A 144,179-nucleotide genomic window follows, 5' to 3' on the forward strand; every position below is an offset into this window, starting at 1 on the left:
TGGACCCTGGGCACCTGATGTGTTTGGTAGGGTGTAGGGCATCCCAGAGGTAAGAGGGGTCACTAAGCATGAGGTAGTAGGTGTCTGCTGACTTGAGGGCACAGCAAATGCTAAATCCCATGTTTCCAGAAAAGTCCAGGTGACATGGAGCAGGAAGGTGACAAGGGACAGGGTAAACCTACCAGGTCAGCCCTGGTGGGTGCAGTAAGGACACTGAGCAGCTTTTGCTTCCAGCTCCTGCCACAGCCCAGAGCAGCCTCCAGTCGAGGCGTCTCTCTTTTCCCTTTTCTTAGCTTGGTATCTTGTGCTTGACTCTCTGCCCTTCGTAACTAACTTTCCTGGGGCTTTCCTGATCAAGCCCAGTAGGGGAGATCCCGAGGCCATCACAACACACCTTCAAGACAATTGACAACTCCATCACCAGTGCGGGGAAATGGCAGCAAAACAGTGCCTCTAAAAGACCCCTATTGTGTGACTTGTAATACGTTTTGAAGAAGCTTGATGAACAACGATGGATGCATCAGAAATAGCAGAAAGCCTCTGGATTTGCAGTGTGGCTGTTTGTGACTTGAGTTACTGTGTGCCCGATTCACCACTGGTGGCTTTCCTCCCTCTCTCTCAGCACTTTTTTTTTTTAACTAAGCACCAATACATATCAGTAAAATCACTGGGCAGCATATAAAGTTCTCTTATAAACGTGATTCTCAGTGGGATCCTTGTATGAGGAGGGAGAGACACCTGTTGTCTTGATCACTTTAGAGCTGGGGTATCTGAGACTCAGAAAGGTAGAGTGGCTGGCCTAGGGCTACCCAGCTCAGCAGCGACAGTCAGGATTTGAACCAGATCCAGTGGTCTCTGAGCTACATCCTGGATGCCCCCTTTCATGTAACAACCTATCATTTCCGTCCTGACACAAGAGTAGGAACAGCAAATAGAGCCATCAGTTTGCATTCTGTGGAAGGTGCTTGTGCGGGATAGTTGGGTCAGACATCCCCTCACCCTTTGGCTTTTCTCGGTCGGTGTCTCCTCAATATTTACAAATAAGTAAATGATTGAACAAATTTGGAATTCAGATAAACTTTTCTCCTTTGCCCCAGTGGTGGAGAGAAGCAGTTGGACTTTTAATCAGATTTTCCTGCAAATTACTTCTATAACAAGCACCCCTTTCTAGGCCCCAGGAGGAACTAACGGCAGAGTGTGTGTGTGTGCGTAGACGCTTGTATTCACGAAGTGTCTTCCAATCTGGCCATGGGGCAGGATTCAGAGATGATTGACCTTTAGAGTTACCAAGTCATTTGAGGAGATTCATATCCATCCAGCCACCATCCAGCCATCCATCCAAAAGCTATTTAGTAAGCGCCAACAAAGCACGAAGTTGCTTTGTCGATGATAAATAAACAAAACAAAGTTTCTGCCTTGTGGAAGTTCTGTTCCATTAGAGCCATAAACAAAGCTAACACATCAATGTTACGGTAACAGTAGAGAGAAGAAAATGCTATAAATAAAGCTAAAGCATCTGTGTTGGAGACAAGCATGAGGGGCACGGTCCCCCGGGGGTGCGGAGGGAAGTCTTCTCGGAGGAGGCTGCGTCTTAGTGGTAGGATGGCACCCCGCCCTGCCCCCCACACTGAACTTCCTTTCCCCACCGGTGATTTCCCAAGAAGCCAGCTCACTCTGGAAGCTTGTTGCCCGTATGAAAGTCACGATCCAAGAGTTAAGGATTTCCTAGGTTCTTAGTGGCCTCCAGCTCTTTGGAGTCTCAGCTCTCCTTCCCATCTTGGAAGGCCGAGCTGTTGGGCGTAGTGACCTAGTGGGCACACTGTTGGGGCTCTCTTCTTGGACCATGTGTGTCCTCAACACGGTCCCAGAGAATAATGCACCAAGTAGAGGATATAAGCTCCGTATAGTGGCAGCTCCAGGGACACACGGAGGGTCTCAGGATTATTGCAGTAGTCTGCAGCACACAGACTTTGGATTCTGGAACCCTTGGGCAACGTCACCTCTTGGAGGCTCACTTCCCTCATCTGTGAAATGCAGAATGCTGAGCTCATGTGGCTGCTGTGGCCACCTTGTTTAAAAAAAAAATGTGTGTGAGGACCCGGGAGCATCCTGCACACTTCTTTAGTTTATAAAGGGGCCGGACCAGGATTGGGACTAAGTGTTCCGATTTCCTTCTCAATGTGTTTTCCCTCTGCCAGCATTTTCTTAAACCGCCATTTATTGACCACGGCTGTGCTCGAGACACTGCACTGAATCCCTTTTGTGCATTGTTTAATCTCACCATAGCCTCGTTTCGGGGAGGACTGCTGTCCTCAGCTTTCCAGATGAGAAAGCTGAGCTCAGAGGAGTGCAGTGACCTGCTCAAGGCTCCAGAGCTGGTCGGTGGCAGCTCAGGTCCTCAGATCCCAGTTCTCCAATGTCAGGGCCTGCACCATCAGCGATCACGCTGTGTAGCTGTTATCAACTCCGTCACATGGGGGTGCGGGTGCACCTGATTGGATGGGCTGGTCCACTCCCACACCTTGAACTTGACTTGACTGTACTTGGAATGACACGGAAGCCCTCTTTATTCCCACTTCCCGTATGCTTTGCACTTAGAAGCTTTAAGAAAACGCTTTGCTTCTCGCTATGTTTCCCTCTGGCACAGAGCTTATTCAACTGTGCGTTAGTCATTATCTGCTTACTTATCTGTTTCCACAAACCGACTGCAAGTTCTTCCAGGCCATGTCTGCTGTAGTCCTAGATCCAGGCGAAAGGCTTACACGGGGATGGAGCATAATGATAGGTCACGAAGTAACAATGATGCCAATACCCAGTGGGGGTAAACTATTTGCTATAGGCCAAGGGTTGTGTGATGTCATGTAGATAGAACTATCCTTTCACCTAGTCCCCACAACAGACCTCTTCGGTGAATGGTATTATTCCCACGTTGGAGCTCATAAGAGAGAGGTTACCAAGGTCACACCCCCTGGTGGGTGGAGGAAAAAGAACTTGAATTCTGGTCTGCCTGCTTCCAGGCCTGCCCCTCGCCGGGCGAATGAGCACGCCGGTGCATGAGAGCGGTGCTCCTCTCCAGTCATGTGAGTTCATCTGTTTGTCTTCATGACTCAAAGAGGAGGAGGAAAATCAATCCTCTCAAAGATGCTTTCTCCCACCCTCTCCATTCATCCATCCTTCAGAGTGGGATTTCAGACAGAACTTGAGAGGCCACCTGAGGATTTGGAGTAGGGTACCGATTTGTGCTGAATGGCTCCTGTGAATTATCTTCAGCGTTCTCGTACACAAATGGAGAATTGCCAAACAGATGTAGGTACATTTCAGCCACCTAGCCTCATAGAGGAGTTTCTAATGGATTCGTTCATTAATTCTTCTAGCAAGTAATTGAGGATCTACTGTGTGTCATGTAACATTCAAATTTGTTCAGAAATAAATAAAACCCAGCCCTTCTTCCTCACTGCCGCTCAGCGTGAAACTACAGTAAGTGCATTATGAGGCCTCCTCAGTGTCCAATCTACCCAGCTAAGTCTTGAGTACACAGGGGGTGGTGGGAGGGTAACCTGGCATGATTCACGGGGTGGGGGTCGGGGTCTGAAAGTTGTGTACTTAACCCAGCTAGAGGCAGCAGGTTTCAGAAAGGCTTATTGAGATCTCCTGACCCAAGAGCTGGGGTTTAAAGGACTAGACCGAGAAGCAAAGTAGGGGTATTTCAGGCAGAGTGAGTGGCGTGAGCAAGCACACGGATGTGTGAGATGGTGGGAGGGATACGGGACATTTAACCCGTGTCCTACCTGCATCGACAGCTGCAGTGCTGGGCAGGTCGTCCTAAGAATGTGTGTTTCATCTGTTCAGGAATGTTTTCAAGTTTGCCTTTGCCCTTCTGCTCTGGGGTATTGGGGCTGGAGTTACTGTCAGAAACCAACCAGTCTCACCTGCTCACTCCAAAGAAGAGAAGGGACTGGTTATGAGCATAGCGCATGGAGCCCGGAGGACGCGAGCAGGGATGGTCACGGGCATGCAGTCGGGAAACTGCACATATACCTCACGATATCGTGGAGGGGAAGTGGTGGCGCCGCCACTACTTTGCATCTAATTTTTCAGGGAACGGGGCCTTGCATCAATAATAAGGATGCTGGTGTTTCCTGAGAACCACCACTTGCAAGTCGCTGTACTCTGTGTTCTGTAATGCAGACTCATTTAATCGTCCCCAGGCGCCCCTCCGCCCCCGGCTGGTGTTACTAACCCAATTTCTAGATGAGACAGTGGAGGAAACTCAGAGCACAGACCCAAAGGCACAACGGCTGAAAGGTTGGGCAGCGAGACTAAATTCCACATCCACGTGGCGCCTGGGCAAGCACATGGTCTCAATGTTCCTTCATTAGCTTTCCCCTTGATAAATCTCCATAGGATTCAGATTAATCTCTCAGGATTCAGGCCTCATTCTGATCTGATCTAAAGATGATTAAGGAAGGTTGATCTGAGTGGGGAATGACTGTGTTCCAAAGAACTGCTACATTTTTCCTGTATTCCCTTGGCATTATCTTGGGAAATGGTGTCTCTAATAGATACATTATAAGTAGATGACTAGGGTTTTTTTTTTTCTTTAAAGTTTCATTTTCTATAATGGGACCTCCTTAAATAGGTCACCTTCTATCTGTCTAGACACAAAGAGATTGCTATAGATAAATATAGCTAACTATAGATACATAAAGATAAGTGTGAGTATATTTTTATACATATGAATAAATACACACGTGCATGTATAAATGGATACAGGTCTTTATCAGTTGTTGTGCATTTATCTTCTAATTGTTAACACATAGGACGTTGTCTCTTCATTTGATTATGTGCTGGGATCTTTCATAGCCTTCTGAGAGCCTACCCAGGAATAAATGAACAGGAAGTTTCCTCTCTGATCCAGTTGCAGAATCCACACCACGGTGTCGTTGTTGGCTCCTTCCTCCTCTCCTGTCTTGCTAATCAAACACCAGGTCTTCTTCCCATCATCCCCTGGCATGTCTTATGTCTACGCCACTCCCTAACTGCCTGCTTTAATTGCCCTCCTGGCAGGTCTCATCACCTCTCTCTCAGATCAGGGCTTTCTCAATCTCTGTCCATTGTCATGGCCAGCTAGGTCAATGTCTGGTCTAGATGTCCTTTGCATGTAGGATGCTCACGGAGTGCCTGACCTCTACCCACTAAGTACCAGTAGCACCCTCTCTCCTGTCATGATAACCCAAAATGTCCCAATTACCAAATGTCTTCTGGGTGGGAGGGAGCAAAATTGAGGATTGCTCTTCTAGGCTATCATAAAAAGCTACCTCAGTGGTCTCCTTACTTCTAGTCTCCCCACCATATGCATTCAGTGCTATCTTGCCACCTTATTGCTTAAAGAAAAAGAAAAAAATATCTGAGAAACATGAATGCCTAAACAAGGGTCCAGCCTGGGTGCCCGAGTGGCTCAGTGGTCTAGCATCTGTCTTTGGCTCAGGGTGTGATCTCAGGGTCCTGGGATTGAGTCCTGCGTCGGGCTCCCCGCAGGGAGCCTGCTTCTCCCTCTGCCTGTGTCTCCCCAACTCTCTCACTGTCTCTCATGAATAAATAAAATCTTAAAGAAAAAGAATGGTCATGCCTTTTGCAATATAGTTATCATCTTGTTCTCTCCTTTACAAGGTCCAGTAGACATTTCCAGTCCAGAGAATGAGCCTATAGTTTACTGGGGACTGTCTCAGTTGGGCAGCCTTATCCCATATCTTTGCCACCTAATTGTGTCCTCTCAAACAAATTTATGGTCTGAGCCTCACTTTTTCATCTGTGCAATGAGTATAATAATCTAACCAGTAGGGAAGCTAGATACTGAGCTCCAGTAACTCTAATACAAGGTAGAAAATGCTAAAGCTCCTTAAGCAAAGGTTCAGATGAAAACAATGTGTGAGTTCAGAGGATGAAGAGATTTCTTCTGGCTGAGCCTGAAGAGGGGAGATCCCAGCAGAGTTTACCAAGGAAATTGCATTGCTGTTACCCTTGAAGGTGGTACTTGGAGGTGTAGACGAGGTGAGGATGGCAATGAGGGTGGCCTTCCAGGTAGAAGAAATGGCTTGGGTGAAAATCTCGGGACATTTAATAGGAACAGGGAGTTCTGATGCACTTGGACACTCAGCATTGTGCCTGCTGTATGTAGTACATGCTCAATGGCATGGGTGATTAAAGCATGTATTTTGAGAAAGTTATCTCAAAAGCATATGTTTTGAGATCAGATTATCCAGAGAGGCGGGGGCCTGATTGATGAGAACCCGGAACTGTCAAACCACGGACTCTCCATCTTAGTGAGGAGGGGCCCTGTGTCCAGCTGTGCCTCAGCCATGGTGGGAAAGATGGACTGAGAACAGGAGGGAGGAGGGGACAAAGCCTGGAAGGTCATCCAGAGAGTCTCCAAATGATCACGATGAGAGGCCCTGGTGACCGGGAGATTGGACGCCCAATGGATGGAGAGGAGGGGAAGGTGGTGACGTTCTGGTGTAGATAACTGTCAGCGTTCACATGATTTCTCAGCAGCGTTGGGGGATACGGGCTGCAAATCCTGCCGCCAGTACCATTTTAGGATGTTCTATGAACTTGGTCAAGTCACTTCTCTCTGAATCTCAGTTTTCCTTATCTGTAATGCCAAAGGTCTAGACTATCTTCCAGTAATCACTCCATCATAAACATAGACTGAAGCCTGAAGGGAGACTTCCCAGAGAACTTGGAGCCCTTACCCTCCTAGCTCTGTCACTCGGCAGATGGCCAGGAGTACACCCAGTGGATCATCAGTCTTCCGCCATCCTGGGGCTGGCTGTCGAGACCAGACACAAGTGACGAGAAGAGAAGGACATTACTTGGGAGAATATGCATGTTCACAGCTCTGAGGATTAAAGGCCCGTGTTCTTATCACTGCTGAACAGAGTATTATAAATCCAGTCTTAGAATACCAAATCCCCTTGCAGCTTGGCCGTTGTGAGGGAATATTAAAAAGGCCAGAGACAGAAATAATCAGTTTCCCAATGACACATTGTCAAATAAAGCATTTCTCACATTATCCTTTTTTTTTTTAATTTTTTTTTCTTTCCCAGGCTCCTTCTCCCGTGCCTGGATAGTTAACATGAAAAAATTAGATTAAAATGAGGCCAGGCTGAATGGAGTTCTAAGTTTGACTTTTCAGAAGGCTGGCTCAGTGGGGTAGTTTGGGGTACTTTCTATTTTTCATCTTTATATATTTTTCAGTGTTTGATATTGTGTCTGTAAGCAAATCAGCTGGAGGTACTCGCATGGGGAGGGGCCACGCGAGATGTGATCAGATGCTCTTCGGATGCTGAGGTCAGAGCTCCGTGGGAACTATAAGGTTTATATTTCTCTGGCGTGTCTGGGTGAGATTTTAGGCTTCTGGATGTTTACTAAGAACCTTCTCTGGGAAAAATACCACATCTTAGGCTGGGTATGTGGCAGGAGTAGATGGCAGCGCAGGATGTAGAGTGGGAACGTGGTCAACCAGATGACCGTAGTGTAGGAGCGTAGCAGATAACTGAAAAGCACCAGGGGCTGCGAGACAGGACATCACAGACCTGCCCCAGCCTGAAGAGGCCAAGGTGCTCCCTGAGGAAGTGATCTCTGAGCTGAGATGGCTGAGTGTGTTGAGATGAGCAGATGGAGGAGGGTATATTCGGTCGCTAGGGCTCCGTGGCAAATCACCACCAAGTGAGAGGCTTACAATCACAGAAATCGACTCCCTCACACTTCGGGAGGCTGGAAGCCCAAAACCAAGATGCATGTCAGCAGGGTTTGCTCACTCTGGAGACTGAGGGAGAATCTGTCCCATGCCTCCCAATAGCTTCTGATGGCCGTGGGCAATCCTAGGCATTCCTTGGCTTGTGATGCGTCACTACAATCCCTGTCTCCACCCTCACGTGGCTACCTTCTCCTCTGTGTGTCTGTGTCTGTGTCTGTGTCTGTCTGTGTCCTCTACTCTTCTTATAATATCAGTCGTTGGATTTAGGGCCCACCCAATCCAGGATGGCCTCATCTCAACCAATTATAGCTGCGACAACGCTATTTCCAAATAAGACCACATTCTGAAGTTCTGGGTGGACCTGAATCTGTTCTTTTTTTTTCTTTTTTTTTGGGGGGGTGTCATTATTTAAACCACTAATGGAATGAGAGCACTCTGGGCTGAGGGAGCAGCCATTGTAGAAGAGCCGAGAGCATCGCACTTTGGAGAAGTACTCGTTGCTCAGTGTGGCTCCAGGACAGGGTATGGGATTTGTGGGGAGCTGGGCATGAGAAGGAAGCAAGCACCTCATCCTTAAGGGCCTTGGGTGCCAGGCAAGGAGTCTGGACATTATTCTGAGGTCTCTGGAGAGCCAAGAAGGGGTTCTAAGCAAGGGCAGAGGTGCAGAAGATTTGGTTTGGGATAGAGAAATAGAAACGTGGATACTTGTTGAGTATTTTGGTGCCAGACCTTTTATTTTCTTGTTCAATCCTTGGCATAACTTTTCATGTTGGGAACCATCAACACATCTTATAGGTGAGCCTGCATACAGCCCAGGGAGGTAAAATGTCACAGCCAGCTTGTCGCACGTGGCCAGGAGGGGATCAGGGGTCCCCACACACTGGTGCCCCCAGATACCTGCTTTCTCCATCGTGGCACTCTGCCCTTGACATCGCCCACCTACACCTTTGTCTGGCTCCATTGGGGGGTGGGATCTGTGACTCATTATCAGTAACAGAATGAGAGCAGTGGGCTGATCCTGCTCTAGAGCGACTTTTAGTGGGGGAGTCTCCATAGGAGATAGGGACACACATTCCTCCTGCTGTCTGTCTCTTTCCCACTTCCTATCTGACAGCTTAGTGAAATCCTCAGATCTGTAAGAAAAAGGTAAAACTGATCACCCCAAGACCTGTGATGATGCTTGCAGGCTCGCAGAAACCAAACCCTAACAGACTGGCATTTTTATTTCTGGAAATCGCCACCGCTTCTCCAACCTTGTTTGTCTTGGGCTGCCTGAGAGTGACCACAGCCAAATCGGATTTGGCATCGGGTCATCCCTGAGGCCGGCAGGGCCTCGCCCCCGCTCGAGCCTTGGCGTCTTCTTAACCTGCTTTCTAAAAATGCACAGCCTCTCCCTACGTCCTCTTCTCCCTCCTTGGCTTGCTGTTGCCCTGCTGTGTTTCCTTCACCTCCAGGGGCTCGTGTTTGCTCCCGGCGTGCAGACTCAGTGGCTGGACCCTGTGGCCCTGCTTACCTTCCTAGAGTCCTCTCCCGCTTTTCTCTTTGCTTGACCTTGGTGGAGAAAGACCATAAGAAAAGGGGGGTACATCTCCGTGTGAGTGTGGACTAGCCCAGCAGCCTGGACCAAGGACCACCTGCGAGGATGCGGATGACAGTGTCTCCTTGCTTCTGAGCTACCCATCTGCTTTCTTCGGGTGGAATGGCCCACTGGGAAGAGGTGGCCACGTGGTTCTCTTGAGCTTGTGCACAGCACCCTTCAGTTTGTAAAGGCCATCACAGCAGTGCCCAGATGTGCTTTCCCCAGCAACCCCGTGTAAAGCGTGAATGAGAGCTTACCATAGGTTTAACCACGTTACCGGGCACGGAGTGCGGCTCTCCACGTCCACGAGCCCACATCGGACCTCTCTCTATATGGACGATTTTGACTCAGTCTTATGGATGAAACGATTGTGACTGAGATAGAACGCTTGAGTCTTAAGGCTAGGAGGGATCACAGTCCAGGAGCAGGCGAGTTGGCGGGGGCGGGGGTGGCTCACTGGGTGAACAGCTGGTGGCCTAGGGCTGGGCCAAGGGCAGTGCCAGGCCCTTCCTTTCAGATTTCCAGGTACCCAGAAAAGCCACTTGGTCTTGATTTCTGACCGACCTCCTCCTCCTCCCTTGCACTCCTCGGAGGCAGAGTAGATTGATGCAAAACTCTTTCCTGTGTGACAAGCCAGTCCTTAGTTTTCTGGAGTTCTTGAAGCATTTCATGGCTCCGCCCTCAGCCCAGCCACCCTCAGTACAGTAGGACCTGCCATCTGCCACCAGAGCATGGGTGGATGAGGACTGTGGATCCAAAGCCCCAGCCACTGTCGGCCGTGCACTAAGGGGCAGACGTCCTATTGAATCACCGTGAGCAACATGGAGTCCCCTGTTTCTGTCGGGGTTATCAGGGATGAAGAAGACCACAATTAAGTGAAGCTCCAGAAAGTGTCTCAAGAGCAGGCATTGGTCTACTGTCCCCAGGCGGCCCGGACCGTCTTGACCTTGACCTAGAGCAGCTACTGAAGAGCAGACAGGCACCTTCCTGGGCCTCATGCCAGGCCTGGGAGCAGCCACCATCCACCCCCACGCCTTCTCATGCCGTGACAGCACACGGGCCCCGTTTTTATGCTCCTTGCCTAAACTTGTATTTTGTTTCTCTGGTAGAGATGGTTTCCTCTGGATCAATTTACGATTTACACCGTCCTCACGGCGCATCACCTCCCTGCCCCCCGCCCCCACCCCAGGCTGCTTGTGTTAGGCAGACTGAGGGAGGTGCTCAAACATCACCAGCGGCCTTGCAGACAAAGTAAAACAGAACCCCCCCCCCCAGGTTCCCACCAACTGTCCTATGAGGTACTGTTTTCTCTCTGTTCACATGATGTGCCACTGTATTTTGCATTTATATCTTGGTATTTCACTCTTTTGTAGGCTTGCTTTTATAAATGACATGTAAATAGTTTTCCATTATTCTCCCTTCTCAAATACCTATGGCGCCTCCTTTTTTTTTTTTTTTTGGTCCAGTACATTTTTTTTTTTGTATTTGACTCTGTTTTTTGAATCCACATCTCTCCGTAGTATTTTTTAGATAAATGTTTACAACATTAAGAAAAAAAATACACTGGATAGACTGACTGTCCCTTTGTCCAGGTTTGCCCAGCTTATGTGTGGTAGCCTGAGAGCTAAGGAAGTCTTTCTGACCCTTAAATCTTTCTTTGCCCTTGGCTATGCCTTACTCTTCCAGGTATTGCTAAGTCCCATTTACAGATGAGTAAACTGAGGGCCCGGGAGGGAATCTGAGAAATTCAAGCTCAGACACAGTGAGTCACTTGAACTCAGAACCTGTTTGCTGCGTGCTCAGAGCCTGTCCGCAGTGCCCTGTACTCCTCTACTTTCTCCGGCTCTAGGGACACGGAGCTGCTCGGACCCGCTGCTCGTAACACCGCCTGAGCTGCTGCTGTGTTTCAAGTGAAGTCCCCTCAGCCTTTCAGGAGCCCAGCGCGGGGACATTTGTTTCAGCAGGGCATGGCACAGTGAACCCTTGAATGCTGAGCTTCTCCTTTGGCCAAATTTTCACAATGAAAATCTGATCTGAAGCAGAAGCCACAGGGTTGGTGGCTCAGCTGAGGCTGGTGGAAGCAGAGGTCAGGGTAACTAGGGAGGGCCAGAGCCCCTGGCCTGGGATCCCCTCAAATGGATCATTAAGCTAAAGGCACTCTCCCATCACAGCGGGGCCAAGGGAGGTGGGTGGTATTCCTCTGCAAGACCTTCTGGAAGTTTCCTGTGCTGGAAACCTACACCTGGAATTGCCCAGGTGATGTGAGGGAGGCACATGTGAGGCTGGGCAGGGGCGACTCAGGCCTTGGTGCTCCGTCCCTTCCCACTCCAAGCAGAACTCTGTAGCCGTGCTGAAGCTAGTGCGAATCTCAGCTGGGCTACCTTGCATCACGGACCTCCTGTCTCTGTGCCTCAGTTTCCTTCTTTCACCTCAGACAAGGATATGCCTAGTGTGCACGGTTGTAAAACGGTAAATGACAGAGCACGTGTGATGTGCTTGGTTCAGATTAAGAAGGATTTGGGGGGGGATCCCTGGGTGGCGCAGCGGTTTAGCACCTGCCTTTGGCCCAGGGCGCGATCCTGGAGACCCGGGATCGAATCCCACATCGGGCTCCCGGTGCATGGGGCCTGCTTCTCCCTCTGCCTGTGTCTCTGCGCCTCTCTCTCTCTCTCTGACTTAAATAAATAAATAAATAAATAAATAAATAAATAAATAAATAAATAAATAAATAAATGGAAGGATTTGGGGACTCCAGACAAGTTTTGCAGAACAGGCCTTCGGGCGCAGAAGGTCTAGCTGTATTCATTCATTCCTTCATTTATTCACTTATGTTAAATATACCCTTGCTGAGTGCCGTTGGCCCCGGCAGGAGCTAATAGTCTGTGAGCAGTTGCCATGTCCCCCTCACGGTCCTGAGTACTGCGCACACACCTTACTTAGCCTCCCAGTGACCCGGGGAGCTCACACTGTCAACACTGCCTCTATTTAACTCATCACAAAGCCAGGGCTCTGCAAGGGAAAGTGACCCTAGTCAAGGTCCCAGAGCCCCTCAGTAGTAGAGTCCGGACTCAAACTGTGTCACTCTGAGGCCAGCTCTTAGCCCCTCTTCCGGGCCCTGCTGGAAGGTGCGGCTTCCTGCCTGCTGGGAGCTCCCCGGGAAGATTCAGGAGCAGAGGCAGGACCTCGGGGGGACCAGGGTGGGCGGTTTGGATGCAGCGGAGGCAGGGAGGGGAGGTAGTGGTCGGAAGCGGACAGTGTGGCTGGGCCTTATCTCTCCCAGGTCAAGGTTAATTCTGGGATCTGACCATGGGTTCAGACTCTCATGAATGGGGTGGACACAGGGGCGGAAAATGAGGGGCCCTGGGCCAGGCAGGGCCTGACCCTGCCAGCCACCGAAGTGCCCAGAGGGGTGAAGATAGGCAGGGAGATTTCTCCAAGGTTTTCGGGAGCCCACAGGAAACACTGTGCTCAAGGGCAGCCTCGGGACCTGCCCACGAATCCCGGATTGGAAGATGACGTTTGCCTTTCCCCTGCTCGTGATTCGCTCTCTCTCTGTGCACCCCCGTCATCTTTCCCATTTTCTCCTCTCCCCTCTGTGGTCCCTGACAACCATCATGCTGTCACGTAGCCGGTGGCTGTGCCGTGGAGCCTTGGGTTCAGACCCCTGCTTTGCCGCATCCTGGCCTTTCGTACCCAGATGGACAGAGGATCCAAACCTGTGTGACTTCAAGCGAGGTCCTTAACCTCCCTGAACCACCTTGCCCTCATCTCATCAATAGAACAGACGCTGTAATCCCATCACGTGGGATTGTCTCGAAGTTCAAATAACATGGAGTCCAAGCAGTTAGGAGAGGGCCGGCTGCTGTCTCAGCGACTGCTCTTCCTGCCTCCTCTGTCTTCACTGTCCTTGCTCTTCAAGCTCTTTCCTCCCCCCTCCTCCTTTTTCCTCTTTCTCTGTCGTCCTCCTCCCCCTCCTCCTTCCCCTCCTCCTTTTTTCTCTTCCTCCGTCCTCCTCCCCCCTCCTCCCTTCCTCTTCCTCCTCTCCCTCCTCCTCCCCTTCCTCCCATCTGCTCCCCCTCCTCTTCCCCCTCCTTCCTCTTCCTCCTTCCCCCTCCTTCCTCCTCCTACCCCCTCCTCCCTCCTCCCTCCTCCTCCTCCTTCTTACCCCCTCGTCCTCCCTCTCTCTAGCTCCTCCCTTTCTTCTCTATGGTGGAAAACTGAGAAGGAACACCCTGTTACAGGAGACTTCTAGACACAGAGCAATCACCCGTTTTATGTTCCGCGGAGGGGAAGAAGGATCTATTTTGGGGGAGCATGCACACGTGTGCCCATTTGACACGTATTTGACAGAGTCCACGCGCACACAGGCACACACGCACGTACTTACCCATCTGTTTCATTCATACAGTTGTGTCGAAGTTCCGCTGCCCGGGGACAGCTTCCCAGGGACCGTGCGTGAGCTCACGCCGGTGGCAAGCCACATGCGCACCTGCCACCTCGGGACCTCGCACCCGTGGAACCTTGCACCCAGGGGCCACCCACGCACCTGCACCTGTGGGACCTGGCACCCATGGGACCTCGCACCCGCGGGCTGTACGCGCACCTGCACCCACGGGACCTCACACTTGCAGGACCTCACACCTGCAGGCGGCTCACACACCTGCATCCATGGGACCTTGCCCCAGCGGGACTTCGCACCCGCGTTCCCACCCGGTGGAGATGGATCAGCGGTGGCGGGACGGCGGCTCATTGGCGCAGTCATGCTCCCCTGGCCCCCACGGCTTGCCCTCCAGGCAGGAGTTGCTGCCCAGCCCCCATCACGTCCCTGGCGTGAACACCTGTCACCTTCGGCAGAGGCCGCACAAGTGCTTCTCAGAACCTGGCCCCGCCTCCGTGGGGTCAGCGTCGGGGCGACACAGCCCCGGGCATGCAGGTGGTGACACGCAGGCCTTTGACTGACGTGCGAGACCGAACTGCAGGGCGCGAAGCTCGGCCCCCGTCTCCGCTGCTCCCGGGACTCCTCCCGGGGCTCTTGGCTTCCACGCCCCTTGGCTCCGCGCGTGCCTGGCTGAGCCCTCCCTAGCCTCGGGTCTACCCCCAGGGGCTCCACGCCCAGGCCTCCCAAGCCCCCCAGCAGTCCCCAGCCCAGCACAGGATGGGGGGGGGGGGAGAAAGTCAAGTAGCTGCCCGGAGGCTGCTCTGCTCCCTGAAGGTGTTTATGGCTCAGAGCGAGCGGGCGGGTGGGGGAAGGCCAGTGGGTCCCCACCCCGGCAGGTGCCAGATGATGCCGGTTTGCCAGGAGCCCTGCTCCTAGGGACCTCCCAGGAAGGGCCTCTCCTGAGTCGCCTGAATGGGGTAAGGCATATTCCTAAGTGCCCTAACCTGTCCCGGGGCCAGGTGTGCTATGCAGACGCAGCCCAGTGTTTGCCGGGGGGGATGTGTTAAAGGAAAAGTCGGCTTCACGTTGCTGTGCTAGAGGGCCCTAGAAAGCTGTGTGTGGTGTTTGTGTTTATTCATTCAACAGATACTGATGAAGCCCCTTTGTCCCCGTCCCCCTATAGGGAAGACTAGAGTTTCTTTTTTTTTTTCTTTATCTTTTTTTTCTTTAACCTTTTTTTGGTTTTAATTTTAATTTTTTTAATAATAAATTTATTTTTATTGGTGTTCAATTTACCAACATACAGAATAACACCCAGTGCTCATCCCGTCAAGTGCCCCCTCACTGCCCGTCACCCATTCACCCCCACCCTCTGCCCTCCTCCCCTTCCATCACCCCTAGTTCGTTTCCCAGAGTTAGGAGTCTTCATGCTCTGTCTCCCTTTCTGATATTTCCCACACATTTCTTCTCCCTTCCCTTATATTCCCCTTCACTATTATTCATATTCCCCAAATGAGTGAGAACATACACTGTTTGTCCTTCTCCGATTGACTTACTTCACTCAGCATAATACCCTCCAGTTCCATCCACGTTGAAGCAAATGGTGGGTATTTGTCGTTTCTAATGGCTGAGGAATATTCCATTGTATACATAGACCACATCTTCTTTATCCATTCATCTTTCGATGGACACCGAGGCTCCTTCCACAGTTTGGCTATTGTGGACATTGCTGCTATAAACATCGGGGTGCAGGTGTCCCGGTGTTTCATTGCATCTGAATCTTTGGGGTAAATCCCCAGAAGTGCAATTGCTGGGTCGTAGGGCAGGTCTATTTTTGACTCTTTGAGGAACCTCCACACAGTTTTCCAGAGTGGCTGCACCAGTTCACATTCCCACCAACAGTGTAAGAGGGTTCCCTTTTCTCCGCATCCTCTCCAACATTTGTGGTTTCCTGCCTTGTTAATTTTCCCCATTCTCACTGGTGTGAGGTGGGATCTCATTGTGGTTTTGATTTGTATTTCCCTGATGGCAAGTGATGCGGAGCATTTTCTCATGTGTGTGTTGGCCAGGTCTATGTCTTCCTCTGTGAGATTTCTGTTCATGTCTTTTGCCCATTTCATGACTGGATTGTTTGTTTCTTTGCTGTTGAGTTTAATAAGTTCTTTATAGATCTTGGAAACTAGCCCTTTATCTGATACGTCATTTGCAAATATCTTCTCCCATTCTGTAGGTTGTCTTGTAGTTTTGTTGACTGTATCCTTTGCTGTGCAAAAGCTTCTTATCTTGATGAAGTCCCAATAGTTCATTTTTGCTTTTGTTTCTTTTGCCTTCCTGGATGTATCTTGCAAGAAGTTACTGTGGCCGAGTTCAAAAAGGGTGTTGCCTGTGTTCTCCTCTAGGATTTTGATGGAATCTTGTCTCACATTTAAATCTTTCATCCATTTTGAGTTTATCTTTGTGTATGGTGCAAGAGAGTGGTCTAGTTTCATTCTTCTGCATGTGGATGCTGGTTTGCTTTTAGATTTTATTTATTTATTCAGGAGAGACCCAGAGAGAGAGGTAGAGACGCAGGCAGAGGGAGAAGCAGGCTCCCCGCAGGGAGCCCGATGCGGGACTCGATCCCGGGACCCCAGGATCACTATTTGCAGTAGGTTGGAAGCAAGGCCACGGTGCCCTGGTCCCTCAGTGGACTCGTCCTAGAGAGAAGGAAGCAAAGCTGAGAGCGAGCGCACGCAGGCCCTGGGGGCGAGACTCAGGCCTTCAGCTGGGTGAAGCTCCAGGCCTGGGCTCCTCCGAGCATCTCGTCACCTGCGTGGCTCCCACAGGACCATTGTTGTGGCAACCTAGTGCAGGAGAGTGGGTGGGGGTTCTTGCTTGTCCTCATGCAGGCGCAGGCTGAGAGGCTGGGGGGCGCGCCCCAGGTCACACGGGGGTGGGGGGTATGCCCTGGGTCATGCAGGGGGGGTGCGTGTGCCCCGGATCATGCGGGGGTGGGAGGCGTGCCCTGGATCACTTGGGGGAATGGAGATGCGCCCCGGGTCATGCTGGGGGGGCGCCCTGGGTCACGGGGGTGGGTGGCATGTGCCCCAGGTCATGCAGGGGCAGCCAGGTATGCGAGTGGCGTTTGAGCCACGGCTGGTGACCCCGGAGGCCTTAGGGAGCAGGCGCTGCGCAGGTGCACGGGCAGCTCCGAGGCCCGGAGCCTGCGGCCCACCGGCGTGTCTTCCTCCCTCTGCTCCAGGGTGGCCTCATCGCGCTGCTGCTGCTGCTGCTGGTGTTCACCGTGGCGCTGTACGCGCAGCGCCGCTGGCAGAAACGCCGCCGGGTGCCCCAGAAGAGCGCGAGCACGGAAGCCACGCACGAGATTCACTACATCCCGTCGGTGCTGCTGGGACCCCAGGCCCGGGAAAGCTTCCGCGCGTCTCGGCTGCAGGCTCACAACTCCGTCATCGGGGTGCCCATCCGGGAGACCCCCATCCTGGATGACTACGACTACGAGGACGACGAGGACCTGCCCCGGCGCACCAACCACGTGTCCCGGGAGGATGAGTTTGGCAGCCAGGTGACCCACACTCTGGACAGTCTGGGCCGGCCCGGAGAGGAGAAGGGGGACTTTGAGAAGAAAGGTGAGTCTCCCCTTGTTGCATCCCACCTTGTGGGGGGGTAGGCATCTGGGGGAGCCGGGCGGTGATGGGGGCGCAGGTGGTGCCTTCTGGGCCGAGCCCTTCTGGGTTTGTGGCCGGTCTCCCTGCCGGGTTATCAGCGTTTATCTTCTCTCATCCTTCAGTAGCGATGGGAGGAAAAGAAAGAACAAGAGAGTCTGTGTTCTTGCAGTTTTGAGGAGCACGGGAAGTTAGGTCGTTCCGTATCCCTCCATTGTCTCTTGATTACCTCCCTTGATGGCCTCCTCACTCTGCAGGGGAGAGAAATCATCTCACTTCCAGGCCCTCCTGTTAGGAAAGCTTTCCTTCTATTGAACCGACATCTGTTTCCCTGGGCCTTTGTGTCTGCAAAGAAAACGAATCCGATCTTCCTTCTTTAAGGCAGCTCTTGGAAAATTTGACAAGGGGAAAAAAAAAAAGAGAGATGTCCTGTAACTTCTGGAAATCAACCTAAATAATCACAGTCTCTTCTTCGGCTGGACTCATGTGACGTAGGTTTCAGACATTTCAGCCTCCCGGTCGCGGTCCTGTAGGAGGAGAGTCTGACTTTTCGTGCGTTAGGCCACAGGCCCAAGGAACAGTCCTCCGCTCACGGTGGCGATGCTCCTGTGCTAAGCAAACCGCGCCTTCCCCCCCTCTTGCCGGCTGCCGTGCTTCCGCCGATGCAGCTCGAGATCACCGAGCTTTTGCGCTGCGGCGCGGCCGCTGGTTCCCAGGGGGCTTTCTGGTGACCGTAGCCTCTTACCCTTTCTCCCACGTGCTGTTGCAAAGACCCGTTTCCCTGACGTCGGAGAACAATCGATTATTTGGACGTAAGCCCAGAGTATGTGCGTATCTGTCTTCATTCACTGTCGGGGGCACCGGCCCGCTTATAGATGGAGTTTGACTCCTGTCCCACAAATGCTGCAAAGGCACCGTTCTGCTCATTTCCCCTCATCGTCTCTGTGATACGGGTGGTGACGACGGGTTGAAGGCTGGGCCTGGAGACCCCCATCCTTGACAGCCACCCTCTGCAGCTGTGAATCCAGGGGATCCCCCACTGGTTGGGCCAGCCCTCGAGCTCTGACCTCTGCGTCCTACTTCTCTCCTTCCTCTTGGACCCACCTTCCCATGGTGCTCAGGGGGCGAACAAGAACTCTAGGGGGGTTCTTAAAAGGTTCTTAAAAGGTCTTTGTAAGAGGAGACTTTTTTTTCTAGCCTGGAAGCCCATTGAGGGAAGAGAATGAGACAGTAGTCCAGAGTGCAGGTTCTGGAGTCCCCTGGACCCGGGTTCAAATCCTGCCTCCCTTATTTACCGCGTGACCTTGGAAAAACAGAATCCAACCATCTGGGTCTCAGTTCCTTCACTGAAGGGTTCTGGAAGGATCCACCATGAAAATGAAATGTGTGCCAGTTACCTGCCCCGGGGCCTGGTATGGGGCACGTATCGGATCCCCGAGAGCCGTGCTTGTAGACCTCAGGCCCCTGCTCTCAGGGGGCCTTCCAGAGAATGCTTCACCCCGGTCCACTGTTCACCCCCCGCCTCCCTGTATGCTCCAGCCGCCGCGGTCTGGGATGTTTCCCTGGTCCTCCGGGTCACTCCTGTCTCTGAACAGGTGGTTTACTGACACCCCCACCCCCCGCCCGGGGAGTGGAGATGAGCGGGTTGAGCTGAACCCCGCTCCTCGGGCCGCCCTTGCATGGCCTGGCTTTGGGCAAACCTCCTCACCATCCCCTGTGCCAGGCCGGGCCTTTGCCTCACCTGTTTTCGTCTGGCCCACAGTATTTTTTTTTTTTTTGTAATGTTTCTGCCTCAGCTTTAAAAGGAAGTGCAGTTTGTCAGAACACAAAGCCCTTCATTTAGCACTGTCTCCCCCCGGCCCTTAGATCCGATAAGGAGGGAAGAGGAAGAGATGCAGGCAAGAGAAAGTGGAGGGCACACTTCTGGCCCCACCCGGGATTCCTTCGCCCTGACCGCGGGGAGGCGGCTGCTAGGAGCTGGTCTTGCAACCATAGGGCCCCGAGCACTGGGTCCTCCCCTATAGGCAGGAGAGGGGGAGGTTCCACTGGCGGATGGTGGACCACCTCACAGCAGCTCAGACCAAATGGGTGCTCTGTTACCTCGGCGGGCGCCTTGGGAGAGGAGGTGCTCTCTTTAGGGGGGGGGACCTGGGGCCTGGGTTTTGTCAAGAGCGAGCAACTCGTCGGAGGCTGGGCACCCCAACAGCAGTCATCCCACAGCCGTTCAGAGATCGTATTGCCAAAGGCTAATCCCACCTGCACCTTCCCCACTCAGAATTTGCCTATGACGTCAAGCGCCTTGGCCATTGTCAGGCTCGGTGGGCCCGCGTTCGGCTTGGAACTGCAGGTGACGGGGGGCGGGGAGGGCATGCTCTGGAGAGCAGAGGGAGGAAGTTCCCTGACCAAGGGGCCACGGCTTGGCCTTCAGACCCCGAGAGTGGTGTCCTGAGGGGTTTGACGTTCAGCGGATGACCCCACTCCTGTCCCCCCCATGGCCAGACTGACCCTTCGTCAGGTCGGGAGGTGGCCCGCTGCCCTGAGCTCTCCGGTGCCCCATCCCAGCTCCACCCTGGGGGCCCCTCCTGCAGCTCCCAGCCTCTAGGAACCTGGTGGCCTCGGAAGCCTCTCTGGTCGTGCTGCAGCCGGCGTCGTTCGCGCCATGCCCGCTCCTCAGAAGGTCCCAGGTCTTCTGCACCCCGCTGCTGAGAGCCGGCCGCTGTGCTTTGCTGCGGGCTCAGTCGTGCAGGTGTGTGACCGCCCAGCACTGTGTCGGGCGCGCAACGGATATGTGGGGTGTTTTCCTCCCAGTGCTCCTTACCCGTCCTTATGTTTACGTTTCCCTTCCCTGAGTATTATGCGTGCAAGCTCGAGGCAATGAAAATAACGTTTTATCACTTTATCCAGGGAGAAGGCAGGGAGGGGGGTGGCTGAGTGGATACCGGGTTTTCTTAATTTTGTGATATTATTGTGAAAAAAAAAGAAGAAAAAAACAAGGCATGCTGTTTGTGATTGAAGGAAGAGAAAGAAGCGAGAGGGAAATAGGAATAGAGAGAGAGAGACCTCTACTTAGTTATCCCCTGTTGTGGGAAATTTCTTTCTTTTCTTTCTTTCTTTCTTTCTTTCTTTCTTTCTTTCTTTCTTTCTTTCTTTTCTTTCTTTCTTCTTTCTTTCTTTCTTCTTCTTTCTTTCTTTCTTTCTTTCTTTCTTTCTTTCTTTCTTTCTTCCTTTCTTTTTTTTAGATTTATTCATGAGAGACACAGAGAGGCAGAGACACAGGCAGAGGGAGAAGCAGGCTCCCTGCGGGGAGCCCGATGTGAGACTCGAACCCAGGACCCTGGGATCTGACCTGAGCCAAAGGCATATGCTCAACCGCTGAGCCCCCCAGGCATCCCTGAAAGATAATTTCTTTATCCTAAAAAGCAGAAACCTGTGTATGTGACCTCCTTACACTCAACGGCCGTGGCGTCGTGTTCCCAACTGCTCCTTGTGGAAAGTACTTCCTGGAGTCTGCAGAGCAGAGGCCTGTGTCCTCTGTGCTCCGCGTCTTCCCTGCACCGTCGCCGGCTCCTGCCGAGGGGCGCGGGCTGACACCGGGTCCCCGCATCCTCTTTCGGGTGCCCTCTTCCCTCGCCGCTCATCCATTCACTCACTCGCTCAACTAGTTAACAGGTGTTTAATGAGCACCTACTATGTGCAGGACGTTGCATTTAATGACGAAGAGACGGAGCACGAAGGGAAATGGTTTTCTTCTCGGAGCTCACGGTTTCGGGGACATAAAACAGTAGCAGCCGCTTTATTTTATGCAGTCCTTTAACATTTACAGAACGGCTTCATAAACATTATATGTACTCTGTATGTCACCGAGCCCCTTCAGGGACACGCGGAGCCCTACGGGGCTCGGAGAAGTTTCATCACTGGCCCCTCCGCCACACGGAGTGAGCGGGGGGGGGGGTGGACATTCTCCTGGGCCCCGCAGGCCCCGAGTCAGGCTCACGCTCCCTCTGGCCGTGCCGCACTCCTCTCTGCGGCTCCTGGAACCGCATTGGGAAGCAGCTCCGCCGCCCTCGCCTTCATCTTAAATGTCCCCACTCCTCGTCTTGGGACATGTTCAAGGCAAGGCTGGGGAGCCGTGGGCCCCGTGATGGGTGTGGCGGGGCTGCAGGTGAGACGCGATGGGCAATTCCTTCTGGTTCGCAGGTGGCGAAATGTCAGCTTCGTCTGTTTCCCTTCAGTTTTCTTGTTTGGGCTTCTTAGGAAGGAAAGTGGGGCAAGATCTGTGTTTGAATGAACAGACTCCCTAGACCCAGCCCGCCTGGCAAGAATTCCTAAATGAGAAGTCCTTTTCTTTTTTCTTTCTTCCTTCCTTTCTTCCTTTCCCTCCTTCCCTTCCTTTTCTTCCTTTCCTTCTTTTCCTTCCTTTCATTCCTTTTTTTCTTTTTCTTTCTCTCTCTCTCTCCTTCCTTCCTTCCCTCCCCCTCCCTCCCTCCTCCTTCCCTCCCTCCTTCTCTCCCTCTATCCGTCCCTCCCTCCCTCCCTCCCTCCCTCCCTCCCTCCCTCCCTCCCTCCTTTCCGCCCTCCCTCCCTCAACTGGCATCTTGTAGAATAGTAGAACATGTATTTTCTCTCCAATTAATGTTACCAAATAGCGGAGTTAACAGGGCTGCGGACTCAGGGCCCTGACTCTGCATCACAGCTGCCTCTGCTTTGACATGTGCACCCCCCGCGCCCCCCCCACACACACACAGTGGCCCTGGTGCCTGGATGCAGAGGCTGGGCACAGCCTGCACCACACAGGAGCTCGGCTTCCCCGCACCGCCGTCCTCCGAGCTGTCTCCACGCTCTCTAGAATAAGATGTACACAGAGATTTGTCTTGGGATCACAAACAGGAATGTCACCAAAGCTGTCACCGGAGCCCCTTAAAATGTCACTTCCCAGCATTAATTGCCACGATAGCAAAACAAACAGGCGTTCTCTGAACGTTTGCTCTCCCTGTCTCCCCTCCGTGATCCTTTCCCCACCTCCCAGCCTCTCCTTTTTCCCTTCTACCCGGGGGGGGGGGGGGGGGGGGGCATCCTGCTTGTCTCCAGGGCTGTGCTGGGCATTCTGACTTGATTGGTCTACGCCTTGGAGAGGCAGCTCCCCCCACCCCCGCATGCTGACACATGGGGGTGGAGGAGGTTTGATAAATGCCAGGGGCTGAAGAGACTGTTCCCTGATTGATCCGAGCTGGAGCCATTTCCCAGCAGGCGGGGGCTCTGTGGCTCCAGTCCCGGGTCCCAGCCTCTGTGGAGGGAGCTGGACCTCACCCAGCAGAGTCCGGGCGGCTCAGGCCCACCGCCTCCTCCGGGGTCCCCTCCTGCCTCTGGCTCCCATGTGCTAGGCCGCCCGGGGCTGCCGGAAATCACCATCCCCTTCCACACCTATGATGGGTGTTCACTTTCCTAATATTTTCTCCATATAAAAGTGAGTAAGCTCATCATAGGGAACTGTTCAAAGAGCCTCCATTAGCGGGTTTTCATAACGCCTCATCAATAGGCAAAGTAACTGTTTGCAGTGTTTTCCTATTTTTTTTCTTCTCCTCTTTTACATATTGAAACTTGAAAAGCTATGATTTTATATCTTACACACTTTTACGAAATATTATGTCATAATATTTCACATGCTTATCATTCCATGTTAGGACTGTCTCATAGCTCATCTATTGGTGAAACTCTCAGTTACTTCCTTCTTATTTTGTGCTCGTTAGCAGCAAGCATCTTGGGGCTTCATATTGTTTTTCACTATTCTGTATTATTCTCCCAGGAGTGGAATCACTGGGTCAAACGATCTTACTGTTTTAAAGTCCTTGATACACGTTTAGCTCAACACCTCTTGTCATAACATCTCAATAAACAGTTCTTAAATAAGGAAACCGTTGTTAATCTGGTTTTCTTTTTTAGGATTTTATTTATTTGAGAAAGAGAGAGAGAGAGAGCATGAGTCGGGGAGGGGAGACAGACTAGCAGACTCCCCACTAAGAGCAGATCCTAAAGCGAGGCTCGATCCCAGGACCCAGAGATTACAACCTGAGCCATAGTCAGACCTTTAACTGATTGAGCTGCCCAGGCGCCCCTATTAGTGTCTATTTTTTAATTTATTTATTCAGCAAGCTCTAACTATGTCTCTACTATGGGTCCGGGCACAAAGGATAAAGCAGTTAATACACAAGCATGTTTCCATTAAGCTTACTTTCTAATATAGAAAGGCCCATAAGGAAATGAACAAGAAAAAAAATATGTCAATGTAAAAACATAGGATTACATATAAAATAGAAATATTTTATAAGCATAAATATATCGAAATACATATAATATCATATATATAATCATACACATGATTATATACGATATATGTAATTATATATATGATATTATATGTATTTTGATATATGTATAATATCATGTATGATATTACATATTGATCATATGTATGATCATATATAATATAAACTCATGATCACTGCAGCAAGGGAGAAATAAAACAAGGAAGGAAATTAGGGCCCTGAGGAAAGGTTTCACTGATTTGAGGACCAGACAATAGTAGATGAAGAAGTAAGCCATTTGGATATTTGAGGAAAGAACTCTGCAGGCAGGGTGAAGAGCAAGTGCAAAGGCCCTGTGGCATCACGGTGCTGGCGCAGCGTTCAAGAGCAGGAACAAGCAGCCTGGGGAATAAGCAGTGGAACAAATTGGGTCATAGAGACATTGAAAAGATGGTCGCGTCGAGCCTGGTAGGTAAGGGTGTTAGCTTTTGCTGTCAGTGAGATGAGGAGTCATTGGAAAAGAGGGAATGATTTCTCACAAAGGTGTTAAGCAGTTGGAGTCAAGATGAGAAGGAGGAGAGGGGTTGGGTGGTGTTGACACTCAGAGGGGAAGGTGCCGGGGATGCCGGAGAATACGGGTTACCTTTTGGAGTCCCCAGGGTCGAACCTGGCCCCCAGGGGCGTCTCTCTGGTCTTGTTTCACGTTTCACACTTTCAGCCGAGTCCCTAATCATCCCGACCTGCATTTCCGCCTCCCCCATTGTTGGAGACTCTGGGAAGCCTGGGTTCCCCATCCAGGAGGGCTGCTCTCGGGGTCCCTGCTGCCCTGTCCTGGCCCTTGGGCCCCAGCATTCCTCCAGAGGGAGGGGACTCGAGGTTGCCCTCACCGCCCCAGCCCTGGGCGCAGAGGCCCGTGGGAAGCAGCAGCCCACCTCCCGTGTGTGTCCCGGGGAGCCCAGGGCCTCCTGGGAGGCGTGTGTCTGCACTGCCCGTCCTCGGCTCCCTGACCTGGGAGCTCCCAGCCAGAAGGAGGCTGGCAGGGGCCAGAGGCCAGGGACGCAGGGTGGGGAGGGGCCCACCTGGCACCAGACTCCCCCTCCCTGTAAGGCCCAGAGCAAGTCCCTGGCACCCCGGACTCGGGCTCCCCTTCCTTTGTGCAGGATGCCCAGCCCAGGTGAGGTGGTCACGCCTGAAGCGGTCCGCAAAGATAGCGACTCTAAACACCAGCCGCCACAGTTTGTCTGGAGCTCTCACCGGATCCAGCGGCGCAAGGGCACCGGGGGGGGGGGGGGTCAGGGCAGCAGGTGCTGCTGGGTGTGGGCCGTGGGGCCTGGCTAACTCCAGCCAGCGTCGCCCACCTGCCCCCCGCTTCTCAAGGGATGCTTTTCCCTCTGCAACCCTGGAAGTGGACCTTGGCCCAGGCACGTAGTGTGTACGTCCTGTATGAGCATAGGGTGATGGACGCCCGGGAGCCGGCGGCTGAGCGTCTGCCTCTGGCCCAGGGCGTGACCCCAGGGTCTCGGGATCGAGTCCCACGTTGGGCTCCCTGCAGGGAGCCTGCTTCTCCCTCTGCCTATGTCTCCGCCTCGCTCTGTGTGTCTCTCATAAATCAATACATTAAAAAAATCTTAAAAACAAGCTGTGGTCCCTCAAACCAGCTGTTTGCTCGCTGTGCGTATTCCCTCATCCGTGGAATGAATACTGAAGTCGGGAGTATCCTTGTACGTCGTCCAGGAGCCATGCTGTTGGGGCGGTGGACACCCCGGGGGGGCAGGAGTCTGCTCCCAAGGAGCTGTTGGCCCTACGGCCACCACACAGCCGTGGGCCCGGGCTTCCTCCTCCCCTGCCTGGGCCACTCGCAGCTTGAGACCCGCCCACAACACCGCCCCCCCCCCCCCCCCCCCGCCCTCTTGGTCACCTTCCCTGCCCACCCCCACCCCCCCGCCCCCGGCCTAATTGCCTGGGCTCCATCCCAGGACCCTGGGATCATGACCTGAGCTGAAGGCAGATGCGTAGCCGACTGAGCCCCCCAGGGACCCCCAGTGCCCCCCCCGTTTTATTTCCCAAATGAGACATCCAGAGTAGGGACAGCTCTGGATGGTGTCCCTGCTTCGTGCTCACCCTGGGATGCGTACCTCAGTCTGTGTGACCTTGGCACGCTCACTTCGCACCGGTGCCCCACTGCCTGAAGGTCGGAGAAGCCAGGGACCCGGGACGATGAGAAAGCGGCCCCAGGAGTCGTGGAGGAAGAGCCGTTGTGGGCCTGACAAGGACCAGCAGGCTGTGTGCACCACACGTGGTGCCGCCGACCTCACGGATCCATGTCCGCGTCTCGGGCCCTGCCCGTGGCTACTGCGTCACGGCATCCGTGCCCGACTCCACTCCGCTCCGTGCCTCGTCACATAAGCTGATCTGACTCTTCTGTGTCCCCTGTCCAGAGACCCTACGACATAATGTCCTCACAGACCGGTCCCCACCCAGGCCATGCCGCCACCCGCCCACTAAGCCGGAGCGGTCCCTGCCCAGACGTGGAGCTCACACCCACCAGCTCTGCCCAGGCGGCGGAGTCTCAGCGCGCCCAGCAGGGCAGCCCCTGGGCTCCGAAGCACCTGCAGCTGCCTTTCACCAAGGCGGGCACCTGCGGGGATGGCAGGCCCTCAAAGCATCATACCCTGTCCACAGCAGCGGGGAGGCCATCTGCTCGGAGCAGGACTGGTGTGTCTTGCTTCCAAAGGATCTGGTTTGTGAATAGCTCAGCTTAGCAAAGAGATAAATCAGGGAATGATGGATTATTTTCCTAAGTGGTTCTTTATTTTTACAAAAGCATTCTCCGCAGGATCCCCTTCAATAGCGAGCACCCCAGCAATGCATGCAAAAGAGGGTGGCATTTAACCAATTTTTGACTCACCAAAATGTTCAAGGACACACTGGTCCATCGGTCAAAGCAAAAGTAATGGGAAGGTTTTCTGGCAAGTGGCCAGCCAGCAGTAAGACGATGGGTTTGGAACCGGGGGCAGTCATGGGTGTCAATCCTGTCCCCACCTAGCGCCTTGATGTTGGACAAGCTAACTCACTTCTTTAAGTCTCAGATTCTTGATCTGTGAAGCCGGTTGAATGCTAACGTTGGACTGCTAGAGTTGTTTTGAGAATGGGATGCAATAATGCATGAATAGCCTGGCGCAGAGGCCACGCGTCGTACACATGAATGGTCTTGGGAAAAATCATATATTCCCGAGCCTCAGTCTTCTCATCTGCCCTCAATGAGCAGCTTGGACCCTTTCAGGGCTAAACTCCTACGTCTTTCTGCTTCTGCCCCTTTCACCAGAATTCAGGGGCTGGGGATACACATCGGGCACAGGGCCAATGGAGGTTGAACCAGAACTTAGTGCCATATGCCCAGCTGGCAGGACTAACGGGGTGTGGGTGGGGAGGAGGAGAAGTTCTTAGAAAAGCCAGGAGCTCTTTAAGAGGAAAGGGAAGACGTTGTCTCATGCAGACTCTGATCTCCTGGTATGTCCTTACACAGAAATGCTGCAGAAGGACAAAGGACGCCAGTAACTCTCGTTCTAGCTGGGCTAATAGGTGGCAGAGGTCAGTCTCAAGCCTCTTTGTATAGCCTCCTGGCTCCAGAACTATACGGTTAGAGTCCCAGGAGGTTGGGAGAGAGAGAGAGAGAGAGAGAGAGAGAGAGAGAGAGAGAGAGAGAGAGAGAGAGAAAGACATCACTTCCTCATCATTTCCCTGGTGAACAAAGCCTTGGGAGACCAGATGCAGCCACTTCATTATAATTATGTTAAGTGCCACCTGATTGGTGCTGTTCATCACCCTGGGAGAGAGCCTCACTCAGTGGACACATAGGCAGCCAGCTTTGGTGCAGCACCGCGTTGTCCCATCCTACTGTGTCCTTGGCAATGGCCGCTTGTTGTACCTGTAGTTCTTCAGGGAAGAAAAAGCAGGGGGAGACAGAGCGGAGGGCACTGAGGGGGATGAGGGAGCCCAGCTCTGCCTTCAGCGTGCCACATGGCCCAAGTCAAGCCCTCTTCGTCCCTGGGCCTCCGCCAGACTCTTGATGCATGGCCAAGTGCATGTGAGGTCTCCACTCCCCTATCCAGCTCTTCGGTCCTGGGACTCTCAGGACAGAGGTGACATCAGAGCTCTAAGAGGGGAGGGTGCTCCTGGGTGTTAGGTTGGTTGTGTTCTGGAGCGTGAGTGTCACCCTGGAGGGCCCAGGAGGAGAAAGCAACTTCCCTACTCTAAGAAATATCCCCTGTAAAAGCAGAAATCTTTCCCCACATTGTAGGAAAATAAAGTTTGCCTCTTCCTACCCAAGGGCCAGATGGTGGTAGAGAATATTCTGATCTCAAGGGCCACGTGTTATAATTCCAGTTGTCTGTGCAAGGGTCTGGAGAAAGGGGGCGTGGGTTTCCAAAAAGGAAGAGAATGGGGATGGAAAATTAGGAAGGACTTCATGAGAGAGGGAGAGCCTTCAACCGGGGTCTTTCAGGCCAAAAAAAGATCCAAGAGGGAAGATGGAGTGGAGATTAGATCTCTCTGGAGGCCGTTAGGCGTGTGGGCTCGAGCTAGGCTGTCCCCGTTTACCCCTGGTATTTCCTGATACTAGCTGTGCATACCCTTGGACAAATGAGTGAATGTCCCAATCTCTCACTGTCCCCATCTCTAAAGCAGGGAAAATGAGACTATGCATCCCCCTGTTGGCAGACGAAATGAGTTGAACATGTCACAGCACGTGAAATAGTGTGTTTGCAAAGAAAAGGCTCAATGAATGCTAATGATTCTTGTGTTGAGCATCCTCTGCAAACAGATCAGGCCCTTTGTGTGCTACTTTGTTTAATTCCCACAGCTCCCCACCACCCCCGGTTCACTCACACATTTGTGACAAAGTCCTGGTTGGGACTGAGCAGAGGCTGGATGAACCCTGCCCTCCGGCATCGCCTACCAGTGGAACATGGACTTATGACCTGTTCCAACTCATCGCACATTTCCAAATTTAATACACAGCTGCCAGCAGGGGAATGTACTAAGGTCTCTGGGAGAGGAAAGGGGAGCATGGCCTCAGTGTGGCTGTCCTGCAGGCCTTTCTGAGGAGGGGAGACCTAAGCCCACATCAGAGGGATATGTAGCATTTAGCCAAATGAAGAGCCAAAATGCCGAGGAAGTGACTTTTGCAAAGAAAAGGCTTGGCCCATTTGGTGACCCGGAGGCCAGCATGACTAGAACACAGTGTGGGGCCTGGGCCCAAGTGTTCTGTTACACAGAGATGGGGAAACTGAGGCATGGCAAGCAGAAGTGGCTTTCCAGAGATAATGTGTCTGGGATGGAGGGCTTGGGGTCATTCTGAGATGAAAACGTTCCTTCTACCGTCCCTGGGGAGGGCATAATGGAAGCTGGGTCTGGTTGGCTGTCACAGGGAATAGAGAGCATCTGGGTCTGAGCTGAGGGATGGTCTAGGTGGACAGCAGTGACTTCAGGGGTGGTGGGGCAGGCTTCATGTGCCCCACTGAGTTTGGGCCTTGTCCGTTTTAATTCCCCTAGGGTTATGGGGGTAGAACTGGATTAATTTCGAAATAACCCTATCCATGCTCCCGGGTTTAATATCTCCCATGTCCCCTGGGTCATTCTTGGCATCAGATGCTCTGCTCAGATCAGTGGTATAAAGTGTTTTCAGTTTCTCCTAGTTGTGTGTGTGTGTGTGTGTGTGTGTGTGGTTTTTCTTCCCTGAAGCATGCTGAGTTCACTGAGGGAAATGCACGAGACTTGGGTGAAATCTTATTTATTTTTTGGGAAGGCAGGCAGTACAAAATCATTTCTCTCCCGGCATAAATATGCATGAGTCTGGCCTGTTCGCCCCTCCTCAGGAAGCACAGGCAGGGAGAGGGGGGCGTCCCACGTGACCGGTGTCATGGCCCTGCCCATGGCTGCTGGCACCCCATTCATCAGGGGGGAGCAGCAGCGTCGTGAACTGTGAAATTGGCAGCCCCCTGACAGCTCTGGGGCCCATTCGAGCAGGGACTCTATTTCACAGCTGGAAGGTGGCAGCGTGGTGGTGGGGGGGGTGCTGGGCTTAGTGGGCCAGCACGGCCATGCTCCCCTCTCAGCCCGCACAGACCCCAAGCGAGTCCTGCTGAGGGGCCATGCCTCTTGATTAAGGAGAGACACGGGGTGGGGGGGGGGAGAGAGAAAGAGAGAGAGAGAGAACAAACTAGAATGAGAAGGAACCCAGTGAGTGATAACGGCAGCCACAGCCAAGACCTATTGAGTACCTGCTGGCTGTTGAGTTCCAGGCACTATGCTATGTACTTTTTATGCATTTCTTTCTTTAATCCTTACTATTATCCTACAAGTTTTCATCATGAGCCCTGTTCTACAGCCCAGGAAAAAGGGGAGTCAGAGAGCTTAACTGTTTCAAGCTGCAGGATGTAAGAGAGCGAGGATTCACATCGGGGTCTCTGGGTCTGCTGGGCCCGAGTCCGTGTGTTGCAGACACCTCACCGTCCTACTGTCTAGCATGCTTTGAAAACAAAAAAGCAAGAGAGAAGGGTCCCTGGGTTCAGTGGCCATTTACAAGTCCACAGGCTGTGCAGGGGTTCAAGTCAGAGTGCCAAGTGCTAGGGTTCTAGGGGCCTCAGCATGCTGACTAGTTCATGGTGTGTGAGGGAGATTTGGATAAACGGGGAATCACAGCCATATGGCATATTTGAGGGTGCAGGCGGTGGACAATCTGCTGTGACCTTCACAGCTCTATGACCTGGGGCTCAGTTTCCCCATCCCTGAAATGGGCATAAGAGCGTTGCCAGATTAAAATTTGCTATGAAGATTCAATGCAATTTTCCAAGTAAATTGTTTAGAACAGTGCTCTGTGCGTAGTGAGCCGTCCATAAATTATTGCCGGGAAGGTGCCAGAATGTGAATATGAACATGCATTCTAGGAATACGTGGGGAATAGCATTTATTTATTTATTTTTTAAGGATTTATTTATTCATGAGAGACACACAGAAAGAGGCAGAGACACAGGCAGAAGGAGAAGCAGGCTCCCTGTGGGGAACCCGGTGCAGGACTTGATCCCAGGACCCAGGATCATGTTCTGAGCCAAAGGCAGACACTCAACCACTAAGCCACGCAGGCGCCCCAGGAAATAGCATATAAATGTGCTGAGGATGATGGGGAAGGCTGCCCTTCAGGAGGTGACACGTGAGCTGAACCCTGAAGAGAAGAAATACATCATTTAGCCCAATGTGCACAGGTCCTGGGGTTTGCCAGAAAGAATGAAGGGTGGCATGTTCTGGGAACTGCAATGTGTCTAGAGGGGGCAGAGCAAGGGGCCGTGCATGGGATGAGCAGACTGGGAGGCAAGACAGGGTCCAGATCCTGGGGACATGGACTTTATCTGGAAGGCACTGGGCAGCCACTGAAAACTTCTGCATAGGGAGTGCCATGCCCAGATATTTTTCTTCCCAGAAGGATTCCTAAGGTGGTGGCATCAGCGAAGATTAGAATAAGGGCAGGGAGCTCCATGGAAGACTGCCACTGTGACACGAGGAGCTGGGAGGCTCCAGGAGATGCCATCGTGCGTGCCTGGGAGCAGACGTCCCTGTGCTTTATTCAGACTCTTCTGCAGACGTGCTGTTTGCTTTGACTCAGGTGCCCTACGCTGGACCTCCATCCCCCTCTTCGTTCCATGGAACGGAGGGAACATCCAGTCCCGTTTCCTAGGATCCTGTGTCCTTAGGAGGGAGGGTAAAGAGGAAGCACATGATCTACAGAAAAGAGATGACAACATAAAGGGAGGAGGGGGTGGGCTGAGTCCCTAACCACCGGTTTTCACCAGATCTAGGAAGGGGCAGGTCTGCAGCGAGCCAGGACGGGAGGTCAGGGGCTGGGAGCAAGGCAGGGGGGCCTGCCCTGCCCTGCCTGCAGGCCTGGAGCACAGCCGCCAGGCGCCCCCCCCCCCCCACGCCCATGTCCTGGTGTGGCACCTAGATCTACTGAGGGAACTTACAGGCAGGGAGAGAGATGGCCAGGGAGGGGTGTGAGGAGGGGAAGCCTCTGGAAGAGGAAGAGGCGGTACCTCCTTTCAGGAGCAAGGAGAGCGTCTCTGGACTTTCTCCTACCACTGCAACCCATGGTGTTTGTATCCGGGTGACGTGTCATATGCTACTTAGTCCATCATACCTCTTGGGGACTCTTCCATCCTGTGGGAGCCAGAAATGGTTTGTATGCTGGCTCACTTATCTCCACGTGATGATGTATATGCAGTATCTGGTATTTTATATATAGATATATAAAAAATATAAATATATATAATATATATAATTTATATATTTTTTAATAATAGATTTATTTTTTACGCTTTGGGGTGAGTGGAGTGGGAAACGCGAAAACCACAGGCGGTGAGAACCTACTGGAACCTAACGTAGGGCAGATTGCAGGGCCGAAGTGGTGATGGTATGATGCTGGGATTTTGTTCTGAAGCCGTTGGAAGGTGTGGAGCAAAGGAGCGTCAAGGTCACGTTTGTGTTGCCGAGGGGAGGCTAGAGGACGTAGGGAACAGGTGGAGGCCGGGAGAACGGGGCACCCTGCAGGTAGGCCTGACGGTAGTCCCTGCGGCGAACACAGCTGGTGCCTACTGTGTGCCCCTGGGTAATCGCATCCACAGTCCTTGCAAATGAACAACTTCTGTCCGTGGCTCCGCGATGAGAACCTACGATCCGTTCACTCCTTTCTTGAGTGGGGAGCTTTTTGAGCCGGGTCCGGGTCTTAGCTTTTCCCCTAAGAGGATTTGCAGAATCGGGGCAGCTCCGGTTGCTTGGCAAGAAGAGTCAGAGCCTGGGCCCTCAGACCGAGCGTTTCCAGGCGTAAGGAAGGGGAGGGCGCCCCGGTGCAGCTGTTCCAAAGACGCGGTTGCAGGGAAAGTCTGATGCCCCCGACGGGGGCGAGCTGAGGATATTGGCTCATACCTCACACCAGGCACACGACAGCGACATCAGTCCAGGACTTGGAGCCGGGACGGCTGTGTTCTCTGGCCACATGGTTATTTTAATTTCATGGGAATCTGAATCTGATAGCCTGGTTTTCCCCCTGGTGCTGGCTGCCTGCTGCGACGCGGGGGGTCCGTCGTGACACCAAAGCTCTAGGATCGTGTGTGCTCCTCCGAGTACCGCTTTCTCCCGTGGCTTCGTCTTGGTTTCCTCACGTGCCGTGTCCGCTCTCTTGAACGGCATCTCTTTGAAAGTCCTCCTGCGGTGTAAGCGATGCGCTCCTTTGACCGGACAGTAAATCAATATATGAATAGAAATATTCTTACCACCAAATTATAGCAAAATGTTATTCTGTGGTATACATCAGATTTTTTTAAAAAATATTTATTTATTTATTTATTTATTTTAGGGAGGGAGGGGCCGAGGGAGAGAGAAAATCTCAAGCAGACTCCAGAGCCTGATGCAGAACTCGATCTCGCAACCCTTGAGATCGTGACTTGAGCCGAAATCAAGAGTTGGATGTTTAACCAACTGCTGCCGCCTTGGATATTTTCTTTTCTTTTTTCTTTTCTTTTCTTTTCTTTTCTTTTCTTTTCTTTTCTTTTCTTTTCTTTTTCTTTTCTTTCTTTTTTCTTTTTTCTTTTCTTTTCTCTTTCTTTTTTTCTTTTTTTCCTTTTCTTTCTTTTTTCCTTTTCTTTCTTTCTTTCTTTCTTTCTTTCTTTCTTTCTTTCTTTCTTTCTTTCTTTCTTTCTTTCTTTCTCTTCTTATTTTATGTATTTTACACAGAGAGAAAGAACTTGCATAAGCAGGGGAGGCTATAGCAGGAGAGGGAGAAGCAGGGAGCCCAACATGGACCTCGATCCCAGGACCCTGGGCTGAAGGCAGACACTGAACTGACTGCCCCCCAGAAGCCCCCCAGATAATTTTTGTATAAATAAAATTTGAAATTACCCAGCTAAATTATCTCCTTCCCTGATTCCCTTCTTCATACCCTAAAGTTGGTGTTCCCCTCCCTTTTGAGTGTTTATACTTCTACTTCACGTATGGTCGTCGTGAGGACATCTAGGACTCTCCTTCATGCTTTTCAATCGTGTAACTTATCACACACTCACCAGCGATGTATAAAAGCTACTGTTTTCCCAAATTCTCAGTAACACTTATTATCAGATGATTTACATTTTGCCCATCTGTAGGATATAAAATTATAACTTCAAAGCTAATTTAATTTGCATGTCAGAGATTACTAATGAGGTTAAACCTCTTATATTCAGTTTTGTTCTTCCGACTTCCTGATTCTATCCATTGCACGTTTTCCTTTTTCTTATTAATTGAAAGAAGTTCTTTATAAATATTGATAAATCTCATAAAAAATAAGTTGCCCTTGGTCTTTTTGAAAATATCTTCTAATCTGTGACTTATGTTTTCATTTTGTTGGGAGAATTGCTTCCTCATTTTGAAGACTTTGATTTGAATGCTACAGAATTTATTATTATTATTATTATTATTATTATTATTATTATTTATTAATATTATTATTATTTTCATTTCTCATTTATGCTTCTTGTGACTTTGGGAATAAATCTCTTACTATCCTAATGTCTTAAAGATGCTCCTGTATTTTATTTTAGATTCTTAGGGTTTGGCTTGTTACATGTAGGTCTTTAGCCCTAGACTTGTTTGTATATGTGATGAGTTACAAATCTAATTAGCTTTATTTTTTCTCGTGGATAAAGAGTCCCTCTTTACTCGTGGATTTCTAACACCACCACCATATACAAAGTGTCTCTGTGTCTGGGGACCAGTTCCTGATTCTCTATTGCTTTTCCCTGGTCGATATACTGATGCTTGTTCTAGTAACACACTTTGAATTATTATAGTTCTATAATGTCTTGGTATCAGATAGGGCAGGACCCCTCATTGTTCTTACTGAAGTGTCTTGGCTCTTCTTTTCTCTTTGCTCTTCTATGTGAATATGTGAATTTTAAGATAACCTTCTCCTATTTTAGAAAGAGCAGTGCTGGAATTGGGATTGAATTAAATTTATAAAATCAATTTGTGAAATTCACAAAACTCGGACTTCTTATCCATGAAATAATATATATCTTTTTTAGGCCTTCTTTTATGCCTTTGAACATAGTTTTTAAATTTTAATATGCATATCACACCCTTTTGTTGTATGTAATTTCTAAGGGCATTGCCACTTCCACAACTAGAGCAAATTGTGTCTTTTCATTTTTACGGCGTTTCTTAATTGTTGTTTCTTTGTTTATAGAAATCGATTCTCATTGATCACGAGTCCAGAAAATATGATTCATTATTTTATTACCCTTTGCCTCTAGATTTTCTTTTATTTCCATGTGAAAAAATCATATAATTAACAGTCATTTTGCAAGTCTGTATATCTTGTATTTGTTTTCTCTTATCCTGTTGCCCCTGTAAACGGAGCCTCTTATTCAGTGCTGAATTCAGGTGATGACAGACCATGTCATTTTTCTTCCTGACCTTAAAGGGAAAAATCCTAAAAAATCTGTCATAATGTATGACATTTTTGTAGTAGCTTTGGATACTAAAGAAATTCCTCCTCTGTTCCTAGTGTACTAAGAATTTTTAAAATTGTAATTGGGGGTTACATTTTATTAAATAGTCTTAATGCATGAAGTAGGATGATGATGTGTTCTCTTCGGGCTGTATAGTGTATTATGGCGATATATATTCTATTAGTAAAAGAGTCTTATATCTTCTAACCTCGTTGACAACTTTCAATATCAGCGTTATCCTTATTACATAAAACACGAGGTTGAGCAGCTTCCCTCTTATACTATCATGCTGTTATGTATGACTACTGGTATATGTAATTATTGCATGGAATTGAGGACTCTCTCCTGACATTTTTTAGAATTTATGCCTCAATCTGTCTGGGCCTGTTATTTTTGTTTGTTTCTTTGTTAGTTATAAATCCTCTATTGATTCAGTTATTTTTTATGGCTATTTCAGTTATCTGTTTCTTCTTGAGTCACTTTTGGTATTGGGCACTTTTCCTTAGGGTCACTGATTTTGGTCTAAGTTGCTCCATTTATGGACATAATGCTTTGTGTTTTTTATAGTGTTAAATGTACGTATTTGGGAGCACCTGGGTGGCTCAGTTGGTTGAGCGTCTGCCTTCGGCTGAGGTCATGATCTCAGAGTCCTGGGATCAAGCCCCACTCGGGCTCCCTGCTCAGTGGGGAGTCTGCTTATCTCTCTCCTTCTGCTGCTCCTCCCTGCTTGTGCTTTCTCTCTCTCTCACTCTCTCAAGCAAATGAAAACTTAAAAAAAATTATATGTACGTATTTGTGTGGGTTTCTTTAAATCCATATGTGTGTCTGTGTATATCCCAACTCTACCATATTTATCATCATATCCTCATTTTAGTTCCATATATGGGTTTATTTGGGCTTTTCTCAATCTTGTTGATATTCTATGTGTTTCATTAGTATTTTTTTAAATTGGGTCATGGTTTATTGATACTCTATACTGTTTCTTTTCTACATCATTAATTTCCATATTAATCATTTTCTTCTCTCTACATCCTTTATTATTACCATTATTCTTTTTAAGACTCTTGAATTAAAAGTCTAGCTCATTAATTTTCAGTCTTTCTCCCTGACTAATATTTCCATTAAATATCTATTTTTTTAGGTATTGCTTTATTTGTAGACCTTGTGTTGCTATATGTGTACATTTAGTTATAAATATTTTTCAAATTTCTTTGTTTCTTCTTTGAAGCATTAATTATATCAAACATTTTTAAGGTTTTTTTTTTGCAATTCCAATGAATTAACATACAATGTAGTGTTACTTTCGGGTGTACAATATGGTGATTAAACACTTCTGCTATTACCCACTGGTCATCACAAGTGTGCTCCTTAATCCCCATCACTTATTTCAGCCACCCACCCCCACCAATTTGTGTTTTTTAAAAAGATTCCATTTATTTGTTTGTTTGTTCACGTATTTATTTATTTAGAGGTGTGAGTAGGGGGAGAGTGGTAGGAAGAGAGAGAGAAAAATATCAAGGACCCCAAGTGGACTCTGCACTCAATGCCTGGAGCCTGACTCTGGCAGATTCCATGACCCAGAGACCATGACCCCAGCCAAAATCAAGGAGTCCGGTGCTCAACTGATTGAGCCTCCCCCCACCAATTATAAACATAAATCTTCAGAAGATTTTGGTTATATATATATATATTTTTAAGATTTTGGTTATTGACACTCATTTTATTTTGTTTTGTTAGAGAGTATGATCTGGATGCTTACTCAGTTCTTAGTTATTTGTTGAGGCTTGCTTTGTACCGTGGGACATGGTTACTCTTTATAAATGCTTCCTATGTGTTTGAGAAACCTCCTACATTTTCCAATTATCAGACAAAAGATTTCATGTTTAACCATTAGATCCTACCTGTTAATTGTATTGACCAAAAAATCTATATCTAAGTTTCTATCCACCTAGTTTTTTGTTGTTACTGTTATTTTTGAGACAATTGTGCTAAAATCTTCTATTGAAAATCTAGACTGGTAAGTTTTCCTTATTTCTGGCAATTTTTGTTTTTTTTATGTTTTAGGACTACGTTGCTAAGTGAATAAACTTGTGGGATTGCTATTTATTTTTTGTAGGGAATTGATCTTTTTCCATTATGTAATGAATGTCTTGGCTACTAATAATGTTTTTCGCCTTTCTTTTAGTTAGTATTTTTTTCCCACTATGTCTTCTTCATCCTTTATTTTATAAATGGAAGAGCTAAGGCACAGAAAAACAACGAGGCTAGTCAGCTCCAGAAAGAATCAAGATTCAAGTCTAGGATTTTCTGACAGTAAATAGATAGCTAATAGATGCTTAGTTGAGTCTCATTTCACACAGTTTGGCTCATGGTCAAGTCACCTCAGGTAAGGGATTCTCCATGGTGTTCAGAATGTAAAGTGACCAAAGACTTCTGCTGTCAGCTCCATGAAAAAAAAAAGGACTTTTCTGGGCTTTGTCCACTGCTCCATGCCAAGCACCTGGAATAGTGCCTGGCATTTAGCAGGTGCTCAAAAAAGTATGGATTGAATTAATGAATCGTTGCATGGAACTGGCTCAGCAGGGTCATTTTGTATTGCCTTTTTCCCATTTGTAAGAAGGGGCTCGGGTGGACTTGTCCCCTACCCTGCCATTTATGAGCTCTGTGCAACCACTTGAGAACCACAGCCACCTGCCTAAGCCTTGGTTTAGCTACTGCAGGAAGGACCACAATTGTTCTCCCACATTGCACTGGGTTTGCGAGGAGCAAGTGAGGTGATGTATGTGTGTTCATAATCCTAGCTAGCTTTCGAAGGCTGGCACACATATACGGTAAAGTCTATAAATTACACAAATCTTAAGTATATCTGTGATGCATTTTTTAACCTATACATATGCTCATGTTACCACCATCCAGTCTGAGATTTAGAACTGGGCTCACAGGGGCACCTGGGTGGCTCAGTCAGTTGAGCAACTGACTTTGGATTTTGGCTCAGGTCATGACCTCAGGGTCCTGGGATCGAGCCCCCCGAGGTCCTGCTCTGTGTTCAACAGGAAGCCTTCATAGGGACTCTCTCCTTCTCCCTCTGCCCCTCCGTCTACCACTTGTGCTTGCTCACTCTCGATCTCTCTATAAAATAATAAAGTAAAATTAACTAAACATCTAGTTTCTTGTTCACACAAGCCACATTTCTTTTTTTTTTTTTACGAGCCACATTTCAAAGACTCAGAAATCACATGTGCCTTTTGTATTATACAGTGACCTGCATTGCACAACACAGAACATGTACAACCCTCTTCTCCCAGAAGGTTCTAGTGGGCAGTCTTATGCTTCCAGCACTCCTGAAGTTTCCTTCTTGTACCTTCCTAGAAGATATCTTTCAAAAGCAACCAGTATTCTGACCTCTCCCATCAGTTCATTTTTCCTATTCTTTATTAAATATATATATATATATATATATTTATTTGAGAGAGAGAGAGAGAGAGCAGATCAAGAGACAGAACATGAGCAGTGGGGAGGGGTAGAGGGAGAGGCAGAAGCAGACTCCCCACTGAGCAGGGAGCCCCATGTGGGGCTGGATCCCAGGACCCTGAGACCACAACCTGAAGGCAGATACTCAGCCGCCTGAGCCAGCCAGGTGCCCTTTCCTATTCTTTATAGATACGGGATCCTACAGTGTGCCCTCTTGTGTGTCTAGCTTCCTCTTATTCAAATATCATCCGTGAGGTTCATCCATTTTGTTGCAGGTACTCATGATTCATTTTATTTTATTGCTGTGTAGTGTTCTGTATATGAATTTATAGAAATGTGTATATCTGTTCTCCCAAACATTAACTAACGTTTATGATCATTTACTCCAAGCCAGGTACAGTTCTACACATTTACCCAGATTAATTCATTTTATTCTAACATAAATCCTTTGGGATAAGTTTATCTCAACGTTTATTATCATTCGTGTTTGTTTTTAAATATTTTATTTATTTATTTAGCACTAGCTGGAAGAGGGGCACAAGGAGCTAAAGAATCTTGAGCAGCCTCCATGCTGAGCATGGAGCCCAACCCAGGGCTTGATCCCATGACCCCGAGATCATGACCACAGCTGAAATCAAGAAACAGCCATCAACCAACTGAGCCACCCAGGTGCCCCTATTATTTTTATTTCCTTGATGGAGGAATTATGCACAGAGAGATTAAGCAGACTTTTCCAAGTCACACAGCTAGGCCAGGAACCCAGGCAGGCAGGTTTCTTCTGTGGCCCTTACTCTTTCTTTATACTTGACATTTACCCTCTCATTTGTGCTCTGGGAAACACCGTGCACTTGTGAACATTTGAATTAATTCAGCGAAAAGAATTATTTTTGTTCCATGCCTCCTTTCTTTTTTTTCTTTTTCTGCTTATGTTTCTTGATTTTGTTTTGTTTCCATCCCCATGCGAGACCCTACCGTTGTCAAAGATTATTCCAGTCTGTGCTCTTGGATGCTGCTGAGAGCTCTGGCCCTGGTAAAGCTCCGAGCCTGAGAGGGACGTGGTTGGTATGATGGTGCTGTCAGCAAGCCCAGGGCCAGAACACACAGTCAGGCATCTGTGCATGGATTTGCAGAGTCTAACGTGAACACTGGCAAGGTACAGATTGCTTCTCATTAGTGTGTGGGAAAAATAGACTTGGGTTGTGAAATTGGATCAATCTTCTCCTTCCTTCCCTTTAGGAGGCCAAAGTGAGAGACGGTCTGAGGCCCAGTGATCAGGGCAAGTTTACATGCTCTTCTGTTCCCTCAGTTTCTCTCCCCTTAGACACCCACCAGGCTGCGTGATGACCTCACCAGGTATCTGCACAGATGTTACTCTCTCCATAACCCAGGACTGGTTTAAGTAGCATCCCCCTTCCCCAGAAATTCCTGCTCTTCTTCCTGGCCTTTCCTTTCCTTTTACTGTTAGCACCCCCTGACCTAGCCTGCATTGGGCTCACTCTTGCACGTAATTGCCACCTTTCCCCCATGGGAACGTTCATGGAGATATTTCATCTCTCTCCTTCTTTGAATCCCAAGTGCCCACACCAGTGGTGTCACATGGCGGATCCTCAATCAATATTAGTGAACCAATATTAATGATATTAGCTGTTCAGTGAACACATTAACGGACAAATTATGAAGCCGACTGAGCCCAGGGTCAGGGAAGGAGAATACCCTTGGTGGGGAGTGGAGGGGTAGCAGTGATATACAAGCATCCTGCGGTTGGAGTGGCCGGGACATTGGTGCAACTTGGAATCCAATTAATATTCTCAAGCAAGGAGAGGAGGAGGAGGAAGAGGAGGAGGAGGAGGAGACAGACGTACTATTTATTTAGCACCTACTATATGCTAAATATGTGTCCATAGTAATATGATTAAAAATGTACTATTTAAAGAATGTTTACAGTATGTCTAGCAGTTCATGTGGATTTTCATATTTAATCCCAGCTGTGACCTTTGCCAGGGAGGTATGATCACATTGCTGTCACAAGTGGGATGGCCGTGGCATGCCCGAATCACAGAGCCAGGAGGCACGAGAGCAACGGGTCTGAACCTGCCAGAGCCTGATCCCAAAGCTGTGCTGCCCCCAGGACCAGGATGCCTCCTGAGAGGGTTTTTTTTCCCCCGTTTTGCCCTTCCCAGCATGCTTAGTGCAGGAGCACTTGCCCCCCTCAAGTGTGCTTTGGTATTTACACACCTCCTCCCTCCTTGGCTGGGTGCTCCCTCCCTTCACTCCGAGATGAGTTAGAAAGGGTCTAATTCATCGTTGACCCCTCCCCGTGGTTGGCGCAGCCCCCAGGCGGAACACAGTGGGTGCCCGCAGCGTGTGTGTTTAAATGAGTTTTGCCAAGGGTTGGCTCTGTGGGAAAGCATGTGCTGGCAATCCTAAGCCTTCCTTTCTGGTGGCTTCCTTCTGCTGCATCATCCTGTCATTGTTTGGGGGAGCAGTGTGGGCTGTTTTTTCTGGTCTGTGTTTTAATAATTAATACCTTCTGCTTGGAAGTGAAGTTCATCCAAGAACAATCATAAGCAAATGGAAGCGAAGCTGTGAAATTGTGGTGGAAAGGAAAACAGGGAGTCACTATAAATAAATCCCGAGCTCACGTGCCCTTTTATTTTTTATTTTTTATTTTTTGACTCTCACACACAACTATAAATGTTTGATGAAGCATTTTACTTATTTATAAATCCTGTCACAGCAAACAGAGGCATTTGGAGTAGGTCCCCTCCCCTCAGCAAATAGTTACATTTGGGAAACAGAAAGACCCCCTGGGTAGAAAATGGGATTTTTTTTTCCCTTCATCTTCCTTCCCAGCCCCCCAGGCAAGAGGGAGTTAGCTCTGCTCTAATTCCCCTATTAGCAGCCTCTGGAATCACTACCGTTTATTGAACACCTATTTTGTGCGGGGGAAATCTATGTGGTGATTTCCCCTGGTGTTAACCCCAGTTTGCTCAGCTCTTAACGTAGGCATCATTATCCCTGTTTCACAGTTGAAGGAACTAAGGCTCGGAGGGGATGTGTTTTGTCCGTTGATCATACCACCAATCGCAGAGGCCAAACTCAAAAGTATGCTTGTCATCCTTTCAATGGTGTTATTCGAACTGCAAGTAGGATCAACATATTGAATCGATGTCAGCATTTGAAAACATGAAAAAAGCCGAACTGCAATAAAATAAAACAAAACAAAACAAAAAAAATAGAGTAGGAGGAGATCCCTGGGTGGCGCAGCGGTTTAGCGCCTGCCTTTGGCCCAGGCGCAATCCTGGAGACCCGGGATCGAATCTCACGTCGGGCTCCCGGTGGTGCATGGAGCCTGCTTCTCTCTTTGCCTCTCTCTCTCTCTCTGACTATCATAAATAAATAAAAAATTAAAAAAATAGAGTAGGAGAGAATAGCAAACAGCTTAGAATGATCACATTCATCTTGCTTCATGCAACTTGTGTTCATTTGGGTGGCCGTAGAAAATGTAGTTCCTTATGGGTTCCAGCCCAACACCTAAGAACAGTACTCCTGTGGTGACTCTGCTTTCTTTTAACCCTGGGGTTCCTAGCCTGACGTCTTGGTATTCGTGCCTGAAAACCAGTGGGGATTGTAGACCATTGTCTTACGCTAGCATTTTCTAAGAAAAGGCTCTTTCATTAAATTCTCAAGGATGTGGAGCTCCCACCTGCAAGTATACTTTAAAGACCCCAGTACATCACCAGGTTCCCCTCAAGGGACTGAGTGTAAGCCATCACACTATCCATATCGTGTGCGGACATGAAGGTATTGATGAAGCACCGCTGTTTCCCGTTAATTTAATGTGCACAGCATTTTCAGGTTGTGCAGTGTTAGCACATCAGTCTTTTTCTAGCTCCTCCATCATCCACTCTCCTAGCTCCTCCCAGTAAGTTTGTAATAGAGGCAGAAAGAGCGCAGCCCCTAATTTTATTTTAATTTGATTTAATTTAGCTTTTACTTTTTTCTGACTTTTGAAAATTCTAGTATAGCTTATGTGTGTATATATATATATATATATATATATATATATATATATATTAGTTTCAGGTATACAATATAGTGATTCGGCAGATCTCTTTATTACTCCATGCTCACTAATCATGACAAGTGTACTCTTTAATTATTTTTAAATATTTTATTTATTTATCCATGAGAGACACACACAGAGAGGCAGAGACACAGGCAGAGGGAGAAGCAGGCTCCATGCAGGGAGCCTGATGCGGAACTGGATCCCAGGACCCCGGGGTCATGCCCTGAGCTGAAGGCAGGCGCTCAACCCCTGAGCCACCCAGGCGTCCTGACAAGTGCACTCTTTAATCCTCATACCTTATTTCACCTTCCTCTCTGGAAAAACCTGTTTGTTTTCTATAGTTAAGAGTCTGTTTTCTGGTCTGTATCTTTTCCCTTTGTTCATTTGTCTCATTTCTTACATTGCACGTATGAGCAAAATAATAAGGTATTTGTCTTTCTCTCATTTCACTTAGCATAATACTCTCTAGCTCCATCCATGCCATTGAAAATGGCAAGATTTCAATCTTTTTTATGGCTGAGTAATATTCATATATATTATGAATATAAAATATTATATATATAATGTATATATGTCGGGTGCTTCCGTATTGTGGCTATTATAAATAATGGTACAATAAGCGTAGCACTGTATATATCTTTTCAGATTAGTCGTAGCCCCTATTTTAAAGGTGAGGAAACTCATTCTGGAAGAAGCTGACTCAGTTAGTGATCTCCCCTGGCATCTTCCCCCTGCCTAGGGTCCTTTCTCCTCAAAGCCTCTTGGGTAATATTTCTAAAATGTAGATAAATTCTTATCACTCTCATGACTAAAAACCATTATCTTGAGCGTAAAGGCAGTCAGATGCCAGCTCAGATATTCTTTCCTCAGGAGAAAGTTTGCTGAGCTCCTAGATCACATTAGATTTCCCCATTACATGCTCACAGAGCCTCCTGTGCGGCGCCTGTCATTCAGGAAATAACTAAAGTTTTTCTCTGTCTCCCTTTCGAGAATGTAGGTCCCATACAGAAAGGGTGTCGGTGTCTCCCTTATTCACAGCCTCGTATATAATAAGTGCTTAATATTTACTAAATGGATAACTTTTTTTTCTAATAGTGAGTTTTGTCCAGTACACTCAGGTTCAACAGAGACAGTAGTATTTTCAACCAAATTTTCAAACTCCCAGAAAGTAATTTCTTGGTTTATGAGTTCATGCCTCCACATTATTTTCAGCATTTAATCTAATTTGATTTTGAGGATTGCTCTTTTTTCTTAGCATGGCATTGTATTTGGGAAAGGTTATAAAGGTGTGAGGGAAGAAAAACTGGTTTTTAAGGACCTTCTTTAAATCATTCCAAAGGCTCCTGGATATTCAGATGTAATTGCCAGATAATGTTTTAGGGATTTAATTAGATGCCTCAGAACTATAGGGATTTCTATTCTCTTTAAACTCCTAAGAATTCAGCAATTAAGGAATAATGTTTTCAGGGAAAAAATTAATGTGATCAACACCAGACAGATAGATAGATAAAGACAGGGAAATAGGTACAGAGAGTACATTGCACTAGTCATGAAATTTGGGGATTTTTCAGGGTCCAACTGATGGTATGTTCCCTGTTTGTTCATCTGAGCTCTCAAAGCCCCTAGTTCTATTTCGATTAAGTTTGTTTTTGCCTTTTTTAGGTCATCTTTCCAAATTAAAAAAAAAAGAAAGAAAGAAAAGTATCTGCTGTGTGAACAGTAATGGAAGTTTTAATATCACTCTCTCAGATGTGTCCTTTTATCTTCCCAAAAAACCAGTGTCACAGGAAGAATAGATGTTTCAGCATCATTAGCCTTTCAGAAAACTGAGGCAGAGAGAGGGAAGGAGTCAGACATCACATTGTATGCCTGCTACCGGCTGGGCTCTTAGGCCAGGACTCCCTTCTTTGATTCTAGAACATTCTGCAGCCTGTGGAGAAGAAGATAATGGACAATAAGCATATATTATGAGAAGAGTGAGGTGGTGCCGTGAGCCATTTACAGAGACCCACCTAGTCCAGACGGTCAGTGAGGTTTCTCCGACTGATCAACAGCTGAGTGGAGGTGTGATGGACAAGTAGAGCCTTGCTGAGGGAAGAAGGGGGAGGGGAAGGTGCCTTAGGAAGGTCGGTTTGGCTGGGTGCGGTCAAAAAGGAATGGACAGTGGCAAGTGATGGGGAGGCTCCATCCCAGGACCCAGAGATTAGGACCTGAGCTGAAGTCAAGGGTTGCTTAACTGACTGAGCCACCCAGGTGCCTCCTCCACACTGATTTTCATTCTGTTGGTAGGACCCAGTGCCTGGGTATTAGATCACCCACTAGGTTGAGAACTGTTTGTTATTGGTGTTTTAAGAGCTAAAGAGATATTTTTCACTCCATGATTATGCTTTCATGATAGTTTTTGTTAATGGACACTTACTATGGGTTAGACCTTTTATATCTAATTTCTCATTTCATCTCCCAAACAGTTTAGTAGGGAGGTGGTATGATCTGTCTTGATGGACACAGAGTAGAGTTCAAGGAGCATGAAGTGATGTGCTCAGCAACTCACAGCTGAATGTGTGGAGAAAAGGAACCATGTTTTGGGTCTGCCAGTTGAATGTCAAATATCTGTGGTGAGCAAGGTGCTGGGTTCAGGGCTCATGGGGAAGAAAGGCATGGCTCTGACCCTCAGAAACCCACAGTCTCATGGCACATGAGATACCAGCATGAGTCACTATGGGATGTTCAAGCGATGTAGTTCTGTATTCCGTCAGCATGAGGGAGGGCCAGGGACAGAGCAATGGCAGTGGAGAGGTGAGGGAACCTCTTCTTTGAGCTGGGACAGCCAGGCAAGGCTACGCTAAAGCACTCAGAAAGGAGCCCAGGCCTCCCACTCAGAATCCCACCTTGTCGCTTGCTGGCTAGGCTGAGGTACTCCACCTTTCTGGGCCTCCATGTGCTCAACTGTGCGGCAGGGGTAACAATATACCTACTTTGCAGAGGTTGAATTAAAGTCTTAAGTGTAATGCACTCAACTCATACAAGGAACATAGTACGTGGTCGGCCAATTATACACAGTCTCTAGGTGAGCGCAAATGCATATGGCGGGAGAGATGTGGAATGGGTAGGGCAGCAGGGGGAAGGCATTTTGAGGAGCCATGACCTCTCCAAACTATTGCCTGGCCACCATGTGGGCAGTGGGAGTCATGAAGCTTAGTGCTTGCCCGTGGGCTCTGAAGTCAGTCTGTGTGTTGAGCACTTCCTCCGTCCTGCGCTAGCCCTGTGACCTTGGGGGGAGTTGGTTAACCTTCCTGAGCTGCACTTTCTTCATCTGTAATATGGCTGTAGTAAGTTATTTAACTCACAGGATTGCTGCAGGAAATAAGACCGTCCATATGTGTGCTCAGCACAGTGTCAACACAGAGAAGTCACGGAGTCCATGTTGGCCATCACCATGTGTCCTCTTGCATATGTGCTGAGAATCAGATGCCCGGGGAAGGGAGAGGCTCCCAGCAGACTTCATGCAAGAGGGGTGAGGCAGGTGCCAGGACAGCTGTACCAAAGCCTGACACAGTGTCTGGCAAAGTCAGGAATCCCTGAGTTCGGTTCTCAGAGGAGCTTCACTGCTTCAGCCCAGACCTGTGCCTCATAAAGATGTTTCATTAGCAGCTCAAACCCAGCCATGAATAACGTACTTCAGGGCCCACTGGCTGCCTAGAGGGGGTGTGGCGGAGGTCTAGGCAGACCAGGAGGCTCAAGATCTGTTTTGACTTGATGGTTATTGATCTTTCTCCAAACTTCACGCAACATTAGGCTGGAATCTGCCGTGTGTTCATTAATGCCAGCGTGGAGGCTTCCTCCAGGCTTCTGTTCACTTTTCATTTACACCCAGTGACAGCCTCACCAGGTGATGCCCTGGGGTGTGAATCCATGCAAACACTCAGTGACACAGGGCCAAAGCGTTCTCCAGCCAGCTGGGCACTGCTGAGAACACTGAACTGAGCCCTCCTGCCCTCCTCTTCTGACCCTGGCTCGGGTGCCATCCCTCTGTCTGGGACTCAGCTTTGCCATCTGTAAATGGTGGTTTTGAAGGTTTCATGTAGTTCTCAAGGGTGATACTGCTAAAACTGATTTTAAAAACCAACAGAGAAAAAAATAAAGAAATAAAAATAAAAACCAACAGAAAGATACCATAGGATGTCACTCACGTGGAATTTGAGAAACAGAACAGATGAACATAAGGGAAGAGAAAGAAAAATAGAATAAGATTAAAACAGAGAGGGAGGCAAACCATACAAGACTCTTAACTCTGGGAAACTGAGGTTTGCTGGAGGGGAGGGGGTATGGGGATAACTGAGTGATGAGCACTGAGGAGGGCATGTGATATAGTGAGCACCCAACTGGGTGTTAGATGCAGCTGGTGAATCACTAAATTCTACCTCTGAAACTAATAATATACTATATGTCAACTAAATTGAATTTAAATTAAAAAAAATGTAAGTGATATTTTAGTTGGGAATATATTTTAAGATAAAACTTTATGTATGAAACCAGTTGTTGAGAAATCAAAAAGAAATCACTTATCCCACAAAGGTTAGTGGTTTAAAAACTCAGTGGTAAGTCCCTACTAATTAATCCATCCATTCATTCATTTATGTGGCACGCACTGAATGTCTACTCTGTGCCAGGTACTATGCACCGGAGAAATACTGGAAAAACAGTAGTAAATTATGCAGCTATGGTCTGTGTCTACGTGGAACTCCTCTCCAGTGGGGGAAGGTAGCAATCATGCATCATTGCAAATATGAGACGTGTTACAAGAGCAAGGAGTCAATGATAAAATGGTTAACAATTAGGGGAAGTACCTAACCCGTTGGGAATAAGACTTAATGATCAATCCCCCTTTGAATGAAAGGGGGAGAATGGATTATTTGGACTGCTGAATTGTGTACACTGATTGAGTCATGGCATAGAGAAATGGCTCATGAGTTGGGAGAGCAACACTCAAGTCAAATTCTGCTACTTATCTGCTAAATAATTTTTATATGGATGCATTGCAATGATTCTCTTAAATCAAAACCAAAAAGAAAGCCCTTTTTGAAATGGGAAAAGCTGTATTAATATAATGCAAAAGTAAATGTAACAAAAATAGTATTAGAAACTTGTAACCCGGGATAGGGCCCCTGGGTGGCTCAGTCGGTTAAGTGTCTGCCTTTAGCTCAGGTCATGATTCCAAGGTCCTGGGTTGGAGCTCTGCATTGGGGTCCCTGCTCATTGAGGAGTCTTGCTTTTCCCTCTGTCCCTCCCCCTCGTGCTCTCTCTCTCTCTCTCTCCTCTCTCTCTCCCCCTCTCTCTCTGATAAATAAAATAACAAAAAAAAAATAGACAACCTGATATATTGTCCAGGAAAGGCCCATAGGATATAGCCACAAAGCATCTTTAGCTTTCTCTTCTATTACCTCTTCATATTCATATTAATATCTCCTCTGCCCCATGTAAAAACAGAATGACTTTTCTGTCAGGTAATGCAAAGTCCAACATTTACTTAACGTAGCGAAACACGGTCTCAACACGGGGATGCCCAACATCGAGTAATAAGCAAGCCCTTAGTCTCCGTTAAGCGGTGAGCCTCCCTCTCCAGTTCTGCTCTTCCAACTAGGGTGTACTTACCTTGGCAGCTGAGAGATGTAGGTGACCCCTGTTTTTTGTCCCTGCTTACTGCCTCCCCTTACCTTGTAGCTATTTCTAACCCTTTGGGGGGCTAGAGTGTATCCACAATGGGAGGAAACCTAAGAGGATCAGGGAAGGTCTGGCCTGACGGCACTGTCATCACTTGACTTCAACAGCTGGTGACCTTGGTACAGGAAGTGCTGGCTCTTTGAAGGCAAGTTCAAGGTTTCCTCAGTGACCCACCTCCTTTCTTAAAGATCCCTCCTCTGAGGTCCTTTACTGTGTTGGGATGCATCCTTGTTTCCCTGTGTTCATAGACTCATTCTATGACTCCAGAAATTTCCCCAGCTTCCCTCTGGTGAGGTCTGGCCCCCTGTCTAGGCAATGGTATTCCTTTTAACTTCACATAATTGGGGCAGTTAATACTTGTGCAGCACTGGCAACGTGCTCAATGTTTTCCCCATGTGTACTCATTTAATCCTCATAAGGCCCCGTGTTACTATGATTATTATCCCTGTTTTACAGTAAAGAACCTGAGCCTTAAAAAACTTAGCAGACTTGCCCAAAGCTCGCACAGCTGGAATGTGGAGGGGCCAGGATGTGAGCGCTCACCGTCTAGCTTAGTGTCCTCCTCTAAAGGCTATCCTGCATTTCAACCTCGGACTGGTCTTCTCCGGCTCATCATCCTACTGGGCTGCAGAGAACGCTGGTGATGCAAGCTGAGCCCCACACAGGCCCCTCCGCCTTGCTGTCACCAGAACAGATTGCCAGCCCATCTCTCTCTGGACACCAGCTCACCGGCAAGGGCCACATGTGAAGCTCTCAGAATGGTGCCGTGAGAGCCCTTCTCATTGGGCTGGCTCAGGGGCAGATGTTCCCACCATCATCGTTCCCTCCCCTGAGCAGGAGATGGGGCTCACGGTGATGCTATTTCCCAAGTAGTGACCCACGTACCCTTCCTTCAAAAAATTATCTGTCAAGCCCCTCATGGGGTTGATGGATCTACTAGTTCCCTAATTGGTTCTCAACTGCTCACTTTTCATAGGATCCACTGGGTGATCCATCTTCAGACTTTTGTCTATGTGTGTCACTTTGGGGTCTCAGCTAAGATTTCCATTTCTCATCCAGTTGCAGAGTCATAGACTGTATTTGAGCCTCTGCTTTTTCATCTATAACATAGTGATAGTAAGTCTTGTATATTTTATAATGGTTATTGTTTTTTTTACTTTCATAAATTTATTTTTTATTGGTGTTCAATTTGCCAACATATAGAATAACACCCAGTGCTTCTGTAGATCAACTAATATAATAAATCTAGAGTTGCTTAGATAAACCAAAAAATTCTAGAGCAAGTGTGAAGCTTATTTGAAGAGTTATAGCTGTTACCTCCACCTTTTCTTCCTTCTGGAAGTTCCTTGTATTGTTTCTCCTTTCTGGGATTCTGCTCTCCCATTTCCCCATATGTGAATCTAACATGGTCTTTAAGAACTAGTTTAAAAGGCTCTTGCTCCATGAAACTGTCTCCAAGTTTTAACCCCCAACCTTTTGCTATACATTTTATGAGGTTTAATCCTGCTTACTTGTGTAAGAGCTATTTTTAATATACCTTTCCTAAGAAAAACTACAAGAGACTACTCATGATCATCATGATCATCACCATCATTATTCCACTGTATCTCTCAAAAAACCCTTATTTAGAGCATAAGACAGTCTCTACATTGGTAGAGATTGAGTTTTTTTTTTTTGTCTTGCATGTGTGGAGTTTTCAGGAGCTAGGGTTCACATATTTTGCATTTCATTTATTTAAAAACATCTTTACCATGTGCCTCCTACATTCCAGTCAGTGCCATAGGTGCTGCTGATATTACAGTTAACGGAATAGACAATGTCTTTTTTATTTATTTAATGTACATTTGGAAGAGCAGTTAATAAAATAAATACATAACAAGGTCAAGAGTGTGATATGTTTAATGGAGAAAAATAAAGCAGAGAAGAGGGATAAAGCATGAGGTTACAAAAAAGCACTGTACATTTAAAAACTCCATTATAGGCATCTCCGTAGCCCTTCCACAGTATTACTGTCATTTATATGAATAAGGAAGTCTCCAGGTCATGCAGTTGGTTACCACTTCTGTGTCACCATGGCCACATCTCTTTGACCTGACCCCCTACATTCTAGGAGCTTAGACCCTACGTGGTATAGATGTCATCTCATAGATTACATTGAGCAAATATTCACTTTCCATCCACCACTTGAGGAGAACGTGCTTCCCTGCCCCAGTGATACCGGGCTTGGCCATCTCACTGGCTTTGACCACTGAGATGTTAGCAAGTATGACACAGACAAAAGCTTGAAATAGACTTACACAGTGGAGTTTCCTTCTTGTGCCTTCTCACATCTCTGTGGGAATATGCCCCAGAGAGCCTGCTGGTCCAAAGAGGATGAGAGAGGTGTGAAGTAGACCTAAAGCCAGCCTGCAGCTTGCAGCAAGCAAAGCCCAGTCTGAACAACCTGACCCTGACTTGACCCATAGACATGTGAATGAACACAATTGTGAATGAAAAAAAAAATTTAGAGTGGCTCTTCATGGTGGTAACAGCTAATACCAGAATCAAGGATTACATTTCAGCTTATCCATTCTAGGTCTTCACCTTGGCCAACTTTCTTAACTCCTTAGACTCCCAGTTTCTTCATCTGTAAAGCGGTTATAAAAAAACAAGCATCATGGATTTGTTTTGATGAGGAAATCAGTCAATATATATATGAAGTATCTTGTCAATGCTCAGTAACTTTTTTTCTCTCAACATCTGAAAGCTTTGAGCATGCTTCCTCGTTGCCTCCTGGAAATATCCAGCAAGCTCAGCTCCCAGACATGGACTCTAGCTAGTTTTTTTGGACTGCTCTGACTTCCTCCTTGCTGACTTCACCAATCTTCATTTTTCTCAGTAGTGACTCTAACATTTTTTTTCTTTTGTGCTTGAGAAATTTCAATAAGCGTGTAGCTCTAGTTGGATAGTCCATGCTGGCATTTGAGCTTCCAATATGTGTTTATAATTATGCTGCATTATCTTAATTACAAGGATGTGAGGAAGGGAGTAGGGGGGAAGGATTTAAAAAGAAAACTGTTCAGAAAAATGCTCCATGAAAAATAACCCACAGTTAGGGGAAGACAGGCCTGTGATTGGGGTTGTAATTGGAAATGGCACTATTAATACAATACTTATTCATTCTATATAATAAAAAGATGGGAGCGCTTTTCACAATTACCCAGTTCCAAATGAAATTAACATTCCGTGGCATTTCCCATAAATGGTTGGTTTGCACACATCAGTGGAGACAATTAGCTTGGAAGTGAGTGACGGCAGTGACTGGAGAGAGGGTGAGGTAGGAAGGGTCAGGCCCATCCAGGAGGACGAGGGTGAAAATGGGAAGACAGTGAAGATCAGAGCAGACCAGGACAAGCAGTGAGACTCCAGTGTTTGGACTTGCAGGTCTAAGCCACAGAAGTCTTTATGGTAAGCTCACTGAACAGGTGAGTGCAAATATTTGCATAAGTTGAGTTTCCTTAAGTTTCAAGTTCAGCTGTCCATTAAACCCATGCCCTCCTTGGCCCCCTGCCTGAACCCTCTAGTCCTCTGGGAATCCCAGAGTCTGAGTTTTGGTCTTGCCCGAAAGTCTCTGCCCTGCTGCCACTGAACTCGCTGAGGTTGATGGTTAAGATGAAATTTCTTCACGCCGTGACTTTATTTTTTCTTTTCTGTAACGAATATTCTGATTAGGTTTTGTAGGCAAGTTGGCTGCAGTAAGGAACACATCACTGATGTTTTTCCATTTTTTAAAGGATTTTATTTATTTATTCATGAGAGAGAGAGAGACAGAGACAGAGACACAGGCAGAGGGAAAAGCAGGATCCATGCAGGGAGCCCGATGCGGGACTCGATCCCAGGACCCCGGGATCACGGCCTGAGCTGAAGGCAGATGCTCAGCCACTGAGCCACCCAGGCACCCCTGTTTTTCCTTTTCAATTACAAAAGGGGAACATTCAGATAACTTTTAGATATATTGGGGTGTCGTTACCTCTCAAATCATAGTTGGATAGCATTCCCAGGATTCATACTTGATTTCTCTGTATCTCTTCCAATTTAGATCTAAGTCCAATCATTACTATCTATTCTGATCCTTAAATTGATTTATATGTATGTATATATATGTGTGGTGTGTGTATATATATATATATTTCCAAATACATATCTTGTTTTCTCTGTCCTTTGACATTGCCATAGTCAAGATCTGTATCTTCTTTTGTCTAAACTTACACAGCCTTTTGAATAAATGCATAGTCATTAAAATTGGAACAGGGTTAGTATCTTGACTCAACCAATAATTAATATTGGGACCCTGAACACATTTTAAATTCAAAGCTTAAATTCTTCTGCAAAAAGCAATTTATTGAAGTGCTTAGCGCATGTGGTTGTTGTTATTAAATTGGAGAATTCAGGTAAAACGCTTAGCACACTTACTGGCACATGCTGAGTGGCTCAGTACATTTCAGCTCTTGTTATCATGAATATCATTATCCATTATTTTCCATCTTCCAAACTGGCAGTCCTATTAATCTTTCTTAAGTACATCTCTGACAGTGCCACCCTTCTGATCAGGATCTTCTGCTGAGTGAAGTAAGTCAATCGGAGAAGGACAAACAGTGTATGTTCTCACTCATTTGGGGAATATGAATAATAGTGAAGGGGAATATAAGGGAAGGGAGAAGAAATGTGTGGGAGATATCAGAAAGGGACACAGAACATGAAGACTTCTAACTCTGGGAAATGAACTAGGGGTGGTGGAAGGGGAGGAGGGCGGGGGGTGGGGGTGAATGGGTGACGGGCACGGAGGGGGACACTTGACGGGATGAGCACTGGGTGTTATTCTGTATGTTGGTAAATTGAACACCAATAAAAATTAATTTATAAAAAAAAAAAGGATCTTCCTGTATATCTATATATCTCGTAAGACATGTATGTATAATCTTTCCTCTTATACAGAGTAAAGTTCCGGTGCTTAGCTTGGCATTCAAGTTTCTCCCTGAGGTGTTCACAACCCCGTTCTCACCTCATTGGCGGCACTGACCCTCCAGGAGCACTGAGCTCCAGTCATTATAAATGACTTGTCATTTTTTTAACTGAAGAGGACTTTGAACTTCTGCGTCTTTGTGCATGCCACTTTGGAAAACTCTCTCATCCTTGTTTGCTATGCCACACCCTGCCTGAGAGCGTTGCTTTAGTCCCTGTGCTTTGCAGGTGAATGCTGAAGTCAACCAGACAGGTGGACTTCTCTCTCCACTTGGCTTTGTGGATATAGGAGCTCCCGATCTACCTCTTGTCTTTTTAAATTTTTGCTTTTTAATTTTGGTGCTTGACTTAGGAGTTAATTGGGGAACTTTTTTTTTTTAAGTTAAGCCCAGTTCTGTCCTCTTTAATTTAACTTCATCTTGGTGTAATTCATTGCATCATCAGGCTCTTTTGAGGACTGACTCTGAAATTTCACCTGGATGAATGATTTCCAGCAGATTTCTCCCTGACTTGGATTTATTTCTTTTTTTCATTCCAGTCTATAATTGCTAGAGATGTGCATGTCTCCCCCTCCTTTTCCTCCTCTGCATTCAAATACAGCTCAAGAGTAGATGCTCTGACCATGAAGAGAGGCAGGCAGGAGGTTAATGGGCTTCCTTCTTGTCAGTGTCTTCCTTGCTCTGGCATCATTAATTTACTACAAACAGGTGGAGACTTGCCAATCCGCTGCCCAGCTGAAGACTTGCTACTGTATCCTCGCTATCTTCTACCTAGAACCAGACAATGGATCAGTTGATTCTGAGCCCAGATGCATGGACAAGAGGGTTCATGCCTGTGTGCGTGTGTTGGAAGGAGGAAGAAAGGGAGCTGGAGGGGCGTCTTCTTGATCTTGTACACATGAGAGCAAGGTCAATTTCTTTGAGTTTCTGCAAAGGGGAAGACAGTTCAAATTAAGATTTTTTTCTTCGATAATTCTCAAAAAGGATTTAGAATAAAAGTTAGAACCTCATGTTTTAAAATTATTGGATAATGGACCTCTAGGGTCATCATTGGCCTGATCTTTTCACTGTTATGTAATATTTGGATTTCTTCCATGTTATTTTTTGAATGTAGCTTCTCTGATTACTTCCAGTTTCAGACGACTCGTCACCTCCACCAACTCTTTTTTTCCATAGTTAGAAAGCTCTGCCATATAGTAGACTCATAAGATAATGACTATTATTATTATTATTATAGTTTATATTAATACTATTATTCTTAAGATTATGGATCTCGGTACCAGACATATCTAAATCTGAATCCCAGCCATCCCACTTATCAGCTAGATTACCTTAGGGTAGTGGTTCTCAACCAAGGTGATTTTGCCTCTCCAGGGGTATTGGACAATACCTGGAGACACTTTTGGTTGCCACAACTTGAGGAGGGGACTAATAGCATCTAACTAGCAGCAGCCAGGGTTGCTGCTAAAAATCCTACAATACTCAGGACTGTCCTCACAACAAGCCATTATCTAGTCTCAAACATGAGTAATGCCGAGGCGGAGAAAGCTTGCTTTAGTCAGGAACTGGAACTATCTCAGGGCCAATCTTTCCATCTGTAGAAAAGAGATGTAAATAGTGTTTGCTTCACAGCGTCATTGAAAATTTCATGAAATTTTATCTTGGACACTTTAGCAGGTGCCTGGCCTACCATAAGCACTCACAAGAAACTAGCTCCTGCAATTAACAATAAAGCATGCATCATGGTGCATGGGGCTTAGTGATAGTAATGAGGATGTTAAACATTGGTATTAGAAGTACTACTAGTACTGCGGCCCTTCAGGTAACTTTTCTTCTCCCCTCTGTCTTCCTGTTCCTCATGATACCATTCTAAGCCTTCATATCGGGCTAGCTTTCCATACTGGCCAGTTCTGCTTTGCTAGTTATATCTTTCTTTATTTTTTTTAAGACTTAATTTATGTATGATAGAGAGAGAGAGAGAGAGAGGCAGAGACACAGGCAGAGGGAGAGGCAGGCTCCATGCCGGAACCCAACGTGGGACTCAATCCTGGGACTCCAGGATGGTGCCCTGGGCCAAAAGCAGGTGCTAAACCGCTGAGTCACCCAGGGATCCCCTGCTTTGCTAGTTATATCTTTCATGTGACATTCAGATCTCAACACAGTCCTCCAGGCGTGGTCTGAGCTAGGTACAGTGGAGCTGATACCTTTGGGTTCTAAGACTTTATGTTTCTATTCATGTTGCTTTCTTAGCGGTTGCCTTACTGTTAACTTGCACTGAGATCTCTGATGCCTCAATTATTGAATGGAAATGACATAAGGAGAGGAAGGAAGAAAAGCTGGCTGAATGTGTGTTTATAAAATGTACATTTTTGGTGGGGACTCAAAAAAAACCTATTTGGACACTTCTGTCTAACCCAGGCACATTGGGTCCAACTTCCAAAGGTTGAAACCAGGAGGTGACTGATGAGAGATAAAAGGTGAGGAAGGAGAGGCAGACACTCAGGAGAGACATAGCACCTGTTGTTTATAATCTCTGAATGCTCCTTTATCAGAACAGCAGCAGGAGCGTGAGATTCCTGCCAGGGCTCTCAGAACCCGCAGTTGTGTTACTACGTGAGCTTTGTTTGAGGTTCTATCACAGCCTCCCCACCCCCACCCCATCTTTCCTTTATCACATTTCTCTACCTCATTGTGCACATCAAGCAAAATGAGAGCATTCCTCAAGACCCATCCACCCGTGCACACAGGCTCCCTGTGCAAATGGCTCCCTAGGATGGATCTCTATTATTTCACCAAAAAACATCAGAGGAAGAATTTGTTCTGCTCCACTAAAGACATGATTTCCAGTTCTTTCTACTGTCTTAGCTTAGTTTTTTTGGCTGCTCCCTGGGAAAAGGATGGAGAAAAAAGGAGGTATCCATAATACTTAGCTGAGCTAGTTTAACCAGGACTGAATAAGGAAAGAAGACGATAATTTAGGATTATCTAGCCATGGAATAAAAATAATTCCTCAGATACAGCTGTGACACCATATCCACATGGTAGCCCCCATAGGTGTTTGGGACAGCGCCAACATGCCACAGCCTGGTCCCTTCTCAGCTCCTTCCACATCCTTATTTCGTTCCTCTTATTATGTGCATCACTTCAGCAGTGGTTCAAACCACAGGCCTCCGACCAGCCTGGGTTCCAGACTGAGCTGTGTCCCTATAGGGTGGTACTAATGTCACTCATTTCCCAGGCTTGTGGTGAGTGGGATATGAGGTCATGGTGTCTGGCATAGAGGAAACACTCAACAAATCAACAGAAATGAGGCAGTGGTATCACTGCTGTGCTTATGTGAACCTTTCCTGTAGGTAGCCTCATCTCCGTTTAGTAAGTGAAGAAGAACACCTAAAGATCAGAGAGGCCGTGTCACTGTGCTCCAGGAGGAGTGTATGCGACAGGTCCAGGATTTGAACCTCAGTGTAATAAGATCATTTTGCACAATGTTTCTGTCATGTTATTTTCTCACTTCTTGGCGTGGACACTGGCAATATGATTAAGGATGTGAAATATTACTCAGCCATTAGAAACAACAAATACCCACCATTTGCTTCAACGTGGATGGAACTGGAGGGTATTATGCTGAGTGAAGTAAGTCAATCGGAGAAGGACAAACAGTGTATGTTCTCACTCATTTGGGGAATATGAATAATAGTGAAGGGGAATATAAGGGAAGGGAGAAGAAATGTGTGGGAGATATCAGAAAGGGACACAGAACATAAAGACTTCTAACTCTGGGAAATGAACTAGGGGTGGTGGAAGGGGAGGAGGGCGGGGGGTGGGGGTGAATGGGTGACGGGCACGGAGGGGGACACTTGACGGGATGAGCACTGGGTGTTATTCTGTATGTTGGTAAATTGAACACCAATAAAAATTAATTTATAAAAAAAATAAAAAAAAAAAAAAAAGGATGTGAAAAACAGAATTTAGAAGGCCTGTGTTTACTAAGCTATAGCAAAGTGGCAATATTGCCAACTTGAATTGTCTGACTCTTTTTGTTTTTCTTTTTTTTTTAAGATTTTATTTATTTATTCATGAGAGACACAGAGAGAGGGAGGCATAGACACAGGCAGAGGGAGAAGCAGGCTCCATGCAGGAAGCCCGACATGGGACTTGATCCCAGGTTCCCAGGATCATGACCTGAGCCAAAGGCAGACGCTCAACCCCTGAGCCAGCCAGTGTCCCTCAATATTGCCAGTTTCATTGTGGCCCAGCTGATCAAAGGCTTTCACGTGCATCTCACAGAAATAATGTATTTACTGAAGCTCAGAGAGGCTTGGAGAGGTGGCCAAAGTCACACAACAGCTCAACTGAATTCAAGAGTGAGTCTTCTCCTAGATCTGCTGAGTTTTCAATTAGGGATCCTCTGCTCTCCCCTCCCACTGATGCTGCTCGCCAGTGGTTTCTCCTTTCAGTTTTGTGTGGTGGCGGCATGTAATCACGACTAATAAAGCAAGCTCGCTCTCACTGTCATGGAGGAATGGGAAATTGAAATTATAAGTCATTAAATGGAAAATCCCGAGCCTTATAGTAACGCCAACTCAGCCTCAATCCATTACTGCCTATATATTTAGCCAGTCTATTTTTAAGAGTTTAATATTGAGAAATAGGACATATTTATAATGCAGCTGCATTAATTTCATTCCCAAATCCCTACCATTTGCTATAGTTGACTTACATGTGTTTAAATTTATAACCACCCTTTTGCACTGGGAAGATAATGCCCTTAGTTTCAAGGAAGATGGGTGGAAAATCTGCCAGTTGAAGTAGTAAGATTGTACAAACTCCGTATTCCACTCCGTGATAAACTCCTCCCTCCCTCCACCATAGCATGGCTTGGTAATGGACTTACGTGGCAACGTGTGTTCTTCATAGCCCGGATTCAGTGCCCAGTCATAGACACACCCTGAATCACTTGTTCACTCACTCACCAAGTGTAGCCCAGCCCTGCAAGCCCTGAATGGGTGTGTTCATAGTCTTTATGCCACTGAAGAGGGACACTTCAGTTTCAGGTCATTGTTATTCCTGAGATATTCTCCATAATTATCATTGATGTGGATTAAAGGGAAGCCGGCTGAGAGGGGTTATTTTCATCTACTCCAATATGCAAGTCAGTTCGTTAGATCACGTTTATGGGCCGCACTCCAAGATAATCCGTGGAGTAGCTTTTGAAGATATCTGTCCAACTCTGCTATTCATAGGTTGTATGATACTTGAAAAATTAATTAATCTTGGTGTGCCTCACTTACCCATTTGTAAGATGGAAATAATAATATGCTTCTTGACAGGTTGTATACCAATCACTGCCACAATAGTGCTGTGTAACAAACAGCTACAAAATCTCAATGGCATCCAATAATAAACATCAATTTGTCATGTGTCTAAGGAATAGATGGAGTGTTACGCTCATCTTAGATGGGTTTATTTATCATCTACAGGTTGGCAAGGGTCAGTGCCCTAGACTATAAGAGAAGGGTGAATGCTCCATGCTGCAGAGCTGTGACTCTACCATGTGCCATTCACCTTCCTTGGACCAACAGACCAGCTGAGACAGGTCCTCCTTGTGGTGGTGGCAGGTGTAAGCGTGTGAGCAGAAAGAAGCATGTGGTACCTCTTAAAGCCTATTCTCATAATTAACATATGTTGACTTTCACCCACATAACATTGGACAAAACAAGTCACTCGGAAAATCAAAGAGCAATGAATGAAGTACATTCCATCTACAAAGAGGCTATAGCAGTGGTATGGGTGAGGGGTGAGGTGAAGAAATGAGGCTAATTATTATTCCATGCACCACAGTCATTATGAGAATTACATTAAATCATAGCTGTTTACCTTAATGTCTATCACATTATAAACACTCCATAAATAGCATAAACTTTATTATTACTGTTATTATGATTACATGACTAATGAGATGTCCTTGACAAATTGGAGCAGTACATTTTAGTGAACTTTGGGAACAGATCAACCAGAACAGTCTAAGCTAACTCTCTGGTGAGAAAAAGTAAAATCATGAAAAGGTTAAATTCCTGGGGAGGAAGAGAATAGGGGTAAGAGGGTGAGCATCTCCCCCCACCCCTTGCTTCCAGAAAACTGCTTCCTCTGGCTTGTGATGATGGAACAAGATCTTTATCAGCTATATATTTGAGACCTGGGAATCCCTTAGAGGTCAGAGCACAAACTTGATGAGCATGACATAGCGAGGCATGAGGGTACACAGAGGCCATGAGCGGAAGTTCTGGACTTCTCAGCAGCCACAGATGATAGTAAAGTTTATACATGAGAGGACGACAGGGAGGTAGAGTCCATAGTCCTGAGTCAAAGGCGGTGAGTTACCCAAAAGGGAAGGGAAGAACACAGCATGCGTTAAGCTTTGAGTCCGCGCAAGGCCCTCTGCAAGCTTATCTCACTTAAGCCGGCTAACAATAATGATAATAAAGGCTATACTTCGTTGAGTGCTTAATCCGTTTTGGGTACTGAGCTAAGCACATTGCATATATTATTGCGTTGAATTTTAACCAGAAAGAAACCCACAGAACCCCACACTTCTGGAGGGAGATTTAGGCTCATGGTTTTACAGGAAAAGAACTGGGGCTTAGGGCCGTTAAGAAACATACCCAATACCTAAAGCCACATGGTGCCTTGGTGAGAGAATAGAGGTGAAACCCAAATCTGTGGGACTCCTGCACCACACACACACACCCTGCCCAGAGGATCTGAGATAGCTGGGTAGGCACTGGAAAAGGTAATGGGGCCAGAGGGCAAGGCTCCCAAAGTAGGTGGGCTTTTTGAAGTAAGGTTTGGGAAAGGAGGTAGGAATGATAATGAGACCACCCTCTTCTTAGTTGAAGATGGACTTTCTTGGTAATGACATCATCTCTCACTTTAAGCTCTGGAAGAACCAAACTGTGCAGAGTTTTCTGTACAGTCCTTGCCCCTGTCGCCTGCTGGTGGCACTCTTAATATCGTCCCCTTCACCTGGTTCTGCATTTGATAAGGCTCTGATGATTGGCTTCTCCTCCAGGAATTTTCTAGAGCCTTACCACTTGCCGAAGGAATTGGAGAACATTGCATGTTCTCAGTGGTCTTGTCACTCTTCTCTGGTTATTTAGCATACTCCTTTCATCATGTTTACCTGTCTCTCCCACTTAAAGAGTGCTGTGCTGTCAAAAAGGGGCCACATTCTGTTCATCACGGCATCACAGACACCCAGTGTCCATGTCCGGATACAGCACCCAGTGCCGGTGTTGGCTGCAGAATCCCAGCTGTAAAATAGGTGGCACACTGGTCCCAGGGAGCGCAGACCCGCATACTTGGCCTTCCTGTGCAGTTACAGAAAGGATGAATCTGGGAGAAGAAGCTGGCTAGCGTCTGTGAGTCCCAACAGATTCTGGACTTGCCTCTGTGCCCTGCAGGTTTGGGCAGAAGATCCTGATTCGCTATGACTGATGGTTTAAGATCTTTTTGGCCATGAAAATAACAGTATTAGCTCTCATTGCCTAAATGCTTACTCCGCATCAGGCACTGTGATAAGCATTTTAGCATCTCATTTAATCCAAAAACAGCTTTATGAATTTGGAATTGCAAACCTCAGCTTAACACTTGGGAAGACTGAGACTTTGAATGGTTAAGTGGTTTGCCTACATCTCACGGCTGGTAAGAAGCAGGGCTTCACATTCCAGATTGCAGCCGATTCCAAAGCCTTCCCATAGCCATGCCTTGCTCTCCTGGTGCTAATCAAGTGACCGAGAAGGCTTTGACCCTGTCTGTCCAGTTACTTGACCCTTTCTCTCTTACACGGGACTTGTCAGCCTGATGTTTCAACTTCAGCTCAAACTTTGGAAATCTTCTGTGCCTCTCTGGGCCCTATAAAGATGGGAGAATGTAGGGGACAGCATTCTCAAGAGATACGAAGGCCCTGCAAACTCAAGAGTGCAGTTCTTGTGGTTACTGCATTCATCTTATTGAAGCACAGTTTCATTTACATTTAGAACCACAGGGCCACGGAGTTGGAAAGAATCTTCGAGACCATCTCTGTCCTGGCTAGGGACTGTGGAACCAGCTCCAGGGAACCTAGAAGGTATTGTTTTTAAGACAACAGAGGAAAATATTACTAATTTTTATTCCATCACTCCAGCTTAATACAGTTCTCCAGCAGAAATTATGACCACCCTCCAAGTCTGCTGTGCTAGCTGACAGGCCTGAGATCGTGTATGTAAGAAAAGGCTGTTCCCAAGTTTTCCAATTTATATTTGCTGCTGTTTGTTCATTTGTCTTGCCTGTAGGCGCTTGCTTGAAGATAAGCTGTAGCAGGCATCAAAGGTTTAAGAAAATGTGTGGGAGAAAAAAAAAAACACTAAAAAGTGAGAAAATTCTATCCATCAACTTTTTAACCCTGAGAATTGGGAAGAGGTGGCCATTTTAAAAAATGTGTATATGGGTTTTGTTTTCAATTTATTCTACTAGTGGAGTATTGTCATCTGGCTAAGGAGTACTGACTTCTTTTTGTTCGTTTTTTTCTTTTCATGAAGAGATGGCTTCTGTATGAGAATTCATGCTAGATTCAGCAACTAGATTCTTACGACTTCCAAATGTGATGGTTCTTTGCATTTATACTAGGTCTTCCTAGCTGGTGTGTGTTTTAGGACTGGGGTGTCTTCTTATTTACTGTCACCACAATCCTGGCGTCTAAGTGTGCTCAGTCCAAAGCCAAAGGGAACTTGAACCAAGGTATGTAATAGTCAGGGTTGTCCAGAGAAACAGAACCAATAGGAGGTATCTATATCTCTATTACCTATTGATTATATATATAGATTTTTTTCTATCTCTCTAGCTAGGTACCTATATCTCTGTCAACATCTATATAGAGATTTGTTTCTGTGTTTATTTTTTTTTTAAGGAAATGACTCCTATGATGCTGGAGGCTGACAAGTCCCAGATCTTCAGGGTATACCATTAGGCTAGAGATGCAGGAAATAGGGATGCCTGGGTGGCTCAGCCGTTTAGTGTCTGCCTTCGGCCCAGGGTGTGATCCCAGAGTCCCGGGATCGAGTCCTGCATTGGGCTTCATCCATGGAGCCTGCTTCTCTCTCTCTCTCTCTCTCTCTCTCTCTCTCTCTCTCTCTCTCTCTTCCTCTGTCTCTCTCTCTCTCTCTCTCCCTCTCACCCTCCGTGTCTCTAATGAATAAATAAAATCTAAAAAGAAAAAAAAGAGATGCAAGGAACATTTAATGTTGTAGTTCAAGTTTGGTGACTTGTGGGCAGAAATCTTCCCTTGGAGGAGGTCAGGCTTCTTTCTGTTAAGACCTTCAACTACTTGGAGGAAGCCCATTCTCATTACAGTCAAAGTGTGAGCATGCTCAAAGTCTGCTAGGCTAAATGGTAATCTAAAAAATCAAAACAACAACAAAACAAACCTTCACAGAAATATCAAGAATAACGCTCAACCAACTATCTTGGCACCATATCCCAGACAAGTTGATACAGAAAATTAAGCATCACTGGATCGGAGGTTAAAATTATCTTAGAATTTGGGGACTTACAATAGTGGACACAGGAGACCTGAGGGCTAGACCTTGGTCTTCTGTGGACTTTGGTCATGACTTTGTCTCTTGGTGCCTTTGTTTTCACAAATGAATAAAAGAGAAATGATATACTCTCTGAAAGAATTTTCAAAGTGGGGGATCCCTGGGTGGCGCAGCGGTTTGGCGCCTGCCTTTGGCCCAGGGCGCGATCCTGGAGACCCAGGATCGAGTCCCACGTCGGGCTCCTGGTGCATGGAGCCTGCTTTTCCCTCTGCCTATGTCTCTGCCTCTCTCTCTCATTCTGTGTGACTATCATAAATAAATACAAAATTAAAAAAAAAGAATTTTCAAAGTGGATATTTTATAATGCAGGTGATGTTCACATGAATGAATGAATGAATGAATGAATGAATGAATGAATGAATGAATACCTGAATGGGTAGGTGGACGGTTGGGTGAAATGATTGACCAGTCATGAAGCTGAAGGGTAAGCAAGAGGAAGTTTGGTAATGAGTGCTCTTGAGCACTTGCTATGTCCTATATGTCCTAGGAGCTCTGTCGGACAAGTTATGTACATAATTACATACAGTCGTCCCACAGCCCTACAGACATTTACAAAGGAAGAAGGAGAGCGAGTGACTCAATGGCACACAATGGCAGAGCTGACGTTGGAACTGAGTCTCTTTCTCTTGCACTGGATGGTAAGGCCAGTGAATACCCGCCTATGGCTGGTTCTCTAAACATGGTTCTGTAGGGAGACAAAGCTCACAAAATGGGGCATGACTTGAGCCTGGGACCTGTAGGCTGGACGGTGTTGACCATCAACATGGAGCAAGATTTCTCTGGCATAGCTGGCCAGTCTCCAGTCAAGGTGGACCCCTGGCTCCAGCCAGGGCCAGGTTGCCTGGGGCCCTTTGCCTGGATCATTTAGGAGGGGATGGGCTGTCAGAGTCCCTTTCCAGGCCCTGAGAAGTAACCTTCAAACCCCAAGACTGGGATATCCTTTTCCATCCACCAACGAACCAGAAAGAATGTATGTTGGGTGGTGCGTGGAGTGGGCCAGGGTCCTCTGTGTCACTGTAAGCTGGGCCCAGATCCCAGGTCTGCCATCCCTAAGCTGTGTGACCCTAGGAGATGGTGTGACTTCTTTGAGTCTCAGTTTCCTCATTTCTAAACACCAGCTAATGACACTTAACCTTTCAAGCCTGTTAGGAGGAGTAAGTGGGAAACCGTAAGGAGATGCCAGGCTCCTCGTCTAGCAAAGAGCTGGTATTCAAGAATGGTGGATTTTTTTCCTGCATACGCTTGATGAGTCTGGAAAAATTTAAGAGGGTGATAAAAGTGATGCCAGAACCAGAACCAGAACCAGAACCTATACAAGCATTGGTGGTGGGGCAGCCCAGGCTGTGTGTGTGTGTAGGGGGGGCTGTCGCAGAATTACTGGGTTCTAAGGTAGACACAGCGTGCAGGGCAGAGGATCAGCCTGGAGCTTGTCTGGTACCTGGGAACCATATGCCTTTGCAAAGGCCCTGGAGCCCCAGCCTCTCTTCCACCTCTGTTTTCCCTTCTCCTGCCTTCTCTGTCTCCTCTCCTGTCCTTGCCTCTCCCCTTCCTGTTCCCTCTGCTGCCTCTGCCCTTCCACTCTTCTTGGCTTCTTCCTTTCTTGCCCCTTGCCTTTATTACTGAGCTCTTTTCCTTTGCATTCTTGTTTCCCTCTCCCTCCCTCCTCCCCTGTTCTCTCCTCCCCTCTCTGTGTCTCCTCTGCTGGCCCCAGTGGTTCATAGCCATTAAACTTGACAGTGTCTCATATGGTGGAAAGAGGCAGCCCCCCTCCTCCCCTCCCTTCCTGGGCTGACACGATGCTCACATCAGGCACCATCTGTTGCATTCATCCAGGCGACGGGTGAGCATTTTGCTGCTCTGGGGAGGCAGAGCTCAGCGGGGACCAGGAGGTGGTGTGGCTTGTTTGGACAACTTGATATATGGATATTGATAGAGCTACCGAAAGGGCTCAGAGGGGCGGGGGTGGCGGAGAGAGGGAGGCAGGATGCAGTGGGCCATGGAGGGCCCCATGCAGGCACTTCCCCGCAAGTGTGGGCACCTGCCACTGCTGCCAAGGCCGGAGCAGCCAGACAGGTGAGTGAGATCTGCTACCGCCGGGATCAGAAACCCTTGCAGCTCGGAGGAGCAATCCTCCCCTCTCCATGTCATCCTCGCCTCCTGGCCAGTCCAGTCTGCATCCGTTTTGGAGAAAGGAAAGCAGAATAGCAGGATGGGAGGAGGTTGATCGTTAGGATTGGTGAGTGGTAGAGGCACCACAGAAGGGAGGGTATATCAGTTGAGGTCTCCCCTGTACAAAGAAGGCACCCTCAGATGGGACTTGCAGGAGGAATTGAATGAAGCAGGTATTTATAGGGGTGTGGGCAGAGGGAAGAGTGTCGACATGAGGGTATTGAAGACCCAGGGACAAGGAATACCAGGAAGCCACCACTGACTCTTGGAATCATTGAGGAGGTGGGGAGAGGCATTGGTTTTCCTGCAGCCTTTGAGGACGGGATCTGCAGCCAGGGGCCCCCCGCAGAAGCTGGAATTGTCAAGGGCCCCAGACTCTCAGGAATCGGGTGCAGAGAGGGGTAAGGAGTGAGGGAAGACCCGTCTCCAAATTCTCTCCTCCTGTATACCCCCAAGGGCTTCCCACTGGGCAAAGCCAACTGCGAGGAGCAGGGGTGTGGTCCACAGAGGGTCTGCCCCAGGACATAGAGTGGGATGGGGATGGATGGGGGGCGGGGGAGCAGATGGAGAACAGCCAGTGCGGATCAGGACTGAACATGTGTTCCGGTGACTGCCTGTGCCAGGAGCTCGTGTCCTTAACCACCACGCACAAGGCTTCTGTACCTTTTCCAAGGAGTGTGTGCGTGGAGGGTCCATAGAGTCCAGCTCTATTTTGCAAGTGTGAGACGGCATCACCCAACCCCCAGCCTACTCGACCTCTCTCCTCAGATGTGTGCCGGACATCAGGGGTTCACAACTCTGACCCAGCTCGTGGTCTCAGTCCTCTGGAACATGTTCTCTCCCAGAGCTCCTGCTCATTTTGAGAGGTGCCTTCATGAGGCCTCTGTGGATGCCAGGCCAGACTTCATCCTCCGTCCCCGCCTCATCCGCGTCTTCCAATCAGCCACTGCCTCCAGAGGGAGCGGTGCCTGCAAGGGAGCTCTGAAGTGTGCCCACTTCTCTACCTCTCCCTCTGCTACCCTATCCAGGGGATCACCTTGTAGGTGGACTTCTGCACAACTGCCCCGTCGTCCTGGTTGGTCATCTTACTTCCATTTCTGCCCACCCCCCGTGAATCCTGCTCTCTGCTGCTGCAACAATCTTTCCGAAATGAATATCTGGTCAAGCCACTCTTCTGTTGAAAACTGTCAGGGCGTCCTGTCTCTAATAAGGCCCAGAAGGTTGGGGTCGGTGGTGGGGTTAGGACTTCCTACCTCTCCAGCATGATCTCACGTCACTTGCTTTGGGTGTTTGAGGACCAGTGGGTGGTGGTGCAGCCCCCTCCATCCGCCTTCCCCTCAGAGGGCTCTTGGTCTGGATTCTTCCTCTCCTCACTTCCCCGCTCCCTACCGCTTCCTTCTTTCAGTCCCAGTACCCACTCCTCGAAGCAGGTGCCCAGGATTTTCCTAAACTAGGTCACATTCTGCTAACAGAGCCTCCGCATCCTCTCTCGCCTCTCCTTTGTGACATATGTCACTTAAAAATTTTTGCACGTGTAGGTAAATCATTTCATTAATCGTGGTCCGTCCTGCCTTTATGGCGAGCATCATGCCAGGGGCTGTTCATCATTTCACCACTGCACCTTGTTATGGACCGTACCCCCCACCCCCACACGCAGAGCCATGTGTTGAAGTCTTAACCTCAGGGTGACTGTGTGTTTATCTCCTTGGGCTGACATAACAAAATACCGTAGATAGGGTGGCTTCAACGACAGACACTTATTTTCTCACAGTTCCGGAGGCTAGAAGGCCAAGATTAGGACGCCAGCACAGTTGGGTTCTGGCTTACAGATGGCTGTGCTCACAGGGCCTTTCCTGTATGTGGGGAAAGAGAGGGGGGAGAGAGAGAAAGAGATTTCTTCCTCTTCTTCTATAGACACGGATCCTATTGGATTAGGACCTCACTGTCATGACCTCATTTAACTTTAATTACCTATTGAAGGCCCTGCCTCCAAGTACAGTCACACTGGGCATTTAGGGCTTTAACACAAGAAATTTGGAGGGACACAGTTCAATCCATGGTGACTATATTTGGAGATAGGATCTTTAAGAAGTGATTAAAATGAAATGAGATCATTAAGGTGGAGCCCTAATCGGATAGGACTGTGGTGTCAGTAAACGAGGAAGAGATCTCTGTCTCTTTCCCTCTGTCTCTGCCTCCCTGCCTGTGGCTCTCTCTCCCTACCACGTGAGCACACTGTGGGAAGATGTCTGTGAGCCAAGGAGAGAGACCTCGCTAGAACCCAACCACCCTGGCACCCTGATCTCACAGTTCCGGCCTCCAGAGCTGTGAGAACATAAATTTTTGTGAAGTTACCCAATCGATGATTTCTGTTCTGGTGGCCCGAGCTAAGACAACACCTCCTGTACTTGACACAGATACATTATGAGTTTGTTTTTGTTTTTGTTTTTGTTTTTTTCTGAAAACACTGTTGAATGGATGAGTGAACGGATAAGAAAATGAATGGAGGCATGAATGTTGGCCAACCTGGATCGGCCCTGCCCTTGGAGGATTCCAGACTTTTGACCACAGTATAGTCCAGCTCTTACAATTTGGGGCCAATCACGCGCATCTCTGGGTTTAAGCCATCAGGACTGGGCGCGGGGAAGTGCTTCTCAGAATTGGAGCGTAGCCTCTTGCGGGAAGGCTGTGCATCATAGGCTTGGGGTAGGTGTCCCATGTTTGGGTTGTTCTCGGTTCACCTTTAAGGAGTCCTAATGGAGAAATCTAGGGAGACAGCAAGACAGGCAGATGAGAAAGTTATGCCACCTCATGGCCCATTTGTAGAGTCAGTTGTCTTTCCTTAGCAAACATGGATTACCCCCCACCCCCTCCGCCGCCTGTGTCCTCAAAGACAAAGCTTCTCGCAGAGCCCCACGCCCAAACCAGCCTTCTGGGTGTGAGCTACGCCCCAGTTGCATCTGTCTAAGCTGAAAAGCTTACCTGGGAAAACAGGAGCTCCTTAGAAATTGGTGTTGGGATGTTCAGAAGCCTTCTTTGTCCAGTCCGGTGAAATCCCTTCAAAGAAACAGGAATCTTTTGCACATACCATCTCCTGGCCCCAGACAGCAGGTAGCTCCAACTGAAGAAGAAGCGTCCTTGCCTCTGGAGACATAGATGGAGGGAGGGCTGAGCTTGGAGGCTTCAAAGTTGGGACTCTCTTTGGGAATTTCTCAGAACAAAGGCAGTGAGGCCATTTAGATGATTTCCTTTGCTTCTTTCCCATTTCCTCCCCTTACCTTTTATGTTGTCCTCCTCCTTCCTTCTTAAGCTTTCGTTTCTTTTTTGTTTTTCTTTTATCTTCACCTTTTTTTTTTTTTCTCTCTGTCCGTCTTGACCTCACTCTTACCATTCTCTGGAACTTCCTACCAGTTTCAATTTTGAAATTTTATGGAAACGAGGCTACTAACAAATCCATCCAGGGTATTGATAAAAATAGAGCATTGGACTGGGATTTAGAAGGCTTGACTTTGCCACTGGCTAGCCTGGAGTGAGTCACATGCCTTGTTTGGCTGGGCTGGGGGGTGAGGGGTGTGGCTCAGTTTCCCTTTCAGTAAAATTGGGATATTGTACCAAGTGATCTCCATGTCACAGTACTGCAGTTTATCTCTCAAATGTTACTTGACCCATGATGTCGTCTTCCCCCACCCCACTGTTCTGGTTCTGGCTGGCTATGCCAAAGCCTCTCTGCACTGGTCTCTCCACCTCTGCATGCATCCTCTGCATTCTTACTAGGAATTGTTGTCAGATGAGACTTATTTTGAACATGCCAATTTTCTGAGAATTTTCAGTGAATAGCTTTTGCCATTAGGGTACATTCCAGACTCCTCAATGTGACTCACAGTGATCTTACCCGCCTGACCTCATCTCTTTGCATGCTCCCTTGGAGCCACATTGAACTCACGCCATGCTCTTTCGGGCTTCGGATCTTTGCCTATGCCTCTCCTCCTACCCAGGTGCTCTTTCTTATCCCAGATCTCTTTAGTAACCCTACTCTGATTCTACTTCCTTTGCTAATTCCTATTCCTCCTTCAGGTGTCCCTCTAAATAGTACCTCCTCCAGAAAGCCTGCCTTGACCTCCAGGATGGGTGAGAGGACCCTTCTTGGTGCTACTCTGGTATTCTGCACTCTCCTAGCGCTAAAGTATTGCAGTATTGGGAATGCCTGGATGGGTGTCTTCCCAAACTACAGATTCCTTGAATCACGAATTGGGTCTGACTTCTTCTCACCCTATCTCAAGGGCTCGGGGCAATGCCTGGAATGGAGTGTGTGTTGAATGCCTCAGTGAAGAGCCAACAGATACCGGTGCCTGTGGCTTCCGTCTCATCGTGGGTCAGGGAGGGAGCTCCAGGGACTCAGGGTGGCCAGGCCCAGTCCTCTAGGGGCTGGGGGCAGGCCGAGCCCTAACCTCAGCCCCATTGCCCACCCTGTAGCAGCAGCTGAGGCGACGCAGGAGACCGTGGAGTCCCTGATGCAGAAGTTCAAGGAGAGTTTCCGCGCTAACACGCCCATCGAGATCGGTCAGCTGCAGCCAGCCCCACGCAGGGCCTCGGCAGGGAGGCGGAAGCGGAGGAGCAAGTCTCGAGGTAGGCCCTCCCTCGGCGGGCTGTCCCCAGGTTCTGAACGTACCAGGAGGAGATGTGCCCCCTTCCCTTGTTTCCCAGTCCTCCCATAATCGTGCCGTACTGTCCCTGATCAGTCATCTCAGCTGAGGCTTGAAGACAGCTGACCTGTGCCCCGGGGGGGTGGCGCTAGTGTCACTGAGCCTCAGCTGCCTCATCTGAGATGGTACTGGACCATCTGTCTCCTAGAGCAGCTGAGAAGATTAGCAACAGGCACCTCGAAGCTCCCTACATTTAGTGGGTGGCTCTCCAGAGAGCACGGGAGACGCAGATGTTCTCGTGGAAGGCATCCTCACGCTGGGATCCCGGAGCAGGTTTGGGAGTCGCTCTTCGATAGAATAGCATCGTGGTCAGGGGTGGGAGCACTGTAAAGTAGGTAGAACTGGATTCAAAATTTTGATTCTGCTGTTAACTAACTGCGTCACCGTGGGCAGGTCGCTCTGCTTCTCCACACCACTCCGATCCCATGGGATTGTTACGATATCTTAGCGCAGGGCCCAGCCCAGCATGCATTAAAAAGTAGATGTTTCCCTCCTCCCCTTCTCTTCCTCCTCTTCCCATCATCTCCTCCTCCTCTTCCTCGTCATCACCATCATCACCTCCTTCTTCCTCTTGTCATCTGTATGACTCTGTAGATGGGATGGGCCCCCTTACATTGCTTGGCATCCGAATCCCTTCCCTTCCCTGTAAGCTTACTCAGTAGCCTCCAGCTCCTCTCTTCTTCTGGCCTCTCATGTCTCTAGTCCCTGTGAACATTGTTCTGATGGTGCCATTCCTCTTCTCCCAGAGCTTTAGTGGCCGTCCAGGGACTCCAAAGTGCCCAGGATTGTGGAAAGGACCATCCAAGGCCATTGTGGAGCCCTGGTCTCTGCTGTCCCACCTAAATCTGCATGTTCCACTACCATGTTCCTTTTCATGCCGTTCTCCCTGCCTTAAATGACCTATCCAGACCCTAGGAGCAATTGCTGTCATTTATGGACACTTAGTTACTCCAGGCAGCAAGCTAAATACTATATACCTCTCTTTTTTTCTTTTTTTCAATTTGATTCTCAGCAACACTATATAGAAGGTACAGGGCTAAATGCCATTTTACAGATGATAAGGCTAAGGCACGGGAAGCTGTGGGCACTTGCCCAAAGGGATGCCCTGGTCAGTAGGAGAGCCTGGAAGAACTAACCCAGCTGAATTCCAGACCTTTGAACTGAACCACTGTACTCAGAGCTGGCCAGGCCCTGCCTGTGTTCCCAACCTAACTTGCGTGGCACATTCCACGAAGACGCCACTGGCTGTCACAGCCAGAATTCACTCTGAATGCCCACGTGTAAGTTTGCCCACATACGTGTCAAGCACTGATTTCATTGTTGTGGAGTATAATGTCGTCTTGTTTGGTACAGAGAATTGTGTGGAGGTGGGACTCGTCTGGCTGCCTGAAGCATCTTTGCACTTCTGGGCCTAGATCGGTACCTGCACACATGGTAGACGTTGTTATTTGTTGAGAGGATGTCTAGATCTTTGTCCTGTGAAATCCTGAACCCTGGCACAAACCAAGGATCGACACATTAAACTGAGGTCGTAAATCAAGGCAGAAGCCGATGCCGGGGTTCCTTTTCGGAATCCACACGGTAACCCCCAGGTTGAACTGATGTGTAATGGTGAGTAAGTTGCTTTGAGGTCAGCCGTGTCTGGTTGCCAGTCCCAGCCCAGTCAGCTTCAACTTGAATGGCTTTTAAAGAGTCACAGGGTATCTCTGAGGCCCAGTCTCTTCTTCTGTACAATGGGATGTCAGTTCTTGCCCCAGGGCATTGCTGTGAAGACATGTGAACCGGTGAATGTAGACACCATGGAACACTCAGCCCATGTGTTGGGAGCTGAGTAAACGCTGCCTTGGGTGTGTCCCATCTTATATTTGTGCAGGGTCACTTGTTGTAGTTTCATTTAGCCTTACCTGCCCATCTTTTTCCTTTTATCAGTCACCAAGAATTCCCTTCCTAGATACGCTCCTGGCAAATATAGCCCCCATGAGTACAAGTGACTCCCAGTCCTTAACCTCCCCTGTTCTCGTTGCCTGTGTGAATTATCTCCTTAGTGTCCTATCCAAAAGATTTGTTATACTACCGAATCCCTTCCCCCAAAATCCCTCTTTTACAACGTAACTGTCTTAATGAGGCCTCCACTCTTGGGCATTTGGGCTGTTTCTGATTGCTCACTATTACACAGTGCCGTAAACTAGGCCACATGGGGCTTCTTTTAGTGGGAGGGGAATTAGGCTTGGCCTTTGCTTTGGAATCTGTCTCCCCCTCTTGGGGCAGAATTTCAGAATTTGATTATTAATGAAAATATGCTGTTTGACTTAGATGATGAGTGGATATCAAGTTGCTTTTGATTTACAAGTCAAATTGGGCCTAAGAGAACTAAGGCAAGAAGAAATTCGTTTTTTTTTTTTTCCTAAATATATCTTGAATCTGTCCTCCCTTTCTTTGTAACCAGTATGAACACCTCTTACCTCCCGCTGGCAACTATACCCTCTTGGGATTCTTTCTCCTTAAAGTAGCCAGAGTAATCTTTTTAAATTTTTTTAAAGATTTTATTTATTTATTCATGAGACAGAGAGAGAGAGGCAGAGACACAGGCAGAGGGAGAAGCAGGCACCATGCAGGGAGCCCAATGCGGGACTCGATCCCAGGACCCCAGGATCACGCCCTGAGCTGAAGGCAGATGCTCAACCGCTGAGCCCCCCCAGGTGTCCCAAGAGTAATCTTTTTAGACACATAACCTGGATAAGGCCACTTTCTGATGAAAATCATTCTGTGGTTTCCTGCTGTCCTTAGAATGCATCCCAAACTACTTGCCAGTCTCCTCTGCCATCTGGATCTGGCTCCTGCCCTCATGACTCGCTTGGCATTTCCTTGTGATCCAGCCTCACCGTCTTCCTTCGATTGCTGGAACACAGCAAATGGTTCCCCAGTTTAGAACCTGACGACGTGCTGTCTTCCCCGTGCTGTGACTCTTTACGTGCCCCAGCCCCCAGCTGCTCCCCTGGCAGTTCTCCCACCATTCAGCTCTCAGCTCTGATCCGAGTTCATCCGAACAGGCTTCCCTGACCACCCAGTCCAATGCTCTCTACCCCAAGACGGTGCTGGGTTACCCTTTTTATTGACTTGTTCCATAATCGTGTGGTCTAAAATGATTTTTGTTTCTTGGCTTATTTACTAACCTCAAAAAATGTGGTTCATACTCGTACGCCGAATACATAGAAAGGGCTTAATATGTATTTGTTGAATAAATGACTGTATTAACCTCCAAAGATCATTCAAAAGTGGCTCAGGTTTGTAACTTCCGGATTGGTGCTATAAGAGGGATCCAGGATAAGCCGGAGCCTCTTGCTACAGACCTCCGGGGAGTCTTGTTTCCCCTAGAGATAGGCTTGCTGATGGATAACACATTAACTGTGCTCAAGTGGATGCTGTTAAGGCAATTTTGAAAATGGCTTAATAACATTGTGCTCGTGATTTTACTGCCACCATTGGATAGGGTTTTTCACAAGACAGAAGAAGGATAGTGTGCACCAGCCCCGCGCTTCCCGGCTCGCATGCTTACTGCTGCAGGTCCTCAGGATTATCTCGGACTGGGGAACCCCACGGGCGATACAAGTCAGAGAAATTGTGCATTCTCCATCTGCCTCTTGGACATTTCTGAATGCATTCTAGACTCTCGAAGACCCTAGGAAGTCCTGCAGGACAGGGAGCTGGGCTTCTTTGTTTGGCTCCATGTCTGTGCAACCATCTTGACCACAGACTCTATGTTTCCTCCTGGAACATTAATTAGCATCTCAAGGAACAGAAGCAACCACAGAAATGCAGGGTTGGAAGTGCTCCGTTAGCCTGCATGACCATCAGAAGCCCCAGATCCCGTAAGAGGGACTGAATTCTTTTTTTTTTTTTTTTTTAAGATTAGTTATCTATGAGAGACACAGAGAGAAAGAAGCAGAGACACAGGCAGAGGGAGAAGCAGGCTCCCTGGAAGGGCCCAGATGTGGGACTCGATCCCAGGACCCCGGGGACACGACCTGAGCCGAAGGCAGATGCTCAACCGCTGGGCCACCGGGGTGCCCCCGGAGGGTCTGGATTCTCAGTGCAACTCCTCCACCTGCTGCTGAGGTGGTGTCGGGCCTTCTGGCCCAGAGTGGCAGCACCTGGCCTCTCTCTGTCTCCGTGGTGCCCAGTGGTTTGCAGCAGATGGAGCGGGCAGTGGGCAACTGGTGTCGTGGGATGGAGCACGGTTCACAGCACCTCCAGTGTGTTTCTGTGACTCTGGCTTCCTCCTGAGAGGCCTCGTGGACGTTCAAGTGCATCATCCTTAGGCGGACAGAGGGAGGCGGTGGGGGACTTGATTGCTGTCCTCCTGTCTCCGACAGGGTTTTATGAGGCAGCTGTTGAGCAGGCACTGCCCCCCCAACCCTGCTTGCGGCCACAGGAAGTGAAAAGTGAATGTGTTGGGGCTAAAATAAAGCAGGGGAAGATTGCTTTTGATGGGAGGAAGAGCTTCCCGAGGCTCATGAGGTTTAGCTAGGGATTTAAAAGTGGGATTTTTGTATTTAAAATGGAACTAACCAGGTATTATCCAACTACCCATATAGGACATTGGTATTATTGACACTATTTTGCAGATGGGGAAACTGAGGCTAACACAGCTTCTTCAATTGCTTAAGATCAATCAGTCAGCTCATGGGGGTTAGTTCCATTTTAAATACAAAAATCCCACTCTCCATAATGAGTAGCTAACGTTATTACTGTCATCGGGTCCTGCTCATGTGGCCTGCAGAGGCTCCCAGGTCCGCCCCATGCTCTCTGGGCCACTGCCTCTGACCTGGCTGAGGTTTCATTATTCCTCGTCCAGAGTCCTGCAACAGCCCTTTCATCCACAAATCCATCTTCCACCCTGGTGGCTGGAGCGATCTTTTGAAAACACACTAAATCCGGCCATGTCGCTCTCTAGGCTACAACAGTTTCCAAAACATCTGTCACTGGCATTAGGGCATCTCAAGCTTCCGTGGGGAGGTCTTCTAAAGACAGGTGAGAATCAACACACTCCCAAAGGGTCTACAGCTGGGCTCGATAGACATCGGCCATAAGCCCCAAATACCAGATATCACCTAAAAAAACCAAAAAACCCTATGACATTCTATTTCATAATACGTACTTGCTTATTTCAGTTTAAATTATACTTCATTAGCTTTTCAGTGAAATCATTTAACATTTTATCAAGTCTTTAGGTTGTAGGGATGTCCCAGGAAGAAGGACCAAGCTTACGCTGAGGATGTTGGGGTGGTGAGGGTGCCACCTTCAAAGGCTTTCTATAGGGTCGAATGACACAATGCCTGTAGAGCGGAGAGCCCAGCAAAAGGTGCACATGGAACATAGGTGCCCCATTGTTTTATTGGTTGTTATGTTTATCACTGTTGTTTCATTGCTGCTCTGATGCCTGTCAGCATCCTTACCCACTTGGGGTATCTGTGCTCAGCTTTAAGAGCAAGAATCTGTAAGATGCAGGGGACATGTTTAATAGGTGGAAAGGTGCCGTAGTCTGCTACACAGGCTCCTTCCTCGCCGGTTCCAGCCTGCCCCCAGCTCCATCCAGGTCCCAAGCCTCTGCAATCTGTGGCTGCCGGCACACTGGCCATTTTTCCATTCAGCCAATCTGCCTGGCTTCCCAAGTCTGTGTCCAGATCACGTTCTGCCTAGAACGCCCTCCCTTTCTCCCCTCTCTCTGTCCCGGGCAGCAAATTACTACTCATTTTTCAGAATTCGGTTTCAAAGTCTTCGCTGGGAAGGAACTACCCCTCAGGCCGCCCTCAGCCCTAACCTCGGCTCAGCGAGCCGCTCCTTTGTCCGGGCCCATGCAGCCCGGTGCTGCTTTCCGTCTCAGCCTTTATCACAATCCATCGTAAATACGTGCGGACGCATCTGTCTCCCTCCCCGGCTCTGACAGTCCCATGATGGGAAGGACAGTGATTTATGTCTCTCTATAGCTCCAGTGTGTAACAGAGCTGGCACGGAATAGCAATCGGCAGAATGAGAGAATGTGGGGACAGATGGATGGAAGGATGGATGGATACGAGGAGATAGCCGGGAGCACCACAGAATGCAAATGGTTAATGCGATGTGGTGCACCAGCGTCTCCTCAGCATTTAGTGTATTTCATGCATTTTTTTAAAGATTTTATTTATTTATTCATGAGAGACACACAGAGAGAGAGAGAGAGAAAGAGAGAGAGAGAGGCAGAGACACAGACAGAGGGAGAAGCAGGCTCCACACAGGGTCTCCAGGATCATGCCCTGGGCTGAAGGCAGACGCCAAATCGCTGAGCCACCCAGGGATCCCCTATTTCATGTATTTTAAGTACTGTGCACATCACCCATTACCTCATTTAAAAGCTTCCCCAGATCCCATAGGGTAAGGCCTATAATTATCCCAGGCTACAGGAGAGGAAGGTCAGACGTAGGTTAAGGGACTTGCCCAAGTTGGTCCAGCCAGTGGATGTAGACCTGTGAGCTCAGGGCCCAGACACAGCCCACACTGCGTTCCCATGCGACTTGGGTTTTCGTTGTGGCCGGTCCAGGTGAGGCCTTCAAGCCGTGAAGCGGTGCCCGCCCAGGCTAGACCCTGGAAGCAAGTGGCTGAAGCTTCTCTTGCGTTGACGAGTGTTTCTGCATCACCCGTGCTGCTGCGGGGGAGTTCAGGGGCTAGAAGACCCTGGAGGGTGAGGCCTCTCTCTCCACGCAAGAATGAGAGTCAGGACCCCCCCTTCGGGCCCCCTCCGGCCCCAGGGAGCATGCCATGGCCTCAGGGGCATGCGGGAAGTAGGCCTGCTAGTCATTCGGGATGACTTTGAAGACTTCCCAAAGAGTCACCATAAAGCATCATTTGGAAGGGCGAGCAGACTCTTGGCGCCCGGCGGTGGGCTGGGGAGGTGAGCCAGGGCTGGGCCAGGGCTCGAAGGTGGCGGAACAGAAGAGCAGTGGCATCATGGACAAAGGGCCAGACCCCAGGCCGCTGCCGTGGTCCCCAGGACAGCCTCACTCCCAGAAGGCCGGTTCAAGACTTGCTGCGGCACCTCGGGCAGGGACCCCCACCCCCACGTCCCGGTAGGAAGGGAAGGCTACTAAGCGGGCAGAGGCTCCAGGGACCAAGACAGCTAGAACACAGAAAAATAAAAACTGGACCCGGGGCTTCCTGTTCCACATTTATGCATAACAACAGCCCAGTAAGGCAGATAATTTAAAGCCATTAATGTTTCCGAATATTTTCTTCCAACTAAGTGAATAATTTATAGCCAGTTACCAATAAACAGGAAAAAAATAATATATTTACATAAGCCTACATTCTGAGAACAGTGTGTTGCAGTAAAAGGGCATATCGGGGTGTATCTGTCAGGGAGGGTAAAGGAGCCAGAAGCTCGGATAACCTCTTCTCTATCTTCCTTGTGGTATTTGTCATTTATTACCTTTTATTAGAGTAATTTATGGCCACCTCTCTTCTCCCTTAATTAAACTCATGAAGTGCAGTGGCTATGTCCAGGTCATGCCTGTGCTTTCATAGACTAGCCTAGCCCCTGACAAATAGCAGATGCTCAGTTAATGCTTGATGGATTAATGGACAATTAATGACCTTGGACAAGACCTTCAGCCCCCCCCGGGCCTCAGTGTCCCCATCTAAGAGGCTGTGTGTTTTTGTGGAAAGGAGCTATTGGGTTCGGGAGTCAGATGGATGTACATTCATATCCCACTTCTGCCTCTGACTCACTCAACTTTGGGAAGTGACTTTTTGTGCTAAATTGGTATTACCTAATCTACAAATTGTATAATCGGCCACCTCCTGGGGGGCTGGGGGATTAGAGTTAATGCATGTAAAGTGCTCAGCAGGCTGCACTAAACATGGTAAGTACCCAATAAATCTCTGTTGTTGTTAATTTGGAAAGCAAAGGTGATGTGCTAGATAATTTCCACAGGTCTCCTCTGACTTAAATGGTTTTTGATGATAAATCTGATTGGGGAGCACTGTTGTGTGTTGAAAGGCCGAGTATTCGGAGGCTGGAACTCCAGTTCTTAAGTGCAGCTGGGTCCTCAGGGAAACTGCTTAAGCTCCCTGGGTTCCATCCCCAGCACCTGGAGATGCGAGCACACCTGCCATTCTTGTTTCCCAGGGCCCTTGTGAGAATGTGCTGCTCCTGGCCATGTTCCTATAAGCACTCTGTGGATTAGCTGCATCCTGAAATCAGAGTCTTGGCGCCTTCAAACACAGGGATGCTGCGAACAGTTGCTGGGGAAGCCTTATCCCTGGGGCTCCGGCCGTCCTTTTCTTGGCCTGAGACCCTTCCCAAGAAGGCCGGTGCCACCAGCAGCCCCGTGATCCCCGGGCCGTGTTGGGCTGAGGTATGGGAGAGCTGATTTGTAGTCAGAGTACACAGCTGCCTCCATAAATCTCCTACGTGTCTTTCAGAGAAGTTTGCGTGGCTGGAAGTGTGTGTCTCCTCCGGGCGGTTTTCCTTGTCTGTCTGAAATATGTCAGGGGGCTCTTAGTCAATTCCGGCTGGCCTGGCGGGGTGCACAGGCAATCACAAGTGGCCACAGCAGAAGGGGGGCCGGGGGCTGGTGGGGCCTGCGGTCACAACTCTTAATATATTTCTTTTACCAGAATGTCACAAATGTTGTGTCTGGATCGTAGCATAATAACCCCAAAACTCTGTGACTTAGGGCAGCCACCATTTATCTGGCTTTTCATCCAAGTTGAGCATTTGGAATGGGATCAGCTGGGCAGTTCTGGTCTGGGTGGGGTAGGCTCAGTGGACTCGGCCAGCCAGGTATCCAAAGCTGGTTCAAATGGTGGATAGTGGGATCCCCGGGTAGCTCAGCAGTTGAGCGTCTGCCTTCAGCTCAGGACGTGATCCTGGGGTCCCAGGGGGTCTACATGGAGCCTGCTTCTCCCTCTGCCTGTGTCTCTGTCTCTCTCTGTGTCTCTCATTCATAAATAAATAAATTCTTCAAACAAAAATGAAAACAAATGGTGGATGGTTCCCAAAACAGCAAAAATAGGAGCTGCAAGGTTTTTTTTGAAGCCCAAACCTGGAAGGCACACATTCCTTCTGCTTCGTTCTATTGCTCAAAGCAAGTCTTGGGATCGTCTTAGATTCAGGAGGTGGCCAAATAAGAGTTCACCTCTTTAAGGGTGAAGAGACACAATATTGGACTGTGTTTTTTTTTAAATTTATTTTAGAAAGAGAGAGTGGGTGAGGGGCAGAGGGAGAAGGAGAGAGAGAATCTCAAGCAGACTCCATGCCCAGTGCAGAGCCCGATGCAGGGCTTGATCCAGGACCCTAAGATCATGAGTCTGAAATCAAGAGTCGACACTCAACCGACTGAGCCACCCAGGTGCCCCTATTGATTTTTTACAACCTATAGGTACTGATGTTTTATTAAGCCTCTGTCTTATGTTAAAGCCTGGAGTGATCTGCACAGTCTTCTGAGGCAAGTGTAATTATTCCTAATTTACTGATGGAAAAGTGGAGGCTCAGATCTGTGAAGGAACTTCTATAATGTGTGGTACAGCTGGTTTAGGGAGGACCCTGTCCCAGATTCTAGTCTTTTGACCATTTACAGCTGGTCAAAGACCATATGTAATGTTTACACCTCTGTTAACCAGCTTTTTATAACAGGGCTAAAGAGGTTGGCTCACGAGCCGTTGTTGGATCTGGCCTGGCTTGTGGTATAAGGAAGGTAATCGATTTTGGACACTAGCTCCATCCTCACAAGGGCCTATGGTCTAATGAAGGATCATCATATTTTTCCTGTAAAGGGCTAGATAGGAAATATTTTAAGCTTTGCTGACCAAGAGGCACACTTTGAGGATATTATGTAGACACTTATACAGTGAGAGAAAATTCTCCACAAATCTGACATCATTCAAAATACGATAATAATAACTAAGCATCATTTTTGGTAATAGAGTTCTTCTAATCAAAAGAATGGAACGCATTTGTGGATATTAAAATGTGAATTTTGTATGATTTCACGTCTTAACATATTCCCCTTTTGATTTGTTTTAACCACTTAAAGGTGTAAAAACCATTGTTAGCACCTGGACCACACAAAAACAGGCAGTGGATTGGATTTGACCTGCACTCCCTGCAGTATGGGAACATCTCAGATGTGGACTGAGAGGATCATAGACTTAACCCCTGCCTGTCTTCTTGCTGGCTGACTCTAGGTCAATGGAGATGTCTCAGAGGCCTCATAGTCACAGGCTTTCAGGCGCACAGTTGAGGGAAATAACTCCTTACACTCTCTTAGTCCAACAGAGATGGAAATGAATTTCAAGGTCATCCAATCCTTCCTGCTCGTAGATGCAGAACATGATGGATGGGAAAACCTCATCCATGCCACAGAAAAGAATTAGAAGACCCAGGAATGGAATTCCAAGTCCCCTGACTTAACAAAATGGTCCTCTTTTCATGCCATTTGAACATGTAGAATCACATAGGTCATGTTACCTGCACAAGGACTGACTGTTGGGGGATTTGGAGAAAACCCATTGTAGCTGGCAGCCTGTGCCTTTTTCTGACTCAACTGTAATCAAATGGGTAAATCAGAAGATTATAAAGAGAAGGCTTTGCATTTTCCCGTGCTTGAGATAGACGTGGTTAAACACACTGAGGATCCCGACTAGAGCTCCTGGGCTGTTAGCCAGAGTCGTCCGGTGGGCAGGGGAATGTGGCTGAGGAGGAAGGACTCTTTCATCAAGCTACTATTTCATATTTACATATTGGACTTCAGTATTTTGGGGTAACAAAAGCTCCCATATCTAATGAAAAGAATGTGGGGAGGAGCGTGGTAAACTTTCAACAGCATGGCACACAAAGCTGACCTTCCTGCTCCATATACACATGCTTGCACACGTGTGGACATGCACACATATGTTGAATAAAATATAACTTTTTTAAAAAAATAAGTTTATCAACGATGAGGAAAGGTGACTCCTCAGGTGTAAAGAATGGAAAGGAAATGCAAAGCTCAGGCTTTAGAAGCTGATGCCTGGTGACTCCAAGTGGGCAGTAGGGTGTGGTGGGATACTGGTAAAGAGAAAGCAGGAACAAGAAGAGAATGGTTTGCTCTTTCTTTTGTTCTCCTCTGATTTTGTTGTTATTGTTGTTGTTTCCTAAATTCCACATATGAGTGAAGTCATAGGTATTTGTCCTCCTCTGACTGACTTACTTCACTTAGCATTATACTATCTAGCTCCATCCATGTCATTGCCAAGTGGCAGGGTTTCATTCTTCTTTATGGCTAAGTCATATTTCATTCTGTATCTACACCACATCTTCTTTATCCACTCATCAGTCTGTGGACACTTGGGCTATTTCCATAATTTGGCTCTTGTAGATAATGCTGCTATAAGTATCAGGGTACAGATATCCCTTTGAATTACTATTTTTGTATCCTTTGGGTAAATACCTAGTAGTGCACTTGCTGGATCATAGGGTAGCTCTATTTTTAACTTTTTGAGGAACCTCCATACTGTTTTCCAGAGTGGCTGCACCAGTTGGCATTCCCACCAGCAATGTAAGAGGCTTTCCCTTTCTCCACATCCTTGCCAACACCTGTTGTTTCCTGAGTTGTTAATTTTAGCCATTCTGACAGGTGTGAGGTGGTATCTCACTGTAGTTTTGATTTGTATTTCCATGATGTTGGTGATGTTGAGCAAGAAATAGACTCTTTAACTATAGAGAACAAACTGATGGTTTCCAGAAGGGATGGGGAGATGGGTTTAACAGGTGATGGGGCTTGAGGAGGGCACTTGTGATGAGCACTGGGTGTTGTATGGAAGTGTTGAATCACTAAGTTCTACACCTGAAACTAATATTGCACAGTATGTTAACTGAAATTTATTTTTTTTACTGCTCTTGCATACCCTTTATTTTTTTATTTTTTTAAAATAAATTTATTTTTTATTGGTGTTCAATTTACCAACATACAGAATAACACCCAGTGCTCATCCCGTCAAGTGTCCCCCTCAGTGCCCGTCACCCATTCACCCCCACCCCCTGCCCTCCTCCCCTTCCACCACCCCATCTCGTTTCCCAGAGTTAGGAGTCTTTATGTTCTGTCTCCCTTTCTGATATTTCCCACACATTTCTTCTCCCTTCCCTTATATTCCTTTTCACTATTATTTATATTCCCCAAATGAATGAGAACATAAATAAAAACTTAAAAAATATTGGGATGCCTGGGAGGCTCAGTGGTTGAGCATCTGTCTGTGGCTCAAGGCGTGATCCCAGGGTCCTGGGATAGAGTCTCACATTGGGCTCCCTGCAAGGAGCCTGCTTCTCCCTCTGCCTGTGTCTCTGCCTCTCTCCATGTGTCTCTCATGAATAAATAAATAAAATCTTAAAAAAAATAAAATAAAAAACTTAAAAAAAGAACAGACTGAAATATAACATGGTAGAAATAAGCCCCCAAGCATGAGTAATTATAATAAATATAATTTGCAAACTAAAATTCAGAGATAGATTTGCATTAAGTAAAATCCAATTGCATGCTGTTTATCAGAGATCTTCCTAAAACATAAAGATATGGAAAGTTTGACAGTGAAGTAATGGAAAAATATATAGTAGGCAAATACTAATCAAATGGAAGCATGGGGAGAAGTAGAAATATACGGCAAAATAAACTTTATAACAAGAAACAAAAAAATTCTTAGGAATAAAGAGGGTCATTAATCATAAAAGGAACAGTTCACCAGAGACAAATGAAATCTGTACTTACGTACCGAAACAACAAAGCTTCAAAATATATAAAGAAAAAATGGAAGTACAATGACAGGTTGACTAATACATAATCTTCCTATTAGATCAAGTAGGCAAAATGAGAATGCAGCATATTAAACTATACTATTAAAAATATAATCAGATGAACATATATAAAATTCTGCCCCAAGAATTAGAGTTTAAAGATTTTGCACAAGAAGTAAGAAATTCTCTTTATGGGTCTTGACATTTTATGATCTCAGTTTTCTGGCTGTGGCCCAATTTCCTGAAATTTTATTTTATTTTCGATGATGACTCTTGGCAATTTCTGATGAAACGTGGCTTAATTTTTATCCCTCTGAAAGATATTTCTTTCAATCAACTGTGGAAATAGGGAGAAGCAATCTGTGTACACTGGTTTTATCTTTTGTTTGTTTTGTTTTGTTTTTGTGGGGAAGGAGAAGGGAGGTGTATAAGTGAGGTTGTAGGTGAACACTTCCAGAAAAATACTCGCTGACAAGACAAAGTAGTAGTATTTTGTTGCAATCCACATTCTTCATATTTCTTCTTCGGGCCATAGAAATAGTTCATTTTGTCAGGATCTCTTCTGGAAATAGAAAGGCCCTATGTATGGTCTAGTGGAGCAGATAAGGTTCCAGGGAATAGCTGTATTGCCAACCTCCTTCTCTGTCAGCCTGGTTACTTTACCAAAGGTGTTGAGTGAGATGGGTCAGTGTGATCCCCTTCAGCAGAGTGTTGTGGCATTCATAGCAATCCACATAGATTCCACGGTGGGGAAAGGTCTTGAAGAAGTCGTGCTTTCAGGCAGGAGTACCTAAAAATACCTTGACAAGGTCTTGAGAATGCAAGAAGAGGTCATTCCCCTGATCATTACAGCATCCCAGAATGGCTAGGATCTCTGATAGACTCTGGACTCATTCTAAGATCAGCTTCTGTGGTCCCAGCACAACCAGACAAGTCAGATCATCCATCCTTATGGCATCATCCCCAGCATAGAATGAGTGTCTCCCTAGCTGTTCGCTAATGCTATTGCACCCGATTCCCATTCCTCGATTCCATCCCTTCTTGCTACGTCTCTGCCCAGGGCCTCCAACCTCACTTCCATTCGTACTTTCAATGAGTGCCTACCAAGTGTGAGCCATTCTAGGTCCTGAGATGACAGTAGGTAACCAGACACATGAGGCCCTCACCCTCAGGGTGCTCAAGTTACGGAGGAGGAAACAGGTAGGCAGCCAACTAGCAATTACAGGTTGTTATAAGTGCATTGGAATAAATGACTGGTGTTGACCATTATGGGTGTCCACCAAGCATGCAGTGAAACCAGGTAGGCTTCCTATTCCTTGCCTTGGCTGGAAACCATCACTACCCATGACTGCCCCAGCCAGGATGACGGTGCAGGAGGAACAGATCTTGAGGTTGTGGTTTGTTTCTTCCCTTCGGACATAGATCTGATAGGAAGCAGCAGCAATAATTGGCCACCTACTATGTGCCAGTCACTGTTCTAGGTGCTTTCAAATATACTATTATAACTCCTCTTCTGTAACATGATTCTGGAAAGGAAATTGATGTTAGGAGACGTGAAGTACGTAGCCCAGCTCACATGGCCAGTCAGTGGTAGAGCCTGGATGTACACTTCGATCTGCTTCCAACACTATTGTCCCTGCTCCTGCATTGTAGCTGTGCCTGTTTGCAGCACCTGCTTCCAAGACTTGCATTCCCATCACCTGCAGGAGCCTCTGCACACATACGGCCACACAGAGGTGGACTGAAATTCAGCAGACATAAAGGCAGCTACAAAAAAAAAAAAAGAAAGAAGAAAGAAAGAAGAAAGAAAGAAAGAAGAAAGAAAGAAAGAAAGAAAGAAAGAGAAAGACGAAAGCCCTTTCCTGAATCCCTGAATTACCCTGGTGGGATTTGCATTCATTTTCTTGCCTAATTATTATTAATAATATGCCATCTGTGTAAATGAAATTTTATGATTTTGTTAACTTTTGTGCAATATAACTTAAAAGATATCTAATCTTTAATCTCATTGCATGATGGAAATGTTGGTTTGATACACAAGGTCTAATTGTCCCCACCACATGTTAGAAATCCAAATGTAGCTAAACATTAAGGTTAAATGATGATATCCCAACTTCCTCGGTTTGCATTTTACATTCAATTGAAAACACAAACCCCTCGCCTCATTAATCCTTTGCAATCCAATTTTTCCCCCCCTAAATGAAATGATCCTTTTGGGACACATTTATATCCTTTTAACAGCCGCCTGACAGTTCTGCTGATGGAGTTGGTATCCAACTTTGTTACTGGATAGTGACAACTTGCCCTGACGGATATGTGTACATAATTATTCTCTCGCAGTTAGATTTAATTAATGCTTACCCTCATCATGATCTTGCAGCTAGCGAGCTCTCTCTGCAGGAACAGTTAATGGCAAAAGGATTTCTCCTTTAGCCAAGAGAGACTCCAAAAGGCTTTGTAAAATTTACACTTTTTTTAAGGAGGAAAAAAAAAAGAAAAAAAATGCATCTGAGCTTATTTCTTCCCTTTCTCCATTAATGCCACCTGTGAATGGATTTGAGGCTACATATGGTGATGGGGTTGTTAAATCTAATTTCAGACTAAGTATTACTAATAGGAGGGTCTGTGGCAGACCCACAAGGAAGATGTATATTTTTTAATATCTAGCATAGAATCGAGGTGTCCATGCTTCATTTCATTTACGTCTCTGTACAAAATATGGATGTGTGTATTTTCCTGACAAACTCTTTCCCCAAATGCCAACCCAGAGTTCAGTAATAGATGGCTGTGTGAGAGAGGAGATATTAAGAAAAAATGACAGGGGAGACAAAAGGAGTGTGAAGATGAGCTTTAGAAAGGGATTATTAGGAAGTTCATAATAAGGGCAGGGAGTGTGTATTTGTAAAACCCTAGTAGATGGGGGTACTTTATAAGTAATCTGTCCCAGTCCATGCTTGTGAAATATTCATGTGCCATTTGCTTTTTATTACCATAATGGCAGTGCCTTGTGTTTGCAGAGAGCTCTACAGTTTACAACAGAGTCTCACATCCATTATCTTAGGTGATCTTCCTAACAACCCTGGGAGGAGGGTGGAGAAGCATTCACCAATGAGGAAACTGAGGCCCAGATGGACTGAGTCACTTGCCCAGAGTCACACAGCTAGATAGTAAAAGCACCTAGCAGTGAAGCCACAGCTTTTAAAGCCCAATCCAACGCTGTCTTCATTGCCTTATACCAGTTAAGGGTTAAAATGCATGTAGAGAAGATTCAAGTCAGTGGCTCAGACAGTAGTCCCTCTTTGCCTTCATTTGTCTTGCTAAAGCGTCAGTGCACTCTCATTTAAAAGATACCATGTGAGTTGAGAATCATATGATGCTGCTTTAATGACTGCCTGCAATATTAATAATTGTTATTACTGTGTGTTATTATGGGAGATTTCATCCAGTAGGATCTGAGAGGCCTCCCGTGAAATGTGGCTACTTCAGGATCAAAGGAAACACGCTCCTTCCCCATCATGTCAAACGCTGCTTAAATGCCTTGACTTTGAGCCCCAAAGAAGCCTAAAATCAAATATTCTAGAAATTCATGACCTTGGAATGAGAGACGGGTACTTAGACATCATCCCATAATGCAGATGAGATAGCCAAGGCCCAGGACTGTGAGTTAGTGACATATCTGGGCCTGCCCCCCGCCCCCATGTCACTTACCAGCCTCCTGTTCAGATCTCTGTCTAGGACATCACAGATGTAACCTGCAGCTGGAATGGGAAATGGCAGACAGGAAACTGAGGCCCGTAGGAGGGGTGAGGTTTATCCAAGGTCATGCACTGACCCAGACGCTATACTGGGCCCAACCTAGATCCTATCCCCTTAACATCTGTACATTTCAGTTCAACAAAAAAATGTCTGTGTGAGTGTTAAGGGCCAGACGTGGTGCTGACCCCGGTGAGCATCATCCCACAAAAGCACAGACAGGTGTTCTAGAGATGGGAGGGGAGAATTTGGCTGCTCACCCTTGCTCTGCACTGTGGGTGAGGAAAAATGGGAAACTGTTTCCCCGAGGAAGTCCCAAGTCCAGATGTAAACAAGATGACCTTGGAGAGGAGGGCTGGGGGCGGGGTGGGGTGCAGAGGGAGAGTGGGGAGGGGCAGAGAGGGAGGAGTCACAACCCCCACTGCACAGTCTCTTACCTTTGCTTCCCTCTTAATGTTGCCCTGCTATGTCCCAGAAGATGACAGTTTGAGTTGAAAAACCATGTGGAAGGCAGTCTCTTGTATTTGCTGGCCCTTTACAGTTTGCAGAGCACTGGCATTGCTGCTGTCATTGGATCCTTATTTGCCAAGGGCTTACTTTGTGCCAAGCACCATGCCCGTTGGTTTCCAGTATATCTAATTAAACCTCCACGCTATCCCGGTAAGCTTGATCTTATTACGACTCTCATTTTACATGAGGAAATTGAGGCTCACAAGGTAAAGCCCATTTGCCACAGGTTGCATAGCTGCTCATTGGCAGAGTCTGGACTTGAACGCAGATCAGTGAAACCCCAAAGCGCAGACTCTGAAGTGTAACACATGCGGCCTCCATCGCTGTGAGGACAGGGCATGTCGGATCCTGGAGTGCTGCCCGTAAGGTCAGACTCTGGGTCCCCGGGGCTCTGGGTCAGGGACACTTGAAGGGTGGTTTCTGAACAGCCTCTGAGAACTTGCTGGAGATACAGACTCTCAGCCCCTGCCCCTCTGTGCTGGAGCCCAGAAATCTGCATTTTAACAGCTTTCCAGGTGATTCTGATGCACGATTTAGGGAGAGAGGAAGGGCACTGGGAAAATATTGCCATCGTTGGCCCCTTTGTCTTGGAATCCCAGCGCCAGAAGGACCTGTAGATTACCGCTTCCAGCCCCTTGTGGAGCTTTTCACCACTTCGGGAGCTTTTCGCCACCCGTCTTGTCTCTCTTGGTTTTGATGTGATGCTCTTTCCCGTCAGTAGTCATAGGCAGCTTAAAAGAGGTGGAGGGCTGAAATTTTGTAAGCAGGCTCTAGGGGGCTGGGACGTGTACCGTGTGGAGCGTGGAGCTGTGACATGTGTCTGAACCACTGAAAGGGAGAGGACAAGCCCCACAGTCATCTCTCTGCACCCCCCCCCCAAACAAACCCACCACCAGTTGATAACCACTGCCAAGGAGGCCCTGCTGACTTCTCAAAGGTGTTTGGTTAAATTGGTGTTGAACAAGCAAGGTGTCTTGCTCTGAAGGGGTTCCTGACATGCCAGGGAAGTCATGTATCCAGTGATCTCTTGCCGTGAGCCTCTTTCCTTGCTTCACAATATAAGTGACCACCTGTACCCTTTGAAGTCCTGGACATGGTGTATTTTTGGCCTGTATGCATAACATGGAGCCAATAACTCTTTGCAAAACTTGCATGACCTTCTGGCCTTCCAGGCCACCCCCAGGCAGCGGCCATCAGTATAACGTGTGCTAGCGCTGGACGACATGGGGTCGGGGCCATTTACCGGTGCCGTGTACTTGTACTGGCCTTGCTTGGGCCCAATCCTAGGTGCACCACTTCCACGTGTCTTGTCTCCTTACCTGGCTTGTTGAATCTCACAGAATCTAGCTCACGATTGGCGGCTCTGGCTGCCTGGTCTCTTGATAGGACCCAGTAGCATTACCAGGGACTCTCCCCTCTCCTCAGCTCTGCAAATGCATGCCTCTCTGCTGCAGGTGGCATGGACTCAATTCTAGAAGCTTGGGGACCGACTTTATGAGTCTCCTAATTGGCACTTGCTATAACCTCTACATAGTATTTTTTTATGACCAGTGACTCTTGCATTACGGGGTCCACTGGATCAAATGGTACAAATGGCAGGGTTGCACGCACCACAGCCTGACCTGCTGCAGAACCTTCTGCTAATCTCTGCTCCACCTGGACCTGGCAACCTTCCATGCTATGGGGAAAATGGGTCAGGGCAGGATCCCCAAGTTTTGTGTTTTTTTTAAATTTTTTTTTCTTTATTTATTTATGATAGTCACAGAGAGAGAGAGAGAGACAGAGGCAGAGACACAGGCAGAGGGAGAAGCAGGCTCCACGCACCAGGAGCCTGACGTGGGATTCAATCCCGGGTCTCCAGGATCGCGCCCTGGGCCAAAGGCAGGCGCCAAACCGCTGTGCCACCCAGGGATCCCCCCAAGTGTTTTTAACATGCTGCCTCAGAACCCAAAGAGGCCGAGCAAGCATTCTGCTTCTTTCTTAGAGGGGTGAGGTATAACATGTAGGAATTTCTAATTTATTTTGGAACAGATGTATGACCTGCCACAGACCATAGAGACCTACAGTCTTCACTGACGCGGCAAGCCCCCGATTCTTCATAGGATTTGTCCTGTACTTTTTGGAGCATGTCTAACTTATCACGTTCTTGAATATGCTTCCTTTCCTTATCCCTCTGGTCCAATTAGCATGATGCATCAACAAAGCAAACCAGTGTGACATTCAAACTTTCCACATGATCCATGGCCCTTCAGACTATTACGATGGAGGGTAGGATAGTTAATATGGCCCTGGGGCAAGACCTTAAGTGTGTACTGGAGCCTACCCTATGTGAATGGAAACTGCTCCTGATCCTCCTTCCAGATAGGGACGGGAAAAAACTTATTTTCCAGATCGACGGCCGCAGACTGTATGCCCAAGGCTGTGTTAATTGGCTGTAGCATAGACGCCGCATCTGGCAGCTGCAATTGAACTGACAATTTGTCTGAGTTTGTCGTAGCTCACTGCCATCCTTTCTGGATCCATCTGAGTTGTTAAAGGACCAGGTTGGTGGATTAAGCGGAGATAAGATAGACCACCACTGCTGCATCTTTAGGGTCTTTAGGAGGATCACTTACCACATCCATAACCCTCGGGATGAGAGACTGGTTTTGGTGACCTCTCTTGGCTGAGGATGGGAATGCCTCTACTTGGAAATGAATATGGAAATGCCCCACCTGGATAGTTTCCCGTAGAGGAAGAACGAGAAAGAAACAAGAAAACAATGGGAAGAGGGCTCCGCCACCCACCACCTATGTCTGTGTATATTATGCCCTTGGGGACTGGGGAAATGATCATCTCACATGACACCGACCGAGGGGAGGGCTCCATTTGGTTACCTGGCATTCCATACGTCCCCCATTCTGAATTTGCGTCCCTGGTATCAGGGTCAACTTATATCCAACTGTCTTTGAAAAATCTGGATATTCCCCTTACCTGGGCTTATGGCTACCCAAATCAAAGGCCCTAAGTCTCTCTGAGGAAGGCCTGACTTATTGTGCACACTCGCTATAGTGTTTCAACCCTCCTCGTGGGCACCCAGCCTCTGCTTCAGCTGGTGGGTCCCGTCTGAAACTGGGCGTACCGTAGAGGCTCAGCAAACACTTGCCATCCGAACGTGATGACTCATTTTGCCGGAGGTGTTTGGCGAGTGTGTAGGAAGGTGGAGTTTTCAGCCATTCACAAAGAGGTAGGATAAAATTTTCCTATGAGCCACCACTTTCTTCTATTTCAGGGTTTTGCCTCCCTCCCTCATACCCAAAAGGAGCCAAAATATTTTGTAATTGTTCAGTACTTCACAATTACATAATCTCTGAATACAAATCACTTCCTTTGATGCAAAGTAATAGCTGTGCAGTGTTACGAATTATCGTTTCCCATTCCAGTGCCGCGCGTCTGTTCACCTCCACCTGGCACATTCCACCTGCAGAAAGGATTCTAAAGTCAGGCTTCATCACCTGCCTGGGAAATTGACGGTAACGGCCATGTCACACTGGGATCCCTTAATTCTTAATTTTTGTTACTCACCAATGCCTCATCTCAGAGAAGAGCTGGTGAGGTGGGAATCAGTGACAAAAAAAAAATAAAATAAAATAAAAAATAAAAAATCAGAGAGTCAAGAAGGTTAAGTCGTTTTCTCAAAATTGTGCAGCAAGGAAGACTCTGAGCGTAAATCTAGTTAGTCCCCAGTCATGGTTTCTTCCTAGCGCTGGTTAGGGTAAACTTTGTTATTAACTGTCAAGTAAAAAATTCTAGAACCGGTGGACGAGGGGGGATGGTGGAAGAGGTGTTGGAGGGGGCAAGGACCCTGGAGAGACCACTCCTTGGGCTGCCTTTCCTTCATAACACAAGCCCATCTGGTCCTCCCCGGGGGCCTTTCTGTCCTGGCAGCACCAGGCCTTGGCCCCCTCAGTCCTTAAGCCCGAAGCCATTTCCTGAGAAATTCTGAGCAATCTGGGAAATAGCACACCATGCCTAGCAAAATGAAATTCACTATTATTTTTTTTCATTTCTCCAATGAGCTCCTCGTGTAACCAAATAGGTGCGTTCCTGAAACGTAGATGTGTTTGCGAGGGACTCCCAGGCCTACTTGTAAATCCTCTCTTTCTCAAGGCAGAAGGGCTGATAATGTGTGACTTTCCCTTCAGCTCCGAAGCGTTGAACTTCTCTACGTGTTTTCACATTCATTATCTATTCATTCATTCCACAGATAGTTCTGGAGTGCCTCCTATATGCCAGGCTCCCTAGTAAGTGCAGAGCACTGTGATGGAAAGACAGCGATCCTAATCTCCCGGTGGCTCTGTAGTGACGGAAGACCGAGGCAACAAAGCTACGGCATCATTTCAGATAGGAATAAGTGCCAAGAAGCAAAGGGAAGCAGGTTATGGAGGATGTGGGAGTAGAAGAAGGGGTTATCTCAGGCAGGGTGGTAAGGAAAGCCTCCTCTAAGGTGATGCTGGGTAGGGGCCCTTATGACGTGGAGAGAGAACATTCCAGGAAGGAGCAATGTCATGACCCTGAGACAAGAACGAGGTTCACGTGTTCGATGACCAGCAAAGAGGCGGGGGAGAGTGAGGAGGTCAGAAAGGAGGAGGGATGGGATGGCCACTCTGGAAGAGAGCCAAGGGACCAGGACGGGGCGGCTGGCGGGGTAGCAGGTTGAGGAGGGACCGACAAGAATTCAGACTTGGCCATGTGAGAACTTCTCATCCGGACAGAAACGTGGCTTTGCAGAATATCGGGCGGAAGGTATAATTATTTTTCTCCGATGGAAAAAACAGAGAAGGTGAATGATGTACCTGAAGCCAAAACTGTGGTAGACCAGGGACCCAGGGATGCTCCGTGTTGGTTAATGACTTTATAAAACTTGACAGTGAACCCATTTCTGAATGACAGTGAAATTATTCGGCACTTTTGCTTTTGTAGGAGCTGGGAATGTTTTTTGTTCGTTGTTGTCTTGGTTTTTTTTTTTTTTTTTTTTTTTTTGCGTAACTGTGTTTTTCATTTGGGGATTTCACCTACCTCCTGCCCTGCCATCGGAAGGTGCTGGAACCTCTGGGTGAGATCTTGTACCAAGAGATGCGGTTCACCCTGGGATTGCCATGTCTGAAGGGACCTGCAGTGTGGGGTCTGCTTTGACAAGATACTGTTTGTGCTGGGATGGGACTGGGGGAGGGCTGAGTGGAGGGAGGTAGTGAGCGGGAAGGGCAAGGCGCCCCCGCGCGTGGCAGGGCATTTCTGCTTGAGGGTAACAGGCCAGGGCTCCAGCACTCAGGATTCCATCAGAGACCATCTTCCAAGCATCTGTGGCATGGCACCCCGGGGTGCTGGTGAGGACAGCCCCTCTTGCTGCATTCCTTCTGGCCTACGCTTGTTGGAGTCCACTGGGTGCCGGGTGCCACGCCGGCAGGAGGCGCCCACTGGGTGCTGGGTGCCATGCTGGGAGGAGGCTCCCACTGGGTGCCACGCTGGGAGGAGGCGCCTACTGGGTGCCGGGTGCCACACTGGGAGGAGACACCTACTGGGTGCTGGGTGCCGCGCTGGGAAGAGGCATCCACTGGGTGCCACGCTGGGAGGTGGCGCCTACTGGCTGCAGGGTGCCACACTGGGATGAGACACCTACTGGGTGCCAGGTACCACTAAGGCAGGCAAACACCCCGTCCACATTCTGAGATGATTCGCGGAAGGCTTTTCCTGCCTCCTGACGATGTCCCCCAGTCTTACCTAGAACGACTTGATGGGCGCAACTCTGGGCATTAGATGGCTTTCTTTTTCTTTTTCTTTCTTTCCTTCTTTTTTTAACTTTACTTCTTTTCCCCTCTCTCTGAGCTATTTAAAGCCCTTAAACTTCTCCAAGGGAGAAAAGAAGGAGTGCAAATAGCAAATTGAATTTAGTTCATTTCACTTGAATCTGAGCTAATTAAATTTGGCATTTGCATAGAGCCCCTCATGTGTCCAGCACATGAAAGTAGTGGACTTTTCCCAGCTGAGAGGGACAGTGAATTTCCTTGTTCCAAATAGGATTCCCTTCTGTCTCTTTTCTACCTGTCTGAGGCCTGGCTGCCTCTGGAAGCTCCACGGTTAATCACTGTCTGCCCCTGCTCTTACAGGTCTGCAGAGGTATCCAGGAGGAGCCCTGCGTGTAGAGGGCCGGGGCTGACGGTGAATCGGCTCCTCTGGACACACGGCCTTACACGTGACCTCTAAGATGCTCTGCTCCTCCTGGTCATGCATGGACTTGTTAAATGGCCCTGCTGAAATGATGAATGGAAAAGTGCTTTTCTGTTTGTTTCATTTTAGCTGGTGCATAGCCCCCAAACACACGCACACACACTTTGTGAGAGTGATCATGGTCATCTGACAACCAAGGAATACTTGCACTGGCCGTAGGACAACCATTGCACCACAGGAGGCACGCGTCAGATCCCTTAGGAAGCCTGACTTGGAAAAAAGGGCTTTGCCGAGATATTGGAGTCAGGTTTCCATGGCTGTCCCCCAGCTCCCCATTCTCCATCCCTGCATTGAGCAGAATTAGATGTTTCTGGTGAACCTTGTACCTTCACCTTGTTGTCTGCTTTGCTCATCCAGGGTCATAACCATTATTTAAGGTAGCAGTTACTCGGCATCTGTTGTTCTAGATTACTTCTTTGCCTATTTATTTTTTCATTCTCATGTGCCCAGAAAGATGCATGGAAGGCAGACACTACAGTGTCTCCATCATGCCTCAGAAGGGTCTGTTTTCACCCAAGATTTGCATAGGCCACCTTCTCTGCGTATGGCAGTGCGCATGCCTTGCTCAGTTTCCACTCACTTCTAACAGAGCCAAGCCAGATGCTGTTTTCTCTGGGACAATGACCTCTCTCCACTCTCTGCTTCCTTCCATCTCTGCACACCCAGTCCGGAACCCGACCATTCTCTGCACCATGCCCCGGATTGTGGGAGCAAGCCCCTACAACGTGTCCCCACGGTTCCCACATTGACTTATGACATGGTCTTATTACCCTTCAGCCCATTGCCTGGCTTCTTGACCACTTCCTCCATCCAAATCTGACTCATACTGCACAGGTCTGACATATAGTAGGTGTCCAATAAGTGCATGTAAACATACCAATAAGTGTATAAGATGAAACTACAAGTATTTGCTCTGTACTCTGAGGTTTGAAAGATTCTATTAAGCCTTGTCACGGTGCTAAGACTAGATGATATTCCTGTTGGAGATGGAAGACCAGAGAGTCGAAAGAGGTCAAATGACTCACCCAAGATCACAGTTACAAGTGATTGTTGCTGCCTGAGAAAATACTCCAACATGGCAGTGGCTAAAAACAATCACATTCTTATTTTATACACAGTTTTTTGAGAAGGGTTCGGCTGAGCAATTCTGGCTTGGGGTCTCTCCTGTGGTTACAGTCAAACGTCAGGTGGGGCTGCAGTCTTCTGAGGACTCGGCTGGGCTGGATGTACAAAATGGCCCTGGCATGGCTGGCAGCTGATGCCAGTCATTGGCTAGGGATTCAACTGGGGCAGGTGACCCATGCATGCATCTACAGGTGGCGTCTCCGACATAGTAGTCTCTAGGACGTCAGACTTCTTGGATAGTGCAGCCCTCTCAAGGGAACCAGGTAAAACTATGTGATCTTTTTTGACTGAGCCGTGGAACCTCTGTAGGCTTACCCTCCGCCATCCTCTTTCAGCCAAAACACTAACAGTCCACCCAGATCCAAGGGTGGGAGATTGCACCTCGTAATGGGAGCTGTGCCCAAGAATCTGGGGGCTATGTTCAAAACCACCACAGGACCACATAATCGAAGGGCTAAGACTCAAACTCAGGGGTCTCGGCTACAAACCCAATCAATCATATTTTACTAGTACATGATGACTGCACACGTGCACATGAGCAGGCACATGTGTCTGTGTGTATAAAATGAATTTTGCATACACGATTCAGAGCTAATGCAGTGTGTCAGCAAGGGCCTCAGTTCTCCACATAGCCGCAGAAAGAATTATTTCACTAAAAACACAATTTATGGTAAATTATTGAATTGTCTCTGTTCCAATTTCATGCCTGAAATGTAGAGGAGAAGGGAGAGCACTTACCCTCTGAGATTACCTCTCTGCCCTTAAGTCTGATAAACAAGAGTAGTATTATTTGCAAATGATGTGTTAGACAGAAGTACATATTTTAGTTATACATTTAACCAGGGAAAGGATGCCTACCTAATCTGCCAGAGATTGGTTTATTTTTTTTAATTTAAAATAATTTATGTTCATTAAGGAAAGTTTGTCATGTTACTGGAAGTGAAACCATAAAAATGAAAATTTCCTATAACCTCATCATCCAAATACTACTAACATTTTAATTTTGTTATAATTTCTTTCCAAGCTTGAATTATGCTTTTCTATACGCAATTTAAAAATCAGCTTTTCTGAGGTATACTTTATGTACAGTAAATTGCATCCATTTAGAGTATACAATTCAGTGAGTTTTTGGAATTTATATGTACCAGTGAATATTTCCATCACCCCCAAAAGATTTCTTGCAACCTTTTTGTTGTAGTACCTTCTTCTTTCCACCTACAAGCATCAGGCAACCACGGACCTGCTTTTCTCCCTCTATAGATGGGATTTGCCTTTTCTAGAATTCCATATGAATGGAATCATACAGTATGTATTCTTGGTGTCTGGTATCTTTCACTCACTGATTTTGAGATTCATCTATCTTGTTGCATATATCACAAGTTCCTTTTTAGTGCTGAATAATATTCCATCGTATGGTTATGCTTTATCTGTTCATGTTGAATGGACATTTGGGTTGATCTCAGTTTTTTTTTGCTACAGTGAATAAAGCTTCTCTGAAGCAAAGGCTTGTGCATGAATATGTTTTATTTCTCTTTATAAAAAAGTAGGAATGAGGACCCCTGGGTGGCTCAGCGTTTTAGTGCCTAACTTTGGCCCTGGGTGTGATCCTGGGGTCCCGGGATCGAATCCCACATTGGGCTTCCTGCATGGAGTCTGCTTCTCCCTCTGCCTGTGTCTCTGCCTCTCTCTCTGTGTCTCTCATGAATAAATAAATAAAAATTAAAAAAAACTAGGAATAGAATATATGGATCATATGGTTGTTGTAGGGTTAAGCTTTTGAGAACGTTGTTTTCTTTTTTTAGAAGATGTTATTTGAGAGAGAGAGAGAGAGTGAGCGGGGGAGCAGATGGAGAGAGAGAGAGAGAGAGAGAGAGAGAGAGAGAGAGAGAGAAACTCAAGCCAACTCCACGCTTAGCACAGAGCCCCTCTGGGGGTTCAACCTCATGACCCTGAGATCATGACCCGAGCCAAAATCAAGAGACAGACGCTTAACTGTCTGAACCACCCAGGTACCCCAACTTTTTTTTGTTGTTGTTGTTGTTCAAAGTAGGTACATAATACACATTTTTTTTAAAAGATTTCATTTATTTACCTATTTTAGAAAGAGCATGCACACATGCACATGCACAAGTCAGGGTAGGGGGACAGTTAGAGGGAGAGGGAGAAAATTTCAAGCAGACTCTTTGCTGACCGCGAAGCCTTATGAGGGGCTTGATCCCAGGACCCTGACGTCATGATCTGAGCTGAAATCAAGAGTAGGATGCTTACTCAGGTGCTTGATACTCATTCTCAGTAGCAGTGTATGAGCATTTTATATGCTCCCAAACCTTGTTGAAATTGGCAAGGCTATCTTTTTTCTTTTAAATTTACCCATTCTAAACAAACAAACAAACAAACAAATACCCAATTCTCATGTGTAGTGGTATCTCGTGGTTTCATTTGCATTTCCCTGATGACTAAAGAGGTTGAGTATCTTTTCATGTGCTTATTGCCATTTTGTTTGTTTGTTAAAGTATCTCTTCAAATAATTTGCAAATTTTAGACTTCCTTTAAAATGATAAGGAATCTTTATAGATTCTCAACAAAGTCCTTTGTCAGATATATGTACCAGATGCCCCTCTTGCCCTCAGTTTTGCTTCCTGTGGTTTCTTTCTTTCTTTTTTTTTTAAGATTTTATTTATTTATTCATAGAGATACAGAGAGAGAAAGAGAGGCACACGCACAGGCAGAGGGAGAAGCAGGCTCCATGCAGGGAGCCTGATGTGGGACTCAATCCAGGGTCTCCAGGATCAGCCCTGGGCTGCAGGTGGTGCTAAACCGCTGAGCCACCAGGACTGCCCTCCTGTGGTTTCTATTACCCATGATTAACTGCAGTCCCTGGCAGATGCTCCTCCTCCTCCTATCCCTGGTTTCAGGCCCTCACTAGCTGTCTTGGAGCATATTCCCTGTAGATGAAGGGAGGACTACTGCATTAGCAACCTTGTCTCCGCTTTAATGGTTTAATGGCTTGCCTCTACTTTTTTTAGTGGTGTCTTTAGAAGAGCAACATTTTTCACCTTTATAATATATATATATATATATATATATATATATATATATGTTTCTTTTATGATTCACGCATTTGGTTCTTTACCTATTCCAAAGTCACAAAGAATTTTACCCTGTTTTGTACCGGAAGGTTTATGGTTTTAATATTTACCGTTAGTTCTATGACCTGTTTTGAGCTAATATGTGTCTATGGCATGATCTAAGGTCCATGTTCATTTCTTTCAGCATATGGCTCTCCAGCTTTTCCAGCACCATTTGCTGAAAAGACTTTCCTTTGACCATTTGTTGAAAAGACTTTCCTTTGACAACTTTATAAAAAATCTGTTGTATGCGATTCTGAACTCTGTTTCATTGATCTATATGCCTCTGCATTCACTAACAATACGCTGTCTTGGTTACTATAGTTTGATTGCAAGTCTTGCAAACAAGTAGTATAAGCCCTCCAATTTTGTTCTATTTTAAAATTGCTTGACAATTCTAGGTTATTTGCACTTCAATATAAATTTTTAAATCACCTTGTCAGTTTCTACCAAAAAACAAACAAAAAAAAACATAACAAAACCAAACACCCAAAACCCTGCTGGAATTATAAATAGGGTTCCATTTAAACTATAGATATATCTATATACCTATAGATATATATAGGGTAATGATATCGTAATGCCATTGAGTCTTATAGTCCACAAACATTGTATGTCTTTCCATTTATTTAGTTTTTCTTAACTTTCTCTTGGCAGTTTTCTGCTGTTTTTTTCATTGAAGAAATCTCATATGCCTCTTGTTAAACTAAGTAGAATTTCTTGCACTCTTGTAATTGAAATTGTTTTTGAAATTTTATTTTCTGTGTGTGCTGCCTTTATTTAGAAATATAATTATCTTTCATTTATCAGTTAACGTTTTATCTTTCAATCATGCTAATATTACTTATTCTAATAGTTTTATAGATTCCTTGTGATTATTTTTCTAAATGATCATGTCATCTGCAAACAATCCTTTCCAATCTTTATGGCTTTCTTTTTCTTTTTCTTGACATGTATAAATGGCTACAGCAAGGATGTTTCTCTAAGTCTGATTTCCAGCGATTTGACGATCAGCATAGGCCTATCCACCCCCCCCCATATTTATCCCATTCAGTGTTTGCTGAGCTTTGTGAATTTGCTAGCTTGTCTTTTTTACACCAAATTTGGTAAATCCCAACCTTCCTTCCTTCCTTCCTTCCTTCCTTCCTTCCTTCCTTCCTTCCTTCCTTCCTTCCTCCTTCTCCCCCCTCCCTGTTCTCTCTTCTTGCCTTCTGCAACTCTGCTTATCTGTATTTAGAACTTCTGATATTGCCCTATGGATACCCTAGACCCTGTTAAATATTTTTCAATATTTCCTCTTTTTCTTCTTCTGATTAGACAGTTTTATTTATCTATAAGGCCAATGATTGCTCCTTCTTTAACTCTTTTAAAACCATCCAGTAATTTTTTTGAACTTCACTTATTTGTTTCATTTTTCAGTTTTAAAATCTTGATTTGCTCTGTGTGTGTGTGTGATTCTTCTAGTAATTCTTGTATTTTTTATTCATTTTAATCATCTTGTATCTTTTATTCATTTTAATCATCTTCTTCTTTACCCTAGTCAGCACAGTTGTAGTAGTTGTGTTAAAATCCTTGTCCATCTGACTGTCTTGCCTGTCTTGAGCTAGGCATGCCAATCTCAGTTGTTTTTTTTTCTTTTTTTTTCTTAAATATTTTATTTATTATTCATGAGAGACACAGAGAGAGAGAGAGTGAGGCAGAGACAAAGGTAGAGGGAGAAGCAGGCTCCATGCAGGGAGCCCAACGTGGGACTCGATCCTGGGTCTCCAGGATCAGGCCCTGGACTGAAGGCGGCGCTAAACCACTGAGTCACCGGGGCTGCCCCAGTTGTTTTTTTCTGTCCTTAACTATCCTGCTTGCAATTTGCCTTATGTGTTTGTGACTCGGAGGTCAGCCAGAGATGTGGGCAAAGCTTCCACACAGATTATTAGACCCTCTCAGGATCTCTTCTTTTTTGGATCCTTCTTTCCCTTCCTGGTGGCAGTGGTTGATCTGAATCCATCCACAGGGTCCTCAGACCAGAAAGGCTGCAGTTTTCTTGATATTTCAAATGCTCTGAACCAGACTGCAGCCATGACCTACACTCAGGATAAAGCTTGAAACCTGGGAAATTCACCTGTGCTTCCTGCTTTCTCCATGCTTCAACTCTTTCCAAAACATACCTGCTCGTATTTAGTTTCCAGAATCCTCAGGTGTGTGTGTGTATGTGTGGTGGGATGGGGCGGGGGGGGGGGTTCTTTCTTTCTTTCTTTCTTTCTTTCTTTCTTTCTTTCTTCCTTCCTTCCTTCCTTCCTTCCTTCTTTCTTTCTTTCTTTCTTTCTTCTTTCTTTCTTCTTTATTTCTTTCTTTCTTTTTTTTTTGTTTTAAATGTATTGTTATCTGTAGGAGAGTAGGCCCATTAATATATTACTCCTCTGGACCATAAGCAGACCCTCTGCTCTATTTCAAAGTAATCGTTTTGTAAATACAGACTGCATGATTTTCACCACCATTCTTAAAATTAGTATTGGATCCAAGTATTTTCTATATATCTCATTATCATCATGGCCCATTTAATGTTCCAACATAATTAACCATTCCCTTCAAGTTGGGCATTAAGGTTATTTTCCACTTTCCTATATTTATAAATAACATTGCAATGAGTATAATGCTGCATAAAGCCTTTCCTATATTTAGGATGGTCTCCTTAGGGTGAATTCCCAGAAGTGGGTCAAAAAGGATGAATATTCTTAAGGCTCTTTTTTATATTGCCAAATTGCTTCCCAAAAGGGCCATACAAATTTGCACTGCTTGCAACAATTTAGGAAAATTATTATTTCATAAAACCTTTGCCAGTACTGGATATTATTAAACTAAGAAGTAACACTTATATTTCAAAAGGTAAAAAAATTATAACCAAGAATTTATGAACACATATACACATAATATTTTAATGTCAGAAAATGGATTTTTTCTGGTTCTGTGACCAGAGACTCTAAAATGAAATAGATGTATTACAGAGAGGAAGACTCTGAAAAACTAAATTCTGAGCAAATAATCACAGAAAATTATGATGAAGGAGAGATTTGGAAAGCTTAGAGGGAAAACATTTCTTTGCACAGGAAGCTCAAAGATGAAAAACAGGCCCAAAATGCATGAAAGCTCAGCCCAAACTTATGAGAATACTTCCAGGAAGGCTGAGCTTTCAAATTTGTCAGTTCATGGTGGAAAATTTTGGAAAAAAAAAAAAAGAAGAAGAAGAAGAAGGAAAAAGAAAAGAAAAAAAAAGAAGCTTTTGAAATTGCCTTTGGAATAATAAGAACAAGAAAATGATTGTCCCATTGCATGAATCAACTGAAACCTTATTACCAGATGAAAGTATAAAACTAAATTCATTCTGAATCTGTCAGATTTGTCACTTATATCAAGAAAGAATCTGAAAACTGGAAAAGGGAGAATAAAGATATTTCATAAGAAATGCAGTTCTAACATACAGAGGAAGTACTAAGTATTTACTTTGAAGTGTCTGCCTCAATATCAGTCCCCAGACTCAAGCAAATTACTTTTCCAGGGCTGACGTGATGTGACGATAGGTGTTTAGAACACAGAGTTAGTTATATTCTTAGAGGAATCAAGGGTAAGTAGAGAAGCTTCCACAATTCTGAAGGACAAATGGTATCCTCCTTTCAAATAGGTGAAGCACTTTTGAAACTTGATTTGATTCCCAAGAATGAGGTCCGTTGGTCAAATTCACACAGTGAGCATATGTGAAAGGAAGTTGGAAGCTCTCGGAGCCATCGTGGGTTCACTAAGAATAAATCGTGCCTAACAAACTACAATTCTACCTTGATAGGTTTGTGATGCGAGTTCAGGGAGATACCACAGACGCAGGATACCCAAATGTCAGCAAGCTATTTGTCAAAGCTTCTGTAGGTGTAGTGATTTTATATGCGTTTATCATCCCAATTAAGTGCAAGCTCTGTGATGGCAGGGAACATTTCAGTTTTAGTCCCCAGTGCGGATCTGCTTTCTGGAGCATTATAAGCTCTCCACAGATATTTTTGAATGAACGATATTTTGTTGTTGCTGTTTTCAAAGGAGGAAATTGTGGAGTGTTTGATAATGTAGTCAGATTCTTCAATTGTACTCAATTACATGGTCCCAAAGAGCTTTCATTGAGGGACCGATGTCAGTCTAAAGGAATTTTCTAACTATAAACGATCATATTTTATTCTTCATCTAGTTCTCCTCAGCACCAGTCTCCTTGCCGTACAGCAGGGAAGACCTGACATGGGATAGAAAGAATAGCAAGAACCACTGTTCGACTTTCCAACCCATCCTTCCTCCTTCCTGGCTATGTGGCCTTTCCCAAGACATAATTCCTGCAAACATCAATTTCTTCATATTCAAAACAAAGGTATCAGCATTAATTTGTACTACATGCTTGACATGTTGCACACACTCCTTAACTCTTCATTCCTTTTTTTCATCTCCTTAGGGTGCCTTTCTCCAGGTCAGAGAGGTCATCTAGTCAGGGGATAATGAAAGGATGAGATCACAGGACTAGAACCCAAAAATATCTTGAGATGCTAGGAAGAGAGTGCCAAACTATACAGACATGATTTGGTAGTATAAATGTTCTTTGCTTTGGTTTAGAAGAAAAAAAAATCAATTCAACTAATACATGATGGGAAAGAGCAGATTTGTTTGCAGTGCATGGGAACAAAGAACTGAGACCTACTGAATACAAGTCAGCTGCCAGGAAAGTGCAAGCAGTCCTGGGCTGCATTATTATAAGACTCGTGTTCAGATAAATGGAAGTGGTAGTTCATTTCTGCTCTGTGGGGTCAGATTATACCTGGATTATCATGCCTAGGTCTGGACGTCATAAATCAAAAAGGACTTGAGCACACTGGGGTATGCTTGAAAAGAATATGACCAAATGAATTTGAAATATGAGATGCATATCAAAAACGCTAAGATTGGAAAACTGTGATGTAACACCCAGTATTACAGAGGGAGTAGTGAAATAATTACCCCTGTATATAACTGGTCAAGATGAAATTGGTATAACCTTCCTGGAGGACTTCTTGACAATATGGTACCAAAACTTTAAATACGTCAGTACTCTTTGACCCAGCAGTTTGTCATTTTACTCTCAAGAAAATGCTACACTTGGATGCCCACGGATGTGTAGAAAGATTTATCTTTGGGAACATGTGGTGTGATATTATAGTGAAAAATTGGAAACAGTATAAAATTCAAACAATAGGGAATTGATGAAGTGCATGATGATACATCGGTACAATGGAATATATTGCAGGCATTAAATGATACTGCAGTCAATACTTAATGACATGGGATAATGTATATGACATATTTTATGTAGCTTCATTTTAATTCCATAAGCAATCTCAATTCATTTTCCTTTTTTTAAGATTTTATTTATTTATTCATGAGAGGCATAGAGGGAGGCAGGTACATAAGTAGAGGGAGAGGCAAGCTCCCTGCAGAGATCCCGATGCAGGACTCAATCCCAGGACCCCAGGATCATGACCTGAGCCAAAGGCAGACGCTCAAACACTGAGCCACCCAGGTGCCCCTCAATTCATTTTCAAGGAAAAAAAAATGAAAAATAAGAAAGGTCAACAAAGAGAAGAAAATCTCAGTATTCAGAGAAACTCACTATTAACACTTCGGTGGATATAGGTGTAGATATGTGTCCAGATGAAGATAGTGGTATATACATAAACCTAGATATGGATTAGATGTGCGCGTATACAGACATACATGATATATGAAATTTATGTAATAGCAAAAGTGCTAAGCATATAGCTGGATCCCAACATGTATTTCTGACATCAATGAATGAATCAATTTAAACCTAGATATTTTTAAACAAAACTCACAAGATGTGCTCAAGTTACAAGACAATAAAGTCTAGTTGTGAAAACATACCCATATAAATGCACAGTTAAAAACTAGAAATAAGGCAAATCTGTTGGGAGGGGGAGTATTAGCTTGATTATTACTTTCGTCTTTGTGCTTCCTAACTTGTTTTTTCTAATTTTCTACAACATACACACATTGACTTCATAATCCAAAAGAGTCATAATTTTTGTAAAGCATACAATATAAGAGTTGGCTGAAGGTATTAGGAGGAATATTTCACTCGAAGGGAAAGATTATAAATGGGCCCATGTGTGATCTTCAGGCAGCTGAAGGTCCTTCGTATGGGGTTATAGAATCACGTGAGCCTGTAACTCCAAAAGGACGGAGTCTAGAGGTGAAAATTGCTGGGAACTTGATTCTTGGCCAACCTCACGGACTGGAGTCTGCTCTCTTCCTCTGTGGTACCTTCTGTTGCCCCTGTATTCGTGTCTCTGCTCTACCGTTTATGAGATGTGTGACCTTGAACAAGTCACTCGTGGTGTCTGTGACCTTCAGGCTCCTCAGGTTGCAAAGGGCGGTAGCGATGTCTGTCTCATGCAGTTATTGTGAGGGTCAGAGGAGCTGCCGTTACTGGGAAGCCAGTAAAGATGTTCAGTGTTCTGTGATATTTGCCAGACGTTACTGTCTTTTCCAGGCGTACAGCATGTTAGTAACAGGACACACTCAGGACCTGAGACTCTAGACACCCAGTTCATTTTTCCACTGCCTAGTGCTGCCTTATGGTGACAGGTAGGAAGGAGTGCAGATATTTTTGTAACACTGGACAAGGGAGTGTTCTGGTTACCTCCTGCTGCACAATGCACCACTCCAAACTTAGTGCCTTAGGACAACAACAACCCTGTGTTCATGGATTCTGGGAGTCAGGAATTCATAAACGGCAAAGTCCCTGCTCTACAATGACTGGGTCTCAGCTGGAAATACTCCCAACATCTATGGGTGACTCAGGAGCTTGGGGGGGGGGGACCTTCTAGAACATTCTTCTCTCCCAGTTCAGTGGGACTGTTGATGGCACCACTTACACATGACACCTTCCTGTGGCTAAGACCTCTCGTGGTGCAGGGGCAGGTTTCCAAAGAAGGGGTAAGCATCTGAGTGTCAGTGTTTTCAAGAAAGCCAGGCAGCAGCTGCGTGGCCTTTTATGACTCCTTCCTAGAGGTCATGCAGAGTCATTTCCTCTGCAGCCCTATTATTAAAAAAAAAAAAATCCTTAAGACAGCCCAGGTTCAAGGTTGGATAGAGGGGGTTGAGGCGGAGCAGGCTTCACCTTTGGTAGGGGGTGGCACAGGTCACATGGCCAAAGAGAGTGTGGGGTGGGAGATTCTGTTATTGGCCTCTTTGCAAAATGCAGCCTCCCACAGGGAACAGCGGGATATTCCCGAAGACAAAGCTTTACTTTCCTGAGATGCTGAGTTAAACTGGATCGGTTAAGCTTCTCTCCTGCATAGGTATTTCTTTGGGCCAAAGTTTGGGGATGAACTGAGATACCTCCATTCTTGGGCAGTGGGATGATTACCTCTGGGACGGCCACATTACATTCAAGTTTAAGTGAAGAATGAGCCTCCACTGCAGCAGTAAGAAAATTCATAAAAAAAAATAAACATAACTTTTATTAAGTGTTTTTTAAAAATTACTAAGCGTTAGATGTTCACAGAGGAGGAAAATTCTAAAATGCACATGAACAACAATAAGGAAAACATTTTAAATACCCTAAATGTTAACTACTCAGAAAATAGCCACTGTAGCACCTTAAATATATTTCTTTCAATATCTTTGTATGCACATGTGTATGTATATGCGTACATTTATATAATTTATATACTTGAGTGGGTATGTATTTTTGAAACAGAATAGGGTCGTTTTGCACTTACAGTTTTGCGGCATGCTTTTTAAAATTTAGTTTAGAACTCCAGATCATAAACATCTCAGATTGACTTTTACATTTTTATTTTTCTAATTAAAGTATTTTTATTTTCTATTACACATACTCAGTAGAATTCACACTAAATATCAGCAAATGTGTATACATTTACACGAGTGGAATCTCTCTTTGCATTTTTCCCTGTGTATTTTTTCACTCAACAACATATCATGGAGAGGCTTGCACATCAATAAGTATACATTTGTGTCACTATATTTAATGTCACATATATTTCATGGAAATCTTTCTAAGAGTATTGCCATCACCTTAAAAAAAATCAGCCCCCTAAAAATGGGCCTCTAGGTCATTGCCTTTTTTTTTCTGAATTAACTGTCATATTTAATTCTATTTTACCAAAAAAGATTTTTTAAACCATGATGATCAATGTTAACAGTTCAACGTGAATCCCAAGAATATTGCAAAATCCTCTTTCTTGGGGGATCAGGTAACCCAGGGTTTGAATCCATGTCTTACCACTCACTGGCTGTGTGGTTGCAGATAAGGAGCTCGGTGTCTTCAGCCTCTGTTTGCAGGAATAGGGATGGAGTAAGTCACCTCTGGGCAAAGCTCCTGGCCTGTAGCGGTGCCCTGTGACATGTAGCAATTGTGGTCAGAGCCTCTCCAAGCGGTAGGTGCGTGTGGACATCTGTGGCTTAGCCCTAGAGCACAGAGCATTTGTGAGTTGTGTGGTTTGGGGGTTGTGGGAAGTTGTGGCCGCTTTTGTCCTCTTCTGACAACTGGCACCATTTGTATTCCCCAGACGGCTGGGGGTAGATGGGTTTTTGCATTCCCAAGCTACATATTTCTCTATCTGGTGCAGTTCTGGGCAATCTAAAAATGCAATATCGCTGTCACCAGCTCGAGGAAGACACGGAGCCTGAATAATTTAACATGTCACCACCATCCATCATGATACCAAGAGCGCAGGAGATGGAGTGTGGAGGGGTGGGTCTACCAGAGGCTGGCACAGCAGGTTTGTGGAAGGCCAGCATAGTCAGAGAAGGTAGATTTGCAAAGAAGAGCAGTGAATTAATTCTCACAGGGCCAGGAAAGACCATCATCCCCGATCGAGCTCCAGACTTTCCCATAATTCGACTTTCAATTTGTTCAGTTGCCTTGCTTTGCCCCAGAGCAAACCTGGGGCATCAGGTTTTTTGTTTGCCATCAAATATCTATCCCCTCTTGGGAAAGCCTCTCAATGCCTCTGAATATCTTCATTTATTTATCAGTATCATTGAAATGATTCTTATGTAGAGAGGGCTTAGTTAGCTTCGTGCCTGGAATATCTTAATTGCTTCCCCAATTGCGAAGCTCCAGGAAGTCAGGCAGGTTTTGTATGCTGCATTCGCTGTCTTATCCTTAGCACCCAGAACAGCGTTTGGCACAGAGTGGGCACCTGGTCAGTAATTGCTAAGTGAGTGAATAAACAAATGGGGGAGTGCGGTGATTACTCCTGGTGGTGCCGGGGGCCAGGACTCTGAATGCCTGAGCTGGGCCCCGGGCTGCATGGCTCTGCGTTCCCCCTCCGTGTCCCCACATGCCTTCTCCCTGTGGCAAGCGGCTCTCACGCCCCCCCCCCCACTCAACCCTTCTACCACCAGCCTTATGATGTTACAGAGGGGCCCTTGGTTTTAGCATTTTATGTGTTGGGGTAACGTTCACATTCCATAAAATCAACCACGAACTCTTTTAAAGCGCATAAATCATTGCCGTTTGGTACGCTCACACGCTTGCGCAACCATCACCTGCATCTGCTTCCAAGACATTTCCGTCATCCCAAGAGGAAACCTCAAGTATTTGTTGGCAGTCACTCCCTCTTCCCCTCCTCTGTCTACCCAGCCCAGACAGCCACAGCTTTGTGTCTCAATGGATTTACTAATTCTGGATGTTTTATGTAAATAGAATCATAAAATATACGACCTTCTATGTCTGGCTTCTTTCCCTTAGCAGAACCTTCGCAAGGTCCATCCGTGTTGTAGCAGGTGTTCGCCTTCTTTTATGGCTGAGTAATAGTCCCTTTTGTGGATACAACACATTTGGTTTTTCCGTTCATCAGTAGGTGAGCATTTGTGTTGTTCCGCCCCTTTGGCTAGTGTAAGTAGTGCTGTAATCAACATTCGAGTACACCTGCTTATATGACTACCCTACCTTCAGTTCTTTTGGGGTATGCCTATGAGCAGAATTGCTGGGCCCTGTGGTAGTTTGGGGTTTAGGCTCCTGAGGAACTGTCAAACTGTTTCCCAGGCTTTGTCCACACCACTTGGCATTCTCATCAGCCTTGCACGAGGATTCCCATTTCCCTATAGCTTCTCTAACACCTACTATTTTCTTATTATTTTGATTATGGCCAACCTCTTGGATGTGAAATGGTGTCTCATAGTGACTTTGATTTGCATTTCCCTGATGACCAGTGACTCACCTTTTCATGAGAACAGAGGGTTGTAAAATCAGACAAAAGTCAGGTTCAAACTTGGGGGCTCTTCCATTTGTGATGGGCGTGATCTCTGATAAGCAACATTGAGAATCTGCAGGTCGGCTTGCCCCTCAAGAAAATCGAGGTGGCACTTATCTCCCTGGTCTCTTGTGAAGGGCACATGGGCTACTGCATAGGACATGCCCAGAGCAGTGCTTATCACACGAGAGAATGTGCCTCACCATCTTCTTCAGGCTATGTTCCAGACCCTTCAGGACCAGAAGAACCAGGGGAACGTTACCCCAACATCTTCACAAGGGTGAGGATGGTGCCAGATCCTCTCCCCTTTTCTTGCCAGTCCCCGGCCATTCTCACGTCCTCTCAGCCCTAAATGGAAATACTCGAGTAGTCCTGTATAATTAATGGCTGCACTTTACTTCACGAAATCACCAATTTCATATTAAAATGATAGCAGAGGGGGCCCTTTGCTGTCTGTCTGAATCCTCTCCAAGTTCATGTGTAATTGGCCTGTGGCCCCTGCAGCTTATATGGATGCTCAGAGGCTGCAGGACTTGGGTGTCTGCCACCTGCAGAGGATGTCCCTGAAGCCAGAGCCCCGCGCCCACCTGACAGCACTGCCTTTTCCTCTATTAACCCGGGCAGGCAGTGAATGAATGAGGACCGCGCCCCCACCCTCACTTCTTTGGTCTTCATGCTGTTTACATACATGCTCTCATTTTCCTCGCAATCACCGTGTGAGCTACGGCTGCTGCTCCCCTGTCCAAGGTGAACTCAGAGAGGGTAGGTGCCTCACCCACGTTCACACAGCTGGTAAGGCCCAGATTAGAACTCGTGTCAGACCCCAATATGGTAGTGGGTTTCTACAGAAGTGCATTACCTCTCGTGGTTCATGGATGACACCAGGGTAGAAACCTGCTAGACTCTAAGTGTCTGAGGACACAGATCATGGCTATTTAATGTCATTAATATAAAAAATAAAGATTTGGGGCCCCTGGGTGGCTCAGTGGTTGAGCATCTGCCTTCGGCTCAGGGCGTGATCCTGAGGTCCTGGAATGGAGCCTGCTTCTCCCTCTGCCTGTGTCTTTGCCTCGCTCTGTGTATCTAATAAACAAATAAAATCTTTAAAAAAAGATTTAATACTTTAGTGGGGTCTTGACTCACTCATCTCTCTCTGTGGCCAGATCCCCACCCTTAATTATACCTGTTTTCTAATGCCTCCAGAAGTATGACCTCTGATGTGGTGGGCATTTGCAATGCAGCTGGTCTGTACTGCGATGTGCTGTAAGAATAAAATATATGCTGGATTTTGAAAGCTTACCATGAAAAACAAATATATAAAATATTTTAGTAATGATAATTTTATGTTAATTGCATATTAAAATATGATTTTTAATATATTGGGTTAAATACTATATATTCTGAAAATCAATTTTACCTGTTTGTTTTTTCCCATTTTCTTAAAGATTTGTGTATTTATTTAGTTGAGAGAGAAGGGGAGGAAGTTATGGGCAAGAGCAGGGGGAGGGACAGAGGGAGAGAATCTCAAGCAGACTCCCTGCTGAGGGTGAGCCCTATACGGGGCTTGATCTCATGACCCTTAGATCAGGACCTGAGCCAAAATCAAGAGTCGGATGCTTAACCCACTGAACCACCCAGGCGCCCTGTTGTTTCTCTTTCTGATGTGGCTACTGGGGCATTTAAAATGACATATGCAGCTTGCGTTAGATTTCTATTGGACAGGTTGGTGTGGAGGCAACTTCTCTGAGCCTCAGCTTCCACTCTGGAAATGGTAGGTTGGTACCTACAGGAAGGAGGTGAGGTCCGAGGTGTGGGAGTGGAGGGAACTGGAGAAGCCTTCGTGGTAGTCAGGGGCATGATGACCATGTGCTTGGGCATGTGGGATGGTGGAGGCGTCACTAGGATCCAGCTAAGCCTGAATGGCGTTCTCACCAATAAGACAAGTGCACAGGTCTAGGGGGGGGAGCTGCAAGAAGCCGAAAATGCTCCCTGGTGTTGAGAGCAAGTAACACCTGCTAATCCTCATAGGTCAAATCATCAGGCTCTTGCCGGTGTGTGCACACACACACACACATGCATGTGCACACACAGTGTCCCAGGCCGTTTAGCCACAAGTCAGGTTTTGCAGGTAGGCGACCTAATTTAGTCTCTGCTCCCCTGCTTACTACCTCACATCAGCTCCTGCGACGCAGTTTATTCACCTCTAAGACAAGGTGCATAATGCCTTCCTTACAGGGGTGGCTGTGGACATTTAATGAACTATCTGTTCATATTTTATCGTACGCTGCTATAGGGACCAAGGGAATAGACGCTGCAGCCATTGTCTGGATTTGAATTGTGGTTCTACTACCGACAAGCTGTGTGACCCTGGGCAAATTACTTAATTTCCTTGTGCCTTCATTTCCTCATCCATTAAAAAGGGAATAAAAGTAGCAACCTCCTTCGTAGGGTTATTTAAGGTTTAAACAAGTGAATACACATAAAGAGGTAGATCAGTGCCTGGCAGAGACAGTGCTATGCAATGGTTAGCTCTAGCCTGGTGACTTTCTCTTACCTCTGCTGGATTGTCCTGATAGGGAAAGGTCCCTGTCTGAGTCCTGTCTGTCATGTTCACCAAGGCAGGAGCACGGTAGCTCATTTGTTTGGGAGAAGAAGGAAAATGAGAGAGAGGGGGAGGGAGAATTTGGCTGGAATGGTTTAAATAGGAGGGGTGGTGGAGCATGGAGGGGGAAGGGGAGGGGGAGGTGTCTCAGGCCAACTCCTCCTGAGCGGATCCCTGCCTCCCTTTTTCTCTGATGCCCAAACACAATAGGAAGTATGACAGATGCTTTCTGTACATAAGGCAGCTATTGTATCCAACGCCTTCATTTTCCCCTTGGCCAAGAATTACGTGTAGATGAACACAAACCCTCCCTTCCTCCCTCCTTCCTTCCCAATTCCTTCTTTCCTCCCTCCGTTAATTTGTTCATCCATTGCTTCCTTCCTTCCTTCTTACCTTCTCTTTCCTTTTTCTGTAACAGTAAAATATTTCTTTTTTTGAAGATTTTATTTATTTATCATTTATTTATTTATTTATTTATTTATTTATTTATTATTAAGAGAGAGAGAGAGAGAGAGAGAGAGAGAGAGGCAAAGACACAGGCAGAGGGAGAAGCAGGCTCCCTGCAGGGAGCTTGATGGGGGGACTGGACCCCGGGGTCATGACCTGAGCCAAAGGCAGCTGTTCAACCGCTGAGCCATCCAGGTACCCAGTAAAATATTTCCATGGCAGTTGAAAAAGCCTTCCTGGCCTTTGGAGACCTCTGCTCTTTCGCTGCTTCCAGAGTACCATGGGGCCTCCGTCAACTCCATTTCAAAGGAGAGCCTTCAAATGAAGGGCTGCATCTAGTAGAATCGGGAGTCTCCTGCTGTCTCCAGGCCCCACCCTTAATTGCTGGAGGTTGGGGATGTTGACACTAAGGGGCAGAGACACAGTCAAGGACAAAGATCAGACATTGTTGTTCCCTATAGTCTCCCCTTCATGACAACCTACCATCTCAGGGAAGGGAGAGGGCAGGCATTAATCTTCCCATTTCACAGAGCATTAATTTGAGAGACAGTGTCACAAATGGTTAAACATTTGAACTTGACCATCAGTCACACATGGGTCCCAGGTCCAACTGCACTCATTATTAGCAGACCATTTTCTTTTTCTGAAACACAGTTGCTTCACCTGTAAAGTGGGCATCAGTAAACCTCCCTCCAAGGAGTACTCTGAGTTTGGAATGGGAAGATGGATATGGTTAAAGGACAATCCGCCTTCGCTAAGGTTGTCTCCTGAGGTGTTTCCAGGAAAGTAGTTTGCTTTCTAGAAAGCTCAGATGTGGAGCTGGACAGACCAGCCCTGAATCCTAATTCCCATACTCATCAGCTGAGTGACTCTTGGCACATATGTGACTTTGCCCACACATGTCTTTCTGTCTTTGTTCTATTATCTAATTTGTTAATTACACTTAAAAAAATATTTTATATATTCATGAGAGACGCAGAGAGAGGCAGAGACACAGGCAGAGGGAGAAGCAGGCTCCATGCGGGGAGCCTGATGGGGTACTGGATCCCAGGACCCAGGATCATGCCTTGGGCCAAAGGCAGAGGCTCCACCATTGAGCCACCCAGGCGTCCCGATTACACTTTTGTTATGAGTATATCATGAAGAGAACTGTATGCAATAATGTATCAGCATCTTCTAAGCACATAGCAGATCACTCACCATGTTACTGGATTGAATGAATGAATGAATGAATGCATGCATGCACCGTAACCATATTGCAGACGGAGCGTCTTCCAGTGCGATTTCTGAATACTGAACATCCTGTAAGAGGAAATGGCGTAAGAAACTCTTCTTTGCATTGAGCAACGTTCCCCTCTGATCTATGGTTTTCTTTTCCTCGGGTAGAACTTCCGAGTAGGTAATAGGTTTGCGCGGTGCTTGATTCAGAAGATGCAAGATATTTATATTTCATATACTTTATAAATCTGTCCCTTGCCTTCAGCCACTTCTCCATCCAAGACAGCGGCTGCTGCTGGGTCCTTGACGCTCCTCCCAGAGACAGTCGGTCCATGTCCGCGTCTGAGGATCTGTACCCAAACCACAGGCCCCCTGCTTCCCGCCCGCCGTGCACCCCACCATGCTCTAAGCTCTCCTCTCACTGTCTCCTCTCTAGAGCAGAGAGCTCACCAATGCTTTAATCTCTTTAATTCTCCCGCACTCTGTGCTTTTTTTGTTAACAACAACAAAAAATACATAATATAGAAAACCACAAAGACAATAAAAAAAAATATCTATTCCTCCCTGTGGAATTAACTGCTGTTAGTATTTTGGCCTATTTCTTTCGGGCCTTTTATCTTTATCATCTTTGGCATCCAGTGCTCATGACGTGTGAATGCATCACCCATCGGCCTCCACATCCATGAGTGTGTCTCTGCAGCATGCCTTGCTCCCCCCTCCTCCCCTCATCCCCACTGCCCCCTGCCTCACCCACACCCTCATGGCCTCTCACTGAGCCTCCTGGCTTCCTCCCCTCCGCGGCATCCCTTTTGAGGCCTGCGTGCCCCTGCCACATCCTTCATGCTGCACAATGAGCTCACCCCTTGCCCTGGAGCCTTCTGTGACACCCACGTAAGGGCCCTCGTCCTCAGTGTGGCACTCAGGGACTTCACTGTGGGGCTCCTGTGGTCCTTCCCGTCAGCACTGCGCTCAGCGTGGCCGCCTTCCCCAGGGATGCTCTAGCTCTCACCTTTCCCTGGAACTCCCATTTTCTGCCACTGAAGCCCCATTCATCCTTCCAGCCCTGACTTAAATCCCCCTTCCTCCATAAAACCTTCCCCGGCCCTCCGTGTTGGGATGGATTGCTCTCCCCCATATTCTCAGCATCTCATTGTGTGGAAAAACAGAACCATGAATTAGGGTAAAGGCTCCTTAGGATCCCATTTGTCTCCTTGACTAGCTTATGATCCCCTGGCTGGCAAAGGGCTGGGCTATATCTATCTTTGTACCTCCAGGCTCTGGCTCTTGGCCTGGCATATAGGAAGCTCTTGCTTGAAATGTGTGTGGAATTGAGTTGCCTGAAGTGTTTTCCTAGAGGCAACCTCATCATACGAAGCAATAATCACAGCTATCCATTAGTTAGGACCCACCCCGGGACAGATATTTTATGCATCATATCTCCTTTAATCTTCATAGCAACCCTACAAGGTCAATAGCTATGGTCCCCATTTTATTAAGAGAGAACCCAGCGCTCAGAAAGGGGAGGAGTCCCCTCAAGGTCACACAGCTCGCAGCTGCCAAGTCATGGTTAGAACCCAGACCCGCCTCACCGCAGAGCCCGGGAGTCCATCCATAAATCATGCCAGCTCCTGGGTCACTTGGGATTTCCAGAAGGAAGTCTGGGGATGGGGTTGCTGATCTTTGGGTCGGAGGAGGGATTTAACAAGCTGCAGGAGGCTTATGTGACTAATGGATTGCTCTTCCTTTCAGGGGGAATCAGCTTTGGGAGAACCAAGGGGACTTCGGGTTCAGAGGCAGATGATGAAACGCAGCTGACGTTTTATACGGAGCAGTACCGTAGTCGCCGCCGCAGCAAAGGTAAGGGAGTCTTTGGGAAGGTTCCAGAACCCGCCAGCATTGGTAGGAGGAAAGCCTGGGAGGCAGACACCTTGCTCAGTGACACACCTCAACTTTTCCTCGACCCGGTCTTGGTCCGGTTAACACAGCCTGGCATCCGAAACCCGGGCTAGACGAGTGACGGTTACTTATGGCTTCTCCTTCCATTCTTTATTTGTTCTCTGTCCTCATTCCTCAAAGCATTTGGGGAAGATTTTTTAAGTTTATGCGGTTTAAAAAAAAAAATCCAGCCCTGGAATGCAATAAGTAAGGGAACCCGGTTGAAAGCAAAATGGGAATAAGGAAAATTATTCAAACCCAGGTTAGATCAATGCAGGGGGATCTACGCCAGGCTGTGCCGCGTGTTCTTAGGCGGAGTTGGCAATTCAACGCAGAGATTTAGCAATCAGAGTGCGAAGGGAACATGCCCCGCGATACGATGTGCAGGGTCTATGGGATAGAACCGTTTATTTGTCCAGGAAATTCTCTTCCCCCGACACCGAGGCCAGAGAGAACGTTGTCTAGTTGGTTCCTCCCAAGAGGACTCCTTTTGACTCTCCGGACGGCGTCTCCAACAGATGAAATCCATAGTGAGGTCGAGTCATTTCTCCCAATGGTGCTCCAGGGGAGGAGGCGTCCGATGCAGAAGCAGTCCTCCATGAAGGCCTCGATGCACCCTGGGGCTGAGGTCCCTGCTTCTCTGAGGATCACACATGCTCTCAAGGCAGAGACTAGAGCGTATTTCAGGCAACCACCTGTGCATGTCATTCTTCATCCCTGTTTTATAAGGATGGGGAAGTGGCAAGGTCAAGGTTGCTGTGTTGGAGGAGAACAGGGGTGGGGGGGGTGGGTATGTGCACGTATTCCTTGCCAGTGATTAAGGAGAGATCCAAGAGCTTAGACCGGGGCCCAGAAAGGAGTAAGGGTCCTCTGGCAAATCAAGACATGTTGACCCCATGCCCCCCCATCTGACCCCATCGCCCCCGGCCCTCCCAGTTGACCCCATCCCCCCATCTGACCCCGTCCCCCTGGCCCTCCCACCTGACCCCATCCCTCCTGGCCCTCTCACCTGACCCCATGCCCCCCCAACCTCACCCCATCCCCCCCGGCCCTCCCATCTGACCCCATCCCCCCCAGCCCTCCCACCTGAACCCGTCCCCCTCCACCTGACCTCATATCCCTGGCCCTCCCACTTGACCCCGTCCCCCCCACCCCTCCCACCTGACCCCGTTCCCCCCATCTAACCCATGCATGGAAGTGGGCTGAAGAGGTCCTGCGGGGAGGGTAGATGGAAGAAGTCCTGTGGAACAGTTCTGCGTGCTTTCCACGCATGCACCGTGGGCGCTTGAAGAGCATGGGTCCCATCGCTTCTCTGGGCAACTTTTGCTCTTGAGCAGCTTATCTATCTTCCCTGTACCTCAGTTTTGTCATCTCTAGAATGGGCCTCACGATTGCCTCGTAGACTTGGGGATGAGTTTTGGTGAGGTTATAGAAAATGTTTGTCAAGGGGGCTCCTGGGTGGCTCGCTGAGTCCAGCGTCCAGCTCTTGGTTGCAGCTCCGGTCGGGAGCTCAGGGTCCTAGACTGAGCCCTGTGTGGGGATCTGCGCTCACTGGGGGCTCAGCTTGGAGGTCCTGGCCCTCTGCCCCTCCCCGACTCACTCACGTTCTCTCTCTCTCTCTCTCTCAAATAAGTAAATCTTTAAAATACAGTTTGTCATGGCACCTGGTACACACTAGGAGCAAACACAGTAGACGTAGTAATGTCAATTCAGTTGTCGTGTGGGTTTTCCTATGTCCCTGCGCCTGGCACCTTTCACTGAAGGGCCTGTGTGGGGAGTATCGCTTTGGACGCATCACCTGGGAAGGTTTTGCAGCCTCTGCAGTGACTGGAACATTCGGGCTTTCCTCTCACGGCTTCCCAAGAAGCCTCGGCTCTCTGCTATCTGCTGCGTTGGAGGTTTTGAAGTCGGTGATGGATGATTCTTGACCTGTCTTCTCCCTCCCCCAACCCAGCAGCCAGAATGAGAGCGGGGGAAGTCGGTGGGTCTCCTCTGCACCACGGGGCTGTTTACAGCTAATTGGAAAAAAAGCATTCATCACGGAGCACGCCTGTCGTAAATCGGAGTTAAACTTTAAAAAGAAAAGCAAAAGCGAGCCACAGGACTCGAGATAAACGGCTTGGCTCAGTGCCTCCGTAGGCTGCAGCGGGGCCAGGCTGTGCTTCCTGGGCGGGGGGACGGGGCTGTGATGCCTCCCCCCTATGATGCTGAATCCCACTGGCCTCCCTCTTGATCTCCCTGGCCCTCCCACCTGACCCCATCCCCCCCATCTGACCCCGTCCCCCCCATCTGACCCCATCCTCCCCGGCCCTCCCACCTGACCCCATACCCCCCCATCTGACCCCGTCCCCGCTGGCCCTCCCACCTGACCCCATCCTCCCCATCTGACCCTGTCCCCCCAAGTCCTCCCACCTGACCCCATCCCCCCATCTGACCCCATCCCCCACCCCTCCTGCCTGGCCCCATGCCCCCCCACCTGACCCCATCCCCCCCACCACCCTCCCGCCTGAACCCATCCCCCCTCCTGCCCTGGCCCTCCTGCCAGCCCAGTACCACTGCTTTGTCCCTCTGAAGGTCCCCTGGTGGTACCTCCTCCCTCGCCTTGTGCTTCCAGCTGCATCTTCCTCTTCCTCCTCAGGGCCCTGGGATGCTCACTTGTCTGCTTGTTTAATTTCTATTTCTTATTCTTGTTCTCTCCTTTTCTTCTCTCCGTCCCTCCTCCCTGTATCACGGCTTCCTGCTCTTCATTCCTCCCTTGCCTTTGTTCTCTTCTGTGTTCTCTGTTTTTCTCTCCTTATTATCCTCTTCTCTCTTCCCCTTTCCTACCAATTTCCTGATGGATCCTTCCTTCCTTCTTCCCTTCCTTCCCGTTCCTCCCTCCCTCTCTCCCTCCCTCCTGTGCATACACTTCAAATATTTGTCAAGCACCAGCTGTGTGTCTGACACTCTTCTAGGCGTTGGGGACACAAATCAAGCAACAGTTTTTAAAAGACCTATGCTCGTGGAGCTTGTATTGTGTCAAACTAGAAATATGTTAGGTGGGGACAAAGGCACAGGAAAAAGCCTGCAGCAAGGAAGGGAGTGGATAGAGCAGGGAAGGGTCTGCTGGTGTGGATGCCCTTTAGCTGAGGAGGTTACTGCACCCTCTTTTCAGGGGTGCAGGGAAGCCTCCCGGGCCCTGAGCGAGGTGGTGTCAGGGTTCCCGCTGCTGCTGCTCTGGTTCCTGGTGGGACATCGACCGTGAATTCGGTCCCGGTACAGCCTCTGCTCCAGCCAAACTCAGGGCCAGTGCCTCTCCCTGCAGACCCCGCAGTCCCCCGGGAAGGGCTGCGACCCTTTGCTGCTTCTCCTGTGGGTACGGTGGGCGGGGGTGGGGGGCAGTGGGGAAGCAGCTTTTGGGCTCACTGCCGTGATGGGAGAAACACAGGACACAGAGGTGAGCTGCGGGAAGTTCAGGAGGCCTCGGGGCTGAGGGAGCAGTGGGGCCGGGGGGCCGCCCATTTGCCGCCCCCCACGCCACATGCTCGCGGTGCCTCCTTGAAAGGGGACCTTAGCCCCCACCTCCCTGGGTATCAGCGTCCTGCTCTGACAGGTGAGGACTAAGGTTCAGGCCCTCGGGGCCGTGGTGAGGACTGAGGTCCCTCTGCGTCCTGAGCCCACAGGTGGGGGGAAGGAGGAGGGAAGATGTGCGGGTGGAGGAGCAAAGGCTGCTCCGAAGGGAGCATCGGGTGAGCATGGCCTGGATCTCAGGCCTCCTGCCAGTGTGACTCACGCCCCCCAACCTGCTTCTGATGCCTATGTGAAGCCTGCAGGGAGCCCGGGTCTCCCAGGTCCCTTCTCGCTGGCGCCAGCAGGACAGGCTGCGTGTCGGTGAGAATCCCTGGTTGTGGGGCGCACTGGCCGCCCGTGCATCCTGTCGGCTCCCGTCCCCAGTGCCTCTCCCCTTCCCTGGTCTTCTTTTCAGAGAGGGTGGCAGTCCCTCATCAGAGAGTGACTTCTGTCATCCCGTGTGGCTGCACCATCACCCCCAGGACAGCAGGACTCCCAGCACGCAGCCCCCTCCCCTCTGCTAACCGTGTCCCGCTCTTCTTTACAAACACAGTGAGGCAGCAGCTCCCCGTGGTGCTCCCCTCCCACCCCCACCGGGGGCCGTGCAAGCCATCCTGGTTGTCACACCGGAAGGTGACAAAGTGCAAAAAGGTGGAGGAAGAGAGAGATAGAGGCACCAGGAAGGGCAGATCTCCGTGCTGGGGAACCTGGGACCTCGATCCGTTCACCAGACCCCCTTCCGTTCCAGCTGCAAACAAGACCTGGGCTGTGTGTCCCTGCCCAGGGGCAGGTAGCCTGGGGCTCGGGAGGAAGTCGGTGCCATGGGGTCATCCGAGGGCTGGGGGCCATGGTTTCTAGTCCTGCATTTGCTCCCAGGTTTCTGTGTGACCTTGGCCCACAAGCTTGGCCCCGTCCCTGCCTGTGTGTGGGTCTCACCTGCCCCGTCGATGAGTCGAGGTGGAAAGGCAGGCTCAAGAGCAAGTCAGCGAGCGTTGGTGACGGTCTCCCTGAGGGCCCCAAGCGGCGCTGGCGAAGGTGGTAGATACACTGGAAGACGAGGGGCGGCCAGTTCCTCGGATGGTTCAGACTGTCCCAGCCTTAGGACACACAAGACAGAGGAACACCTGGGACATGTGGGAAGGCTTCCTGGAAGAGTGGGAACTGGACGCTGACCCTGGCCCAGACCCGGCCTTGTCTCTGCGCATCCATCCACATGACCCGAGACCATCATCTCGGTATCCTTGGCTTTAAAATGGGGTGGCGGCCGCGCCCTCCTGGGGTGACTGCGAGGATCAGCCGGGAGCAGGAGCCACCCCTTTGTAACTGCCGCGCCCAGCAGCCAGCTCTCCCATGCCATCGCTGTCACCCCGGGGTCCCTGTCACCTCCATCCCTTGTTGCAAACGCTGAGATCCCCGTCCAGCCGTCTCACTCACCGCACTGCAGCCCGTTCTCACCCTGCAGCCTGAGCGGGCATTTCTAAAATGTAAATAGGGATCATGTCGCTTCTCCACTTGGAAGCTTCCTCGGTCTTCACTCTGGCGTTGAGGATGGACGTGGTGAGCGGTCCCCCCGTTTCCCCGGGGCTCTTCTCCAGCATGCCCGTGCCTGCCCCACGGGGCCCTTCACAGACTCTCCCCCTGCCGCCCCCGCTCTCTGAATGGTGCCACCTCCTCTTAGATGGCATGTCTTCAGCCGTCCCGACCCATGCCCAATCCCTGCGTCGTGCCATAGTAGCTCCTGCGGCCTTACCCCCGTGCACACTTTGTCACCAATCTCCTGCGCACCGGTGATGATGTGTGCACCCCCCATGGACCTGCAAGCGTCGCGAGGCTAGGCACGTGGCCGTCTGCACCTAGCATCCCATCCCCGGCACCCAACACAGGGATGGGCCCGTGGTGAGCACATGGGTTAACATTTTTGAATGAATGCTTCACGAATGAATGAAAGAAAGAGATTCCTGACCAGGCGTCTGGATTATTGTAAGCGCCCAGGGTGGATGCTGCTTTTCTGTCTGCCGCTCTCATCTTTACTCACTCCATTTCCACTTGCAAGAACAGAGTCTGCGCTCCTTTTCTCCTCCCTGCTCCTGGTGAGCAGAACTGAGGCCTCAGCCCTGCCCGTTCTTCCTTTTCAAGGCCCCCAGGGAAGGACATCCCAGGTAGTGGGAGGAAGGCCCGGGGACTGGAGCTGAAAACCCAGACTGCCTGGTTCTTTGAGCATTCGGGGAGTGCGGGTGATTTGAAGGGATGTGACAAGTTCAGGAGGTTCCCCAGCAGAGAAGGCTACACCTGGGGGAGGATGGTAGAGAGGATGTGGAGGGGAAGGAGAGAGGGAACATCTAATGGGGTTTTCCTACCTGGGTCTCTCTCCAGCATGTGCCACGAAAGAAGTAGAAGTGGTGTTGGATCCAGCCATAGACCTGGCGGTGAATCCTGACTTCACCTCCTCCCCTTGGTGTGGCCCTGGTGGGCTTCCCATCTCTGGGCGCTTCCTTCTGTATAACACAGAGCTGTGGACACCTACCCCCCCTGGAGTGAGCAAATCCAGAAGTGCGAGATCCCAGGACTCTGAAATTTTGTTCTTTCTCCTAAATTTTCCCTTTCCTTGAGAGCATCCTGAGCCCAAAATGAAGTCAGCTGAAACTGCATTTTTTGCAACAGGAGCTGCCGGAGAAGAGATTTATGGTGCAGTCTGAGAATCACCCCTGGCTTCCCCGAGTCTCGAGGGTGTTGTAAGGGAACAGGGAGTGTCATTCAGAGGCATGTGGTGTACGCAGGTAGACCGCCGTAGGCAGAGAAGCGTCGTAATCGGTCTGGTGAGCGGACGCACAGGGAGGGAGACTAGGCCTGTCTGCTGGGACTGCCTCCATCAAGAGTCAGCCACCTCTTTCAGTACACGGCCGTCATAAGCATCTCCGTCTTTGCAGGTCATGCAGTTACTGTTGAAACTACTCAACTCTGCGGCTGTTCCCTGAAAGCTACCAAAGATGGCACGCAAATGAGTGAACATGCGTGTATATCCTAAGGAAACTTTGTTTCCAAGAGCAGGTGCTGGTCCAGACTGCACCTGTGGCTCACAGATTGCTGACCCCCTGCCCTGAAACCTCCACATCCTACAGGTGGCCTTCACCTGGAGGAGCGGTGCAGGAAGCAAGAGGGAAATCTCACCATGCTCTGTGCGATGAATCGGATTTCCTATCGCGCATGATCCTTCTGCCTAAAGGAGTCTATTTGTCAAGCGCAGAGGTCTGTGTATGGTCAAGTAGATAACCCCTCAATCCGTCCCTTGTTCGGGCTTTGACAGTTCTGACCGTATCCCCCAGGACTGACTAATGAAAGAGCTGGATTTGATAGATTCCCATTGGGCAGAAGTTCACCTTTATTAACCAGAGATGATGCTGCACACGACCAAGGACAGTGGGCCCAGAGTCAAGAGATGTGCACTGAAGCCTGGACCCCTCCCGCTAACTCACTTGGTGACCCTGGTCAAGCAGGTACCCTCTTAGGGCCTCAGGTTTCCTCTCTGTCAAACAAGGATATTTATGTCTCATGTCATCAGGTCTGAAGCTCATTCTAGTCTCACATATATTTATGGAATGATCAACCTTACTATAAGCATTGTGGGAAATAGGGTCTGGGCTGCCAGCCTCAAAGTGGTCATAAACTCCTAGGGGGTGCTGCAGTTCACGCAGAGAAGCAGTGCTGATCGGGAGAAGCCGGTGTATAATTGAAGGTCCAGATGAGAAGGGCAGATGGCCTGCCCAGCCCCAGGCACAGTACTGAGCAGCAGACAGAGCAGCCACAGCTGCTGGAAGATTCCAGCAGCGCAAGCACTCGGCATGGGCCTCCCGGCCCAGCTCCGCGCGGGTGGCTCTGTGGCCTTGGGCTACCATCTCTCCCTCTTTGGACCGAGTTCTTCTCATCAGCGGGTTGCCCAGCCGGTTTGAGGAGCTCACACTTTCTTATCCCCAGTCTCATGCACGTTCCTCTAAGCTTTGCCAATTAGCTCCCCAGCAGAGAGAACCAGAGCATGAATGCCACCACTCCTGCCCAGTTTTGCCTCTTTCTTTGTTTTAGTTGCTTCTTTTAATTTGGCGATTTCCTAAACTGAGATTTTCTGTAATGATAAGGACTCTTGAATCGTAAACAAAATTTTGTGCTAATCTAGATGGATGTATGATTTTTTTTTCTTTTTGATTCTCCCCACCAACACACACATACACACATGGTTTAATCCTCTTTTCGTGGGAGAGGACAGATGAGGACAAGTTCAAGCCTTATCTGCAGAAAAGGAGGCGTTTGGGGATTGAGGGGAGAAGACTGCATGGGAGGGTGATAGTTGGGGTGGAGGAGAGGCTCCAGGAAATGGCAATGGGATGAGATGAAAGTCTGACATAACAGGACCTGCCTAGCATGAGGGCAGAGGCTACATGGCGAAGGGGATGGGGATGGGAGAGAAGGCAGGAACTGGGAAGAGCCTGAGGCTGTGGTGGAGAATCCTGGCAGGTGAGCCTGAGAAATGGGCAGGAGCCAGGCCCTGACCACTGTGGTACCCATCCCATCCTTTATCCATCCTTTCCCATCAAACCACAGGGTTTTTTCAGTCCTCGGGAAAGGACTTCTGACATTTTCTGCCGATAGAAACCAACGCTCAGGGACGGGAAGCATATTCCCCAAGTTCATGATGTTGCCTTTTCAAATGGCAGAACAGCCCGGGCAACATTTTTCACAGTAGGTGAATCTGGGCAAAGGGCATAGGGATGCTCTTTGTACTATTCTTATCCGTGTAGCTTTTCCATCAGTTTGAAATTATATCCAGACTAAAATATTAAGTCAATAGTTGTCCTTCTAGGTTAATTACAGGCTTCTGAAATAGCAGGCAGGGGTCCAAATCCTCGCTCTGCTGTTTCCTAGCCGCGTGGCTTAGGGAAAGGCACTTTCCTTCTCTGAGCTTCCATTTGTCCTGCATTAAGGAGGAAAAAGTCTAGTATTAGTCCTTTTACTCATTCTTTAGTGTGAAGATTAAAGGAGAGAACATGCGCCCAGGACATGTTTAGCCACGTGTGCTCTGTTGGAGCCTGGTGATCACTGTTCACTAGGTGGTAACCAGGGAAGCACAGCAAAATGAGTGTTTCAGACGGGTGCTGTGGCCTTTTCCCCGGACGTGTTGTCCTGTGCATTAGTCTTGCTTCTGGGGGAGGAAAAAAAAAAAGACTAAACATTTTCAGTAAGAACATGAATTTGATGGGACAGACCTCCTGGGGCATTGTGATGTGGGTTTGCCCTTTGCCATCTTTGCCTGGCCTAAGGTCAGCCTCTTTTTGCAGGCACATCTGCAGGCTGCTCTAAGCCAGCCTACAGGGCACACCCCGAAGACCGACTACTCGGTCGGAAAAGAGTAAATAAACACCAAAGACAGATGGGTTGGTATTTCATCAATCTCTAAGCCTTTGTAGCTAGACTGGCCTGGAAAGAGTGATCCAGGCTGTGGAGGGAGGGAATGGTCTCAGTGAAGAGGGACAGGTGGTCCTGTCGGAGGGTTTCCAGGACAGAGGAGCAAGGCTCTGAAGCCCTAATTTCTCTCAACTTCATTGGCTCAGCTGGTCTGCTCCTCCCTTCCCAGCAGGGACTCCTAAAGAGGACAGCATGATAAGGCTTAGCTGGGGGTGCAGAGGTGAGAGCCGGCCCTCAGAGATAGTTCTGTTGGATGATCCAAGGTGTGGACATGGGCATGGGGACAGCAGGGACAGACTTATGATAGGGTAGAAAGCCAGGGAGCAGGGGTGCTGGATGAGCAGGGAGGGAACGAGGGAGAGAGGGAAGAGGCATCAAGCAAGACAATACTATGACTCCTGGAAGGTTCCCATCCCAAGTGCGTGTTTATGAGACTTGAGCAAGGCTTCGGACCTCTGGTGCCTGTCAACCAAGGAGGTAGAACCTAAAGTTCTCTAAGTTCTTGGCAGTACCATTCTGAGTGTCCATGATAGAAGCATAGACAACCAGGAGGGAGGAAGACGGTAGGAACAGAAGAAACAGCCCGTCAATCTGTGCTCTGGATATGTGTCGTCCCGTATGTTTTGGAACAAGACCGTGGAAAGGGGACTGTTTTCACACTCATTTTGTAGATAAGGAAACTGAGATCTAGACAACCAGGAAGTAAGGGCAGTTGGGATTTGAACTTAAGCTGTTTGGGTTCAAAATCTGGTCAAACCGTTGTATGATTGAGGTAATGCGTGAAAAGTGCATACCAAGGTACCTGGAACAAGGCATGTGCTAGAGACGGGAGGGAGGTCGACACCCACGTCTGTGCTGGTGCAGAAAGCCTGATCGGATCCCAGGCAGCTTCGTGGTGTCGACTCGAAGCCCTCCAAGGGACATCTGCCCCGGGAGAAGCTAGGACCAGGAATAAGAGCGGTCAGAGGCAGCTCGGCTGCTTGGGAAGTTAGTTCAGTATGGAGGACAGAGGTGGCGCCATGGGGACCACCTTCCCGGGGCACCACTGACAGTGGGGGTCTGGTATTCGGCCCAAGTAGGAAAACATGATAGAAGCTGTAGTGCTCTATTGGAGCCCACCCATCCCAGTTTGTAAGAGCTACGGCTTTCCATTCCCGACTGTGCTGAGTCCATTCCCCACTCTACTGAGGGTCACATCAGTAGCTCATAATCAGCCGTGGTGGGGTGAAGTACTCACACGGTGGAGATCAGCAGACGCTCCAATGGAAGCTTCGTCTTCCTCCTCAGAGAGCCCATTGTTAAACATTTACCAGGCTGCCACTGAGAAGAACTGTCAGTAAGAAGGAAGAGGTTAACCGCAGGCTGGGGTGCAAGGACCATTTTGTAGAAATAGTCTGAGCAATCCAGAATTTTCCCCTGGGGACAGTGCAGTAGGAGTGAGAGTGGGACAGAGCAAACCACAAAGCCCATGGCTCCGTGCACTGGCTCTCGTCTCAGAAATAGATGGCAGGGTCATCTGGGGAGGCTGGATGTTTAGGGCCTGACTAGGAGGTTGGACCTTCTGGTGCTTGAGGGAATGATGAGCCCTAGGACCTGGGTCAGGGCAGGTGTCCTCAGCTGTGCGGTAAGAAGGGTAGTTCTGTGGCCGAACTGAATCTTAGAATCACTCGGAAAGCTTTTTAAAAACACCAGTTGCAAATAAATACTGATGTCAGACCCCTTACCTGGGAATGTCTCGTCAAGGGGTGTGAGTATCGGTATGAAATCCTTTCCAGATTCTAATCTTCAGCCAGAGTTGAGAAAACGACTCTACACTTCCCTTGACCTCTTAGCCTCCAGGACGTACCCGTTCCTCTCCTGGCATTGGATTCCCGTGGAGTGTCCCCCCTTTCCCAAGCCAGGAGCTTGACTAACAATGATAAGAGGAAGAAGAGCACGTAGCAACCATTTATCTAGTGCTGCTTTTGTGCCAGTTCCGTTGCATAGTCACCGATCTTACTAGTACGTGATGAGTTATTATCCTGGTTCCTATATGTTAAAGAATGACATTGACACCAGACAGAGTCACTTCTCTAAGATCACAGAATCAAAATGATCTTGCAGGTCTGAGGCTTGACCCCCATTTTGGTGGGTTCCAAAATCTGTTGTCATCACACCCGAGTGTTGACCTCTAGGAGAATCTTCCCTTTTATCATGACTCTTGCCCTGCTTGTTAGCTATTTGTGATTTGCAGTAGGTGGATACCTTCCTCCAGAGGTTTCCGGTAGCTCATGCAGGCTTTCTGGAGAGATTCTAGTTTCCCTCATGGAGCTATGAGACTGGGAGTTTGGATTTCTGTCCCTGAAAGAACAGTCAGATGCAGAAACCTCACTTTGATCTACACCTGTGTTTGGCCCTATTTAAGGAGACACAAGAGGAGAGAAAATTATGTATTCTGAATTGTTATGGGCTAAAAGTCCTCTGTCTGATGTCTCTCTTCTCTCCCTTCCCTCAAACCTCAGAAGAAATAGACATTGTGTTTTTGTTGTTGGGTTGTTTTTTCTTTTAACGATCCCTCCCGGGCTACCTCTCCCCAAACCCGCAGAAACATCAAGCGTGCCAAGCATCGTGTTGGCGAATGAGGGTTCCTTGAATGCAGTGAGGGAAGCAGACCGTTCAGAAACTCCCTCCCCAGGCCAGCAATGGTCCCTGAAATATTGTTTAAACTGTTCTCAGTTCTCCTCCTCCTTTGCGATGCCAACCAGCTCAGCACCTGACAGCCCAGCCCTGCATCGGAGGGAGGGAGACGGCTGTCAGGAATCAAATGGGAGACCAAAGGCGATAAAGCAAACATGTCGTTTTTAGTTGCTTACACTAGCGAGAAGGAATAATCAGTCTCTCTCGCTTTCTTGCTTTTCAACTAGGCTCAGCAGGATTTCCCCCCCTTTTCCGTACACTGAGAGATTGCGACTCTCTGCTTCCTGCCCCAAGCATGAACACTCTGTCATCCCCTTTGCTGGCAGTCCTGTGGGACAGCCAGGATTCTCTTACCTTGCAAAACTCTTTCCCAGATAAAGAGGTGAAAGTACTGGTCATGAGTGTCTTCTATGTGTCAGGTGCGTTACGAGATGCTGCACGCATGACCCTATTCAGTTCCGACTCCTGCTTTGGGTGATCTTGGACAAATTGGTTTGCTTTCTAGGTCTCAGTTTCTTTCTCTCAAAAATGAAAGTTATAATCCTACTTTATAGGATTTATGTGATTACTAAGCAGAATTGTGTGTTGCTAGAGTATAAGGTATATGAATGAAGATAGTGAGAAAAAAAGAGTAGGAAGGCATCAAGAAAGACATTGAATGCCAAGCTCATCCATCCTATTCATTCATTTCACGAAGTAATATTTATTTACTAGGTACCTAATTCTGCTGAGGGTCTATGCTAAGGTCCAGGTGTATAATGGCAGATAGACCAATGGTGTGGCTGCCCTCATGAATCTTGCAGTCTTGCCAGGAAGAAAAGGAGAAGGGAAAGAGTATTTGACAAATAAACACACAAATGAATATATCATTTCAAATGGTGAGAAGTGACTTTGAAAAAGAAGAGACAAGAGGAACCAATATAATGGGGAAATTGATGAAAGGCGTTCTCAAGAGCCAAGATTGAAGCTTATACCTGAGGGATGGACACGGGAGGTGGCCAGGGGCTGAACTAATGCATCTCCATGTGAGCCAGAGAGTTTGCACTTGAAAGGCGGGAGCCTAAGAATGTTTTGGAAGGAGAGGGACCCATCATCCTATTTCTGTTGTAGGAAGATCACTCTCTCCACAGGGGAAGCTGGACAGACTAGAGGCGCTAGGCTGGTTCCAAGCGTATTGAGCGAGGAAGGGAGCTCACTGGGGCTCCGTGGCTCGGGCTGCCCGTCGGGACACATGGAAACGCAGGTAGGGCCCAGCGGCTGTCCGGCTGGAAGAAGGTGGGCCTGTGAGGAGCGACGATGGGCATCGGACTCTGGCCCGGGAGCTGGAGAGAGAATCACCGTGTGAGGGAAGGACAGAGCCGCAGGTCCTTAGGGGAGAAGGGGATGAGCTCGGCGTCGGAGCTGCTACCCTCCGGGCGCCTGCAGGACGGCCAGGTGCGACGCTGGGAGCCAGCTCCGAGTACAGGGCTGCACGCCCTGGGAGGGGGAGAGGCGCCCGGCGCTCCGTGGCCGGGAAGTGACTTCCTCTTTCTGTGTCGGGCTTTGCCAGCAACGTGGCAGCTCCGGGCAGCACACAGGTGTCATCTCCCAGTGGCTCTGCAGGCGCAGCGTCCAGTAGGTCGGAGCTGGGTTCTCCGCTCAGGGTGTGAGGTCAAACATGGGCCGGGGCCCCCACTTCGGCTGGGGCTTGGCCGGCGCCCTCTTCAGTGAAGCTGTTAGCCAAAGGCGTTGCCTGCAGCTCTACAGCTGACGTGCCTGCCGGGCTGCTGCTGTCGCCGGGGATGCTTCTAGCTCCTGGAGGTCACCTTCAGGCCCATGGTCCCATGCATGGGGCAATTCACAGCATGACCCTTGGCTTCTTCAATGCTGGCAGGAGGGCATCTTTTAGACTTAGATTCTCCGCCTTCAAGGCCTCAGTCTCTATTTTTTTTTTGATAGAGTGTGTGCTTGTGCATATGAGCAAAGGGAGGGGCAGAGAGAGAGAATCTTAAGCAGACTCCAAACCTAGCATAGAGCCCAGTGCAGGGCTCAATCTCATGACCCGGCGATCATGACCTGAGCAGAAAACAAGAGTCTGACGCTTAACCAACTGAACCACCCAGGCGCCCCAGCCTCAGCCTCATTTTCGGGAGAGGGCTCATTTGATTTGACCAAACCCATCCAGGATAAATTCCTTTGTGGTCAATTCATAGTCAACTATGGGATTTGGGACCATAATTACATCTGAAAAATCCCTCACTTTTGTCAGAAAAGGTAACTTAATCTTGGAATGATATCTCATCATATTCACGGTCTCACCCCACTCAAGTGGAAGAAGACATACAGTATGTTTAGAGGAGGAGAATCTTGGGGCCATTTTAGTTTTGAACCCCCCCCCCACGAACTGGGTGGTAAATGAAGGCACAGCAGGAAGAGACCATCCAAGGAGAGGGTGTAGACCAGAAACTGAAAAGGCCCAGGGTGTTCTGTTCTCCCAGAACCAGTCATGCATCCTGGTTCAAATATATTCTTCTTTCATTGTTCCAGGTACAGTCAAACCACTTGGTGCTCCATGGGAAGGAAGCTGATGCCTCAGGTCAGAGACATTTGTCATGAGGACAGCTTAGAGCCTCAGGACATAGGGATTTAGGAGAGATCTGTAACTAACTCAAGATGTATGACATTGTGAAGTAGCCCAGGTCACTGAGTCATACTCATTCTGCGTTGGACTGGTGAAGGACTTCTCCCCCATGGCTCCCATTGAACAAATTGGCTAACCATCTGCTTCTTCTAATTTAGAATAGAATTTTAGAAAAAAATGGCGTCAACTCTAGCTCTCACAGTCATATGTTGGGGGAACCTTGGGCAAGTCTTTTTGGCTTTCCCTCCATTCAGCTGGGATGTGGTGTTTGAATAAGTTATATATGAGGCCTCTTCATGCTATGAAATTCTATCCTTTTATCACTTACCACACTTTGTGGATTCCAGGAATAGTATGGCTTTCTTAGGAATCCAGGGTTAGTAAGACATAGTTCCAGCCTTTTAGAAGCTCCTCCTGGGGTTGCTGTCCACAGAATAAGTCAAGATCACTGACCTCTAAGCTCATCTCTTCATTCTGAGGACATCTGGGGAACTAAGATCTTTCAACCCCACTATGGATGACATTCTTATTTTTTTCTTTCTTTTTTTTTCACCAGTACAAACTCATAATAATATCACTGGAGGAAAATAGAAAAATAGACTCTAGCAAGAACCTCCTAGAACAAAGAGCTCATTTCATTTTTTCCCCATACTCATTTACATATATATTCTTTCTCGGGATTATAACTATAATCAACACACACATTTGCATTCATTTTATTTTACTTGACATTTTATCATGACCATATTTTTTTCCATGACGCTACCCATTTTTCATCATGCTGTAAACCTGAAGATAGTCATTGTAGCATAATCTGTAATACTGAAAAATTAGAATGAGATTAAATATCCAACAATAGGGGAATGGCTAAGTAAACTATGATGCATCAACTTGATGGAATATTATACAACCAGATAATTGTGAAGAATGGTTTTTTAAGAAGAGTGGAATTTATAAACCACAATAATTACTTTCAAGGACAAACAGAACAATTCATTTTTTAAAAATATGTGGGTAAATCACAATATGTTATATATGTTTATATGTATTTATCCTTCTGTTTATCATTTATACCTTACCTGTCCTCAAAATGCATTTGAGGAGAGTACTTTACTGGAGGTAGCCTATTGTACAGTGTTTAATTTCTGGGCTTTGGAGCTAAACACAGCTAGTCACAAGTCTTGGCAGAGTGGCCTGGGGAAGGTTACTCTAATGTTTATTTTTTATTTTTTTAAAGATTTGTATTTATTCATAGAGACACAGACAGAGAGAGAGAGAGAGAGAGCAGAGACACAGGCAGAGGGAGAAGCAGACTCCATGCAGGGAGCCTGACATGGGACTTGATCCAGGGTCTCCAGGATCACGCCCTGGGCTGCAGGCGGCGCTTAACTGCTGCGTCACCGGGGCTGCCCAAGGTTACTCTAATGTATCAGCTCCTGTTCTCCTCAGCTGTGTAATGGCGTACACATAGTTACTTCTGCTAAGAATGGTTTTGAGGTTGAAATGAAATAGGACAAGGAAAGCACTTAGCATAGTTCATGGCAGGTGTCAAGTAATGGATAGATGGTGGCATCAGGTCTGGCCACTACACTTTATACACTAGGAAACTGTATCCCAAGTAACTAGATCAGATGATATCAAAAGTGTTCAAATTTATTTGGAATTTTGAAAAATGTTGTCTCTCCCTCTTTCATTACTCATGCAAACCATTGTGTGTCTGGTCTTGGGACCCCGGGAAGCATGAAAGTTAGTTCATCTTTAACTAATGGGGTAAAAATAAAAGAGAATAAAGAAGAATCAAAACTAAATATCCAGGTAGGAAGAGTCATGGACCATGAGAATGACCTTCTTGAACTCTGTCCTTGAATGGTATTTTAAGTAAAGGTTACTATTCCCTCTTCTCATGGTTCACAACCCCGTGTGCATGGGAAGCATGTATGGGCTTAAGAAAACAAATACTTATATTTGGACCCTCCCTACCCCCCGCTCAGAGTTTGATTTATGAGTTTTGGGGTGGAGCTTGGACATCTCCAGTTTCTTTTAGGGGCTCTCTCCAGGAGTAGCCATCATCGAGGATTTCTGCTTTACGGAACTACATCAAAGATGGGTAAGACTGATGACCCCTGCTCTGAAGGCATTTTCTAGACTGCAGAGGTAGGAAGAAATAATGGAGAATGCCGGACCAATCAAATTCTGTGGCTTCAGTCTCCCTTTAGCAAAAGAGATTATACTTCTGTGGTGACTTCCTGGCTCTGCAATTCTGTGATTTCATTGGCAAGGTTAATTATTGTTTTTGTCTTTGTTCTTTTGACAAAGATAAGATAATGTAGTATAAGCCATGTGCTAACGGTTGAGGAGGTTGGCAGTGGGAGTCTTGAGATACATCGGGTCTATAAATCAAGGATGGCTCTCCAGAGGAGCAAACCAACAGGTAAAGAAAGAATGAGAATGAAATGAAAACGAGGACAAAAGAAGCTTCTGCAATCTCCAAAAGAGACCTACTATAGGCATTGCACCATTCAGGTTCAAGGCGATTTCAATTCACCAGACTCTTCCTGCTCTGCCTGCTCTGTGGGCTCTGGAAATAGGAACATAAGTGAATCACAGCCTTTGCCCCAATGAATCTCAGAGTGTGGTAGGGGGAGACAATCCAATGGACGATGTTACTAGAGTGTGGAAAGCCCTGTGATGGATGGGGAGGGGGTAGTGAGTTCCCCGCCTGCCCAGAGGAAGAGCACCTGACCAGCCCATTGGAATCACAGTAGGCGCACTGGCATGGGAAATGTCCGGGCTGAGTTTTGAAGAACAAGATGGCACTGTTGACTGAAAGAAGGTAGGAGAAGGTTCTTCTAGACAGAAGGCCCTGGAAATAGAGTGAGATGGAGCAGGATGCCTGGCATAGTGTAGGCCCTCAATTCCTGTTGAAAAAGACAGAAGGAAGGCAGAGAAGGAGGGAGAGAGTGGGAGGGTAGGGAGTGGGAAGGTCTAGTTCACCTCATTGAAATATAAAGCTTGGGGAGAGGGAGCTAGGGTGACATTGGCTAAGTGATTTGGACTTTATCGGGATGACAATGAGAACCCATCACAGGATTTCTTTTTTTTTAAATTTTTTTTAATTTTTATTTACTTATGATAGCCACAGAGAGAGAGAGAGAGAGAGGCAGAGACACAGGCAGAGGGAGAAGCAGGCTCCATGCACCGGGAGCCCGATGTGGGACTCGATTCCGGGTCTCCAGGATCGTGCCCTAGGCCAAATGCAGGCGCCAAACCGCTGCGCCACCCAGGGATCCCCCATCACAGGATTTCAACAAAGAAGTGATGTTTTCAGATATGTGTGGTTGAAAGGTCGCCCTAGCTTTCGTGGAAGCTGGGGCGGGGAGGGACAAGAGGGGTGGAGGAGACCAGGTAGGAGATTGTTGAAATAATTCAAGCGAAAAATGATACCATGTGGAGGTGGAGAGCATCTCCTTCATTACAGGATGTAGTCACAGGCCACACCCACCTACCTGCCTCATGTGGTCCAGCCCCATCACCATGGCAACAGCCTCTTTAACATCCCTGGCCAGAGAGAGTGATAACAACTCTTACATCTGTTCCTGGAGGTCCTGCCTGCCTCTCTCTCTCGCATCCGCTCTCTCTCTCTCTCTCTCTCTCTCTCTCTTTTTCTTCTTCTTCTTTTTTCCCCCTTTGATTGTATCTGATCCAGCCTCACTGGGTAATTGAGTGTTTGAGAGTGAAAAATTATCTCAGCAGCTTGGCCCTTATCTTGACAGCGAAGCAGCACTTTTAATTTAATTTTGTTCGGAGACGCATGGGTAACAAATTTCACTAATCGCCCGGCTGTCGCCTTCCGCATGGTAACGAGCCGTTTGTTACCAGGCAGCCCAGCGTAAATACATGTGGAGGAGCAGCCAGGGCCAGAGACAGGGGCTGGGGAGGAAGGAAGGGACAGCTGCAGTCAGTACGAGCTGGGCTGGGGCTCTGCCGTCAGGTGTGGGACCAGAGATGGGAAGCCGGCTGTGGAACACACGTTAGATTCCCCGGAGCTCCCGTCCTTGCTCTGACTCCTCCAGTCGGGTGCAGCCTTGAGCCTGCAGCCTCACTCTTCTGCATCCTCAGTCTTCAGTCTGTAGAGTGGGGATGTTACTAGCCCCTACCTGGCGGGGTGGTGAGAGTTAAATGAGAAACTATATAGTAAGTTAATAGCACCTCTAAGCATGACGCTGTGATATTTTCAGTGCTTACAAGGACCTTCAAGGAACAAGTCCCCCCACCCCCAGCCCATCCAAAGCTTAAATTTCTTCCAGAACATCCATCCCAGACTGTCATCCAGCTTTTGCTTGCATTCCTCCAGTGATGGGGAGCTCACTTGCTAGTGAGGCAACCAGTAGCTCAGGCTCTCAGAAGCATCTTGTGAGTGTGGGTGTGAAATCCCTCAAGCTTTCGAGCCTAGTTTGGCCCCTGCCCTGCCTTCTGGAGCCCAGAAAAAAGTCAGCGTGCAACGTTTTTCGAAGTGAGCCCTCTCCCCCTCAGATTTGGGCATGGAACTAATATTGTTTCTCCTCACACACCAGTCTTTTCCTATCCAGCTAAAAATACCCAGAGGAAATCAGTGCTGGAGAAGCCCTTGTGTGTCGTGTGGCACAACTTTGCATTTTACCTATGGGGAAGCTGAGGGCCAGAGGGAAGAAAGGAAGTTTTAAAATAGCTGTTATGTATTGGATACCCATCGTCAGTCAGGCACTTTGCCTGTGTTATCTCATTTAATCCTTGCAACACCAGGTCTCAACCCGGCTTTATAGACGAGAAAAACGGAGATTCAGAGAGGGAAAGCAGCTTGCCCACGTGAACCGAGATTGAAGAGCAGATCGAAGCTCACGTCTCACTCCAAAGTCTGCAAGCTTTTAGGTGGCAATGGTTTGCCTCAAATTGCACAGCGACTCAGTGGGAGATGCAGGGCTAGGAATGAGGCTCCTGACTCTGGTCATGTAGCCACGCTAGACAGAAGTACATCTCCGGAGATTCTTGTGTCGACGGTGGTAGAGGTTCCCAGCCTCTGTGTAGTGCCTGGACCAGAAAGCAGGGGAGACTGCAGCAAAGAAGGCCAGAGAGCCAGCCTGTCCCTGCCCCTCCCCTCTCCTACCACTGCCAGACTCCAGTCGATGGATCCTTGGTCCTGGATTTATGAGCCTTCTTGGTGTCTTTCTTTCCATCTGAGAGGACTTGACTCTTCCCTCTCTCAGCTAATTAAAAACCCCAGCCTGGGCCGCCAGCCTTGGATCATAGGCTGCTGGGCAGAGGCGCTGACGCTGCTCTGATAAATCACTCCCTGGGGCCAGGGGAGGCTGGAGCATTTGTCAGAGGGGCTGGACCCATCCTGTGCTCCCCTGGGAGACTTGGGGACTGCTACAAATGGACCATATCCGCCCTAGTCACCTTCATTAGGACAAGGAAGGTGGGAATCACCCAAAGCTGATAGGATGCAAGTGGCACCGGAGTCATCTTCAGAAAGCATTTGTTAGATTGTGTCACTCCCTCGTATTCCTTTGATGGCTCCCACTTGGCCTTTGAGATAAATTCCCCACTTCTTAGCCTGACATCGGGTGAGGTGGAGTGTAGCGTTTGAGAGCATTGTCTTTGGAGACGGACCCTAGTGTAGATTTGGGCTTGACTGTTCGCCCACCGTGGACGTGTTACCTCACCCCTCCCGGCTTCGTGTTCTTCACTTACGAGATGGAAATAAAACCACATATTGAGATATAGGTAGAGCACATGTGTATGCAGATGTGCGGGTGTCCACCTGTAGGACCCCGGCAGGCACTACTGGCACAGCCCTGGCCACCGTGCTCCATCGGGCACCCGCCTCAGGCCTCCTATAGCGGCAGCCGTTCCCACCTGCTGTCGCTGCTTCTCCGAATCCCCTTCCTATTACCTGTTGCTACCATTAGCCAAACTGGCCTCGCGGGCCTTAACTTCGATTCCACCTCATGCTCAAAGCTCCTCAAGCGCACCCTGTGCATCTTCACTGGCCAGTGTCTGCTGGTGCTGTTCCTTGGCCTGGAGCGCCATGTCAACCCAGTTCTGTCTAATAAAACCCAAGAGTCCTTCTTCTAGAAGTGGTGGGAACGCACATCACCACCTTTCTGCAGCTTGCCCCGATGCCCCTGGTCAGAATGTCACCACGACATGGAACCTATGTCTCTTTTATTATCAAGTCCTCATCTCTTTTAGAATCCTGGTTAGTCCTGCATCTCTCTTTGCTCCCCCTCCCCTACCCCAGAGAGCTGGAGACCCGGGGGGGGGGTGACTTGCTCACACCCCTATTACGAGTGTCCGAAATCACGTTTGTGTAGGAAGTACTCGAACAAGGTCGCCAATTAGAACAAGAATCCAGGACAACCTCACTTCTTGTATCGTTAAGGTTTCTTCCCTAGTAGATCAGAGAGTCATGCTCCTTCGTGCCACTCTCCTTGACCCCTGAGGGTGGTGACAGATATGGCCAGGGCCCGGTCTGGTGTGAATAGTGGAGGCTGTTGCCCTTTACTGCTGAGTCCCCCCAAGCCACAGACTGGACTCCCCTTCTTCTGAGTTTCATGTAAGTCTTTCACCCACCAGGGCAGGCTTCATTCCTCCCCGCAGCCTCCTTGGTGGAGTCTGGAAGGACCGCTCCAGGTTTGAGTTACTCTTGCCTTCTCTCTCTTCTGAGGAGGTGCTTGGTAGAGACAAATTCTGCTCGGGGCTCCCCCGGGGTCCACGGCTGGAGTGACCCAGGAGCACCCCCCAGTGGCCACCCACGTACCTGTTTGCTCCCGGGAGAGAGGGAGCACGCCTCCAATCCTGTGCTCACCAGCTGGGCTTCCACCAGGCAGCCCTGAGTGCGTGACAACACGCCTTCCTCATGGGAGGCCTGGAGAGGTAAGATGAGTCATGCCTAGTTCCTCTACCCCCCGCCCCCCGGGAGGGTGACAGTAAAACAGAGATTTCAAGTCCAGCGGGATAAACATGAGCGGGGGCATGGCTGGGTTATGGATGTCACTGGGACGCAGAGGAGAGGCTTCCAACTCCGGACCCGGGGGTGGACAGTAGGCAGAGGCGAGGGGAGGACTTCTGGAAGGAGGGGGGTCTGCAGGGAGCAGGGGAAGGGAAGCCAGCCTTATCCAGAGTAGAGCAGAGCAAAGGGAGAGTAGAGAGGAAGGCGCCCCTGAGGCAGGAAGCTGGGCAGGGGCTTGGAGGCCTGGGGCCCACACCCACCCAGCGCGGGGACGTGCGGAAGCATCGTCATCAGAGGGTTTGACGCTGGATCTGTGTGAGTCTGTTTTGCTGCCTGTGTCCTCTTTGGCTTCCCCAGCGTCTCACCTCTTCACATCGGCCAGCTCTCTTCTTCTTCTCCTTTGTAGATGCCTCACGTTTGATTTCCATCTCTCCATCCCTTCTTCCTCCCATCTGCCATCGTTTAAGTCTTAAACTCTGGCCTTCCCTGCAAACACCCCTTTTTTGCATACCTCTATTTTTGATTTGGAGACTTGACCTCTGTATGCTACAGAGCACTGGACTGGAAGTCAGGGTTCCTGGTCCTGCCGTTACCTTGCTGACTGGTTGGTGGAGCTGCTTAACTTCTCTGTGCCCTAGTTGCATCCACTGTTTAAGAGAAGAAAAACAGCTGGACTGTATCTGTGTTACCATACTCCACAACTCTGGGAGCCACCTTTCAGTTCCTTGGATGACTGCTCATAGACCCATGAGATAGGCCCTGGGACTGGGTTACAAGGGTCCTGCCCTAGATGAGCTCTGAGCACCCATTGGCATTGGTGACACCCATCCCCCTCCCCTCTCCGTCTCCCGGTCCCCCATTCCTACTCAGTTCCAAGTAGAGCCAGACTGCAAGAAGCCTGCATGCAAAGAGAAGCGCTTCCAAATGGAGGGAGTGATCTGTAATTGAAAGACGATGGTTTGGGCAGAAGGCATTTGTTTTCATACTGTTGGCATTACGAGTCACAACGTCTCAAACCAGCTGAGACTCGGGGGACTGTATTAGATGCGGATTTAGAGGCCTCCCAAGGAGCCTGAAGACTGAACAAGATAAATTCAAGGATGTGAGCTATTCTGGGGAGGATTTGATTTTGGAAATAATAGAAAAAAAAAACAACTTTTTTTTTTAATCACTCAGCAAATGGATTTGGAGAATCTTGATGTGGTGGTAGGGAGCCCCGGGATTCTGCAGACCGTGTTGTTGAAGACCGTAGACTTCACTAATCCTGAGTTCAAATCATGCCATGCACTTATTACCTGCACCACCCAGAGCAATTCACCTCTCTTGGATTTGAGGTCTTAACCTGTAAAACAGGGACGATGGTGCTTTGGAAAGGGGTTGTCGTTCAGCTTACTTGCATTCGCTTATTTAGTCTTTTACTACCTACGTTTTAAAGTTGAGGGCTCTGAAGTTAAGAAAGGTAAATTTACTTGCTAGAAAGTAATAGAGTCAGGGCATACGTTTGGGTGTGTTTGACTCCACAGATCTTTGACATTTATACTACTTCATGTCTGGGCCCGAAAAGTCTCTAAACTTATATTTTACTAGCCTTCGCATTAGGAGGTAGAGAAAGGCTGGGTAGGTTTGGAGATGCGGTGGGTACGGGTTTCTTTAACCGGAAAGGAAGGAAAAACAAGGATGAAGTCATTCATTTGTGCTCACACTAGTTCTACAGACATTTCCCAAACACTCGTATGGGCATGACTGGTTCTTGGGTCCAGACTGAATGAGATGTGGCCCATGCTCTAGACAAACCCGGAGTCAGGTAGGAGAAAGGGACCGCTAGCTAAAGAGTGAGCTACAGATGGTGAGAGGAGCTTGCCGGGCATGTACACTGGGGGAGACCAAGGAAGGTGGGACCAGCTCTAGTCGGAGGCTAAGTCGGGAAGGCTCGCACACAGGCTGGCAGCAATATTATAACTGGATCTTAAAAGAGCAGTAGGTACTCACCCTATGGAAGAGGTGTGGAAGGTGGAGGTGCATACCAGCTTCCTGAGGTTGCTGTAACAAATTACCCCCAAGTTGCCAGCTTCAAACAACAGAAGCTTGTCCTGCCATCGTTCTGGAGGCCAGGAGCCCAAACTCAGCGTGTTGGCTGGATGCATTTCTTCTGGAAGCTCTGACGGAGAATCCATTCCATGCCTCTCTCCCGTCTTCTGGTGGCTGCCGGCTACCTTGGGGCTGTATCACTGCGGTCTCTGCCTCCGCCTTCACGTGGCCTTCTCCTCCCAATGTCTCACGTCTCCCTTAGTCTTTCTCTTTTAAGGACCTGCGTCATTGGATCTAGGGCCTGTCCTAAATCCAGGATGATCTCATCTTGAGATCCTGAACCTAAATACATCTGTGAAGACCCTTTTTCCAAGTAGGATGGCATGACGAGGTGGCCATATCTTGTGGAGGCTACAATTCAACCACCTGGCAGTGGAAAGCAAAGAAGAGGTTCCTAGATGGTAGGAAGGAGCCAACCAGATGGGGTTCTCTGTCAATGATAGGGGGCTCTTTGGGGCATCTCCGGGAGCTTGGATTCTTGCTTGGGTGACACTGGATCACCCTTCCCTCTACAACTGCTTCTCCATTTGAAACAACAGCCTCGAGCTGAGATGATATTTAACATCTTTTCAGTGTTGATATTCTGGGACCTTGAGGCTCAGGCAAAGACTCTTTTCGCCCAACTGGTCCCCAAATAGCAATCTGGACCCAAGCTGGACCACAGCAGCTTGGAGGAAAGAGCGGTGGTCCCAGAGGCCCTGGCTGGACCGTGCTAACAGCTCTCTAACACCGCTGTTAATCTTTAATTGGTATTTGATTTGATTTAACATGATCTTCTGCTTGTAAAACACCTTGAGATGTTTCTGCGTTGCGAGCGCATCCTAGAGACGCCAGTTTATTGTATTAACAAGTCTCAGCCTGAACATAAAGGGAGATAATTAGAAACAGCAAAGTCCCTTGACACGCTCAGGGCAGCCAAAACGCTCTCGGGAAAACAATCCTTTCGGCTGCTTTCATGTATCCGAAAGAGAAAGCTGTTGGAGCAGCCCCAGTGGATAGAGAGCTTGTTAGGGTCACTTGGCACGCTATTTATAGCTCTCAGCTAGCATTGCCTTTATCCAGCTTTTGTGGTCCTGTGGCCCATAACAGCCCTGGTAAGTTTTTGCTGCAACCCCTAGCCACCCAAGCTCGGAGCCCACGGGGATGCCAGCAATTTGTTTGTAAGATTTTTTGGCATGCACAGTATGCTTTCTCATAAAAAAACAAACACAGACAAGGGCAAAGTTCCTAGGCTGGCCCACAAAAGTTGACTTACCTCCTAGTGGATCGGCAACATTACAATCCTGTCGAGGGCCCCAGCAGGTTCCCAGCTGAGCCCCTGAATGGTTATTTAACCTGAAGAAAGGTACCTTCAGGGTGACAAGGTCATAAACAGGTGATTTCTAAAAATAGCACTAATTGGCACTTTACCATGTGATATATTTGATTTAGAATTATACCTGGCTTATCAACTGTATAACAGAAATCTGCATAAACTCAGGTGGTTGGGCTCTAAGGCTATTCTATAAAGACTGTACTCACCCTATGGGACCCCTGGGTGGCGCAGCGGTTTGGCGCCTGCCTTTGGCCCAGGGCGTGATCCTGGAGACCCTGGATCGAATCCCACGTTGGGCTCCCGGTGCATGGAGCCTGCTTCTCCCTCTGCCTCTCTCTCTCTCTCTCTCTCTCTCTCTCTCTCTCTCTCTGTGTGTGACTATCATAAATAAATAAATAAATTTAAAAAAATGTTTAAAAGACTGTACTCACTCTAGAATGCACGTTGGAAGTAAGAGAATACAACAGAGTTTGTTAGCTTCTGAGGCTGCACAGAGCATTCTGTTTATTTTTTATTATTTTTTAAAGATTTATTTATTTATGATAGACAGAGAGAGAGAGAGAGAGAGAGAGAGAGAGGCAGAGACACAGGATGAGGGAGAAGCAGGCTCCATGCTGGGAGCCCAACCTGGGACTCGATCCTGGGTCTCCAGGATCACACCCTAGGCCAAAGGCAGGCACTAAACCACTGAGCTACCCTGGAATCCCCGAGCATTCTGTTTAATCTCTGGTCTGGCGTGCCTGAGTTACGGCCCTAGCAAAAGTGCTGGTTTGGGGCTAGAGCTAGCCCCTTGAAAGGTTTTCCGGGCCGATAGTCTTCCTGCATATTGATAGGATCATGAATAGGGATTATGTTTCCAGTCTTATCTACAAGCCTAATTAACTTGTTATAAATGAGAAATATGGATAGTATTGCATTCACTACACAAAAGTATCCTTTGTGCAGTTAATTTTCAAGAAATTCATCTTCTATAACTGTATTGTACTAGAAGAGCAGGTGTGCATGTGTGGGCGTGTGCCTATATGCATGTGTGTACCCACGTGCACACACACGCTCACACCATCGCCCCTCCTCTGACGGCATCAACGTCTATGGGTTCTATGGGCACCCAAGGGCACGGCTAGGGACCTGAGCAGAGATTCCACTGAATGTATAGCTCATCTGTGTGTAGTTTTAAAACAGCCTTTCTCTGATTTTCCATCTGCAGGAACAATGGTTAATAATTCTGGAGGGAAAAGAAAACTTTAAAAATCAGATTTCTGGACTGTGCCTCCAGAGATTCTTGTTCTTATGTAGGGCCCAGAACACTGTATTTTTAGTAAGCCCCATAAAGGATTCTGAGCTAGAGACCAAGCAAAGCTATATCTGCCCAATAAGGCGAAAGTGCTCTTGAAAGAAAGCTCCCTTTTAGGTGCTAGGCATAGTTGAGTGGCTTTCCAGAGGTAGTGGTGGCCTTGTTCTTATCCAAGAAGAGAAGATGTGCACTTGGTGACTGGATCAGGCAGGGGTGGATGACACCTTGATAATGCACGGGCATGGCGATGTGGGCAGGCCGGGCCACTCAGCAGCCTCACCCTAGGGCCAATCCTGCTGGAGGGAGGTGGCCACAAAAGGGGTCATGCTTCTTGCTGTGCAGAGTCCCATGTGCCGCACAAGGGAGGGCTCATCCTTGGAACTCACACCTGCCTTGAGGTCCTGGGCAAGTGACAGGAGTGCCTGAGCCCCGTGTCTTGATCTGTAGAAGTACGGAGAGTGTAGTGATGTGGCTTAGGAAAATAATGTGGGCAAAGAAGGCATTGCACTATGTGGCACAGAGCAGGTTTCTAAACGTCCCCTCCTCCACCTTCCTCCTTCTCTCTTTCCATAAGGACAAGAAAATCTTCTGAGGACTGAATTAGGGGCCTTTTTTCCCCCCTCTTCACTCTCCTGTTGGAAGTTCAAGGATGACAGTATTTATTTCCTTGTTCACGGAATGTAAACAAGCCACAGCCGAGGCCGGCATTAATAATTTATACAACAAATCACATAATGTGCATTTGGAATACACAATTTATAGCCTCCCACTAACTTCAGGATTCGCCCACTTGACTCCCTCCCATGTGTCAAGGGCTCAAGCTGGACACTTCAGATGCATTTAAATGATCTCTGTGCAAAGATACCACCTAGAAACAGACAGGCAACCTCTCCCCGATGAGCCTATGTAAATGTTTGGAATAATAAAACTAAACTACAAATTAGAAAAGCTGATGGGCGGGATGGGGAGGATGTGATGGTACGAAGCTATCTTTCTATTAAAAAGAAGAAGAAGAAGAAAATGAACAGGAAGTGGGCTGAATTTGGGTGAGCAAGTATTGATGCCTAGTAAAAGGGAGGGTACAGTGGACAATAGGAAAAAAGCATGGAAGTGGGCTGTTCTGATTCCACGCCACCACACAGCCAGGTTCTCTGTGGACTCCAGAGATGTCCCATTTATTGGTTCATTTATGGACAAATAGATTGGCATCCTGAACCTCAGTTCTTCCCTTTAAAAATGGGATCTGTCGCTAATGTAGCTTTTCCAACATGGCTGGCATGTGCTAGTGTTGTTTCTTACTCATTTTTATTTATTTTTTATTTTTTAAAAGATTTTATTTATGTATTCATTTGAGACAGGGGGAGAGAGAGAGAGAGAGAGAGAGAGAGAGAGAGAGAGAGAGAGAGAGGCAGAGACACAGGCAGAGAGACAAGCAGGCTCCATGCAGGGAGGCCAACATGGGATTCGATCCTGGGTCTCCAGGATCAGGCCCTGGGCTGAAGGCGGCGCTAAACCTCTGAGCCACCCGGGCGGCCCTCTTACTCATTTTTATGCCACAGTAGTCCCCACAAAGCATGGCAGAAACAATCGGAAATCCCCCCCACCCCCACCGTACCATGAGGCATTTTTAACCTGTCTTTACCAGATACCTATTTGGAACATACTAATTAATTTGATCTTTGATAAAGATCCTCAGAGTACAAATATACACACGAGGACATTAAGGCAAAGAGAGGTTATGTAATTTGCCTCAAGCCACAGAGCCAGCACACATCAGGCTGGAATTTATAAATTTGGTTCTTTGGTTCCACGGCCCCTGCTGTCCTTGTACCAGTTCATCAATAGAGTAGACAAAATTTATATTGCATCATTGATTGTTTTGGTCGCTGACCTTGACACAACTTGAATAATTTAATATGCTTGTAGCAAATGTTTGCACAGCACATTGTTAAGTAAGTGAAAACAATTGATAGAAATTACACTGTTTTCTGGTTAACAGACATCTTTGTTATACCCAGAACTGACTAGAGATGGAATGGGTTGCATCGAGAGTTGTGAGATCCCTGCTCCAGGAAGGGTGTAAGTGAAGGCTGGATGCTGTTGGGAATAATTGAGAGTGCACACGAGTACATAATAGGAGAAAGAAGAGCAGTAATGACAATGCATATCAAGGGTTCCATGCACTGTTGGTGGGAATGCAGGCTGGGGCAGCTGCTGTGCACCACGGTATGGAGGGTCCTCAGAAGGTTAAAAATAGAACCACCATATGACCCAGTAATTCCACCACTGGGTATTTACCCAAATGTGAAGACACTAATTCAAAAAGATATATGCACTCCCATGTTTACTGCAGCATTATCTACAAGAGTCAACTTATGGAAGCAGTCCAAGTGCCCATCGATAGATGAATGGATAAAGAAGACCTGATAGATACATATAACACACACATGCACGTATACAGCAATGGAATATTACTCAACCATAAAAAATGAAATCTTGCCACATGCAGCACCATGGATGGATCTAGAAGGTATAATGCTGAGTGAAATAAATCAGGCGGAGAGAGACAAATACCATATGATTTCACTCATATGTGGAATTTAAGAAACAAAACAATGAACAAAGGGGAAAAAAGAGACCAAAAAAACTAGACTCTTAACTATAGAGAACAAACTGCTGGTTACCAGGGGTGAGGGGGGCGGGGAGTTGAGTGAATTAGGTGAAGGGGGTGCAGAGTACTTCCCGTGATGAGCCCTGAGTCATGTGTGGAATTGTTGAATCACTATGTGGTATGCCTGAAACTAATATTTATATAACACTGCACATTATACTGAAATGAAAATAAAGAAATACCTCTTTTAAAAGATATACAGAAATAAATAAAATCCTTTTAAAAAAAGATACACAGAAAGAGTTCTTAAAACAAGTGATAATGCATATTGTTCAGTGAGTGCTTACTAAGTACTGGGCACTGTGCAAAGCACTTGCAAGCATCATAGTACATATGCATTATCTCCATATTAACGGCGGGGGAAGAGGATGAGAACCGTAAAGTAAGTCGCCTGATCTGGATCATCAGGGAGCGCTTGCAGCACGATTCACACCCAGGTCTGTCTGACTCCAGGGTCTACAATTTGGCCCTGAGATTACTACATTTTTGTTGAAAAGGATTGGTGGGTAGTTTGTAACCCTCACCTAGGTTTTCACGTATAGTTTTGATTTCTCTGAACTCTGAAGAGAAACTGCCAGACTGTCAGCCCCATCGAGGCAACTCGATCCAACCCAGTGGTGCGCTGGCAAGCTGGCTCGCTGAAGGAAAAAAAAAAAATCACGTAAAAAGCCTCTTTGTAGCATTTGCCAATTCCCATAGTGTAAATTCTCCCGTCATGTCCGATCTCAGGTCATTAGGTTTGACTGCTACGATGCCACATCCCTGAGCATCTAACAGGTAGCTCCCGGGAGCCAGCTGGGGTGGGTCCAGCACACCATTGCCCCAGTCCCCCCCACAAACCCGAGTGTATCTCTTAGGAATTACGGTCTTGTCTTTATGTGTATTTCCAGCACTGGCACAGTTTGGCCCACGTAGGGAGTTCAGAAACCCAACACATATTTGTTGCTTAAAGGAATAAATAAACAATTGGATGATGAGTGAATAACCACAACTGAGGAGGAAGATGGGAGCTGTATCTTCAGCCCTGAAAACAAGAAGAGCACATGTCCTCCTACTGTGCCCTTACCCGAACTTCTCTGTGGCCGTGAGATGATCTGCCAAAGTAGAGTTTGGGCGTAGGTGTTGAAACATCCCGGATGCCCTCCCCTTCCTGCCTCCCAGAAGATCTGATCTGCCACGAGCCAGCCACCCCCCTCCAAATGCACCTGCATCAGATGACTTCTGTCCCTCCCTAGTGTTGTAACCACAATCAAGTCGTGTCACCTCTTGGTCCTCGCTGCCACTCTGGTAGCGACAGCATTCTCCCCCAGCAGCCAGACTGAGCATCATTAACACATAACTTCATCCTGCCGTCTCCTTTCTCCGTGTCCGCTGATGGCTCTCTCGCGTGCCCCTGCCCACCTCCCCAGCCTTAGCTCATGTGACTCATCATTTTTTTCCTACTGTATCCCACC

This window comes from Nyctereutes procyonoides, unplaced genomic scaffold (assembly GCF_905146905.1).
Source record: "Nyctereutes procyonoides isolate TBG_1078 unplaced genomic scaffold, NYPRO_anot_genome, whole genome shotgun sequence".
In the NCBI taxonomy this organism is placed as follows: domain Eukaryota; kingdom Metazoa; phylum Chordata; class Mammalia; order Carnivora; family Canidae; genus Nyctereutes; species Nyctereutes procyonoides.